A 144179-nucleotide genomic window follows, 5' to 3' on the forward strand; every position below is an offset into this window, starting at 1 on the left:
CAAAAATGTTCCATAAACCAAGGCTCTTGATCATGAAGTCAGCGCTTTGCCCGATTAATAAAAACCTCCCTAATAAAAATGAGTTGTTAACTTGACTGGGGTTACCATCTGTATGGACCAGTTAGGACATCTAGATGTCAGCCTTTATCCAACCCTCTGCTGTCTTTTTCTTATCCTTACTGGTTTAACCACTACTTCTCATCCTCAGTCTCACACAGTATCTTATCCTTACTGGTTTAACCACTACTTCTCATCCTCAGTCTCACACAGTATCCCCTGTTCTGTTTTTCTTATCCTTACTGGTTTAACCACTACTTCTCATCCTCAGTCTCACACAGTATCCCCTGTTCTCTTTTTCTTATCCTTACTGGTTTAACCACTACTTCTCATCCTCAGTCTCACACAGTATCCCTGTTCTCTTTTTCTTATCCTTACTGGTTTAACCACTACTTCTCATCCTCAGTCTCACACAGTATCCCCTGTTCTGTTTTTCTTATCCTTACTGGTTTAACCACTACTTCTCATCCTCAGTCTCACACAGTATCCCCTGTTCTGTTTTTCTTATCCTTACTGGTTTAACCACTACTTCTCATCCTCAGTCTCACACAGTATCCCCTGTTCTCTTTTTCTTATCCTTACTGGTTTAACCACTACTTCTCATCCTCAGTCTCACACAGTATCCCTGTTCTCTTTTTCTTATCCTTACTGGTTTAACCACTACTTCTCATCCTCAGTCTCACACAGTATCCCCTGTTCTGTTTTTCTTATCCTTACTGGTTTAACCACTACTTCTCATCCTCAGTCTCACACAGTATCCCCTGTTCTCTTTTTTTCCCTTCCATTCTACATTTTCTTGGTCTAATATTCTCGCTGTTTATCTTTCTCCTCCTCTCCTCGCAGTGTTCACGGAGGAAATCTAGCAGCTCTGTTGGGGTTCTCTAGCTTGCGTAGGGAGCCTGCTGTTCCACCAGCCCTCTGCTTTACACCAGTGGAGGAGATGCACATCAAACAGCAGAAAGACAGAGCCACGGGCTGTGAGAAGATGGAAGGGGACGTGGAGGAACTGCACGACTCAACCTCTCCTCACCACCGGCACCAGCCTGTTTCCCAATTATCCCGCCACCTCTGCTTTGCTAAGCCATATTCAGCAGACGCGGATAGAGACGTATTCAAAGGTAACCCTGTTATTATGACATTTACAGGAGACCATTGCCCTTTGAGAGATCGGGAAGAGAGAGGGGACATGAGTGGCTGTTACATTTTCCTATAGCTGTTGACATGTTGAGGTTGAGGTCGAGGATGAGGTTGAAACCCAAGTGTTTGATGTCTTAACGCGTACTTTGCACAGAGAGAAAGAAAAAAACGAAGCCATATATTCGGGATGTATTTTTCCTGGAAAGGCCAGATTGTGCAGAGGTCATGATGGGGGCAGTGTTAAGGGGATAGGGTGGTAACCAGCGGCGACAGAGGGTCAGACAAAAGTCTGTATCAAGGTGGACATGCATGCTTTGAGGGTAATGAATGTAAATGTTCAGAGTCAGACACACACAAACAGTCACACAGGGAGCCGATCATCACTGACCCTATAATAAACTCTGCGGGACAAGAGGCACCACGCACAGCTTAACTGGAGGCCAGGAGAGACAGGTGGAACGGTTAAGTAGGTGTCAGGCATGGGTCCACCTTGTCTTGTTCAGAAAATAGGGGATAAAGGTGATTTTAGTGTGTGTGTGTGTGCTTGGAGCCCTTAAGATTTCCAGAGCCAGCACTGTTGAACTAGGGACATCAGCAGAAAGAGAGGGGCCTTTCACACAAGGATGCTTATGAGAGTTATCCTATTTGTTCATTATTTGTTATCCTCGTGGTACATTTATTTAATACACAACCAATATCACAGACTGCATAAGGGAGTGAGGGGGTTGAATGGCAGGTTTTCTGGGTACTCTGACTAGACAGTTTCCCAGCTCGTTTTGTAGTGAGCCTGCTGTATATAAGTCTCCTCCTGCCGTCCACGGGATGCATAAACCCATCCTCCGTCAACAGTAATAAGACTCCGAGGGGAGAACACACACGGAGTCATTCAAATCCCCTCTGCAAGAAGAAGTCAGCACACTCATGCAAGCAATTAGCAAACAAAAAAACCTACGCACTATTTGTCAAATGATCCATCTGAAGCCCGTAATTGCCTCAACCGGATTTACATACTGAAGGATAATAAGTACAAAATGTATTCTAATGTGACAATGAGGGACCTGACATGGGGCTGAATAGGGATGAGTATTAGCGTTGTCGGGGAGAGTATTTGCATTCAGCTCAAGGTGCGTTTATAGATGTACAGCAATCAATGCTATGATGGAGACCAGAGTCCTTTTATAGAAAAGCTGCCCTCACGTCCTTACTATGGCAATAATACGGCCAGTTTATCCCTCACTTGTGACGACAATTGGCATTGCTTTTGGCAGTACTGCTGGGCAGTAGAGTTGAACGGAGAGAGCCATGTCAGCTTACAAGATCGTGGTGGTTTTATGACCCTTAAATAAGGAAGTGGTAGGAGACCTAACCAATACCCACTGTCGGGCTGCCTGACACTTGAAAACAGCAGATTGGCTTGTACTCATCACAGCCTGGGGAGAGAGAAAAAAAGGGAGATATAACAGTAGGAAGAGATTTTCATGCAGAGCAACAATCTGTAACAATCAGATGGAGAGAAATGCCGTGTTGGAGTACTATCTACAACAGTGTCTATTTTTTCTGTTGCATATACATCAGTATCTATACATATCTGGTTGTTTTTTTGTCCCTGTTTGTTTTTAGTGGCATATCTGTGTATGTTTTCTCTGTAGATGGACTAACCCATTTCTTTCCTCTACACCATGGAGCTATGGTGCATCTCTAAGTTGATGTATGAGCCGGTTTTCTGCAGCATTCCTCTCCTGCGTACAGCGTGAGAAACATTCAGCACTGCAGGAGCAAGGGAATCATTACTCTTGATATCCACTGATGTGTCTTGACCTGCTTTCCGTAAATGGGTAACACACACACAGTCTTTGTTTTCTCTTCAATTTGTTCACTGTTACTCTTTTAGACCAAAAAATACAAAAGCCTCTGCTGGAATCTCTTGTATGAGGGATTCCATCTGTGTTTGGGTGTTGCTAAGATACCAGGTTTAATTCCTTTTTTTCAAACTGTTGCTAGCCATAAAGACTAGTAGCCTATACAATACAAATGTTTGGGTAGGGGATTATAACTTTGTCCACTATTTTACTCCAACACCAAAAATGAAAAATGTTTACTGTTATTCCATGTACTGTAGGCCCAAGTAAAATCACAATGATAATGAAACTGACAAAGAACATGAAAGATAAGCCAATAGAGACCATCAACATTTCTTGGTAAAAACGATAGCTGAGGGGGGGGGAAAGTATGAGGAAGTTCACTGCTTTAGTGTTGTTGAAGAGAACTTCAACTTCAAAACAGTCTCTTGATATTAGCTTTAAGCCATCGGTGCGAGAAAAGAGATGATGCCTGCCCTATCAGTGGTATCAGAAATAGACTGGCAAGGGGCACCGTAGCAAGAGCTGACAATTACCTGTCTTTAATCCAGTCCAATTGAGTGGGACCCCCCACCTGGGCCTGTTGAGGATGACAGATGGTATGAGATATTGCAGTCATTAAAGCAAGAAAACTGTGGCAGATGACCCACCAAGACTCCATCGATCTGGCTCCGCAGCAGGGTCTGGGTTCGACACACTGATTCTGCCCCCCTGACTCCCAACAAAAGTAGAAAAAGGGGGCAACAAAATGAGATGAAAATCAAATCAAATCAAATGTATTTATATAGCCCTTCGTACATCAGCTGATATCTCAAAGTGCTGTACAGAAACCCAGCCTAAAACCCCAAACAGCAAGCAATGCAGGTGTAGAAGCACGGTGGCTAGGAAAAACTCCCTAGAAAGGCCAGAACCTAGGAAGAAACCTAGAGAGGAACCAGGCTATGTGGGGTGGCCAGTCCTCTTCTGTCTGTGCCGGGTGGAGATTATAACATGAAGATGATGGAGCAAGTGAACATTTATGGATGAAAGCTTTTGGTGTTAGCAGTAATTCTCTGTAGCCTTAATACTGTCTGAGGGGAGGGACTTTATGGATCACAATTCCATGCTGCATCTAACCAGCTAAATATCTAACTTAGTTACACCGTCATGGATTTCCTGTAAAGATCCTGTCTACTTCCTGTTTTAAAAGTATTCATTAGCTCTCTGCGATCGGAGGTGGTCTATTCTTGAGAGTGATAATAATAGCCTGTTTCCGAAAAAGGATTTCAAATAAAGCTTTCTACACAGAACTTTTAAAGGGCTCAATCCATCCATTTTGGCCTACGGATAATTGTCTGCCATCTGTGACAGATCTAACATACTTCTCTCTCTCTCTCCTCAAACGGAGCTGTCTCCAAACACATTGGCTCTCCTTTTTTACTGATCAGGTAAAGAAAGGCATGTGTGATGGCAAATGAATAAGCTTACATGAATAGCTTACACGCATTTTTCTTCTCAGTCAAATCTACCTCTCACGTACGTCAAAGCCATTGGCCCCATTTCATGCTAGCTGTTGTGCCATGCCAAATGTGAGGTTTAGCTGAAGCCAATCGCTCCACAGATGGCGGCTGGTAGATCAGTTGAGGACAAACTTTATTCCGTAAAACAAAGCTTTCGGTCCTAGTTTGTCCATTGATTGTGTTCTGAGCACATAGTGGTAATTGTATGCCAAGAGCTTGACTGGCAGAGAACGGAAACATATTTTGAGTCCTTGTCAGTTGTAATTTCGTTTGTAGCTTTAGCTATGGGCGCTAGGCTAGACTTTGTCAGTAAGCAACATGTGAAACATAAGAGATGAAATAGTACTACGGATATCTGTCTGCAGCAGAGACATTTACTTTCCATGTTGTAGCTGCCCTGTAGCACAACAACCACATTAGAGCACACTCTCACTCCCAACAGAGTACCTCATGATTATCATTGCCAGGCTGTCAGCATACAGTCACTGATGTATCAATTCCCAAAAATTCAATGTCAGTATGTATTGATCGGAAATAGTCTGGTTATAGTCTGCTGACACTGGAGAAAAATAATGGAAATAGACGAAAATCAGTCCTCCTACATGCCTCCTCAACTCCCTTTTATTTACTTCACAGGGACCTCAGCTAAAACCCCATATATCCATTGTGCTGATGGCAGGGTATTTTAAACAATCTTCACTCATACAGTTGCAATTAGCAGCTCCAAAGGATCTAATGTTCGACCCACTGGTTGCCCTAAGGAGGCACATTCCCAACTGATCAAAACTGTCTAAAACAGCACTAAAGCTGTTTGGCCAGGATGATTACCAAATTTAACATGCATGTGAAAGTAAACAAGCAATCACATATGCGCGTACACACACAAGGCTTGTTCGACATTGCAGCTGACATTGTAGACGACTGCGGACTGACTGATCTATCAAACCTTGCATCGTAAATAGCTACTCATTATTATTTGTAAATCAGTCAGTCAGCTACAATTTACCCACAATGCATCACATATTTGAACACACACCCAAGCACAAGAGTGCATTCAGACTCACCACATACGTTTGTCTGCCATCTTCAAGTCATGCAAGGACAAGAGACAAAAACCAAGACAGCGGACACAATTATTTGTTCTACAGTATTCTATATCAGAAGCCAGACTCTCCCCACAGAAATACGTTTTCCCCTTTCTTTTCCCTTTGCTTTATCTGAACAGCCTCGGTTTTTTTAACTGCCTTCCCTCAGATTACTTTCTGTGCCCTTCAATACCCCTGGCCAGCCTCCATGTTCAGAACACATTTAGGCGCCATGGGTTGTGAGCAAATATTTCCATTTTCTGTCACAAATCCATTTGAAGTCCCGTTTCCTCCCCCCACACACACACACACACACACACACACACACAAACACACACACACACGTAGGGATGTTGAGGTGACCATATTACCACCAGTCATGATCGTAGTAAAATTCCACGTGACCGTTGAGTCACAGTAATCTCCTCTTATGCACTCTGGACATGCGTTGGTAGTACCCGACTCGCTAACAACCATCAGGTGGCTAATGGCCTGGTACTCAGGGCTCTATTGTCCCTCAAACCACTCTGACATCAATGCAAATGAAATCAAGAATCACATCAAACCCTTATCAAAACAGTATGTGCTTTTACATCACACCTAAATGTGTTTGATCAATTTGAAAAGAAGTTCAGCAGTTTACAACTGAGTGGAAAACATGGTAGTTGTGGATGTTGTTTCATAGCCTAACACAACAAAATGGACAGCGCTTTTTAAGGTGACGATTCATTCAAAACACCCATAAGCATATTAGAGCTTATGCATTTGCATAGGCCTATATATGAGCCCAAGCACACCATATAGGCCAAGGCTATACTGTTGGTTCAATGATTGTGCAGAGCAGCTTACAGTGTTAGCCTACAATTATATTGAATTTGTATTTGATTTTGAATAGCCTAGTAAATAGGGCTTTTTTTCTCACAATTAATAGGTTGACATTACCTTTAGCTACAGAATATCTCACATGTATGCACACACAAATCAAATCAAATGTTATTTGTCACATACACCTGGTTAGCAGATGTTAATGCGAGTGTAGCGATATGCTTGTGCTTCTAGTTCCGACAATGCAGTAATAACCAACGAGTGATCTAACCTAACAATCCCACAGCTACTACCTTATACACACAAGTGTAAAGGGGTAAAGAATATGTACATAAAGATATATGAATGAGTGATGGTACAGAACGGCATAGGCAAGATGTAGTAGATGGTATTGAGTACAGTATATACATATGAGATGAGTAATGTAGGGTATGTAAACATAAAAGTGGCATAGTTTAAAGTGACTAGTGATACATGTATTACATAAAAATGGAAAGATGCAGTAGATTATATAGAGTACAGTATATACATATACATATGAGATGAGTAATGTAGGGTATGTAAACATTATATTAAGTGGCATTGTTTAAAGTGGCTAGTGATACATTTTTTACATCCATTTCCATTATTAAAGTGGCTGGAGTTGAGTCAGTATGTTGGCAGCAGCCACTCAATGTTAGTGGTGGCTGTTTAACAGTCTTATGGCCTTGAGATAGAAGCTGTTTTCCAGTCTCTCTGTCCCTGCTTTGATACACCTGTACTGACCTCGCCTTCTGGATGATAGCGGGTGAACAGGCAGTGGCTCGGGTGGTTGTTGTCCTTGATGATCTTTATGGCCTTCCTGTGACATCGGGTATTGTAGGTGTCCTGGAGGGTAGGTAGTTTGCCCCCGGTGATGCGTTGTGCAGACCTCACTACCCTCTGGAGAGCCTTACGGTTGTGGGCGGAGCAGTTGCCGTACCAGGCGGTGATACAGCCCGACAGGATGCTCTCGATTGTGCATCTGTAGAAGTTTGTGAGTGCTTTTGTTGACAAGTCGAATTTCTTCAACCTCCTGAGGTTGAAGAGGCACTGCTGCACCTTCTTCACAATGCTGTCTGTGTGGGTGGACCAATTCAGTTTGTCCGTGATGTGTACGCCGAGGAACTTAAAACTTACTACCCTCTCCACTACTGTCGCGTCGATGTGGATAGGAGGGTGCTCCCTCTGCTGTTTCCTGAAGTCCACAATCATCTCCTTTGTTTTGTTGACGTTGAGTGCGAGGTTCCTGACACCACATTCCGAGGGCCCTCACCGCCTCCCTGTAGGCCGTCTCGTCGTTGTTGGTAATCAAGCCTACCACTGTAGTGTCGCCCGCAAACTTGATGATTGAGTTGGAGGCGTGCATGGCCACGCAGTCGTGGGTGAACAGGGAGTACAGGAGAGGGCTCAGAACGTACCCTTGTGGAGCCCCAGTGTTGAGGATCAGCGGGGTGGAGATGTTGTTAACTACCATCACCACTTGGGGGCGGCCCTTCAGGGAGTTCAGTACCCAGTTGCACAGGGCGGGGTCGAGACCCAGGGTCTCGAGCTTGATGACGAGTTTGGAGGGTACTATGGTGGTAAATGCTGAGCTGTAGTCGATGAACAGCATTCTCACATAGGTATTCCTCTTGTCCAGATGGGTTAGGGCAGTGTGGTTGCGATTGCGTCGTCTGTGGACCTATTGGGGAGGTAAGCAAATTGGAGTGGGTCTAGGGTGTCAGGTAGGGTGGAAGTGATATGGTCCTTGACTAGTCTCTCAAAGCACTTCATGATGACAGAAGTCGTTTAGTGTATGATAGTGTATAACAGTGTATGATTAACGTTTCCCTTCCTTACAATATATTCCATAGAAATGGCAATGTGAGGGACACCAGGAGAATTGCAGGCTTGACAAAGTAATGGGGAGAGTTGGAAATTGCCTGACACAGCTAATTAACAGCCAACCTGAAGTAATTCTTATTTTAAAATAATATGAATTCTCATAGCAAATTTTCAAAATTCTAATAATAGGAAGACAAAGGAGTCTCAAACTTCTCATTTAAAGACTAGAAGAGTTTTCATTAACTCAAACAAATTCAGATATTTTTGTCACTAATTGTTTTTTGATCAATCAGATCAGCTATTTTTGCCATTCATTGGGCAAAAGGTCAGAATTGGGCTGCTTATGTGAATGCAGCCATTTAGGCCTATCAAATCATTCATAATGGTCTGTTGTCAGAAAGTGTCATGGCATAACATGTCATTTTAGCATAAAAGCTAAGAGGGAGGGGAGCTACAAAAGTTGAGAGAAATAGTGAGTCTAAAAGCCAGCCTGTCAGCTATCTCCCCTCATATGACAAAGTAGTTAGAGGACAACAGACAGGCCCTTCCCTCTCCCCCAGAACGACGGCCACTGCTCGTTCCTGTAGACACTCACTATTTATAAAAAGGACACCACTTCAAACAGCACTTTCTACTGTCCTCCATCACCCAGAGCTCTTGTTTTTGTCATCCTAGAATTCTTCTATTGAAGATAAAACGTTTGCCAAAAAGCCCTGCAGTTTCTTTCTCCATCCGTTCTGTTTGACATCTATGGCACGTCACTGAAACGTTGAGGAAAATCTATAATAATCGCCTGTAGTTTCTCAACACAAAACCACACGTTTCCTGAGCGGTCCTAGCAATAATTGGTTCCTCAGATGACAGAATGAAAACCCACCTCAATCCTGTTCATAGATTCTTTCCAATACCCGGACAGTGTTCAGACCTATAAGTTATATTTATTTGTTATTCCTATAGCTTAAATTTTTTTCAACAAAAAATATCAGTTTTATTGTCACATACACAGGAGCAAATGAGGGTTATGTGCCATGCTCACAGGTCGAGACAGATTGTCCCTTGTCGGCTCGGGTATTTGAACCAGGGAACTTTCGATTAATGCAGAAATTACAAATATGCTATGATAGGGTCAAGTCATTCACTAGCAACAAGTCCTACCGGGAATAAGCAGAGGGGGAGTAACGCCTTGACCCCCCCCATACACAAAACACTATGAAATGATCGATCCCTAGGTTGTTAGTGGGTCCATTAAATGTGTATGTAAAAACATGAAATTTAACAAAACCATTTCACATCCAATTAGTCCATTCTCCCAGTCAAATGCTGCCCTAAATATGGACTTTTGTCAGTCTGTACTCATCACCAGATACATATTTTTTTATCCATCATTGGGCAGATGCTTTCACTGACATAATGATTACCAGCACCATTTAATTCAGTTTTGAATTTGTGGAATAAATTGGTCTATTGAGGTCAGCCTGGGACACCTCATAAGAGGCAGTACAATGTGTTGTATTTCACAGGGGCATGCTGGATTAGGTAATTAATCAAACTGTCTGTGGTGTAATGAGGTTTTACCAGCCCTTTAATCCCCAGAAAATTAATCAACTGGAATTCAACAATTGTGAGCATCTTATAAAAGGTAAAGCCTTAAGCCCAGAAAACCAATGAGCACCCTTCCAGATTTCACCCCTCTCACATGACCTGTGTCCAATTGTAAAAATAAAAAAAACAGATCAAAACTTATATAAGTACTCATTTTAATTGGCTCATGATTTAGAATGTTTACAGAGTGTTTTCAGCAACATTTGATAAACAAATGACCAGAACTACAGGTGAGGGTAAGACACTAACTCAAAATAAGGCAACGTGATTTCTCCCAACAACAAAAGCATTTCAAACAGTGTCATCTTAACAATATCCATTACAAGAAATCATACAATATCCACCCCCAAAAAAGTGAAAAAACATTTGAAGGACATTTGAGTCTCATCATTAGTCATAGTGCAAATAATTGTGTTTATTAGACTCAGGTCTCCACGATATCAGTATACTAAAATGAGAATTGTATTAAAAAGCCATGATAAAAAGGGTATAAAAGTACACATACCCACTCACTAGTCAGTGCAGCAAAATTTAGCAAAGAGGTTGGAATAAATCAAGTAAAAGTGTGATTGTGCATGTACGGAAAACAGAACAGGAAGAAGGGTCAGTTAGTCTCAGTACAAGGTGCCGAAGCTGCCCATGTCGTTTCTCCTGAACTGGTTGTCCTGTATGGAGACAAACATCTCCTGGGAGAGCAGGTTGTCATCTGCCTGGGTCACTCCCAGCTCCTTCAGCATGCTCTTCTGGCGTCGCTGCTTCTTGGCTGACGTGGCCACCAGCTCCCTCTTGATGGCATCGTTGCCCTCCGTGAACTCCGGAGGAACGGCGTAACAAGACGAATAGGAGACTGGTTCCTTCACAGAGCAGTCGTCCACCACGATGAGCTGCACGTCCACATCCACCCGCATCTTCCCCTCACCCTTCATGTCCTCGTTCCCTTCTTCTATATCCAGTTGCTCATCTGGAAAAGAGCGTGAATCCGTTCATGACAGGCTTGTTAACACCTCGCTGTGACATTCAGACCTAATACCACCACTTCCACTTCCTTCTCCATCATGACATTCGGATTTGTCATGTATGAAAACACCACGTCTTCCTGTGAAATATTACTATATTCTGTTCAAATCAGACTGACAGTGTATTCTAACAAAGACTGCCCTTTGGGATCAATGGTAGATAATTGCCTTGCTCTTACCTTTTCAGATCCAAATGCAAGCAGCCTCTTTTCGACGTTTAAAGCGGGGAATGGAGTGTTGAGAAATGTTTTATTAACAGCTTTTTTTTGCAAATTCCGGATGGGAAATAACAAAGGACCATAATGGACATCATCTTTTCAATAACAACGCAAATGACAATTACTACCCGGTTGTTGGCTTAGTAGTGTCTCCGCAAAAATTCATGAATGTTGCAGATGACATTTTTAAAGGGTAATCTGAAGAGAAGAGATAGCTTTGTTTATTTCGTTTTTTTTTTTAAGGTCAAATTTCTGCCACTTTCGCTCATTCTCCTGTCTGGGGTAGAGGTATTTATTCCTGTGTACTGGGGTTAAACAATAAGGGACATTCCATTTGAGGACATCGGAGAGTGAGGGAGATGAAGAGAGCACTCCAGATGTATTTTAAGCCATGCCACCTTCAGCTGCACCTTTCATTCTGTAGCTGCCCTGGACTGAAGGTCAAGCACATTTTCTCATGAAACTTCCCAGTGAAACCAACTCAGCCTTCCAGAGACAGTAAACCCATTGATGTGGGAAATACTGAGTAAGACTTGGTTAGTACCTAGTCTTGTGTGACAATCCTGTCTGGTTGATTCTACCTAAGGAAGTCTATTGGAACTTCCGTATTGGATTATGTGCTTGAATGGGAGCGCTGCTATTCAATACTCAAACAACATGTTCTCTAAGTAGAAATGATATTTCCCCTCAGAGGCATTACAGTTTTTTCCTTGTTTTGTCCATGTCTCTTTTCATACCATGTAAGAAAGTTTGAGTAGCTTGTGCGGTGTTAGTTTTGTATCTTAAGCTTGCTCGCTTGTTGCCGATCTCAATTTTCATGAAGACAAAACTCGATTCGGAACGCCACCGATAAGTGTCGATGCATCACCAGTTTCCATCTAGACTCTGTTTTACGGCACCCCTTTTTTTAATATAATATTCCTGAGGAAAACTTCCCCAGGCTTTGGAACTAGTTCATACCTGTAGGGGTGTCTTCCTGTGCAGCCTCGCCTGGTACAGCATCACTAGGCTTGACCAGGATCACTCCGTATCCCTCGTTGTTGTGGATCACATTGTTCACCATGGTGATATTGGGCATGGTGTCCAGCTCATCAGAAAAGTCCTGGTGGGGTTGAAGGGATGGAGGAGGTTGACAGATGAGCAACAGAGAGAGGGGGGAAAGACAGGCATAAACAGAGTCATCACGTCGGTCTTCCTGCTTAAGTTGTCCTGGCCAAGTCCAACACACCGAGCAGAGAGACAACAGGAAGGAAAGCTCTGTGTGAGGGAGCGATAAAAAACACACTACCATTCTAGCCTCAGGGAATGAGATAAGACCCCAGAACTCGTCTGAAGGTAACAAGGGAAATAAGTCCATATTTGTTTTTGCGGTGTGTGTGTGCATTTTAACATCTTTCTCCACTAAATTCAATTTCGGGTTGAGGGAAGATAATGCCACAGGCTTAGAATTGAACTGAACTTAGGAAGAGATGGAGGTTGGATGTGCTAGTGCTGGGAACAGTAATATACAGATTGGTAAATGACCAGTAGAACTTCAAATCTCTCAACTTGATCAGGATCCCTTCTTTGCAGTGATGTATGCCATTTCCAACCATACTGCAGACACTGCCAGGATAGATCTCCACACCAGCTCCCTACAGCACAACAGTTATCAGCATGTAGAGACACAGCTAGGCTACTGCACGGCCTCAGACACACACAATGATTAACACGAGAGCTAGATCTGTACTGGTAAAAAAAAACCAAAGCCACCATGAAAGAGTGATGAGCGTCAATGACTTCTCACCTTAGAGCCGTAGAGGTCACACATGTTCATAGTCAAGTGGGCTGACGTCCGCACAATGACACCTGTCGTCTCGCACTGAAGGACACAGTTCTCCATCTCCAGCTTACCCTGATGTACACCTGGAGACAAGAGGGAAATAAGATGAAGATTGACACTAGGAGGTAAATAAAGAGACCAGCTAGATCCTAGTATTCCGAATGCGTGTATGACCATAATCCCATTCTCCTCCTGGAAAGTCATTGATATATGGTTGTTGCCAGATGTTAAGCAGTGCCAGCAGCTTAGGCAGAATTACTAACGCAGGACAACGGGTAGAGTTGGGGGGCAGGGTTGATGTAGAGGCAGCATGACATTGGGAAAAGGACTAAGAGGACTCACAGAGGATGCCTTCGATAGCGTCGTGCTGGATGAACTTGACGTTGGAGACCTTCACATCGGCTCCTGTTGACGCCACAAACGAGTCCCCTTTGTTCTTCTTCTCAATCACCACCTCATCAGGTAGGCCGAACCCTGAAAAGAAATACATTTATTAGCCTAAATCAGAGCCTAAAATGTTATTTTTGGTCCACCAGCCACCAGAACAGGTAGATTTAAAAATCTACCAGCCACTCAGCTCTCCCCCCACCCACCCCACACAAAAAAAACAGAAGAGCATGCTTTGTAGTTTTTCTAAAACAAATTCATTACTAGTAAGAAGTAATGTGTTATATTTTATAATTAAATTTGTGGCCTGAGTATTTGGTTTGCGCTTAGTGGGACTAACATTTGTTTTCAACAGGAGAATGACCCAAAACACACCTCCAGGCTGTGTAAGGGCTATTTGACCAAGGAGAGTGATGGAGTGCTGCATCAGATGACCTGGCATGCACAATCACCCGACCTCAACCCAATTGAGATGGTTTGGGATGAGTTGGACTGCAGAGTGAAGGAAAAGCAGCAAACAAGTGCTCAATATATATATATATATGGGAACTCCTTCAAGACGGATGGAAAAGCATTCCTCGTGAAGCTGGTTGAGAGTATGCTAAGAGTGTGCACAGCTGTCATCAAGGTAAAGGGTGGCAATTTGAAGAATCTCAAACATATTTTGATTTGTTTAACGCTTTTTTGGTTACTACATTATTCCATATGTATTATTTCATAGGTTTGATGTCTTCATTATTATTCTATAATGTAGAAAATATTTTTAAAATAAAGAAAAACCCTTGAATGAGTAGGTGTTCTAAAACTTTTGACCGGTAGTGTATGTCTGCGGCAGAGGGACAAGAGAGCCATGAAAAAGGCATTTTGATCTGTCATGGAGATAAGTGCTGAAAACATGTTGGCTCAACATTTAAAAAGATGGCGAACAAGCAATAGAATGATGAGCTATTAGGTTTTGGCGTAGGTACAGCCGACTAGCGGCAGCTAACATTAACTACCTAGCAATAATCTAAACTTGGAGTCACAGTATCGATAGGAACTCTGTAAAAACAATAGGGCAATACTCTATTACTGTATTGATCCCCCCCAACTGTACACAGAAATAATACATTTAGATTAAATTGCATTTGCTCCATCTTTGCATGCTGACGGCTCGGACAACTGGGTCATGGCTCAATGGCCACAGTGTTGGGTCTGAACTCTCCTTCCAACCTCGCAGTGGTGTACATGACAAGTAGCGATTCAGCACAATCCCAGGCAGATAGAATGTGATGGACCGTGTTCTGACGGCTAGGGTTCATTATTCTCTGTTCCTTGACAGATGGCCTGGAGATAGGTGTTCTACAATGTGGCCAACAATTCTACAGCATTGGCTAGGTTCCACACGCCGCCATTGGAAAGGCCAAAGGCTGAATATCGATTGGTAAAGACATAGGCCCATGCACACATCCAGGAGAGGAAAACCCTATTCCCAGTGGGCTTCATGACTGGCAAAAACGTGCTGCTGCTTAGAGAATTAATTTTAAAAAATGCTAAAACGGTTGTACTGATTGCAGATCAAGAATCCAGTCTGTTCTTAACAAGTGCTGACTGACTGAACCTCCTCACTAATGAATTCTAATGTCTCCTTAGGAACACGCTTTTCGGAAATTCTCGCAATACTTATTATGAAGATAGATCATATGCATTTTTTCCCCTCCGTCTTTGATACAGCAATATCCAAAAAGCAATAAACGCATGTGTGTGCCCTGCTTCCTCTAAATATCAAAGGCTCTTTGTTGGGAGGGAGAATTCTATTATGTTAATCCGGCAGTGGTCTAATTGAGTTGCTCTTTTCCTGTCATGGTGCAGTGCCAGGCAGCGCTGCATCATATTTCCACACCCTCTTTATCTCAGCTTTCAGGGGTTTCCTAGCACCACAGGAGGGCACGCACATAGAAACAAACGCATGTAAACAGCCCCTCCAATCTCCCCTCCCTCTATCCAACTCGGCAGGCCGACCATTTGCATAAAGAGACTGACGCGGCGCCTCTGCTCTGACCTCTCCTCGCCCGAGCTAGCCTTCTCTATGCATTAATATCATCCCTGTTCTTACGCTTACTGCGCCAGCAAGCTCTATTTTATTCCCGAGGGCTCCCTCTGTACATCCCACATCCTCTCTGCTACACGTTCATTTCACTCCATGTGCTGTAGATTGAGTGGTTGTTTTACCTTCGACACACATTAACACGCCACATAGTACAACCAGTACCATAACAGTATCATCTGCAGGTGAACACTTGATTTCATCTGAAACACTTACACAAGTGTTCAATATGAAAACAACTTCCATGGCCGTAACGGTACTTCGCAGCACATTAGTCACAGATATAGCAACAGATTCTTTAGTTACAGAAAGGGATGGAAGGATTCAGACAACCTGCGAAATATGTTGAACAACTCACTCACCTAAAAAAAATATAAAAAACAGAGGGACATTTTTGCAATGAATGAACATCGGACTTCAATAAATGGAAAACAGAAAATCAGCAGAGGCCTCTTGCTGGATTCAGATAGTGGAATCTGGATTTTCACAATACCAGATTCTACTCCTCATTACCTGAATCCAGCAAGAGGCATCCCTGGCTGGCTAATAGCAACAAATAATACATAACATAAGATAATAAATACATAACAGTGCAGGCTGCGGAGGGGAGGACACCTCATAATAATGGCTGGAAATGGAGTGAATGGAATGGTATCAAACATGTGTTTGATACCATTCATTTCCAGACGTTATTATGAGCGGTCCTCCCCTCAGCAGCCTCCACTGATACATACAGGTAACTGCCAAAATAAAGGAAACAACAAAGTGTCTCAATAGGGTGTTGGGCCACCACGAGCCGGGAACAGCTTCAATGCACCTTGTCATCAATTCTACAAGTGTCTGGAACTCTATTGGAGGGATGCAACATTCTTCCACAAGAAATTCCATCATTTGGTGTTTTGTCGATGGTGGTGGAATCTCCCATACGTGTTCAATTGGGTTGAGATCTGGTGACAGACGGCCATGGCAAATAGTTTACATCGTTTTAAGTCAGGAACCACGCCTGTGTGGAAGCACCTGCTTTCAATATACTCTGTAGCCCTCATTGAGTTGTTTCTCCATTACTCTGGCAGTTACCTGTACATACATACAGCAGTAGTGCATCCTGCCATTATAAAGGCTGCTTGCAGAAATATGAAACATTACCTTCCACTGATATGGAGTCTGGGATACTGATGGAGCTGGTGACAGTGTAGTGTCCTTGAAGGATGGTGACCACATCTCCCTCGTAGCAGGCACTCACAGCCAGCAGGGGCTCACTGTGAAACTAATATTTAAACACAGAGCAGTTCCAGTACACGGTCGGTCTATACAACACAGACCTGCGCTCACGACTAAACAAAGAAAGACACAAAAACACATGTTTTCTGCTTCTAACGTCTCAGTGGAATACAAAGATAGAGCCGAGGCATTCAGGCGAACAGACACAGCTTCTACAAATCCTGGTGGAATGCCAGTGTACAGGAACTAGGGAGGTCAAATAAAAAAAAGCCCACACACCTTAGCAAATCCCAGCGTATTAGACCAATACACAAGTGTCACATAGTTAGAGAACTTAACCATTGGGTTTCATCTCTGGTCATCTCATTAAACAGGCCATTTGAAATGGAAACCTGGGCAAACTTACATTTGACAAAATACAATATGCCTAAGAATGGATAAATGTCATGGATGTAAAAAAAATATATATATAAAAAAATTATAAAATGATTATATTTGTTTGCCATACATGTACTTCAAACTCTTCCCCTGAGAATTTGGGCCCTAGCTTGTCTGCCATCAGGCTCTGCAGCTGGCTGACTGTAGTGGAGACGGACACGACATGGACCATCCGGCCACCAGAGACACGAGGCCCCTTGGCCCTGCAAGCCTGCTGCCCTGAGTTAAACTTGTATCCCAGCACATACCTGCAGTGCCAGGAGAGAATACATTTATGTAGAAGAACACAATGGTACAGCATTGGACAAAGCACAATGGTTGCATCTCCACTTTCCAATAGCGTCTCAAAGTATAGGCCAGGGGAGGCTGCTGAAGGGAGAATAATTGCTGGAACGGAGCAAATGGAATGGCATCAAACACCTGGAAAACCCATGTGTTTGATACCATTCCACTGATTCCGCTCCAGTCATTACCACGAGCCCGTTCTCCCCAATTAAGGTGGCACCAAGTGTGCGTTAGTAGTAACTATACATTCAATTGCTGTCCCTCTTTTGTATTCTAACCAGAATATGATGCATTGAACTGGACTGTAGTGTACTGTCATTCTGTGAGAAGTTCTGCTCTCAACTGGGGCAGTATAGGTCAAACATGCTAGCTCAGGGACAGAGGTGAATCCAATAGCCTTTACTCAGTCTTCCTATTTTTCCCTCTGTTAGGAGACCAACTTCATCAGTCACACAACTACTCCCTCAACACACTCTGCAGAGGCACTGATAGCTCCTCTCAGTCTTCCCACCCCGTGTCCCCTTGGCCAGCTACCTGAGCAGCGGGTTCTCAATGATCCGGAGTTTGCGCTTCAGAGCCTCCATCTGCTCGTACATCCTTAGGCCCTCCACCATGGACACGTTGTCCAGCTCCGACTCCGAGTCACTGCTGATGCCGTTCCGCAGGCTAGAAAACTCCTGGAACTTCTGAGAGCAGCGTGCCAAAAGAGAGTAATACTCTGCCACAAGTCCAGCAGGCACCCGATCCTCCAGAATATCATAAAACCTACAGGGTTGACAGCCACAGAGGAAGAAATACTTATTTTGTTTTCCTTAAAACACAATCGCATTATGAGGACTGCTGGGAACAAATTGTTCAGCAACATTGGAGGGCAACGAGAGGTTAAGGTGGGATAACTCTAGAGGAGATGCTCAGAGCACAACATTGTTTGTTTGATGGCCATGTTTGACACTTGAAAATGTTCTTAACCATTATTTGGAGAATGAATCGAGACCCTCCATTCTATCTAAGGAGCCGATCGTGAATGGGTTAAAGACATTCTTTGTCTATTAAAAGCAAAATCGGCAAATAGTGTCCTTGGTATAAACTAGGAGCTGATTGGTCTAACATTAACAAGCTTGTGGATTTCTGCTGAAGCCAATAAGATATATTTTAACCCTATTCTCCACCCATAAAAAAAATAGGAGATGCCACAGTACACTCACAATCCCCGGGTACATACTGCCATCTAGTGGCCAAGGAATAATCTGCACCCTCTCACAAACAACATTGAACATATCCAGCTCTAACCATTAGACACGGAGCTTGCTCAAGTGTTCCTGAACTGCACTCATTTACAATGCTCTACAGGTTCCTATGCCATATGGCCATTCTGATAGCGGCATTAAAATAATGGGTTCAAGCTAGCCGTGTCATTGGCAGATCTGAACCAATACAGCCTAAATGAGAATGTGCCAATCTAGCCCACACACACTGACTAATCTTCCCACCCCCACACTATCACCCTTCTACACGTACAGTCTGAGGCGGGGCTCCACACATCTGACAAAGTAGTCAAAGTCATCATCCTCGTCGTCCCACTTTCTCCAGAAGACACCACGAAATTTGAACACACCCTTCTGTTATTTAGTATCACATAAGAACTAGTCCATGTATTGTTTTTTTGCCGCTGTAATGTGACGGGTGATGTCGGTTCTGTCTCGTCTGTCAAATCAAACTTTGTCACATGCGCCGAATACAACAAGGGTAGACCTTACCGTGAAATGCTTACTTTACAAGCCCCTAACTCTTCTTGAACTGCACTGTTGGTTAAGCAAATATTTACCAAATAAACTAATGTAAAAAATATATATAAAGTAACACAATAAAACAACAATAACGAGGCTATATAACTTACAGGGTACCGGTCCCGAGTCAATGTGCGGGGATTAGGGATGAAAGGGTTACCGGTTTCACGATGAACCACGTTAAAATTCCAGACGATAAGTATTACCGTTTCACATTTTTATTATCATTAAACACTCACGGTAAATACTGTCCAGCATCAACCAAAGTTAGCAACAGTCTGACGAAGGCGCAGCATGCAACGTGGGTTTTGTTGTGTGTGAAAACATGACGGAAAGCAGAGACAGCGCTCGGGAGATTTTTCAGCCTTCTAAGAGGACCAAATCTGAAGTGTGGTCTTATTTTGGGTTTTAGGGGAACTTAATCGAAGATTGTCACCCTGTCTGCAGAACATGCAAATAAAAAAATTGCTGCGAAAGGGGGAAACACTTGTGACCACCACCCACTACTTTATAGCGAATGCAAGGTAAGCTTTTACCTCAATGCATGATGTGGGGACTTCGGAATGGGTGAAAAATACCATGGTTTGTCTGTTTAACTTGCTAATAGCTTGTCAATAATGTAAACTGAAGCTTTCTTGTAAAAACACTACACGTTGTTCTGCTGCTGTATACATCGTGTGTCTGCAGACTCTATTCACCCATTGCACAAGTTATGTACAGCCAGAAGAGGACTTCCTAGGTTCTGGCCTTTCTAGGGAGTTTTTCCTAGCCACCGTGCTTCTACACCTGCATTGCTTGCTGTTTGGGGTTTTAGGTTGGGTTTTCTTTGTGACATCAGCTGATGTAAGAAGGGCTTTAAAAATACATTTTATTTGATGTAGTTGTCACCCAAACAACATATTTTATTAATTTACAATCCGGCAGACTTCGACTTGGTCGTAAAAGTGTTTCAACAGGAGAAACACTATAGACTCCTATACAACACTCCTGTATTTATGCCAATTGTTGGGCTCATCGCAATTATCACTGTCTTCTTAAGACTAATTTGTATTCATGTAAATTGTGCATGGGGTCATTGCATATTCTCAAATGCAACACAGAAGATAGACTTTGTGTGTGAACAATAGTAATTATAATGTAACACCAATATTAATAATACATTTTCTATTCCCTTGTTTACGGAGTGGTCGTGCAGCAGGCTAACACCAGTGATGCTACTGGTCCCTCCACATCTACAGTTGTGACACATTCGAGCAAGCATTTTTAAAGAGGCAGGCTGCTTATGCACCCAGGTCAACAAAAAATCTCAAGACCTCACTGCAGCCCTTTCATTATGTTAAGAGGCCGGGCTTTCTGAGGCTGATGAAGGTTGCCGTGCCTCACTACAAAGTGAGTGCTGCTAATTTTATTTGTTTTTTTTTGTTTATTTGATTGCTTAAGGTTGTGTTCATTTAAACCTGCACTAGGGAAACTTTTATCTCATGGCGCCACCGTTAATGTTATTATTTTAATGTTTATGCACACAAAAAGTGCATAGTGCTGCTAATTCTATTTGTTGGTTTTCAATATAAAATTTGGTGAAATGATTTCAGTGTGCGTGTCAGTACTTTAAGAACATTTCCAGCACATTTTAACAATACCGCGATAATACTGATAACCGTGGTCACTATAACCGTGATACGAAATGTTCATACCGTTTCATCTCTAGCGGAGGTACAGGTTAGTTGAGGTAATATGTACATTCAGATAGGGGTGAAGTGACATGTCCATTGACATTATTCTGAGTGCTTTTGTAAAAAAAAGTTGACATATTGCAGCTTTTAACCACTCCAAAAAATATGTTTTTCTAAAGTTCTATCAAGTGGACAAAAAGACAAAAGAGGGATACATTTTCACACACACAGTAAGTCAGGCACAGCAACATTGAATGGCAGTTTCACCACATGCAAAGTCCGACAACAAGAGGCATGTATCACAGGTGCTTTTTCTTGTGCTTTCTAATCTGACATGGAAAGAATAACTGCGGCTTTAACAGCCCTTTGAAAAAAAAACTCAGCAGTTTTATTAACAATAGGGACTTACCGGAGGTGCTCAAGTGCCAGCGCAGTCTGGTCAAAGTCCCCAGACTCATCAAACACCACATGGAGCTCCTGCAGAGGCACTTTGTGCAGCGTGGCCTCTAAGAGGGTATTCATGGCCGCCTCTGTGAGCTCGCAGCCTCTCGTCTCACACTGCAGGGGCACCACCAGCTTCACCTTGGCTTTCAGCTCCTTATAGTTCACATCCACCACCTGAGGAAAGGGGCATAAGTATGAGGTTGTGACCTTCATATGACCATTTTTCAAGGGTAAATGGTTAGGCTACCTTGTTTGACTACTTCTGCTCCACTGATCAGATCCAACCATCTGTATAACATTGGAAAAGATAGCTGTTTCACTGTTTAACCAGACCTCTGGATTCAGATTCCCTATAAAACTGCATCCAGAGTGCAAGTGTTCCAATTCATTTCATGCAGTGTACAAAGCACAGCTCCATTAGACAAGTCTCTTGCTGCGAAATCTTTCAGGTCGAAGTGACTTACCTCCACTGGCACATCAAACACTTCTGTGCACCACTGTGCCTGCCAGTCAAAAGGCTCCAGAACCTTCTCCAGGTAGTCAGCTGTGAAGGCCTTCACCTCTGATGTTTTACAATCACCTGTGCAAAACAGCACAGACAGCATCTGGGACAACACCTCAAGTCAGCTTTGTTTAGATTTTTCACTGGGAGCCTTGAAAGATTGATCAATATGGTTGCAGTAATCATCTTTCATCCTCTTTAGCCAGTAAACCTGACAACTGAATTGATGTAAGACCATGTAAGGTTATCATACCTAGCGTGTAGTCTTGATAGGCTCTGAATCTCTCGTAATAAAGCAGTTCATTTGTCTGAAAGGTGTCAGGAAGGGATGCATCTCCTACGCATTCATCACGTTACAACTGAGTACCAGCCATATCAGGGTTGAAGTAGCCTGTGCCACTGTCACCGTCATCCTCCTCATTCTGAAAAAGTCCTGTGTTAGAAAATAAAGTATCAGTTAGATTGATATATAATTTACTACTTGGATGCATAGTGCAACGTGGTTTCCTTCCCTTTTCCCCTATCCTTCATGATCAATTACTGATCTGGCATGGCCTAGTAGCGGGTATTGATCAAGGGGAGACGAAATAATTCCATGGATAGGTACTGATACATTTTCTCTCTCAGTTCTTTGAAATACAGCAAATAGAGATTAGAAATTAGATATACCTAGCCTTATTTGCTGTTATGAGTCAACAGTTGGTGGCATTGCATGTTTAGCTAGTTACAGTAACATCAGATAACTAGCTAAGTAAATTGACAAACGTGAACGTTAGCATGCCAGCATTATTAGCTAGGTTAGCTGCACGGTTGAGATGTGCAACAATAGTTACTAAACAAAACCATGTCTGACAACATCTTCTTGTCGCAAATTAAAATCTCTGGCGTCCTCTTCTAATTCAACTCCAAATCCACTTTGTCTGTCTTGTTCTGTCCACTTTCACTTGAAGTCATTGAATCTGCTGTCGACATCATTCTATCGGCCGCCGTGTTCTTTTTTTGTTGTCATATTTCAAAAATCAACCTACATTGCTACATCAAACATGTCTAGCAATCCAAACACAGGTATTAACAATACTCAAACATACATAAAATATCAATAAAATAATACTAAATAAACCATTTAAGTGCAATTATATTCACTCTGAAAAGATCTTATTATAATGATTCATGAAGATGTTATTCTTGTTGTTATTCACTAGGGTTAATGTTTTAATAAGATAATTAAATTCAATCAGAAAAATTTTGTAATTTTGGTCTAGAATTTTGGAATTTTTGTTTGTGTATAAAGTATTTGGCAACAAGAATTTTTTAAATTAACAATCATTTCAGTGGTTTTGTTATCATTGCAATAGTAACATATTATATCTTTCATGTAAAACATATAGGCAGTGTTCATAATGGCAAATAAGTACTTAAGCAAGGTTTTCCCAAAAATCTGACACAAATTTACATTCAAAGAATAAGTGAGACAGATTCTCACCGATATCATCAATAGCCACAAATTTGGAAATCATAGAATTACATGGATATATCTTATGTAAAATTTTGAAGTGCACTTCCTTAATTAACTTTGTTTGGTATACAGTATTTGTAAGGCCTTAACCATGCATTTTTCCAGACAATGTCAGGAATAAGCATGTTCCAGAAAAACTTTCCTCTAGGTGTAAGTTGGTTTTGTGAATGAAGAATTTGTCTTATATATTTATTACAACAAGATCTCTCAAGTAAGCCCACGCCTTCCAATCTGAGTTTTGGATAAATTTTGTGATCATTCCCAAAATTAAGATGAGTTTTCATAAGTGTAGTTAAACCACTGGGAACGGTTTTGATCACAGAAATAAACTCTCTGAAAGGTATTGGAAACTCTTTCAATGTTATAAATTGTTCATATGTGAGAATATTACCCTTGTTGTTGAAAATATCAAGAACAAAGTCAATATTCCTCTCATGCCAGCTGGGGTAGAACAATGACTTATTCCTTACAGTTATGTCTGAATTATTCCACAAGAGAGCTTTATGAGGGGAAGAATTGTGCAGGAAACATATTTTCCAGGCCATTAAAGCTTGTTGGTGAAACCTAGCCAATTTAGCAGGTAATATTTTAGGAATATAATTACATTTCAGTAAAAATTGAAGACCTCCCAATTTATTAAACACATTATTTGGAATGAAATACCATATTGAATCAGTATCGATCAAACATTTTTTCAGCCAGTTTATCTTGAAAGTGTTATTTATGTCAGCAAAATCCAACACTTCTAGACCGCCTTCAGCTCTTTTGTTAGAAAGGACAGATTTTTTTAGTTTGTGTGAGACTTATTTTTCCAGATGAAGTCAAGAAAGTTCTTATTGATCTCTTTACAAGTAGCTGGATTTACACATAACGATAATGAAGGGTACAAAAAACGAGACAGTCTTTCTGCCTTGGACAGAATTACTCTCCCAAGTATAGAAAGATCTCTTTGTAGCCAATTATTAAATATATATTTTAGTTCTCTTAGTTTTAGGAGAGAAATTAAAATGTTGTCTGACTAAGTGTTTTTTTGACAGATGTATTCCTAAATATTTAACACAGTCCTTTACAGGAATATTTTCTATTTCTTTATCATCCGAGTCAAATAAACATAAGATTTCACATTTAGAAACATTCAGGATTAATCCTGATGCAATAGAAAATGCAGTTATAGCATTAAGGGCATGTGCGACCTGGACTTTGTTTCTTAAGAAAATAGTAGTATCATCAGCCAGTTGGGAAATTTTGATTTCTTTGTTAAAAATGGTTACGCCATACAAATTTGCATTATTCAGAATATCTGGAGATAGAAGTTCCACAACCAAAATGAATAAAAATGGCGAAATTGGGCATCCCTGTTGTACACTTCTGTTGATACTAAATCTTTTGGAAGTATTAAGGTTTAGTAGCACAGAACTATTTATATCTTTGTAAAACATGCAAATTACTTTAATAACATTTTCACCAAATCCAAAAAGTTTAAGACCTAAAGAGAAATTCATGTTCAATTGTGTCAAAGGCTTTACAGAAGTCCAGAAATAGGACAACCGCATCTGAGTCAATTGCATCTGAATAATCTATAAGGTCCAAGACTAAACGAATGTTAGAGCTTATGTGCCCTTCATAAATCCTGTTTGAATCTCATTTATAATGGTATCTATTCCTTTTTTAAATCTTTCAACCAGAGCAATCAATTTGTGATAAACATTTAATAAAGTAATTGTCAATGAGAGAAGGGTCTTTATCAGGCTTCGGAATCAATGAAATAAGGCCCTGTTTCATAGTGGAGACCATTTCCCCCTTTTTAATGCAATCTTGAAACATATTGAAAATCTGGTCTTCTAGCAACTGTAACGGTTCTCTTGTGGTGAATGAGAGTCGGACCAAAATGCAGCGTGTAGATTGCGAACCATGTTTAATCAAACAAACGTAACACGAATACACGCAAAACACTACAAAACAATAAACGGAACGAAAACCGAAACAGCCTATACTTGCGTAAACTAACACAGAGACAGGACCAAATACACTAAGGACAATCACCCACGACAAACTCAAAGAATATGGCTGCCTAAATATGGTTCCCAATCAGAGACAATGATAAACACCTGCCTCTGATTGAGAACCACTCCAGACAGCCATAGACTTTGCTAGATAACCCCACTAGCTACAATCCCAATACAAACACACCAGAACCCCAAGACAAAACACACCACAATACAAAAACCCCATGCCACACCCTGGCCTGACCCAATACATGAAGAAAAACACAAAATACTTAGACCAGGGCGTGACAGAACCCCACCCCCCCTAAGGTGCGGACTCCCGAACGCACCTCAAAACAATAGGGAGGGTCCGGGTGGGCGTCTGTCCATGGTGGCGGCTCCGGCGCGGGACGTGGAACCCACTCAGTTAATATCTTAGTCCCCTCTCCTCGCATCCCTGGATAGTCCACCCTCACCGCCGACCATGGCCTAGTAGTCCTCACCCAGAAACCCACTGGACTGAGGAGCAGATCGGGACTGAAGGACAGCTCGGGAGTGAGGGGAAGCTCGGGAGTGAGAGGAAGCTCGGGAGTGAGGGGAAGCTCGGGAGTGAGAGGAAGCTCAGGCAGTGAGAGGAAGATCCTGGCTGGCTGGTGTGAGAGGAAGCTCAGGCAGATCTGTAGGTAGATCTGGCAGATCCTGGCTGGCTGGTGGATTCAGCAGATCCTGGCCGACTGGCGGATCCTGGCCGACTGGCAGATCCGGAAGATCCTGGCCGACTGGCAGATCCGGAAGATCCTGGCCGACTGGCAGATCCGGAAGATCCTGGCCGACTGGCAGATCCGGAAGATCCTGGCCGACTGGCAGATCCGGAAGATCCTGGCCGACTGGCAGATCCGGAAGATCCTGGCCGACTGGCAGATCCGGAAGATCCTGGCCGACTGGCAGATCCGGAAGATCCTGGCCGACTGGCAGATCCGGAAGATCCTGGCCGACTGGCAGATCCGGAAGATCCTGGCCGACTGGCAGATCCGGAAGAGTCTGGCCGACTGGCAGATCCGGAAGATCCTGGCCGACTGGCAGATCCGGAAGATCCTGGCCGACTGGCAGATCCGGAAGATCCTGGCCGACTGGCAGATCCGGAAGAGTCTGGCGACTGGCAGATCCGGAAGATCCTGGCGACTGGCAGATCCGGAAGATCTGGCCGACTGGCAGATCCGGAAGATCCTGGTCGACTGGCAGATCCGGAAGAGTCTGGTTGACTGGCAGATCTGGAAGAGTCTGGTTGACTGGTAGATCTGGTTGACTAGCAGATCTGGAAGAGTCTGGCTGACTGGCGGATCTGGAAGGGTCTGGCTGACTGGCGGATCTGGAAGAGTCTGGCTGACTGGCGGATCTGGAAGAGTCTGGCTGACTGGCGGATCTGGAAGAGTCTGGCTGACTGGCAGACTGAAAGATCTGGCTGCTCCACGCTGACTGGCGGCTCTGGCTGCTCCACGCTGACTGGCGGCTCTGGCTGCTCCACGCTGACTGGCGGCTCTGGCTGCTCCATGTAGGCTGACAGCTCTGGCGGCTTCTTACAGACTGGCAGCTCTGGCGGCTCCGTGCAGACTGGCAGCTCCTTACAGACTGGCAGCTCCGTGCAGACTGGCAGCTCCGTGCAGACTGGCAGCTCCGTGCAGACTGGCAGCTCCGTGCAGACTGGCAGCTCCGTGCAGACTGGCAGCTCCGTGCAGACTGACAGCTCCGTGCAGACTGACAGCTCCTTGCAGACTGACAGCTCCTTGCAGACTGACAGCTCTGGCTGCTCCATGCAGACTGACAGCTCTGACTGCTTCATGCAGACTGACAGCTCTGACTGCTCCATGCAGACTGACAGCTCTGACTGCTCCATGCAGACTGACATCTCTGGCTGCTCCATGCAGACTGACATCTCTGGCTGCTCCATGCAGACTGACATCTCTGGCTGCTCCATGCAGACTGACATCTCTGGCTGCGCTGAACAGGCAGGAGACTCCGGCAGCGCAGGAGAGGAGAAAGGCTCCGACAGCGCTGGAGAGGCGAGGCGCACTGTAGGCCTGATGCGTGGTGCTGGTACTGGTGGTAATGGACCGAGGACACGCACAGGAAGCCTGGTGCGGGGAGCTGCTACCGGAGGGCTGGGGTGTGGAGGTGGTACTGGATAGACCGGACCGTGCAGGCGCACTGGAGCTCTTGAGCACCGAGCCTGCCCAACCTTACCTGGCTCGATGCCCACTCTAGCCCGGCCGATACGAGGAGCTGGAATATACCGCACCGGGCTATGCACCCGCACTGGGGACACCGTGCGCACCACTGCATAACATGGTGCCTGCCCGGTCTCTCTAGCCCCCCGGTAACCACAGGAAGTTTGCACAGGTCTCCTACCTGGCATAGCCATACTCCCTGTGAGCCCCCCAAGAAATTTTTGGGGCTGACTCTCGGTCTTCCGTCCGCGCCACCGTGCTTGCTTCGCCAACCTCATTCTCCGATAACCTTCCGCGCACTGCTCCATCGAATCCCAGGCGGGCTCCGGCACTCTCCCTGGGTCGACCGCCCACCTGTCTATCTCCTCCAAGAAGTATAGTCCATACTGTACTCCTCTTTGGGCTGCTCCTGTTGCCTCCTCTCCTGCTGCACCTGTTGCCTCTCCTGCTGCTCCTGCCTGTTGACACGCTGCTTGGTCCGTTGGTGGTGGGTGATTCTGTAACGGTTCTCTTGTGGTGAATGAGAGTCGGACCAAAATGCAGCGTGTAGATTGCGATCCATGATTAATCAAACAAACGTAACACGAATACACACGAATACACACGAATACACACGAATACACACGAATACACACGAATACACACGAATACACACGAATACACACGAATACACTACAAAACGAAAACCGAAACAGCCTATACTTGCGTAAACTAACACAGAGACAGGACCAAATACACTAAGGACAATCACCCACGACAAACTCAAAGAATATGGCTGCCTAAATATGGTTCCCAATCAGAGACAACGATAAACACCTGCCTCTGATTGAGAACCACTCCAGACAGCCATAGACTTTGCTAGATAACCCCACTAGCTACAATCCCAATACAAACACACCAGAACCCCAAGACAAAACACACCACAATACAAAAACCCCATGCCACATCCTGGCCTGACCCAATACATGAAGAAAAACACAAAATACTTAGACCAGGGCGTGACAGCAACTCCCAAAACTGTCTATACGATTCAACTGTCAGGCCATCAGGGCCAGGTGATTTCCCTTTTTTCATTGAATTCAGAGCCTCTCTAATTTCTTCAATTGACACAGGTGAATCGCAAACTGAGTGAAAATCATCCTCAATTACAGGGACATAATTCTGAATGTGGCAAATGTAGCTTTCACAACCATCTTGCTGAAATTGAGAGCTGTAAAGGTTTTCATAAAAGGAATTGACAAATTATGATATTGTAATGGGATCTTTGCATAAAACATCGTTAATTTTGAGTGCAGTTATAGATTTTCTTTTGTAGTTTCTCTTTTCAAGTGCAAAAAAATAACTTGTGTTTCTTTCCCCCTCTTCAATCCATTTTGCTCTTGACCTTACAAAGGCGCCCTTTGCCAGATCCGTGTAAGTCTGTTCTAATTCTAGTTGTAAAGACCTGAACACAGACTCCTCTTCTTCAGATAGATTATCTTTCTTTAGAAAACGGTCAAGCTTGCTCATCATCTCCTTTTCTCTAAGGTTCTTTAATTGCATCAGCTCTTTGGCGCGTTTAATGGCTACCACTCTGACTTTAATGGCTACCACTCTGCTACCACTCTGACTTTAATGGCTACCACTCTGACTTTAATGGCTACCACTCTGACTTTAATGGCTACCACTCTGCTACCACTCTGACTTTAATGGCTACCACTCTGCTACCACTCTGCTACCACTCTGCTACCACTCTGCTACCACTCTGGCCGCCGTGTCTCCTCTTGCTTCAGGCTGAGGCTCCGTCATAGATGAACAACCATCTTCTTCAGCCAATGTACAACTTTCAAACTAGGCACAGCAGGGGCTCGAATGTACAATAAAATCCAGCACTAAAATGACGGGTGAGTTAGCTAACTGACTGTGCCTTTGCTAAGAAATGCACTTTCACATTGCTCATTTCAAAATTTCCCCGGTTTACAGAGTCTCGACCGTTGAGCATTGCCGTTGGCTAAAGGTTTGGCGTGGTTCGGTTGATGTGCGTTCCCAATAGTAAACCAGTTATTTGTTTCTTCTTTTTTTTATATATATATTTTTTTACATATGAGTGGAGATGTATCACAAATTGTAAAGAATCTTTGATAATATGTTAAATCAGAGGCATTTATATATGAAGGAAATGCCTGGTCTTCCCTATACCAATGACCTGTTATATTGTTTATTCAGATCAGTGCATATGGGAGCCTCCGGAGGAAGGTGAGGAACGCACTTTGACTCTTTAGATGCAGAACAAAAATGATAGAGAGAGATAGAGGGAAAAGTTAGAGGGGAGAAAGAGATATAAAGATAGAAAAAGAGAAAGAGAGATATCCTTGACCGAGATAAAAGCCTTAAAGGGATACTTTGGGATTTTGGCAATGAGGCCCTTTATCTACTTCCCCAGTGTCAGATGAACTCGTGGATACCATTTTATTGCCTCTGTGTCCAGTACGAATGAAGTTAGAGGTAGTTTCGTGAGCCAATGCTAACTAGCGTTAGCACAATGACTGGAAGTCTATGGGTATCTACTAGCATGCTAGTTAGCAACTTCCTTCAAAATGCACATAACATAACAATTGTATCCACAAGTTCATCTGACTCTGGGAAAGTAGATAAAGGGCTTTTATTACCAAAATTCCAAAGTATCCCTTTAACATTTTTCACGTTCAAGTGGTAGCCTACTGCTGACAGCATCCTTTTCAGTGGTAGAGTGGGAATACAGTCATTGTTTCTGGGCAGTGTTTTACACACCAAGCAGTAGTCCTGACTGAGTTAATAGTGAGTCAATGATGTCGTTTCAGAGGAACAGTGCACAGATGGGAAGGAATGAGTAAGAAAGAGCAGAATGAGAAGGGGGGGAAAGAGTGGGGGATGTCAAGAATAAGTCTTTAAAATGAGATGGACAGTGGTGACTGGTGACGTCCTGACCCTAGTCAGAGCAATCTGGTGTCAACCTCCTGATTCTACCTGTCCATCAGCATCTCCATCTTAATCCATCAACCTAATCAGGTACATCAAACTGGCCAGGTCACTATAAAGAACATTCATTTCAAACTGTGGATTTACATTAATTCACTATTGGAAAATGTCTGTTTACACTGAGCATTATTAGAGGATTGTTTTATTGTCAAGCATGTTGCTGACTGTGGTATAAATCAGCATCTACATGATAAACATGGTAGCTATTCTGACACGTAGCTTGTCACAGGCTATTTTTCATGTTGGCTGAGCACATATAATCTGATGACTGGGTAACAACACACAGAGGACCACAGGATAACAAATGGACAACTCTGTATGACCTTGTGAACTTGTCAAGCCAGCAAGCATTTGCATCAGAAATGAAACAATGATTTCAGTCATAAATGTGTTACGTGTAAGTAGCATGTTGTGTTATTGTATAAGTACCCATCTAAGGAAAATCTGAACTATCAAAATTGCAACATCCTTTGGACCTGATTATAATGGCTCACACAAATTAAATATGAAGACCTAATTATTAGTTATAATGAAATAATATTCACATTCACAAATAGCATACTACAACTGGCAGGTTATAAAGTTAAACATATAATATGCAAAAAATAGTTGGTCAAAAAAAATACCTGACTTGAATTTTTGACTATTTGAGTCCAGTGACTGTGTATGAGCCCCTTTTCACGATCTAGCTAAACTACCACTGTCAGAGCAGGATTGAAAAAGGAAATACGGTCCTCTATTGTTATTATTTGGGATAGAATCTGAGCATGAAGGTAAGCAGCACTGTCGGACCTCACTAGCTAGGTTTTTGTTCATTGACAGTATTATAGCCCTCAACCACAGACAGTCATAAATCCTTATTTGAAGTTGACCTACAAACTACACACCTAGCTGTTTACGCCTGTTTATGACGAGTTTGTGGGATATTTTCATGGCTTGTGTTTATATAGTGAAAGGCGTATGTTGCTGTGCTTTAGTGGACCCAGTGCAAAGCCTTGTCAGATGTAGTCCCAGTCCCTGAAGTTCATACTTTTTGTCCAGTAGGGGTCAGCAGATACATTTTCACGAGACAGATTCATTGTTCAATTCATATTTATTATCAAATATATTACAGTATTATTAAAGATTGATTTTATTTCAAAAGGGGTAAAGTGAACTTGCTGGTGATGCAGAAAATAAATCCTCAGCAAGGAGGCAAATAGAGGCCTTTTGAGTTGAGAATTGTAAAACCCGTGTGACAATATTTGAGTATGTTAAGTGTTAATTATTGTTTTTTGAGACCTTAATGTGTAAGGAACACATGTTCTGTGGGCGTTCACAGATGGACTGTCATTTAGGCCGCTTCAGCCTCCTGACAGCATGCCCACGTAGCCAACACTCAAAAAGAATCTGGATTTGAAACAACCTAATTATTTATTTATATTTGGTAGCCCAGCGCAGGGTAAATACTGGACAGAGCACAAGCTGGGTTATTTTTACCCAGACAGTTGGGTTGTGTGAATAACTAAACTGGCTGGGTTATTCAGATTACCCAAACATGGGTTAATTTAACCATCAGTTGGGTTATATTCACTTTCATGCTGGGTTGAGTCAGCAGCTGGGTATTTTATAATGTAATCCTTAGGTTATTTTCAGGAGGCATGGCTTTCAGACAGTTATTTTGGGCCACCCATGAGAGTAAATGTAATTCCTGTTCATCTGTTCTGTTGTATTGTATCAGATGTTAAGATAGTACACCGCAATTTTAAATGTTCCTTATATATTTTTGCATGTTACATATAATTAATACATGTTACATATAATATAATTTAATATTAATAATATGTAGATGATTTATTACATATTGTAATAAAGTGGTAACTATCCCAACATTGGAACATATACACTTCTGTAAGCCTCATAAAAGCTTCAAAACAGTCTGAAATGTAATTTTCTTTGAAGTTATACAATAGGAAGGGGGGAGGGGGTAGCGAGAGAGAAGTAGAGGGACAGAAGTTAGTGCTAACAATTTTTCATGTGCTTACAATACAACAGAACTGTCACGACTTCTACCGAAGTCGATGTCTCTCCTTGTCCGGGCGGTGCTCGGCGGTCGACGTCAACGATTTTCCATTTGTCTTTTCTTGTTATCCCACACACCTGGTTCTCATTTCCCTCATTATGTGTTGTGTATTTAACCCTCTGTTTCCCCCATGTCTTTGTGTGGTATTGTTTATTCTGTTTCATGTTATGCACACGTTAGTCTGTTGCGCTGGGTTATGTTAACCCGAATTGTTATTTCGTGTTTATTTTGCCGTGTGCTTTTGGTTCGCCTAAATAAAAGGCTCTGTTGGCTACCCAATATCTGCTCTCCTGCATTTGACTCTCTTACAGCCATTTACGCACACCTGACAAGAACAGAGGAACAGGAACGACATTTACTCTCACAGGTAGCCAAAAATAACAATATCTGAAAGCAACGCCCCTACTAAGCTATGCCTACCTTCTGATCTGACCCACTGGATCATATCTCAATAATAACACAGCATCAACAACCCAACTTTGCTATTTTCTCAAGAAAACAACCCCACTAAGTTGGCCAATGCCTGCAACCCAGCAGTTGGGTCATCCAAACACATTTTTTAGAGTGTACTCAGAGTCATCTGTCAAAATTGTACTTTTCATTGGTGCTTGCGGTTCTGTCAACGATATGACAATTTTATATATTTTGCTCTTAAGTTGTTTCATGTCGGTCACCATCAGTGGTGTAGTGCTGTGTAGTGTCATTTCCAAAGTATTCCCACAAATAACAAAAGAGACCAATGTGATTGTGTCGCAATGTAATCAAGTTATGAAATGATTATTTTCAAATACAATTTGCAGTGTACAAGTCATTATCATTATGTTCCGACCCGACCATCCGTCCCGCAGCTGAATCTAGTTGCCTACCACTGGCCTGATTTATATTAAGGTAGGCCAATATTGGTGTTTTCGAATGTTATAAAAACACCAAATTAGGCCTATATGAGCCACTATGTGTAAGCATAAACAATCTGCAATTAGGATGATGCATAGTATGTATATTCTAAAATGAAATTATACAGTAGGCTACATGTCGGTTAATTGAGAAATGATGACATAAAAAAAAATACAAGATTCCCTCCGGTACCTAAAAAAAATAGCACTAGACCACTGGTCACCATGTCAGGCCAAAGCAGTCCGCTCTAGCCCCCTTGTTTATACTCTTTCAGGAAAAAAAGTCAACCTGTCTCTGTGCACTCAGGAGTACATAGATGAACGCCGCAATGGTCCTCCTGAGTTCCAGCCTGAAGCTGGTCCATAAGCCAAGGTTTCTGTACATCAATGTCTCCAATGTCACTAAGTATATAAAATACTGTCATTTACCAGGCACTTGTGTCACCTTATGTGGAGAACACAAATGAATCTACACTGAACAAAAACCCATACACACAAAAAGCTTATTTCTCTCAAATGAAGTCCACAAATATGTTTACATCCCTGTTAGTGAGCATGTCTCCTTTGCCAAGATAATCTATCCCCCTGACAGGTATGGCATATCAAGTAACTGATTAAACAGCATGATCATTACACAGGTGCACGTTGTGCTGGGGACAATAAAAGGCCACCCTAAAACGTGCAGTTTTGTCACACAACACAATGCCACGGATGACTCAAGTTGAAGGAGCATGCTGACTGCAGGAACTTCCACCAGAGCTATTGCCAGATGATTGAATGTTAATTTCTCTACCATAAGCTACCTCCAACGTTGTTTTAGAGAATTTGGTAGATCACGTGTATGGTGTCGAGTGGGCGAGCATTTTGATGATGTTAACGTTGTAAACAGTGTGCCCCATGGTGGCAGTGGGGTTATGGTATGGGCAGGCATAAGCTATGGAAAACGAACACAACTGCATTTTATCGATGTCAATTTAAATGCACAGAGATACTGTGACAAGATCCTGAGGCCCATTGTCGTGCCATTCACCCTCCTCCATCAGCTCATGTTTCAGCATGATAATGCAGGGTCCCGTGTCGTAAGGATCTGTGCACAATTCCTGGAAGCTGAAAATGTCCCAGTTCTTCCATGGCATACTCACTAGGCATGTCACATATTTAGCATGTTTGGGATGCTCTGGATCGACATGTACCACAGTAAGTTCCAGTTCCTGCCAATATCCAGCAACTTCGCACAGCCATTGAAGAGGATTTGCACAACATTCCACAGGTCACAATCAACAGCCTGATCAACTCTATGCAAAGGAAATGTCATGCTGCAAGAGGAAAATGGTGGTCATGCCAGATACTGACTGGTTTTCTGATCCACGCTCTTACCATAGGAAGCACCAGTGACTCTGTCTTAAAAAAGTGACTGGAATATGTTCCGGGATTCTTCCGATGGCATTGAGGAGTACACCACATCAGTCACTGGCTTTATCAATAAGTGCATTGAGGAGGTCGTCCCCACAGTGACTGTACGTACATACCCCAACCAGAGGCCATGGATTACAGGCAACATTTGCACTGAGCTAAAGGGTAGAGCTGCCGCTTTCAAGAAGCGGGACTCTAACCCGGAAGCTTATAAGAAATCCCACTATGCCCTCCGACGAACCATCAAACACCAGCGCCGAGAGCTGCCAAATGACACGAGAGCTGACAAATGACACGAGCCGACCAGACAAGCTAAATAACTTCTATGCTCGCTTTAAGGCAAGTAACACTGAAACATGCATGAGACCATCAGCTGTTCTGGATGACTGTGTGATCACGCTCTCTGCAGCCGATATGAGTAAGACCTTTAAACAGGTCAACATTCACAGGACCAGATGGATTACAAGGACATGTACTCTGAGCTTGCGCTGATTAACTGGCAAGTGTCTTCACTGACATTTTCAACCTCTCCCTGTCTGAGTCTGTAATACCAACATGTTTCAAGCAGACCACCATAGTCCCTGTTCCCAAGAACACTAAGGTAATCTGCCTAAATGACTACTGACCCGTAGCACTCAGGTCTGTAGCCATGAAATGCTTTGAAAGGCTGGTCATGGCTAACATCAACACCATTACCACAGAAACCCTGACCCACTCCAATTTGCATACTGTACCAACAGATCCACAGATGATGCAATCTCTACTGCACTCCACACTGCCCTTTCCCACCTGGACAAAAGGAACACCTATGTGAGAATGCCAGTCATTGACTACAGCTCAGTGTTCAACACCATAGTACCCTCAAAGCTCATCACTAAGCTAAGGACCCTGGGACTAAACACCTCCCTCTGGAACTGGATCCTGGACTTCCTGACGGGCTGCCCCCAGGTGGTAAGGGTAGGTAACAACACATCCACCATGCTGATCCTCAGCACGGGGGCCCCTCAGGAGTGCGTACTCAGTCCCCTCCTGTACTCCCTGTTCAGTCATGACTGCACTGCCAGGCACGACTCCAACACCATTAAGTTTGCTGATGACATAACAGTGTTAGGCCTGATCACCGACAACGATGAGACAGCCTATAGGGAGAAGGTCAGAGACCTGACCGTGTGGTGCAAGGACAACCACCTCTCCATCAATGTGATCAAGACAAAGGAGAAGATTGTGCACTACAGGAAAAGTAGGACCAAGCACGCCCCAATTCCCATCAACGGGGCTGTTAGTGGAGCAGGTTGAGAGCTTCAAGTTCCTTGGTGTCCACATCACCAACAAACTAACATGGTCCAAGCACACCAAGACAGTCGTGAAGAGGGCACAACAAAACCTATTCACCCTCTGGAGATTGAAAAGATTTGGCATGGGTCCTCAGATTCTCAAAAGGTTTTACAGCTCCACCATTGAGAGCATCCTGACGGGTTGCATCACTGCCTGGTATAGGCAACTGCTCTGCCTCCAACCGCAAGGCACTACAGAGGGTAGTGCGTACGGCCCAGTACATCACTGGGGCCAAGCTTCCTGCCATCTAGGACCTCTATACCAGGCGGCGTCAGAGGAAGGCCCTAAAAATGGTCAAAGACTCCAGCCACCCTAGTCATAGACTATTCTCTCTGCTACCGCATGGCAAACTTTACCTACATGTACATAATTACCTCAATTACCTTGACACCGGTGCCCCTTGAACATTGACACATTAACTCTGTACTGTCACCGACTGTATATAGCCCCGCTATTGTTATATACTGCTGCTCTTTAATTATTTGTTATTCTTATCTCTTACTTTTTTAGGGATTTTCTTAAAACTGCATTGTTGGTTAAGGGCATGTCAGTAAGTACACATGTTGTATTCCGCGCATGTGACAAATAAGATTTGATTTGATTTACCTTTATTAAGGTATCTGTGAGCAACAGATGCGTGTCTCTATTCCCAGTCATGTGAAATCCATAGATGATTTCCTTATGAACTGTAACAGAGTAAAATCTTTTAAATTGTTGCATGTTGCCTATATATTTTTGTTTAGTTTAGAATTAGTATTTGACACAACTTTGCAAAGCCAGCCACAATTTTAATATTAATATGAAATTAGATGAGAATACCTTCCAGACATTACATTTTAATTTATTTTTGCCTTGGAAATTCATATTTTCTAACAGCAAAAATTGTGTTTAGAAAGAAATACAGAAAACCCCATATGCCTTCAAATGTTGTGTATTCTAAGGAATTAACTATTCTAATCTTTATTTCACTGTCTTTATATACTATCTGCTCAAACAGACATAAGAGATAGGAATCATATGTCCTGTTTTTTCAGTTCTCACAAGCACTGCAAAACAACCAATAAAAACGCAGCTCTCGTTTTATGTAGGCTGCAGCCTATAAAAACGGCATCTTCCTCTTCGTTTTCAGTCTTCACACGAACCCCATGGAATGTCAGCTTTAACAACTTTAACATGCTATTGAAGTTGGCTGGTTAAGCTAATATAAAAATTAATAAAAGTAGGGACAATGCAACCCGAATCTTTATTACTGGGTGCTGGAACTTCCATGGCCGTCACTTCGCATTGGAAATCGAATGAGATGCTCAACTGGTCTGTGGTTACCCAGGGAAACGCCACGGCGCTTGGTGATATGGAGATGCCTGGGAACCCACGTTCGCAATATGGACAATTCTCTCCGTCTACCTCAGTGTTCTTGGCCGTGCTCATGACGCTTCTTGTCTTCGCCACTGTGCTCGGCAACGCGCTTGTAATATTAGCCTTTGCGGTGGAGAAAAGTTTGCGAACTCAAGGGAACTTTTTCTTTTTGAATTTGGCCATAGCCGATTTACTCGTTGGTGAGTGCGTAAATGTATTGTGTGAGCAAATACATTGTGTGCCATTGTTGTAAAGGTATACATACTGTTGTGCATGATTCATAAGCTACTGCTACCCATACATATATTCTCTCTGTACTGTTCTATATTGCCAAAATATCTGAACGAGTTTCAAATGCGTGCTTAATAGTCGTGCGTAAAATGTGTGTTCCATCCCACCTGCAGGCGGCTTTTGTATTCCTGCTTATATCCCCTATGTCATTACCGGCGAGTGGAAACTCGGACGAGGTCTTTGCAAGATATGGCTGGTGGTGGACTATACTTTATGCACTGCATCAGTGTTCAACATCGTCCTGATCAGCTTCGACAGATTTATATCTGTCACACGAGCGGTGAGAAAACATTTACGCATGATTATCCTTTCCTGCAGCAGGTTTCATTTTCAACTGTGAGTGATATGGAAGTAATGAAATGTAAAGCCATTTCAAAATATCATAATTGACAGGTTTTCTTTAGTGCACCAAGAACCTGTGTACACCCCATTTCAATAATGCCACCGTTCCGTTCTTTCTGTATCAGGTGAGCTACAGGTGTCAGAAAGGTGTGACCCGGGAGGCTGTTCTGAAGATGCTGAGTGTGTGGCTGGCTGCTTTCCTACTCTATGGGCCAGCGATCATTATCTGGGAATACATCGCTGGTAGTAGCGTGGTGCCCGACAAAGAGTGCCACGCAGAGTTTTACTTCAACTGGTATTTCTTGATGACGGCATCCACTGTTGAGTTTTTCACCCCCTTTGTTACTGTCATGTACTTCAACATCAGCATCTACATCAACATCAGGAGGCGGAACCAGGTGAGGGATGAGCAGCCTGTCGAGGGGACTGGAGACTGTGAGATGGAGGCCCTCAAAGCTGGAGTTCAGCATGTATTCTTCGTCAGACCAGTGGAAGGTGAAGCCCAAAGGATCCCAGACAATGCTGCCAGGTTAGGAGGTATTCTATCTACTGCTAAAGTGTCAGCAGTAACTGGGAACAGCAACCATGAGACAAGTAAGGACAGCACGATTCTGGACCTTCCTCCACTGCAAGTGGATGATGTGGTCCAGCATTCCAGGAGGACGCGGTTCCAGTCAGCGGAGCACTCGTTCAGTAAACAGCGCAGCCAATCTGAAGTAGCTGCCAGTCGTTTTCGTCTCTCAAAGGACAAGAAGGTTGCCAAGTCCCTGGCAGTGATTGTGTGTGTGTTTGGCCTGTGCTGGGCTCCCTACACACTGTTAATGATCATTCGTGCAGCATGTCATGCCCAATGTGTCCAGCACTACCTGTATGAAATCTCCTTCTGGTTACTGTGGGTCAACTCCTCCATCAACCCTGTCCTTTACCCACTGTGTCATACCAGCTTCAGAAAGGCTTTCAGAAAACTGCTTTGTACCACCAAGATTCAAATTCAGCCACAGTATATGGAACAAATGTATTAAGCATGACCAAATTGCACTGACAACTATGGCCTTGTTCTGACAGTTTTACATAATCAGTTGTCTCATGATGTTAGTGTAGGCGGACAGGTCGTACGAGTGTTGCACAACACTGGGTACAGACGGTCACCATGAATATTGTTTTGTATTTCTGTGTAGCACGTGCTTGTTTGCAGATCTTACGTGTATTAGTTACCTTTACAACAAATGTAATGTCTGTTTTATGCTGAACAATAAATACATGCAGCAGCTCATCTCCAATATGTTTATTACCCTGGCGTCTACCTTTGACTTCAGGCAACAGTGTTCAACACCTTTTTTGCAACACATACTGTATGTTAGCCTTTATAGAGGCACCAAAATGCCACTAAATGACAAAGAAAAACATGTTCTCAGCTGTGATTGTTATTCCGTGGGCCATCAACGAGAGACTGTCTCCATTGAACAGTCACCTAGCAACGGATGAAGTAAAACTGAATAACAGCCGTAGTCAGGAGATAGCTAATTGGTCCTCATTTGTTAAGCATGAGTCACAACACAACCTTGACCATCCAAACTAAATAGTAGAAAACACAGTGTTTCTAAAAATATAACGTTCATAATAACCTTGTCTTTCATAAAAGAGTGACCATCTTGTAAGCAAATGTCGATCCATTCACTAACGTGAATCTCCCTTTCAGTGCACCGACTCAGTATTAATTGAAAACCAGAGGCTAGTTATCTGTAGCATAAAAGAAGATGGACACCAAGTTATAGACATGTAGGGTTAATATCAATTTGTTTATTTGTGCAAACGACATGATATTTATTCTGTTTTTGCTGATTTACAAGTAGCTCATACATACAATAGGGTTCAGAATCCAGAATACAACGAGATGAATAGAATCCACCCCCAGCAGAGATCTTTTAATCAATGTGGACATCTAAGAAATTAAAGGTTAGCTGCCACTTTAGTAGCGCCAGTGACAAAGGGGTATCATACACATCAGTTCCTCCTACCACTCATTGAGATATCCAGAGCAGGTCTATGTAAAAGCATGCACCAACACACGCCGCTTAACTCTCTACAAATGGCTGTCAACCACAGAAGTAAGGCCGCAACCAGAAAAAAAAAAGCTCAAGCTAAATGAGTGAAGCAGTTGAGAGAGAGAGAAAGAGATAAAAGGAGGGCAAAGGAAAATCTACAGCCAACTGCCCAGGTGTTAGTCCATGGAGGAGAAGGGGTTGTTGGGTCACAGCGTTAGGTCAATGGGATAACTCTCCCCCAGTACGACCTAGTAATGACGAGACATAAAAGCAGGCAATTTCTTTCTTTTGCATGACCATGAAATCATGATGACGTACAGACAGAGGAGATGAGTAGGGTACAAAGTTTAAACATGAGCTTCCACTGGCTAGATCTTCGCCTTCTGAGGGTGACGACGGACAACAGAAATGGTCAAATATGATGGAATGACAACACACAGGAAGTGCAAGGCAAACTGCAGCCTGTACACCATGTATTCTCAAAAGCAACACCTTTAAATGCAACACCTTATGCTAAAAATGGTAACATGAAATAAAGGGGGATGATAGAAGGAAATAGAGTGAGAGGAGAAAAGGATAGAAAGAGAAAGAAATAGAGATATGGAAGGCAGGTGTTGTTGGTGGGGTTGGCATTTTTCCCAATGGATGGAATACCCTGGTGTAAGTGTACATGTGTGTGTAAATATATATATAGATATTGATAAGTGTAGCGGGCCCTACAGCACCAGGCCCTCATAAGCAGGCCCCTCGGCCTCCGGCGACTCTCTCTGCAGACGCAGGTGCTCCAGTGTGTTGTGGAAGTGTTTGTTGATCTGCTCAGTCTCCTCGCTGGCCTCCAGGTTTGGCAGGTCCTCTCGGATCTTCTGGATCAGCTGGTTCAGAACCTGGACCGTCACCTACAGGGGATCAAGACAGCTCATGATTTCAAATAATAATTTCAAATACGTTGAAATTAGTGAGAGAAAAAGTACATATTACCTACTGTAGCTATGCAGAAATATACTCAGTTATAAGACAAAAGTTATATAATGATTTAGGGGGAAGAAAAAAATGTCATCAGTGTCTCAAATTGTTCTGACTATGGAGCCCCCGTTCTCAGTCCCTGGAAGCCTAGTACCCTCTCTAGCTGTTAAGAAAAACACCCTGTAAGACACCCCAACTGAGGCAGATGGGGTATCTGTCTGTGGAGAGTGGGTGGGTGAGCTGTAGCCTCCTGTCCTTCCCTCCTTGCTGCGCTGGTAAATAACCACCAAAGAGTGGGTGTCCCCTTGGTGTCCTAGCAAGTCCCAACACTGTTCCAATAAACTCAGAGAACACAGGAGATTGGATGGCGTCACTCCAGGCAGCTCAATGTGACCGTCTGCACTTGAAGTGCGTTGAAAAGACGTCAGGATTTCATAATGCAAGCCTGGTTCTTAAAAAGCATGTCAGGAATGAGTGGTAGTATAGACGAGGAGGACAAAAGGGAAGAAATGTGCACATACCGCATCATTCTCTCTTTCGTAGAAACAGACATATCTGTTCAGGATCTCAATGAAGAGCTGCACTTGCAATGACGGGTCCATGCACTGGTTGGCGATTTTCAGGGCCTTCTTTAAGCACTCCATCACCCTCTTCCCGTCAAGAATCTGAGGACAAAGACGGTGGTGTAAAACTCTTTTACCACGCATTCACACACACGCCACCTGTGATGAAGAGGAAGTTGAAACTCTGAATATAAATACAGAACAAAGAGAACCTCTTACTGCATTTCCCATGCTTCAATACTCTGATTATGTGTCATTATGCGCAAGGAACCTTACAATTACCACCCTGCTTGTCATATGGGGATTTAAAAAATGTTTTTTTTTACATCTCATCAGAGCAGAAGACAAAGCAAGGCAATCAATCTCAATACTTGGTTACTAGACTGTTACTGCATGTATGTTACTATGGTGACACTATCATCTTTAGAACGGCACTGTATTTCACACAATAATTATATATTTATCCTCTTTGTGATCACAACCCCCACCTCCTCTCCATTCTTTTCAGTGTTGCGTCCGGACCAGAAGAGGTGTGCACAGATGCTGACGGCCCGACACTGGTCTGGCTTCTTGAGCAGTTTTGAGGCAGCGAGCGCACACTGTGTCCTCAGAGGCTCGTGGTTCTCCTCGCTGAAGCATTTTGTTCTCTCAAACGTGCCGATGATCAGCGTGATAGCTGCGAGTTGAGCCTTGGAGTCGCTGATCTCATCCTCATACAGGGAGAAGGCCTGGGGGGTGGCAGTCGTATGTTATGATTCACAGGGAAAACAGATATAGAAAAATTCCTGACTGTGAAATCAGTGGATCAATGCTGCCAACACAGGGCACAAGTAAACCTAAGGCGAAGAGGGGCAGTGACCTCCTTCCTCCAATATTTAACACTCAACCCATTTTGTCCCTTGTACCTGTGACATAAACTCGTAGGCCACAGTCTCGTGGTTCTCGAAGCCAATCTCTCCTGCGGCCAGCGCCCCCTGTAGGAAGAGTCTGAGGGGCAGCTCAGCCAGCTCAGCCTTGATCAGAGCACTGATGGTTTGGTGGGCAAATGAGAAGATCTTCTGGCACTTCTTCTCCCATTTATCATCCTGTGGGACGTGTTCAACAAAGAGAAGACAGTTCAAATCCACCTTCCTGTTTATCATAAATCATCCTCTTCATAACTTCGTAAAAAAAACTATGTATACTGAACAAAAATATAAATGCAACAATTACAAAGATTTTACTGAGTTACAGTTCATAGAAGGAAATCAGTCAACTTAAATAAATAAATAAATAAATAATGCCCTAATCGATGGATTTCACATGACTGGGCAGGGGGCACATCCATTGGTAGGCCTGGGAGGGCATAGGCCAACCCACTTGGGAGCCAGGTCCACCCACTGGGGAGTCAGGCCCAGCCAATCAGAATGAGTTTTTCCCCACAAAAAGGCTTTATTACAGACAGAAATAATCCTCAGCATCCCCCCTCCCTGATGATCCCACAGGTGAAGAAGCCAGATGTGGAGGTCCTGGGCTGGCATGGTACCACGTGGTCTGCGGTTGTGAAGCCGGTTGGATGTACTGCCAAATTCTCTAAAACAACGTTGGAGGCATCTTATAGTAGAGACATTAACATTCTTCCATTTCAGCTCATGAAAAATGGGACCAACACTTTACACGTTGGGTTTATATTTTTGTTCAGAAGAGTTAGGGTAAGGGTTACGTGACGTACTGATGAAGAGTTCTCTTTGTAGCGGAAGGACAGCTGATAGGCAGCAAACACCAGCGGTGGAAGAGTGTAGCGAATCCTCTGGTTCCCCCCAGCACCAAAGTGCTTCCTGGCTGTATTCAGGATCTGAAGAACATGACGGAGCCCTCCATTAACATATGCCATGAAACACATCTCCTGAAAACACATTGATACTGTGACGGAATTCAACTGTATGGGAAGCAAAGCTTGCCAGATACTGTTGGTCGGGGTCATCGGAAAGCAGCAGATGAATGAAGCGACCCACAAGGCTCTGCTCCTCAGCAAAGTCCTCTGGGTCTGGGTCCTCAGCGGGCTGGTCTGGCTGGTCCTGGATCAGTGTCGACACCAGGGACAGGATGGCATCCACCTGGAGCGAGAGAGAAAGCGGTGCTTCAGCAGTGAGATATTTACAGTGCTTTCAGAAAGTATTCACACGCCTGGACTTTTTCCACATTTTGTTGTTACAGCCTGAAATAAAAATGGATCAAATTGAGATTGTGTCACTGGCCTACACACAATACCACACAATGTAAAAAAGTGTACTTTTGTCTTTAGATAAAAATAAATTAAAAAATAAATTAAAAATGAAAAGTATTCAACTCCTTTGTTATGTCAAGACTGAATTAGTACAGGAGGAAAACTGTGCTTAACAAGTGACATAAGTTCCATGGACTGAAAGTTTTTTTAAAAAGCAGACACTGTATATCCCTTTGAGCATAGTGAAGTTATCAATTACATTTGGATAGTGTATCAATAAACCCAGTCGCTACACGGATACAGGCATCCTTCCTAACTCAGTTGCTGGAAAGGAAGGAAACCCCTCAGGGATTTCACAATGAGACCAATGGTGACCTTAAAACAGTTACAGTTTAATGGCTGTGATAAGAGAAAGCTGAGGATGGATCAACAACATTGTAGTTACTCCAGAATACTAACCTAACTGACAGTGAAAAGAAGGAAGCCTGTACAGAATACAAATATTCCAAAACATGCATCCTGTTTGCAATAAGGAACTAAAGTATAATCCTGCTAAAAATGTGGCAAAGAAATGCACTTTTGGTCCTGAATATAAAGCATTATGTTTGGGGGCAAATCCAACACAACAGATCACTGAGTACCACTCTTCACATTTTCAAGCATGGTGGAGGCTGCATCATGTTATGGGTATGCTGTTCATCAGGAAGGACAAGGAAGTTATTTAGGACAAAAATAAACATAGAGCCAAGCACAGACAAATCCTAGAGGAAAATCTGGTTCAGTCTGCTTTCCAACAGACACTGGAAGAAAAATTCACCTTTAAGCAGGAAAATAACCTAAAATACATGGCCAAATCTACACTGGAGTTGCTTACCAAGAAGACTTAATGATTTAAGATTTAATGTTCCCGAGTAGCCTAGTTACAGTTTTGCCAAATTGGCTTGAAACTCTATGGCAAGACTTGAAAATGACTGTCTAGCAACGATCAACAACCAACATGACAGAGCTTGAAGAATTATAAAATGGGCAAATATTGTTCAATCCAGGTATGCAAAGCTCTTAGATACTTACCCAAAAACACTCACAGCTGTAATCGCTGCCAAAGGTGATTCTAAAATGTATTGACTCAGGGGGTTGAATACTTATCTAATAAAGAAATGTGTACTTTTTAACATTTTATATACATTTCAAAATCATAGAATTTTACAAATGATATTACAGAGTATTGTATGGACTGTTGACAAAAAGGACCATTAAATAAATAAGAAATCCCACTTTGTAACATACCAAAATGTGTAAAAAGGAGTGCAAATACTTTCTGAAAGTACTGTATCATCAACAAGTTCTCTTGAGCAGACTGGAAAGGGCTATTAGTGGCAACAACAAAATCGACAGACTGCAAGTATATTGTAATGGAGTTGAAGTTATGTCATGGCCAAAAAGGTATGGGTGAAGATAGTTATATAAGTTAGGGTGGGGGGAAAGGCTTTTAAAAAGGCCTCGTATGGCATTACTGGGAAATCAATGATCTCCTGGAGTCCCACTAAGAGCGCTCTTAGAAAAGGCTGGTGCTCTGAATCATTGTTCACATTGACCTTTTCCAAATTGAAAAGTTAGAAAAGGTTATTATGACTTTAACAGCCAATATCTTGAAGAAGAGAATTGATGAAAATAAGTAGCCAGACTGCATGGAAGTATACAATACAAAGAGCCTTTTGTTCATGCTTACCTAAACAAAGTAAGGTGAAAAGAGGCCAACAACAAGAACACACTTATGAGAAAGAACACAGCTCAATGTGCAAAAATATAAGTAAGTAGCACATATCAGTACGTGTTTGTGTGTACAGTACCGGTCGAAAGTTTGGACACACCTACTCATTCAAGGGTTTTTCTTTATTTGTACTATTTCCTACATTGTAGAATAATAGTGAAGACATCAAAACTATGAAATAACACATATGGAATCATGTAGCGACAAAGAAAGTGTTAAACAAAAGAAAAATATATTTATATGAGATCCTTCAAAGTAGCCACCCTTTGTCTTGATGACAGCTTTGCACACTCTTGGCACTCAACCAGCTTCATGAGGTTCTTACTTGGATTGCATTTCAATTAACAGGTGTGCCTTGTTAAAAGTTAATTTGTGGAATTTCTTTCCTTCTTAATGCATTTGAGCCAATCAGTAGTGTTGTGACAAGGTATGGGTGGTATACAGCAGATAGCCCGATTTGGTAAAAGACCAAGTCCATATTATGGCAAAAACAGCTCAAATAACCAAAGAGAAATTACAGTCCATCATTACTTTAAGACATGAAGGTCAGTCAATCTGAAAATTTGCAGCCCAAATAAATGCTTCACAGGGTTCAAGTAACAGACACATCTCAACATCAACCGTTCAGAGGAGACTGCGTGAAACAGGCCTCATGGTCGAATTGCTGAGTGCTAAGAAGAGACTTACACTTGGGCCAAGAAACACAAGTAATGGACATTAGACAGGTGGAAATCTGTCTTTGGTCTGATGAGTCCAAATTTGAGATTTTTGGTTCCAACCACCGTGTTTTTGTGAGACGCAGAGTTGGTGAACGGATGATCTTCGCATGTGTGGCTCTCACCATGAAGCATGGAGGTGGTGGTGTGATGCTGCTTTGCTGGTGATACTGTCAGTGATTTATTTAGAATTCAAGGCACACTTCACCAGCATGGCTACCACAGCATTCTGCAGTGATACGCCATCCCATCTGGTTTGCGCTTAGTGGGACTATCATTTGTTTTTCAACAGGACAATGACCCAACACACACCTCCAGGCTGTGTATGGACTATTTGATCAAGGAGAGTGATGGGGTGCTGCATCAGATTACTTGGCCTCCACAATCACCTGACCTCAACCCAATTAAGATGGTTTGGGATGAGTTGGACTGCAGAGAGAAGGAAAAGCAGCCAACAAGTGCTCAGCATAAGTGGGAACTCCTTGTTGGACTGCTGGAAAAACATTCCTCATGAAGCTGGTTGAGAGAATGCCAAGATTGTGCAAAGCTGTCATCAAGGCGAAGGGTGACAACTTTGAAGAATCTCAAATATAAAATATATTTTGATTTGTTTTACACTTTTTTCATTACTACATGATTCCATGTGTTATTTCATTGTAAAATAATCAAGACATCAACTATGTAAAAAAAATATAGAAAAACCTTTGAATGAGTAGGTGTGTCCAAACTTTTGACTGGTACTGTATGTGTGCGTTGGTGTGTGTGTGTCGGTGTGTGTGTGTGTGTGTACTGACCTGCTCCTGGGATATAATGGTGGTGTTGTAGTCCAGAGTGTTGCTCAGAACGTAACAGCTCATGCTTTTGCGGGACTCATAATCAAAGTACTCGAAGAGTGGTGGGAAGTGCTTGAGTTGCAGAACGGTCAGAATGTTGTTGTAGGTGTCCACTGGGATCTTCAGCAGCCTAGTCAACTCTTTCGAGACCGCGCTACTGGTTGCAATGCTTCGAAAGGGGGGAGACAATGGCGTTGAGAATGAAAATACTGAAGTAGCTACAGCAGTTTCCTTTGTCAGCTATTTATGAAAATTGGGAAATATAATAACTTCCAAACATCACATGGCTGAAAAATAAATATATATATATATATATATATATATATATATAGTCTAAAGAAAAAAGGGAATTACATTAAGAAATTACATACAACTTCTTACAGAGATTTGAGATCATAGATGGGGATGATAAACTTTATTTATTTTTAAAAATTCATTACTGTTTGATGAGAAAATGTACTCTGCAACTGGCTTTCTTTTGAGATTTGTAAACCTTTCAGTCTCAAGTATGGCTGAACAAAGCACTGTAGCCTACTCTAGCACTTTGCTGAAGAATTAGGTTTTTCTACTAGCGGTTGTTTGTTCAGCAAGCTCTTAATACAAGATCGGTGGCAGGTATATAAATATTTATTTTCTTGCCTGTTTTGCATGTTATTTTGGCGTTAATACATGTCACATCAGTTTGCAAACAATATAAAAAAATAATAATATATATCTCATTGAGTTAATAAAAGAACATACAAACATGGTCCTGTTTTGTTTTCTTGAGTGAGGCAGCTCCAAAATGCAGGTGTTTCAGCCTAGCTCAGTGCTTTCTGTGGTGGTGGGGCAAGCCAGCAGAAAATAGGAGCATTGCGCCGTGATTGGCTCAGTGTTCTGTCACTCACAGGGACACTACATAATCGCCAAGTTTAAGTCCTTAGTAAGGGTAGACATCCAAGATTTCAGACCTTTGGGTCCTGCCGTAGAGTTATATTACAAGTACCCTTCCAAGAAGGCTCAAGGTCATCGGCCACAAATAAAATGACGTCAATGACGTTATATGTACAGTAGCTTTGATTGGACTGATCATGTCAACATCTTACTTCAAAGTTTTTGCTTGCAGTCATTATGAATCAAGTTGACAATTTACTGGCAAATCATTTTTAATCCTTGTCATATGAAGATAAATAATTCAGATAAATTATAGATAAAATGTATCAGTGCTCGGCCATGAAGATTACACAAGTTGGAAATAGCAAATTCAACAATGAGTGGTTTGTAAGGAATCAGTGGCTAACTGCAAGCATTGCAAAGCAACCACTAGCCTGCTATTCAATGGCGTGGCTGTGTGTTTTTTTCCCCTGGTTCGCACGCAATTTTTGATGACAAAAAAATATATATTTTCACCAACGTCGTATTGTAAACACATAGTTTGTGGCCAGTGTTTGCAAACCTTTTTGTACAGATTTGACAGTGCTACTGATAGTATTTAACGCGTCAAATAGTGTTATATGGGGCCTCCCAAGTGGTGCAGTGGTCTAAGGTACTGTATTGCAGTGCAGCTGTGCCATTAGAGATCCTGGTTCGAATCCAGGCTCTGTCGCAGACGGTCGCGACCTGGAGACTCGGCGCACAATTGGTCCAGCGTCGTCCAGGTTAGGGGAGGGTTTGGCCCATCGTGCTCTAGCGACTCCTGTGGCGGGTTGGGCGCATGCACGCTGACACGATTGCTTCCGGGTTAAGTGGGCATTGTGTCAAGAAGCAGTACGGCTTGGGGTTGGGTTATGTTTCGGAGGACACACAGCTCTCGACCTTCGACTCTCCAGAGTCCGTACGGGAGTTGCAGTGATGAGACAAGACTAACTACCAATTGAATACCACGAAATTGGGGAGAAAAAGGGGCAATTTTTTTATACAAAATATAAAAAGGTGTGACAATTATTTTTTCTTTCATCACATTCCAAGTGGGTCAGAAGTTTACATACAGTCAATTAGTATTTGCTAGCATTGCCTTTAAATTGTTTAACTTGAGTCAAGCGTTTTGGGTAGCCTTCCACAAGCTTCCCACAAAAAGTTGGGTGAATTTTGGCCCATTCCTCCTGACAGAGCTGGTGTAACTGAGTCAGGTATGTAGGCCTCCTTGCTCGCACACGCTTTTTCAGTTCTGCCCACACATTTTCTATAGGATTAAGGTCAGGGCTTTGTGACGGCAACACCAATATCTTGACTTTGTTGTCCTTAAACCATTTTGTTATCATTTTGGAAGGATGCGTGGGGTCATTGTCTATTTGGAAGACCCTATAGCGACCAAGCTTTCACTTGCCTTGAGATGTTGCTTCAATACATCCACATAATTCTCCCTCCTCCTCATGATGCCATCTATTTTGTGAAGTGCACCAGTCCATCCTGCAGCAAAGCACCCACACAACATGATGCTGCCACCCTCGTGTTTCACGGTTGGGATGGTGTTCGTCGGCTTGCAGGCCTCCCCCTTTTTCCTCCAAACATAACGATGGTCATTATGGCCAAACAGTTCTATTTTTGACCAGAGGACATTTCTCCAAAAGGTACGATCTTTGTCCCCATGTGCAGTTGCAAACCGTAGTCTGGCTTTATTATGGCGGTTTTGGAGCAGTGGCTCCTTCCTTGCTTTACTGTGGATATAGATACTTTTGTACCTGTTCACTCCAACATCTTCACAAAGTCCTTTGCTGTTGTTCTGTGATTGGTGCGAAAAGTGCAAGTCAAAGTACATTAATCTCTAGGAGACAGAACGCATCTCCTTCCTGAGCGGTATGACGGCTGCGTGGTCCCATGGTGTTCATACGTGCGTGCTATTGTTTGTACAGATGAACGTGGTACCTTCAGGCGTTTGGAAATTGCTCGGAAGGATGAGCCAGACTACTGGAGGTCTACAATTATCTTTCGGAGGTCTTGGCTGATTTTTTAAAATGTTCCCATGATGTCAAGCAAAGAGGCACTGAGTTTGAAGGTAGGCCTTGAAATACATCGACACAGGTACACCTTCAATTGACTGAAATGATGTCAATTAGCCTATCAGAAGCTTCTAAAGTCATGAAACCATTTTCTGGAATTTTCCAAGCTGATTAAAGGCACAGTCAAATTAGTGTATGTAAACTTCTGACCCACTGGAATTGCGATACAGTGAATTATAAGTGAAATAATCTGTCTGTAAAAAATTGTTGGAAAAATTACTTGTGTCATGCACAAAGTAGATGTCTTAACCGACTTGCCAAAACTATAGTTTGTTAACAAGAAATTTGTGGAGTGGTTGAAAAACGAGTTTTAATGACTCAAACCTAAGTGTATGTAAACTTCCGATTTTAAATGTAGCTACACATCAGTCAGAGCCCTGTCCGCTGCCAGAATGCCCATTCATGAATACTCAGTGGAGAAGTGCAACTAACGTACAAAATGAGTCTGAGGACGAGCTGAAATTACAATAAGCATTTTAGATCTGCGTTGTTAAAACGCAGCAAGATATTTCTTATACGTTTTATCTATTTTTTCTGTGTTACGCAACCCCTGCTAATGTAATTTCATTTTAATTTCCATTAATATATATCTTTGGCCCGATGAATTCCTCTACCAAACAAAGGAGAAGCAGAACTATCCAGATGATCAACTATGTAACACTGAGACAGGGACATGGTAGTGCTCTTACTGCTCCAGGTTGAGCTTATTGAAGATCTCCACTGTGCTCTCCAACACCTTGTCCACATAGTCCACCCGGTCAGGGTAGCACTTCATTGCCAGGTTGATGAGGGACACCTGTAGTGAGACCACATCCTCCGAAGGCATGTCCTGGCGGGACTGGAGGGAAAACATGAAATACAAAATATGTAATAACATATAATGTAGTCTACTTCAGTTGAATTACTTAAACATCCATCAAGGTCATGAGATTGAGTCGATGAGAGGAAAACTAGATCTCGATTTTGTGCCTGAATTTGTCTTTTGAGCGAGAGATATTGATATCTGCAGGGGAGAAAGAAAAAAATAATAAAGCCTTTCTCCATCACTTACCTGTATAACTGTGGCTACTTGTTGGGAGAAAATATCAAACAGTTTGATTTCAGCAGGGATTCCAGGTCCATCTTCTCGGTGAGCAAACAAAGCCAGTCTAAAACAGAGAAGATAAATCACGTCAGTGTGTTTCAATACAAAACCAGGGAAAATTGCAATCCTGTGTGTTGTGTACTGATTGAACTGAAATCATATGTAGCAGAGTTTACATCACCTGTCAATGAGAGCGATGATGATGTTTTTGACATTGACGTGCTGATGCAGGTCAGCACAGGAACGAAGGAATAGGTTCAGTGTCTGAAGGTGGAACTCATCAGGGAAAACCTGTTATAGAAGAGGAGAGCCAGGCCATAGACAGCAGGGCAGGGTGACTCCATTTGACCAGTCTATGTGATGAATCAGTAATAGTTCATGCATATGCATTTCCTACTACAGACCTTGACGCAATGACAAACTGGAAACGGTAGTTACCTGAATGATGCACTCCATGAGATATTCTTGAGCCAGGGAATCTCTGCAGTTTACCACCTGTTCTAGGACACCGGACAGCACAATCTGGGGAGGGAAATAACCCAAATACAATGTAACACAATAGACATCCTCTCTAGATATAAGGGACTTCAGTATTTGGTTATTTTCTGCACGCTGTAATACATATTCAATGTAGTATTTTATCCAATGCTGCATCCCTCTTTGCCAAACATAATTTCTAAGGTAAAGTAGATATAATAGCAGAAATAAAACATCAAGAGGTGCTCAGGTTTAAGAACCCCTCTCGGAGCTTGACAAGGATCATCTTCCCTTGTCTCCACGGATAGACAAACGACAAAGGCTAAACCCTACATAATTCTATAGGTGCTCTTTATTCTAGAACAGTACATGATGTGTTCCTATGCTCCCCTGCATGGCATGATTCTCTCAATTCAAGTACATTAATTCATTTGCAAGGCACAAAAAAAGCATACTGATTCATATTAACTACACAGTCTTCAAGTCAGTTTCAGATGAATCATACATTAGCATTCAGATTTAATGTCAAGTGTTCCATTTTACTTCTAGTACATGCAAATGTGCAGCTCTAGACATCAATATATATATATAGTCAGACGTAAACACAAACCTGTTTATACTTTTCCACGTTGACCCCCTCCAGCTGGCTGAGTCGAACCAGGTTGGTCCCGACCAGGATGCGCAGCTCTTGCCTCTCCTTCTCCCTCTTCTCCCTGTCTCGGCTGTGGCCCTGGTGCTGCATGCGCACCCACAGCTTATTCATCTCAGCAAAATTCAGCAACACAAAGTCAATGGAGTCGTTAATGTCGCCCGTCATCGCATCCTCCCCCCTGGAAAGACAGAGACGAGGACCAAAAGTTCTGCCTCGTTAACTGGAGCATGATATATCAAGAGGAAGTATATAAGCCTTTTCATTAAATCAATAACTCTAAGGTCACATTTAAACCTTCTGGGATGATTGCTAAACAACGAGCTCAAATCTCCTTCAATCAGAGGACGGACACAGCGTAATGAGAAGGTCTGACAAATACACTGTGAGGCCTGGATTGCGAGTGGGAATCGGTCGATGAGAATGAGTGAGGGGCAGCTCAGGAGGGGAGCCCCGTGAGGAGAAAATCTGAATTGCGTACTCTTTTTCCTCACCTCCTTCTCAAAAACCATTGGATGAGAAAACCAAAGGTCCCTCCCCTCTGACCTTCTCCTCCAAAGGGTTTCATGAAGGTGGCAAGGCAAGAGGATGCAAGGAGTATGCAATTGATATTGTCCCTTTGTTCTTACTCTAACTGCTCCCCGTCGTCAGGCAAGATGTTGCGGGTGCACTGCAGCAGGTAGTTTCTGAGGAACAGGCCTCTCAGCGGGTGCTGCACCCCACGACACATCTCCACCAGGTCCTTCAGGATGTCCTTGCGCGACTGAGGGAAGGAGCGAACATACACCACCCCCACAGTGATCAGCAGGTAACTGGGAGAGAGGAGAGGGGGGGGTCATTACTTGTTCTGTTTCCTATTCCTCTAGGGTCAAGCTCCTTCATCTGATTCGCACTGCCTAAAGGAGGGCATTGTTGTCACATGTACAAGTAGGCTAGTCCAAGACAACATGTGCAGCTTTCCATTTACACTTATTCACTATCTGAAACGATCATAAGGATGCTTGAGTACTCACAGTCTGGGGATGATGTTCCCTGCATATTGAACCAGCTCATAGAGGTCAGCCACCTTCCTGCCTTTGGCAAACTCATCTGTCAGGTACACCTCCAGGTAATGGAGCTCGTCAGAGATGGCCATATCTGCACTCAGAATTAGGGACTCATAGCACAATTGTAAACAACACCAAACATAGGCTTGCCTAGAACAGTCAAATGATCTTGAGAATGAGGAGTGCATTTTGTTTCTATGTCTAGACCAGAGATCCATAGGTTGCAGCAGGTAAAGGATACAGAGTTCGTAGTAGCTCTTTGGCGATAACATAGAGGTCCTGAGTTCGCCCAGCATGTTAGATGCATGTTTCAATGCATCCATCAGCTTGTTCTTGTCCTACAGATGGAAGTGTCAATAAAACAAGTCAAGTAACAAGTCAATGAGTATACAGTACAGTTTGTTTAATATCTGATACACTGCTCCAAAATATGCTGTAATGTAACTTGCGGCTTGGAAACACTGTCTCTCTCATACACTGATGAGAGTCAGAGAACACAATACATATTTGCTATATTGTTAACAGAAAAGAGAAGGAAATCAAACAGACCCACAAAGGAGGAAATAGGTAGATCTTACCAGGCAACGCTTCATCTGAAATGACTGGACCTTGACAGCCTGCACAGCTTCATCAAGTAGCTTTTCCTGCTCGTCCTGGGGTGACTGCTGTGTGGTAGGCTGAAAGACAGCACACAGAAGCTCAGAGGAATGCCATGCATGTTACTCTGACATACTCCATCCACCATTACAGCTACAGTGGTGTACAGTTACAGGGAGCCCGAGACATGACATTGACTCAGAAGCTCAGTAAACTGGCTATGCCCACAGGAAAATAATTCAATGATTGGTGGTACTGTACTGGCCAACATAAACATCGAGTTAGCTAATTCATAGTTATTCTAATGTCAACCCTCTGGATGGCCTAAGATTAGAAATGGTGAAAAAAAATGTCACATGCCTCATCAAGAGTGTAGTAGGTGTAGACTGCAAGCTAGCACTGAGTCACCAGATTATCATCAAATGGTTCGCTACTGATTCGTATGCACTGTGTTCACACGAACCATGTTCATTTCTAGCATCACCAGAATGAATGATCAATGACTGACATCTGTTGGCTAACCTTTGTTATTGAACTAGATAGCTAACGTCAGTTGTGGTGGCCAGGTTTGTATATTTGGACCTCTCTGTCACGGATAACCAATCGAGTTTAGCTAGTTAGCTACATATGCTAAGTTAAATCGATATTCTCATTGATCTGTACTAGCTACGTTAGTTAGCTAGATAGATAGCTAACTGGCTAACGCGTCTAGACATTTCATGAAAATACTAGCTAACAAACTGCACTCCTTTGACTTGGTGAAGTTCGTGTCTTAAAAGTAAGAGATGAAACTAATCGACCATAAGGGATGCTAGACATCAATGAATCGGGTCGATTCTTCAAAAATGAAATATGTTGACAGTTAGTCTACAGCCTTAGCCAGCTACTAGCTAGCATGTAGCTATCTGGCTTTTAACTAGGCCGTAGCTAACTAGCACCACCCACAATTTGAGTCTGTTTTCGAGTCTCAGCCATACAGCAATAACGAAAAAACAATACCGAAAAGTAATGACTCACATAGGAGGATTGGATGGATAATAATCACAAGTATAAAGTGTAGCTATTTGTGCCTTTTCACTTACCATGATTATCAAGTTTGTATCAGCAAACTGGTAGCTAACCCTGAAATCGTTTCCCAGTCATGTGACTGCTACCAATCCACCAGCTACCCGGTTTCCACAAGTTACCACAGCCACAAAGTCAAAATAGACTATGTCGTAAAAATGTATGAAAACAACTATTTGCTTTTATGTCTTAATTTAAGGATAGGATTAGGCATAGACTGTGGTTAAGGTTGAGGTTAGGATTAGGTTTATACTCCGATTTTAAGAAGATAAATTGTATACATGGGCGGGATTTATGACTTTGTGGCTTTAATAACTAGTGAAGACCCCGCTTCCCTTTCCACAGAATCGCCCGCATTGGCTGAGCCGAAAACAAAGTGTGGGAATACGTCTCCCATTGGCTAAATGACTGTCTGCAGGAGTGTTAGCGCAAATATTTAGACGGAGATCCAATTACTACAATGTGATATAGGCAAATATATTATGAGTAGAACATTTGATGCTGAATTCCTTTCGTTAATAAATATGCTGTTGTTATTTTCAGCAACAAGTACGCAAACAGACGTCGATGGCTGGTAGGCGTGGTGGTGTCTGCCAATTTTGACGCGAAAGGCATGTTTTTGTGCGATAACTCGACTGGAGAAGTTTGCTTTTTACTCTCTCGTTGGCAGTCACGAACATTAGTTAGTTACAGGAAATTGAAAGTTAAATGTTTACTAAACTTGCATCTAAAATGGATATAACCTCTGCAAGAGTTTCACGGTGAGTCTGTAAAACGATCATATTAGCTAGCTAGTATACTTGAGACAGGATCATAGTTCAATCAACATGTACCATTGACTTTAGGCAGCTAACTAACCTGCTTGCCAACAGTTGTTATTATTCAGCTGCTTGATAAACTTGATTACAATATAGTTTCCTAAACTCTGCATCTACATTACACCCAAGCAGATGAGTACGTGCGGTTATCCCTGGTTAAATGTACAGGACTCGGAATTACGACGGGTACAAGTAAAGCAGTAATTTGCCTAGAACTGGTAGCAACATCAATGAAGTTTCCTCTGTACAAAGTACGTTTTTTTTTGTTTGTTTTGCATTAGCTTTGATGACAAGGCATCTCACCTGTTAATCAAATAACCAAATGCCCTGGTGTTGCTCAGGTAACGTGCCCTATGAATACTGTTGTGCTATTCCTCAGGAATATGACTTCAAATTATCCGGGTTGAACAAGAAGCAGTATCAAAGCAATCTGAAGGCCTGAGATTGAGTGCATGCTTGGCCTCGAGTCTCACCTAGGAGTCGGAGACCTTACTGTTCAGTTTGGGTGCATGGATGCAATCAAAGTAGCCACCCAAGTCTCAGAATGGTGAGAACTTGAAGAGTAGCCTACTCTGGCCAACACACAACTAACCTTCAAATATTTTGTCAACTACTATTTTCAGCAAGTCTTCTCTCCTGAACAAGACACCGTCCTGAATATCATACATTTGTCAATGTAAATATGTTAATTTAATAAGATGAATCCATGTTTGTGTTCCAGGTATGAAGCAAGCCTTCCTGTTGCTCAGTAAAAAGATGTGGACCTGTCAAAACCACTCTTCACTACAGCTGCTTTGAACGCTGCATGCGAGTGAGTGTTACAGTATTTCTGTTACTGTTTACCCATAAACCATTCAACCTGATTGTTAATGAAACCTAGTCACTATGCCCATGAACATCTCTCCAGATGTTTGAAGATCAAAGTGGATAGGAAGCTGTTAGCATCATCTGGTGCTAAAAAGGGAATCTTTGACAGGCTGTGCACCCAGTTCCAGAAACTGGGACAGGACATCTGCAGTAAGTCTGCTGTCAAATGATAAAGGGGTTTGACCAACATATGGTGGGAAATGGGTGAAAGCGCAGGGAGGGCCTTTGGATTTAAAAATGTACTTCCGAGCAATAACGTTCTGTTGACTAACAATACCTTTTTTGTTGTTGTGACATACGCTTCCGAAAGCTGGGGTTTGAAATATTGTGGCCTTTTTTATAGTGGCTATTTGTACTTTTGCCCCTGGTATGTGGGTTTTTACTTTCCTGGGTGAAAAGAGAATCTAGGTCATTCCTCTCTCTCATTGTTGTCGTGGTTACCGCCTGGTGGGAGAGAGTGGATGTTCTATTTTAGGACTGAAAACTTCAGTGAGTTGGTCTCCCAATCAGGGATGTCCCGATCGCGGCATACAACATGCCTATTACAATCAATCTCAGAATGTCGTAGCTATGATCTTTAAGTATCCCTTGATATTTCTTTTCCCCAATAGAAGAAGCCACTCTACTGAAGAATCTAGTTAAAATGGCACAGAAAAGATGAACACTTATAGAAAATGTAGAACAAAGAGGAAGGTAAGTGTGACCAAATAATAACCATACCAAATTCCTGATTATGTCCTTAGAAAAGTGTAACTCTTAATCTTTTCTGTATTGCGGGGTTTAAACGGTGTTGGGGGGGGAATATGTTGTGCTGTCTATCAAGGCCGACATCTCAAAAGCAGCAGAAAGAGGACTCTGAGGAGTGCGCTACACAGGCTTACGAAGAGTGGAAGCCGAAGAATCTTGGAAAATGCACTTAAAGCCAATACATAAAAGTTAATTTGATAGTCAGCTCAGCCATAAAGTGGAAATGTTTTCACGACCTTGGGCTTGTGATCAGTGAAAATGCTGTCTACAGTGCTGAGTAGTGAGGCTGGAGCTCTTGTTTTCTTTGCATGTGAACTCTTAATGAGCAGGTACACGTCTAGTAATGAAGCACATATGTGCTTACTTCATCTTTTGGAGAAAGTTACCTGAAAGGTGTTTTTATTAGTTACATTTTTTATTTTTTATTATTGTTTCAACCATGCTTGTTTTATGCTTTAAGCCTTACCCTTGTAAGCAAGCATGATGTGTTTGTATTCCATACAGTACTTTGCCTTTTCTGCCCCTCAGTGGCAGTGTATGAGACTTACTTTAAGAGAATTCTGCTGTGCTGTTGCTGGTCAATGTGTTGGATTTGTACAGTTAAGATTAACATTCTGTGGCGTTTTGGCATTCACAATTTATGGTGGACGATAGACAGTCTTACCAGTTGGCATTAGCAACTGTTTTTATTTAGACAGACCACAGTATGAGTTGGAAATGGTTCTAATAGTTTTTTTTTCACCATTCATTTTTCCATCTGGGATTTTAGAACTACTTCCTATGTTTTGATAACCACACATCTCTCTCATCAATAATTAGCATTGCGAATGAGTAAATTGCAGTGACTATATTGATGACTCCCCTCTGTGAGAATTACACAGCTATCAAAACGTCACGCCAAGGTAAGCCTATATCTAACACACAATTTAATTAGAATTGTCATTCAAGTGGCGCAGCGGTCTAAAGCACTGCATCTCAGTGCTAGAGGCGTCACTACAGACCCTGGTTTGATTTCAGGCTGTATCACAACCGTCCATGATTGGGAGTCCCATAGGGCTGTGCATAATTGGCAAGGCATCATCCGGGTTAGGGTTTGGCAGTCAATGGAAATAAGAATTTGTTCTTAACTGACTTGCCTAGTTAAATTTTAAAAATTCACAAGGTGGAAAAACCATTGGAAGCATTTGTGTTATGGTGATTCCACTGTGCCAGACTATTGACAATAGTATAAGTCTGGCCATTTGTGGCTTCACTTATTTTAATGAAATAACATTTATAGTCATTGAGTTATTCTTGGTGAGTTCAAGTGGAGGTGGGGACACTGTGTCACAAAATAATGCTATATGGGAACACTACTGTCAGTCAGGTTGGGTAGCATGCAAGCAAGTAGCCCATTCAAAGCCTTCATAGAAGGAAAGATTGACAAGACAAGGTCATCTGTGTGATTTGTAAAGATTCACTTACCATATTAAATAAACCAAAAATGAAAGCCTTGTGAATAATGTGGTTTGTGATTTCAACGTGATGTACATTCAGCATAGCAGTTCAAACATATGTCAGTAAGAGTTGTCATTAAATAAACAATTACACCGAAGTAAGTAGTAGGCTACCTGCTTGAAGCGCACTGAGCCCAGGGTAATTTAGTAAGCACTAAACAGGAAGACCGCACAAAGTTGTGCACTGTACAGTATAAAAAGTGATTAGAATACTACAGTACACTTCAATGTCCATTGCGATTTGCATACCAATGCCAGACACTGTTGCCGATCATGTTCTGTTGCCTCAGTCCAACTAGCATAAATGGCAGGAATGCCTGCCATGGAGGTACAACTACTCAGTCTTTGACAGTCTTCTCACTGCTACACAGTGTTTATGGGATGATTCTGGCGAAACCTCTTCAGCCTGTTGGCTGCAGCAACCACATAGAAGTGTTTCTGCAAGGAAGTAGAATTGAATTTAGATCACTTTCCTATCAAAAAATAATATATATATATATTATTCAGACAATTCACTGTAACACAGATGAAATGTGTAGACCTATGATGGCAACATGTGTAACAGGCTTCAGTCCTCACCTTCCACTGTTTGTGAGCGGCCAGGTAGCGCTGGAGCTTGACTTGGGACTTGAGCCGAACCTGGTGCAATTTGGCTTTATCCTCCAGATTGTTCAGCCAGGCATGCTTCATGCAGCCAGTTGCACTGAGTCGACTGCTACAATACAGACCCAGGATAGGAGTATCAGTACACATAGGTCTACGGACAAAATGGACATTCATCAAGAGAATTGGTTGACTATAATTTTACACGATGTGATAACTTTCTAAACCACATTAATCCTTTCTGTTTATAAACAAGAGTTTTCAATGCCGCTGCCATTATGGGGTGGAAACATTCTCTAACCCATGCCTCATCTAATGCTGGTAGCCTATCATGAAATAGCTGCTGCTAACAGCAGGGATGTACTCATTCCCTGGAAAGAAAAGTAGCCTACAGAGGGAGGCTAATGATGAACCCACCATGGCTGAAAGTGGGTGTTGGGGTGAATAACACACGACTAAGTGCCCTGATTTAGCAATGACCAGATCATTAGCGGTGACACAGCACAGAAAGAACAACAAGGAGGCTGTTGCCATCTGCAATCCGGGCTGTCGTTGTTTCCTGCCAGCTGATCACTCAGTGAACAATCCAGTGTGGAAGCATACGCACAACTCACTCAGGCCCTGGCAGTGTAGTTTGCATTTAAATGTGACTCAAATGTGCTACTTTCTATTGACCTTCTGTTTATTCAACTCATTTGGATTTCATGGCACATATTCAAATAACCCATTTAGACAAATGGCAAAATGAACCATCAACAGTCCGATTGTGATTCGGTGGCAATGAGGTGCATTCAGTTGGAATATTCCTGCCTTACATAAACAATAGGCCTTTTCATTTTACTAAATGAGATGGTGCTACAGCCATGATTGAGTGGGGAAAACAATATCAACTAGCACCAACTTCAAACATCTGCTATCTGAGCAGCTAACCGATTGCTGCAGCTGTACATAGTCTATCGGTAAATAGCCCACCCAATTTACCTACCTCATCCCCATACTGTTTATATTTATTTACTTTTCTGCTCTTTTGCACACCAGTATCTCTACCTGTACATGACCATCTGATCATTTATCACTCCAGTGTTAATCTGCAAAATTGTAATTATTTGCCTACCCCCTCATGCCTTTTGCACACAATGTATAGAGACTCTTTTCTACTGTGTTATTGACTTGTTAATTGTTTACTCCATGTGTAACTCTGTGTTGTCTGTTCACACTGCTATGCTTTATCTTGGCCAGGTCGCAGTTGTAAATGAGAACTTGTTCTCAACTAGCCCACCTGGTTAAATAAAGGTGAAATAAAAAATAATAATAAACGTCCCTTTTTCAGGACCCTATCTTTCAAAGATAATTCGTAAAAATCCAAATAACTTCACAGATCTTCATTGTAAAGGGTTTAAACACTGTTTCCCATGCTTGTTCAATGAACCATAAACAATTAATGAACATGCACCTGTGGAATGGTCATTAATTATTTATTTATTTTATTTAACCAGGTAGGCTAGTTGAGAACAAGTTCTCATTTACAACTGTGACCTGGCCAAGATAAAGCATAGCAGTGTGAACAGACAACACAGAGTTACACATGGAGTAAACAATTAACAAGTCAATAACACAGTAGAAAAAAAGAGAGTCTATATACATTGTGTGCAAAAGGCATGAGGAGGTAGGCGAATAATTACAGTTTTGCAGATTAACACTGGAGTGATAAATGATCAGATGGTCATGTACAGGTAGAGTTACTGGTGTGCAAAAGAGCTGAAAAGTAAATAAATATAAACAGTATGGGGATGAGGTAGGTCAATTGGGTGGGCTATTTACCGATTAAGACACTAACGGCTTACAGATGGTAGGCAATTAAGGTCACAGTTATGAAAACGTAAGACACTAAAGAGGCCTTTCTACTGACTCTGGAAAAACACCAAAAGAAAGATGCCCAGGTGTCCCTGCTCATCTGCGTGAACGTGCCTTAGGCATGCTGCAAGGAGGCATGAGGATTGCAGATGTGGCCAGGGCAATAAATTGCAATGTCCGTACTGTACTGTGAGATGCCTAAGACAGCGCTACAGGGAGACAGGACGGACAGCTGATCGTCCTCACAGCGGCACACCACGTGTAACAACACCTGCGCAGGATCGGTACATCCGAACATCACACCTGAGGGACAGGTACAGGACGGCAACAACAACTGCCCGAGGTTCACCAGGAACGCACAATCCCTCCATCAGCACTCAGACTGTCCGCAATAGGCTGAGAGAGGCTGGTTTGAGGGCTTGTAAGTCCTCTCCAGACATCACCGGCAACGTCGCCTATGGGCACAAACCAACTGTTGCTGGACCAGACAGGACTGGCAAAAAGTGCTCTTCACTGACAAGTCAAGTTTTTGTCTCACAAGGGGTGATGGTCGGATTTGCATTTGTCGTCAAAGGAATGAGCGTTACATCGAGGCCTGTACTCTGGAGCGGGATTGATTTGTAGGAGGAGGATCCGTCATGGTCTGGGGCGGTGTGTCACAGCATCATCGGACTGAGCTTGTTGTCATTGCAGGCAATCTTAACGCTGTGGATTACAGGGATGACATCCTCCCCTCTCATGTGGTACCCTTCCTGCAGGCTCATCCTGACATGACCCTCCAGCTCCTTTACAATGCCACCAGCCATACTGCTCGTTCTGACAGGAATGTCAGTGTTCTGCCATGGCCAGTGAAGAGCCCAGATCTCAATCCCGTTGAGCACATCTGGGACTTGTTGGATCAGAGGGTGAGGCCTAGGGCCACTCCCCCCAAAAAAGTCCCGGAACTTGCAGGTGCCTTGGTGGAAGTGGGGTAACATCTCACAGCAAGAACTGGCAAATCTGGTGCAGTCCACGAGGAGGAGATGCACTGCAGTACTTAATGCAGCTGGTGGCCACACCAGATACTGACTGTTACTTTTGACCTCCCCTTTGTTCAGGGACACATTATTCAATTTCTGTTAGTACACATGTCTGTGGAACTTGATCAGTTTATGTCTCAGTTGTTGAATCTCATGTTCATACAAATATTTACACATGTTAAGTTTGCTGAAAATAAACACAGTTGACAGTGAGAGGATGTTTATTTGTTTGCTGAGTTTAGATGAATAGAACATGAATTGTAAGGAAGATGTAGTATACATACCATTTAGTTGGAATAAGCAGTCTGGTAACAAAGTCCTTAGCTTCCTCTGTGACATTCTCAAATGCCTCTGAATCAAAATCCCAGTTGGCGTGAAGGATGTTGTTCATAGTCTCTGCATCGTTGTCCCCCAGGAATGGAGACAGTCCACTCAGACTATTAAAACAGGGAGATATTATTGGTTAGTCACATTTTCATACAGTCCTTCTATACATTCACTCATTAGAAAGACAAAGCAGTCATCAAAGTCATGATGCTACAGAGAGCTCTGCCTCAGTGTCCTGTTGCATGGAATGAGAGTATGGGCCAGTAATGTATATACAAAGTTTGAGAATATGAATCTTAGACCCATACTGGACCACACTTCAAAACAAAGACTGTGGGCATTGGCTATGAAAGTGCAGATGTACATGCCACGTTCCAGAGAAATTGAAACAAAACACACTCGCATGCTGATGCTTACTCTAAATAGAATAGAATAATTAAATTAGCACCATGGAGCCCTGGGTAGTGCTAGGTATTCAGGCAAGCTGGCGGCATAGTAGGACAGCCACACTTTCTTATTTTGAGCGAACCCTCCTAAATCTCCTTGGACAGCTGTCCAGTTATTAGCATTAATTGAATCGTCCGGGTCCTGAGAAAAGACAGGCGACCATTGGGATGCACACGATTCATTCAGGGCCATGGTTGAGGCTGACAGGCAACATTGCGAGGGGGCAGCAGTGGGTATGAATTTAGTAATAGCTGAACAGTCCTAGTGTGAGTGACAAGAGACAAACGTGCGTTTACAGATGGGTGGCAAGCATGTTTCCAGTGGCTAGGATACCATTGGTTGACCCTTTACAACAGATCAGATCCTCATGTTACACCAGAGGAGACTGGTGGGAGGAGCTATAGGAGGACAGGCTCATTGTAATGGCTGGAATGGAATTCATGGAATGAGTCAAGCATGTGGTTTCCACATGTTTGATATTGTTCCATTTATTGCATTCCAGCCATTACAATGAGCCCATCCTCCTATAGCTCCTCCCACCAGCCTCCACTGTGTTACAAGGTATGACTGATGCTGCTGCCGAGCAAGAGGTGTGTGGTGAGTGTATTTGTCAAGCGGAGGTGTTTCTCTCTCTGTGTGTGTGGTAATACTCACAGCATATAAGTAATGACTCCTACACTCCACATGTCCGTTGGGAATGAGACAAAGTCGTAGTTGACCACCTCAGGAGCCAGAAATTCCGGAGTGCCAAAATTGACCTTTAGTTTCTCTCTGGGTCTATACCTGAGGGGAGACAAGCACATTTGAACAATGGGAACATAAAGATCTCACCTATTACAACAGAGCGTCATGGGTGGAGGCTCGGAGTTACAGAGACGGCCTACTTTTCACCAAACTGTCTACTGGGTGACTGTTACCATGACTACCTCATTGGCTACCCAATTGAGGATGATGTCAATAGATGAGATTTGTAGATTAAAACAGTTCTCGTCACTTAATGGAGAAAATATTGAGAAACGTACTTTCTGGCCAGACCAAAGTCTATTATCTTGATCTGGTTCCCTGTGGAGTTGACACAAAGAATGTTCTCTGGCTGAGAGGAAATAAAGAGAGCATGTAAGAATCCTCACACCAGGGTGATACGTAATATAATTAAAATCCATGTCAAACTAACAAGTATTGCAGTATATTCTATGTATAGTATATGATTTCTACCTTGAGGTCTAAATGGAGAATGTATTGCTGATGGAGGTACTGTACCCCCTCACAGATCTGTCTCATAAACACGATGGCATCCAGCTCTGTCAGCTGGTAGTTCTCGTCAACGATCCGGTCAAACAACTCACCACCGTCCACACTGCAAAGACAGGGAGCTGGTCAGTGCCGTAAAAGTGATTGTTCTACTGTGCAAGAAGCAAAAGAGGAAATTGAGTGGCATAGAGTTTAATTCCACTAAAACAATGCTTTGTAGCCTGGAACAGTGTTTGCCGTACCCACATGAAATGCAGATAGGTGGTGCTGTTAGAGTTGCAATTTCTAAATACTGACTTCATGAGAATAATGACTTACTACTCCATAATAAGCGTAAGGTTTGTCCGTGACTCAAAGGCATCATAAAGCTGAATCAGGTTCACATGGTTAAGTTGGTTCATCACCCCTATTTCATTCTTCACTTCATCCTGTGTTACCCAGTGGGAGGAAGGAGAGAGAGAGAATAAGGAAATAAGAGAAGAGAGAGCAGGAAGTCACACAACCTCAGCAAAATGAAAATCACAATCTATCACATTTCATGATTTTAGAAGAAAATAAATCTAACCACTCTGGAGGGTGCTTATGCCCATATCAATTGTATGTATATGGCATTATACCTTAAACACATTAATTGAACAATGTATTATGCAGACCTGGGTTCAAATCAATGATGAATATATACCCTGGATTGCTGATGCTATGTATTGGCCAGTGAGAGGCTTTGAAGCCACCGGTCGGCCATATTGGTCAAAATGACATGTATTTAAGTCTTTTTGTTGTTGTAGTGGGAACAGTGACATTAGTCATCTACTTGTTTTTTTACTATCATTTTAAAGTAAACATGAAGGTGTCTGTAATAAAATAAATGTGGCAAAATGAACGTAGATGTTAATAAATGCATGTCTATAGCTTCCAAAATAGTTTTTTTCAATTGGTGGGGGAGTGCTAAAACGGAGGCATGGTGACTTCCAACACACCACCTCCTATCAGTCATCTAATAATGTGGCCCCTATCAACTACTTATGAATAGCCTACTATTTAAAAGTATTTTCAAATACATCATTTGAAATTCCTAACCGACCTGGGTTAAATGCATGGGAGTGTATTTGAGTCAGTGTATTTTACTGTTTTCAAATACATGCCAATACGTTCCAAGCTTATTTCCAAATACATTCCAATATTCAAATACTTGTCTCTTACAGTAAAAAAAATATATATTTGATAGTATTTGAAATACCCTAAAAAAGTACTTGAACCCTAGTATTATTCCACTAAGAAACAAATGAAAATAGGATATTTCTGATATGTATGAGTACATGAGAGCAATTTGCCATGGAAATCCCATAATTACCTCTGAACAAAATGAGTACATGACATATCGGACATAAGAAACATCGTACTTTGCTCAGTGTATGGTTGAGTGTCTCGGAGTTTTTGATTGATTAAAAATACATTATTAATCACAAATTCAATACCAGCTTTCTGTTGTACTCATTCAGTGTGTCAATAAAAGGCAAGGTCAGAAGAAAACCAAAGTTAGAAAATTAAAACAGTGCTTATAAAGAGTGTGGTGATTAGTAGGTGCAATTCGAGTCACATGTTGAAGGCGAAGGATGTGAAATTAATCTCGACGGGAGCCGTGGTGGATTTTGGTTAAGAGAAGAGACACAGGTGCATGCTGTATGTAAATATGTGCTCTTTAAAAGTGCAATAACCAAAAATCAATCCCCCATTTCCTGGTTGCTAAAATTGTAATAGTTCACTTACTTTCAGTTTGTGTGACAAAACAAGCAATGCATAGTGTACAATCATTGTACCATCTAAACTGCTGTGAATTATATTTTCAATAACCAAAAATATTGTATTTTCAGCTGTTTGAAGCTGTTTTAGAGCCAAAATTAAAAGACGCAAAAATGAAACTTATGAACGGGAAGTATAGAAATAGTGCACATAGAACAGTTCTACCGCTTCTTATGCCAGGTGGACACTACATGACTTTCAAAATCCAAACATCGCTGATCCTCTCACATTAAACAACTGTCTTTCCTGTGTTTATTTGTCTTGCTTGCGCACACTAATCGATCTGGCACATATGGTGTGTCACACACTACAAGATTCTTCACTTGGTCATGAGGATTCTCCATACCACCACGCTGTCTCGTGAAAACAATGTCATGATGATGTGATTCGATTGTTAACATAGCTAGAAGGAGCTGTGGCTCAAAGCAGCCTTTGAAAAGCTTTCAGGCAGACATTCACGCTTGCCATACAGAGCTGACATTTGTAACCAACATTTTGAAATGAATAACATTGCTTCTGAACTTCATAGCTGTAACGATTTTACACTTTAGCTTTGGTCAAAGGCAAGTACAAATGCATACCACCCTGCATCCCACTGCTGGTTTGCCTCTGAAGCTAAGCAGGGTCGGTCCTGTTCAGTCCTTGGATGGAATACCAGATGCTGCTGAAGTGGTGTTGGAGGGCCAGTAGGAGGCAGTCTTTCCTCTGGTCTAAAAAAAAATCCCCAGGGCAGTGATTGGGGACATTGCCCTTTGTAGGGTGCCATCTTTTGGATGGGATGTTAAACGGGTGTCCTGACTCTCTGTGGTCACTAAAGATCCCATTGCACTTATTGTAAGAGTAGGGGTGTTAACCCTGGTGTCCTGGCTAAATTCCCAATCTGGCCCTCATACCATCATGTCCACCTAATCATCCCCAGCTTCCAATTGGCTCATTCATTCCCCTGTAACTATTCTTGAGGTTTTTGCTGTAAATGAGAATGTGTTCTCAGTCAACTTACCTGGTAAAATAAGGGATGATAAATAAAACACTAGTAGTAGTCATGGCTCCTGCAGGAGAGTACACACAAACCAGTTTGTGTGTATTGGGACATCTGGGACTGCTCAACGGCGAGATCGGTAGCCCTCAGATTGTTTCTCTGACCCGCTCACATTAAATGAGAGTCTGTGACGGCCGCATGCCCGAGTAGGCAACGACATTGGGATTTTGTCTCTGATCTCCAACAACTTGTCTGGGATAGCTAAATCGGTGTGAAAATTGTGTACTGTACATCCGGCTTTAAACTTGATGTCAATGAAAATAACAGATCAATAATTCAGATTTCTATGTGATTTCACATTGAACCTCATAAATGAACTTAGAGAGAGGTCAGGGTGGGTGTGTACGGTTGGAGTCAGAGAGAGGAGGGGTACAAACACCACAGGTCTGTTATTGTATATCCACTTACTCTCTCCCTCATTCCCTTTACTTTGATCAACTTCGCAGCGAGGATTAGGCCCGACGACAGTTCTGCGCACTTATGGACCTGCCCAAAACGTCCCCTGTGGAAACAAGGACACTTATGAGTGCATAGATACTTTACATACACTACCGTTCAAAAGCTTTTTTTCTTATTTTTTTGTCCATTAAAATAACATCAAATTGATAAGAAATACAGTGTAGACATTGTTAATGATGTAAATGACTATTGAAGCTGGAAATGGCAGATTTTTTGTGGAATATCTACATAGGCGTATAGAGGCCCATTATCAGCAACCATCACTCCTGTGTTCCAATAGCACGTTGTGTTAGCTAATCCAAGTTTATAATTTTAAACGGCTAATTGATCACTAGAAAACCCTTTTGCAATTATGTTAGCACAGCTGAAAACTGTTGTTCTGATTAAAGAAGCAATAGTACACAGCATTGTATGAGATCTTCAGTTTCTTGGCAATTTCTCGCATGGAATAGCCTTAATTTCTCAGAACAAGAATAGACTGATGAGTTTCAGAAGAAAGTTCTTTGTTTCTGGACATTTTGAGCCTGTAATCGAACCCACAAATGCTGATACAAATCCAGATACTCAACTAGTCTAAAGAAGGCCAGTTTAATTGCTTCTTTAATCAGCTCAACAGTTTTCAGCTGTGCAAACATAATTGCAAAGGGGTTTTCTAATGATCAATTAGCCTTATAAAATGATAAACTTAGATTAGCTAACACAACGTGCCATTGGAACACAGGAGTTGCTGATAATGGGCCCCTGTACTCCTAGGTAGATATTCCATAAAAGCATCTGCTGTTTCCAGCTACAATAGTCATTTACATAATTAACTATGTCTACACTGTATTTCTTATCAATTTGATGTTATTTTAATGGGGGGGGGAAAAAAGCTTTTCTTTCAAAAACAAGGACATTTCTAAGTGACCCCAAACTTTTGAACGGTAGCGTACATGTGAAAGAAACAGGTGTGAACGCGAATATTTGTTCATAGACATTTATGAACATACATCCTAGCCGCGCAAGCACAGACTCAACGTTGTATTCTCAGAATCCGTGCTTCAGATTATTTAGAACCTTTAAAATTATAGAAGTCAAGGCTACATACACCCCGACAAAGGCACCAAAGAGCACAGCACAGACCCACAAGCAGTCAATCTTGAGGGGTATCCTTTGCGTTGACCTCAGTCAGGGCTTTGCAGACATTCTCCAAGGACCTGTTTTACTCCTCTGGTTTCATTGGAGGTATATCATCATTCGCCACACATGGAGAGTTTACTAAGCCAACTTTTTTATGTAGCGAGAGAGCGCCTCTACTCTACATGGACCATGGAGATTTTAAAAAGCCCCTATGCAAATGGCCACTCAACACCTGCCCAAAATAAAACCCTGTCCATCACAAGCATAAAATAAGCCCATGCTTATTTGCAGACTCTGTGGAGGATTAGCCATGTCTGCGCTGCCAGTTGTTCAGATCTGCTGCTGCTATGTACTATCTCTCCTTGCTTTGCCCATCGCCTTGTATCATGCTATACTGCACAGTCTGTCAGTCTGCTAGCCCTGTTTATCTGCTAATGCTGCACCTGGTTACCACTGCTGCAGCAAGCTGCTCCTCTTGTGTTTTCTACATCGTTGCTGTCAGTCAACATCATTGGGTAGATGACAACCTGACAGTCTATTTATAGCAGTAGAATAACAGTTGGTAACCCTCACTTACAGTAAGTATGTTGTGTTGGGGGGGGTAACAATAATGGGAATAATATATGCAACACCACAGTCTGTGTGTACGGTAAACACATTCTCGTTGCCCTTAAGAATTAGGACTCACCCTCCTAGGACCGCGTTAGGCTTTACAGCGTAATAAGAGCCCATCGGGACTTGCTTGGCACTCACAATGCGGTGCTCAAAGGGAGCAGGCAAGGGTGGGCAGTCATCTGGAAGAGAAGAGCACCGGAGCATGATTTATTATATGCTTGGTGGTATGGGTAATGATCTGTGGACTTATTGGAAGATTGACAGACCACGGGGAGCATATTTCATACTGCATTTCACCCAGTAACATAGCGCTGTGAAATCCATATTGTGATGAAAATGACATTGATATTGCACTTATTACCTATGACCAATAGTTGTGCATCCAGGCCTGCCACCTGTGCAGCTGCTGTAGGGTTTTTAACAACTAAAGAGGGAGTTGGCTGAGGGATAACTGGTTTTGCAGAGTATTTCACTGTCTCAGACTCTGGTTGAGGTGGAACAGGTTTGTGCTGCTCTGTGGTCGCCACCGGCTCAGGCTGGACCTGAGGGACAATCGTTGCGGACTCTGGTTTGGTGACCACATCCAGTGGGCTTGTTAGCGCACTGCTGCATGGGGTTGGTGGTGTTACAATGATAACAGGTTCCTGAGGACTGACTGCAGCCTTTGTAAAGTCCTCTTCAGGGAGAGGGTCATCCTTGGAAGGAAGAGAAACACTTTCAGGGGCTTGCTCCAGCGGTTGCTCCTCAGTGGTGGAGATAGGTGGCTGTGATACAGTGGGCCCTGGACCTTTTGGAACCTCGGTCTCCTTGACTTTGATGTACTGACTGTCTAACTCACTGCTCACCGAAATCATGGTCACATCAGGAGTCCTAGCAACACAGTAACATTACAAAACAGTCAACGTTTGAACAATGCACAGACCTACACTTTTTCTTCATTAATGAAACAGAATATACATGTAACTAATGAAACCAATGTGACAGCAATATATTAGATTGCATTTTAGATTAGGGTGTGTTTATCAGTCACATGTACAGGGACGCAGATGTAATTGCAGGGTACAGTGAAAATATTATGCTCCAGCCTCCAAGAGCGCAGGTCAAAATATAGATAGCTTATTTTTTTTTGTCTTTTACCTTTATTTAACTAGGCAAGTCAGTTAAGAACAAATTCTTATATTCAATGACGGCCTAGGAACAGTGGGTTAACTGCCTGTTCAGGGGCAGAACGACAGATTTGTACCTTGTCAGCTCGGGGATTTGAACTTGCAACCTTGCGGTTACTAGTCCAATGCTCTAACCACTAGGCTACCCTGTCCCCCCCCCCTATCACTCATATTGTTACTATGAGTAGTGAGATACTGATTCTCAGTACCCCCCATTCAAGTACCCCCCATTCTTGGAATGCCACTTAGAGTAGGCATGTAAAATTGGCAACAACAGAAGGACCCTTTGATGTTCTTTATCCCCTTTAGCATGTACCTCGTGTTGCTCACCCTACTCCGAGTGAGAGCCCACTGCCACTTGAAACCCTTTCATTAGAGACATGAAAAGGCAGCAGTGGGTTTTAGCTTGAGGATCATTTATTAAATCCCCCCTGTGCTTTCACATTTCTAGCTGAAAGTGTACGTCAGTGATTGCAGGTGCTTTGTTAGATCTCTTTGATGACAATTGATGTCAACTCAACAGATCCACCTGTTACGCTTTTCATAACCCTGTTGGGAGTAATGGTACGGCTATTTGTTGACAGCAACAAAAAAAGCACTTAATAACAAGAGAGATTGCACTTTGGATAACTGGCATTTTCTATTGGTTAAGAATCAGTGACAGCCTACCTCCTCAGCTCAGAGAGCACTTCGATGGTGACCTCCACCTGAGCTACGACCACATCAGGGGCAAAGGTCTGAACTCTGGTGGGCTCTCTGCTCTTTAAGGTGACCTCTTTGGGCTTGCGAGAGCCTTTACTTCCCCTATCACTATTGGTAGATGGGAATATGGCCTCCTCGACTGCAGGGCCCTCTGTGAGAGATTCGGATAACCTGCAGGGATCAGGCTCAGGAGGAGTTGGGACTTCCACTCCATGGTCTGCGGCCTTCGCTTCCTTTACAGGGAGCTCTACCGCCTTCTTGTCACCTGTGGGAGAACAGCAGCATATTTACCAAAAGGAATTAGCTCAAGTAATCACTCATTTGCTAATGGAATCCCCACCCACTCACATTAACTTTGCAGAAAATATCCAGGCAGTTGTCAGTAACTGGTCAACATTGACTGAACGCACCTTAAAACGCATTTGATGTAAGAAATGGGATATACATTACCAGTCAAAAGTTTGGACACACCTACTCATTCAAGGGTTTCTCTTTATTTGTGCTATTTTCTACCATTGTAGAACAATAGTGAAGACATCAACAGTATGAAATAACACATGTGGAATCATGTAGTCACCAAAAAAAAAAGTGTTAAACAAATCAAAATATACTTGAGATTCTTCAAAGTAGCCACCCTTAGCCTTGATGACAGCTTTGCACACACTGTACAAATAATGTTTGATTGATTAATTGATACAGGCTGTATTACAACTGGCCATGATTGGGAGTCCCAGAGGGCGGCGCACAATTGGTCAGTGTCGTCCGGGTTTGGCCGGTGTAGGCCGTCATTGTAAATAAGAATATGTTCTTAACTGACTTGCTTAGTTAAATAAAGGTTACATTTGAAAAAATTACATTAAATTGAAAAACATTAACTGAAAAATATGTATCAATGCCAACAGATAACACAGAGACAAGTCCAGCTTACCTGTGGTGATTTGTAAGCCCTCTTCCTGGACCTGAGTCCCCTGGTCGCAAAGAGTGACTTTAGGCTTTACTCTGCTATCTTCTGATTTTGTTTTCTGAGGGAAAAGAACATCTTTCATATATATTGTTGCTTACTACTTCATCACAATCAGGTTTAACAATCATTCTCCCACCAATGTGGTATCGTTTGAACAAGATAAACCACATATAGCAAACAGAATAAATAAAAAGGTTAAAAACTGAAATATCTTATCTAAATGTTTGTTCACATTCACTCATCACCACATTGCCAATACGTCAGGCATGGAGTATGATTGAGGCATGGTCTTTTTTAGTATTAATGATGAACTGGTATGGCATATTTGAAATGACAACACATAACTGAGAACAGATGCCTACTGGGCCGACTCAGCTGGACTCTGTTATTAGTTTACACTAAGCCATGAGTAACTGGGAGATGCCAGCAGTGGATATGGCCTGGAAGTACACCGCAGGGTCATAGCATGGGAGGGCAAGAAGCAATGTTGTTGTGATCTGTGTTCGCACGGCATACCTTACTGGCTCTCATTATAGAGTCCATCTGTCTGCCTAACACTAAATGAAACTGCACTACCTCCACTAGAGGTCGACCGATTAATCAGAATGGCCGATTAATTATGGCTGAGTTCAAGTTTTCATGACAATCGGTAATCAGCATTTTTGGACACCGATTGTGTCCGATTACATTGTACTCTGCGAGGAGCCTGCATGGCAGGCTGACTACCTGTTACGCGAGTGCAGCAAGAAGCCAAGGTAAGTTGCTAGCTAGCATTAAACTTATCTTATAAAAAACAATCAATCTTAACACAATCACTAATTAACTACATGTTTGATGATATTACTAGTTTATCTAGCTTGTCTTGCGTTGCATATAATCGATGCGGTGCCTGTTCAATTCTCATCGAATCACAGCCTACTTTGCCAAACGGGTGATGATATAACAAGCGCATTCGCGAAAAAAGCACTGTCGTTGCACCAATGTGTACCTAACCATAAACATCAATGCCTTTCTTTAAAATCAATACACAAGTATATATTTTAAACCTGCATATTTAGTTAATATTGCCAGCTAACATGAATTTCTTTTAACTGGGGAAATTGTGTCACTTCTCTTGCGTTCCGTGCAAGCAGCAGGGTATATGCAGCAGTTTGGGCTGCCTGGCTTGTTGCGAAGTGTGTGAAGACCATTTCTTCCTAACAAAGACCATAATTATTTTGCCAGAATTGTACATAATTATGACATAACATTGAATATATATAATATATATTTAGACTTAGGGATGCCACCCGTTAGATAAAATACAGAAAGGTTCCGTATTTCACTGAAAGAATAAACGTTTTGTTTTCGAAATGATAGTCTCCGGATTTGACCATATTAATGACCTAAGGCTCGTATTTCTGTGTGTTATTATGTTATAATTAAGTTTATGATTTGATATAGCAGTTTGCCAGCAGCTCTTCGCTGTGCTTCAAGCATTGACCTGTTTATGACTTCAAGCCTATCAACTCCCGAGATTAGGCTGGTGTAACCGATATGAAATGGCTAGCTAGTTAGCGGGGTACGCACTAATAGCGTTTCAATCGGTGACATCACTCGCTCTGAGACCTTGAAGTAGTTGTTCCCCTTGCTCTGCAAGGGCCTCTGCTTTTGTGGAGCGATGAGTAACGGTGCTTCGAGGGTGGCTGTTTATCGATGTGTTCCTGGTTCGAGCCCAGGTAGGGGCGAGGAGAGGGACGGACGCTATACTGTTACACTGGCAATACTATGGTGCTTATAAGAACATCCAATAGTCAAAAGGTTAATGAAATACAAATGGTATAGAGAGAAATAGTCCTATAATTCCTATAATATCTACAACCTAAAACTTCTTACCTGGGAATATTGAAGACTCATGTTAAAAGGAACCACCAGCTTTCATATGTTCTCATGTTCTGAGCAAGGAACTTAAACGTTAGCTTTTTTACATGGCACATATTGCACTTTTACTTTCTTCCCCAACACTTTGTTTTAGCATTTTTTTAACCAAATTGAACATGTTTCATTATTTATTTGAGGCTAAATTGATTTTATTTTTGTATTATGTTAAGTTAAAATAAAAGTGTTCATTCAGTATTGTTGTAATTGTCATTATTACAAATTTTAAAATGAATCGGACGGTTAATCGGCAGCGGCTTTTTTTGGTCCTCCAGAAATCGGTATCGGCGTTGAAAAATCATAATCGGTCGACCTCTAGTCTCCACCCCAAAAAGATCTACATTTCAATCTATTAGTCAAATGTATTTTATAAAGCCCTTTATACATCAGCAGTCACAACGTTTTTTTTGGTTTGTTTTTTTACAGCTACCGAGCCTCAAACCCCTAAGAGCAAGCAAGCAATGCTGAGGCAGAAGCACAGTGCTTAATAGCCCTTGATCCTGACTCTCAGTTCCATTACATTACACATAAGAGTCATTGGACGAAGGGGTCTTCTGTAGGGGGGATTTTTTTTCTTCCGATCAGCAACCTTATCGTTCATATAATAATTTTCAAAAAACAGAAGTCAAATTTGTACACACCTTTATAGCGTTAGGGTTCCAACTTATCCATATTATGTTACAGTGCTTGTTTTTACGGAAAACAGACGGTAGAGAGAGTGGACTACCTGTGCTAATTAGCTATCTGCATCTTCAAACAGCTGTGTGTAAACGGAAGACAGATGCCACAAATGTGTTGTCACTGAAAAATAACGTTGGCTGCAACGGTGTTAAAACAGTGAGTGTGTGTATGTTGAAGTGATGTGACAGTAGAGGATTTATATTTCTAGAACTTTAGCAAAGTGGACACTCGATTAACATTTAGATGGAGTACTGTATTTGTCTGTTTTGGCTTCCACAGCCAATTCACCCTTTAAAGAGAACGTGTAAAGTCCTTGGACTAAGGACTCCAAGGAGTCCAATGTTGGGCTTTAAGAGTACTTGTGTGGCCATTAAGGCCATATTGTTTTACAAGGCGTATATTGGTGCTATATCTGAGTGTTTAACACCTTTTCTGTCTTCGGAGTTGGTCATTTTGGGGGATTTGAATCTGGATTGGCTATCCCTGGCCTCAGATCAATTTAAGAACATATGCAATGGTTTTAAACTCACTCAATTGACCTCAAAATCCACATGGCTTAATGTGAAAAACCCTGTTAACTCCTCCTTGATTGATTTAATTCTTACTGAACCGCATAAATGTTTGTCGAGCGGGTTATTTACATATGACATCAGTGGTCATTGTCCCATAGTATGTATTAGAGATACGAAACAGCAAAATACTAATTCTCATTTAATTAAGAAGATAACTTTTTTTAAATGTTTCTCCTCAATGGTTTTTACATGACATGTTCTACTCTGATTCAGCCACTGTATCCTGTATACCTAACCCTGAGTTGGCTCTAGAATATGTATTCCTCTGGCAGATAAACATGCCCCTATTAAACAATTCCAAGATAGCTCAGAAGAAAACCAAGAGTTAGATCTATCTAAGCTCATTCAGGTGAGAAATCAGGCCTGGGTCAAAGCAAGTTAAACTGACTCTGTAGTGGATTGGCAATCTTTCAGACAATTAAGAAACAGATACTATCTCGATTAAGAAAGCTAAGTCAACTTACTTCCTAAGCGGTGACCCTGCTGGTGATCCTTCTACATTTTGGAAAACAGTAACTGCACTGAAGCATACAAATTCCTCTTCATCCCTGCCTAAACAAATTCTGTCTGACTCTGGCACCATATCTGAGAAGAATGGGATAAGTGATGCTTTTTAGTTTTATTTGAGAGAATTGGTGGTTTAACTGACCCTGGTCAGTCAATCAACTGCGCTTCCCTTTGCCAGCCTCTAGCTGACTGGACAGTTAACCCGTCAAATTCTAGTGCATCTCTGTTTTCATTTGAACAATTTACTATCTGTGATATGCTAGATGCCTTGTTTAAGTTTGATGTAAAACAAATCCACTGAGGCTGATATGCTTGATCCATTTTTGCTGCAGCTCTCTGCCCTCCTGAATAATTAACCCATATTTTTTACCTGCCTATTATATCTGGTACTATCCCCAAGGTTTGAAAGGCGGCCCATGTACTCCCCCTTCACAAAGGTGGAGACGCTTGTAACCTAAATAATTAAAATCGCCCTATTTCTAAACGTTCTTGCCTAGCTAAACTATTAGAATCCTTAATTAATAATCTTTCTTATCTTTGAAATGCATTCTAAATGTACATCAGTCAGTGCTATAACCTGGTCTAAAAACTATCTCTGCTGCAACCCTAGTTATAAATGTGGTTAACTGTATGGTTAAAAGGCAACATTGTGCTGCCCTCTTCATTGACCTGTCAAAGGCGTTTGATACTGTTGATCACTCACTGCTAATTCAAAGGCTTTCCTCAATTGGCCTAGACCAGGCTGCATGTAACTGGTTAATAAATTACTTGACAGATAGAACTCAATGTGTATCTACTGATGGTGTTAAATCAGGTTTCCTGGATATTACAAAAAGGTGTCCCACAGGGTTCTGGGCACTATATTGTTTACATTAACAATATTGATTTGTCTGTAAAAACAAATTGCAACCTGCGCTTGTATGCCGATGATACTGTTGTGTATGCTTCTCTACCAACTGAGCCACACAGGAGAATGGATGTTTTCTTGAGTGATGATTTAAGCATATGCACTTTTGATGGTGTCCATATCGATCGTGGTCCTGCTTACAAATATCTGGGCATCTGGATAGAGGAAAAGTTGTCTTTTAAAAAACTGTGATGAGTTAGTTAAGAAGCTGAGAATAAAAATGGACTTCTTCTATAGAAATAGGTCCTGGCTCTCGTTAAATAGTAGAAAGCAGATTATTCAGTCAACGTTGCTATCGGTCCTCGACTATGGCGACATCACCTGTATGAACGCAGCTGCCACTTCATTAAAGCCGCTAGATGCAGTTTATACAGGCAACAGTTTTAGTACTCATCACTGCATTCTCTAACCAGAAAGTTGGTTGGCTCTTTGATGTCCCGTAGGTTGATACATTGCTATGTTTTCATATATAAAGCCCTTTTACAAAAACTCCCACTGCAGCTAACATCATTACTAAACTTTAGACATACGAGTTACCACATCCGGTCTCCGGGATGGCTAACTCTGGAAATTCCTTTGATCTCTACTGACTTAGCTAAATCAGCTTCTAGTGGAACAATCTTCTAAATGTACTTTACATTTAATATTAAAATGTACTTTACATTTCATATTTTGGTGCCTCTAGGCCAATTCAGAAAGCTGATTGAGGGCTTATTTATTGATGAATGTGTTTGTTTTTTTATGACCATGTTGTTCCTTTCTGCTTGCATTTTGAAGTGTGTATTTTCTGTCATTTCGGTAGTGCTCATCTGTAAAAGAGACCCTGGTCTCAGTGGGACTCCCTGATCAAATAAAAAGGTTGAAATAAATAAATGAATAAATAAGAGATCGTATTAAAAGACTATTCTAATTCCTAATTATATGTTCAAACGAATAGATGACCAGCATTTGGTTCCATCTGCCTTCTAATGGTTTGTTAGTAGGCTACTGTATGTGGTAGCAAACATTAGTATTTCATGTCAAGATTATCAAGATGCCAGTGATGAGAACCTAATTTTGATATGAATCAGAAAATAGATTCTTCATACATTATATGTAATCCAGATTCTTTACCCTAAATTGTCATGAGCTGGGGGGGCATACAGTCGGTGGGAAAAAATCCCTCGCACTTCAGTTTCACTTTGAACTTAATGCTAGCCAACAGCCTGATCTTGACAGTAACATTACTGAAACAGCTCATATTGTTTCCCAACAGCTGAACAAACATTCTAGAGACAGTCGGTGACACAGGTCGCCTGGTTAAGTGACATTGCACAAGGCTACTACAGTAGCAACACTTTGCACTGGGAATTTCAACTGACATTTTGCTGGACAAACGTCCAACTTCAATTTACACTTCCTCATTATGTTAGGTCATGCCCTATGAAAATAGCAATGACCACTTATTGAGAGTTAACATTTAACAAAAGATGCTGTTACAGTAGTCAAATCACGACTATATTGAAATCCTTTCCCACAAGCCCAAAGCATGAATTAGTCATTTTCAAAAGAGAAATTGTTCCCTTTATTTTACACCACATCATTTGGTGAATTAAACAGGATGAACATTGCATATCCAATGCTGCAAATGAACTAATTTGAACTCATGTTCCCATTTGAATGAGAAAGTATTTAAAAAGTGTGAGAACTAAACATAATGACAGTGCACTAAGTACATAATGCACTGCGTACTTTCCAAAGGTTAAATTAAGTGGGTAATGGGCTCACAAAAATAACTGATTATAAAATGTTAAAACCATAACTCAAACATTGTCAAGCACCTAAGGACATCACATTTAGTTCTGAAATGGCAAAGATGTGCCAGCCCGCTTTAACATAAGCTCACTGACCTCCTCCTCCTCTTGGATGTACAGCAGGCCCTGTTTCCTCCAGGGTACGATGCCTTTCAAGATGAACTCCACTATCTTAGAGCTTCGGAAAACTTCCCCCACGTATCCCCAGAGCTTGTCCACGGCCGAAACCGAGCTCTCTATTCCTTCAATTTTCTCCCGTTGCCATTTCCCCTCCTGCTGCAGGTTCTTCAGCAGTGCCACAGTCTCCCCACACATTACCCTGACCTCCGAGAACAAGGCTGGGTCCCCTCCACCTCCACGAGAGCCCCTGTCCCCTGCCTGGGGGTCCCTGTCTTTTCTGAGCTGGTCCAGGTCCTTCTCCAGCTTCCCCATGCCCTGACACACCATATCCAGCCTCCTGAGGACCTCTGTCTGGCTACAAGCTATCTGCTCCACCTTCACCTCAAGCTGATTCAGCTTGACCTCCATGCCTCCCAGGCTGTTCAGCAGGCTGTTAGTTGGCTTTTTCATTGCTCCAGAAGGGGCCCCAGCATTGTCCAATTTACCCCCCTCGTACATCTTGGCAATGCAGGAGGCCAATGTCTCTGGTTTACTCATAGTTCCAAGAAATTCCACACAGAAGGGAACAAGTGTCAAGCGAGACAAAGGAAGCTGTGCTAATCCACCTTGCTCCAAGCTGAATTTGATCTATTTTAGTTCAAGCTCCCGAGGTGGTGTTGTTCCGCTCCCATACAGGCAGTCTGCCGGACCCTGTTGTCTGTATGTGCCAGAGACATGACACTACTTAAATAAACACCAACTCTTCGCTATCTTATCTTTCCACTTGTCTCCCCCCCCTCTACCTACCTCTCTGTCCCAACCTTTTTATATAGTAGCCCCCCCACTGCCAAAATTCCAATGGTCGCTTGACGTCACCAAAACATTTAAATTCAACCTCAGAAGATGCTGTTGACTGGTGGGCATGCAAGGAATGACCTTTTGAATATGGCCTTTCGCCAGTATTAAGAGAGAGATGTTGTGAACTATGGAAAGGTTGTTGTTTTAAAATGTTGACCCATTGTCATGTTGCTTCCCCATTGGTATGTACAGGTTGTTTGTTTGTTTGCTGGTTGGTATATGTTTTAGTTCGTATACTGGTGCTGATAGAGTGAAGTGAACCATTGGTGAATCTAAAGGTTCTGGTCCGCCCAGCACAGCTGCTCTGATTGGGTGACTGTCCCCCATCATCGCTCAAAGGAAAGTGACTTGACATTGGCTGACACTTTCCTTTAAAAATAAACCTCTGTAGACAGAGGAATGATGAAGTGCAAGCAGGAATCTAAGCAGTCGCCCTCTCCCTCTGGTCCATGGTAAGGGAGACTGGGGTTGGTTGCCTCATGGGTTGGTTGTCACAGTGCATATCACTCTGAATCTAGAGGGTGCTGTGTAATAATAAAAAAATTCAAAATGTATGAATTATTTGTCTAAACATAACATGTGTAAACATAACAAGATTCAATAACAGACAAACTGAACAAGGTCAACAGACATGTGACTAACAGAAATGGAATAATGTGTCCCCGAACAAAGGGGGGGGGGGTGTCAAAATCCAAAGTAACAGTAACAGTCAGTATCTGGTGTGGCCACCAGCTGAATTAAGTACTGCAGTACATCTCCTCCGCATGGACTGCACCAGATGTGCCTGTTCTTGCTGTGAGATGTTACCCCACTCTTCCAACAAGGCACCTGCAAGTTCCAGGACATTTCTGGGGGTCCAAGAGGTCCCAGACGTGCTCAATGGGATTGAGATCTGGGCTCTTCGCTGGCCATGGCAGAACACTGACATTCCTGTCTTGAAGGAAATCACGCACAGAACGAGCCGTGTGGCTGGTGGAATTGTCATGCTGGAGGGTCATGCCAGGATGTGCCTGCAGGAAGGGTACCACTAGGGAGGAGCATGTCTGCAATGACAACAAGCTCAGTCCGATGATGCTGTGAGACACCGCCCCAGACTATGATGGATCCTCCACCTCCAAATCGATCCTGCTCCAGAGTACAGGTCTCGGTGTAATGCTCATTCCTTTGACGATAAACACGAATCCGACCATCACCCCTAGTGAGACAAAACTGTGACTTGTCAGTGAAGAGCACTTTTTGCCAGGTCTGTCTGGTCCAGCGACGGTGGGTTTGTGCCCATAGGTGACGTTGTTGCCGGTGATGTCTGGTGAGGAGCTGCCTTACAACAGGCATACAAATCCTCAGTCCAGCCTCTCTCAGCCTATTGCGGACAGTCTGAGCCCTGATGGAGGGATTGTGCATTCCTGGTGTACCTCAGGTAGCTGTTGTTGCCGTCCTGTACCTGTCCCGCAGGTGTGATGTTTGGATATACTGATCCCGTGCAGGTATTGTTACACGTGGTCTGCCACTGTGAGGACGATCAGCTGTCCGTCCTTTCTCCCTGTAGCACTGTCTTAGGTGTCTCGCAGTACGGACATTGCAATTTATTGTCCTGGCCACATCTGCAGTCCTCATGCCTCCTTGCCGCATGCCTAAGGCACGTTCACGCAGATGAGCAGGGACCCTGATCATCTTTCTTTTGATGTTTTTCAGAGTTAGTAGAAAGGCCTCTTTAGTGTCCTAAGTTTTCATAACAGTGACCTTAATTGCCTACCGTCTGTAAGCTGTTAGTGTCTTAATGACCGTTCCACAGGTGCATGTTCATTAATTGTTTATGGTTCAGTGAACAAGCATGGGAAACAGCGTATAAACCCTTTACAATAAAGATCTGTGAAGTTACTATGATTTTTACGAATGATCTTTTAAGGACAGGGTCCTGAAAAAGGGACATTTCTTTTTTTACTGAGTTTGTGTTTTTCATTGGTAAAATAAAAAACATGTAAAGTATGTCTTGTTATTTTATAAAGGTTTTAATTCTGGGATTATACATCAAAAATATGTTTATAGAAAAGAAAAAAAGGAGAGCTATTCCAAACCTTTTTCTGAGTTGCTAGGTCAAGCCATGTGGTTACTAGCATTGGTCGGGTTGGTAGTCACTATCAACTCATTGTAACCATACTGTTTGGGGACATTATACTGGCAGTGACACAATATATCCCAAGCTATTTTGTGCTGTTGCTATAAAAACCTCCTTTCCCAGTAAACACAAACACCTTTGGCCAACATATCAAAATGTGTTGGGAATATGTAGTGTGGAGAGCGTTTGCAGATTGGGAAGACGTCACCGAGACATCAGAATAAAATGTTGAAGCCTGGCCAACATATAAACGATGTAGAACTCTAGAATGTAGAATGTGAGACGTCTTGCCAATTAGCAAAATGTCTGAACTGCTTTTTCCCAATGTATCATGTTTATCTGTTGGGCAGAGGAGTGGGAGTGTTGGCTCTTTTTTTCCCTCCCCAATTTCATGGTACACAATTGGTAGTTACAGTCTTGTCCCATCGCTGTAACTCCCGTACGGATTCAGGAGAGGCGAAGTTCAAGAGCCGTGCGTCCTCCGAAACACGATCCAACCAAGCCATACAGTTTCTTGACACAATGCCCACTTAACCCGGAAGCCAGCTGCACCAGTGTGTCGGAGAAAACACTGTACACCTGGCAATTGTGTCAGCGTGCATTGTACCCGAGTCGTAAGAGCACGATGGGACAATTGAGTGCCGCCCCATGGGTCTCCCGGTTGCCTGGACTCAAACCAGGATCTCTTGTGGCACAGCCTTAGTGCCTTAAACCACTGCGCCACTCGGGAGACACCAAACACATATTTTTTATTACACACCCACACGTGTGCAAACATGCACATACACACACAAATATACTCAAAATGTCATACGTTGTTCTTAAGGTATAAAATGCTGAATTCTGTTAGGAATATCGTTCTATAAAACAAAGCCATTTCTAAGACTGTGCTATATTGCGTAATGTTAAAAAGGAATAAGCTACTAGCAAACGTGACAACCCACCCCATACGACAACCAACGATGGGGCTGGTTGTCACAAGTGGGCAAGGTGGGTTTGATTGCTTGTTGGAATAAGATATGAGAATAAAAATAGTCCCTATTCCAACATTTCTGTTAATGTTGAAAGGAGTCTTGTAAGATATAAGAGAGAGTAAAAACTGTGACATCCAACCCCGGTATCCCCTACTGTGTCCCCTACTGTGTCCCCTACTGTCCCATTGGATGGGAATGTATTCTTGGAACATCCTGGCATTTTGTACTGCATGGGTCTTTCCCCATTTTCCAGTTATTAGTAAAGTATTCAGGTATTGTAAAGAGTGTTTGTTCTTTAACCTACTATTGAAAAGACAGTTCAATGACAAATGGACCTCAATGAGGAAATCTCTGCTTTTCAATGATTCAACAAGCTAGACCTTACATTTTTTTAGGCTAACATGCCCAGCTGTTGACAAATGAGCTCTAGAAAACAATTCAAAAGCAAAATGATCTTGGTAAATATGCGTTAAGGCCATTTCTGAGAAGACAAAAGTGTTGTCTAATAATTCAATTATCACACATTCTGGGGATATGTCTTCATCCCAGTGCTGTGAATAGTGATGCAATGATTTGATGAAATGATGGGTCCCTGTCTCCTGGTCCAGAGAGCAGAAGATAGCCCATAGAACCATCCATATGCAACTGTAACACCGCCAAGTAGTGGACGGAGTCCCTTAGGCCCAGTTCTAATGGGCAGAATGTAAGCTGGGTGCTTTATTTATAAAGTCCTTCCCAATGAGACTACAGGCTAGCTCTCTGCCTTGGGCCTACGCCAGGAACCATCCCACTGAAATGTAACCACATTATGCAATGGAGTGGCAATGGAAATCTCTGGTAGGATGCTGGCCCATCAAAGGAATGTGGCTCCGCTGTGGTTTTCCACAAGGGGGTTTGGCTGGGGGGGGGTGCGTCACAGCAGCTCTGAACAATCATAACAACTCCATTTACCACCCCATAACCCAGGGCAGGCTAGTTAGCTAGCATCCTAGCATATCAGAAAGTAAGCGTTGGCAGTAGCATTGCTCATAAATGAATGTCTACTCCCCCAAAATGGGGCAGCCAGCTGCAATGAATAACAGGAAACAATAGATAATGAGAGGTGCGGTGACATGGGATCAGGCCAGCGATGATAACGTGACCCAATACACATGGGTCATGGAGGGTGGGCCCGTAATACCAAGACCACAACAACATTTCAAATATAGGCCGACTGTTGCCGGGAAGCAGGGCCGTGCAAAGACCTTTTGGTGGGTATGTGTTGAAACAAAAAAAAAGGTCAACCCCGAAAAATCCGAACGATCAAGGTCATGGACTCGTTGAGCAATTATTAGGCTACTTTGGTTATTTAGTTACTGTATATAAAAACAAAAGACAGTCACATTTTAATGGCAAATTAAATGACACAAATAAATAACCCTTAGTCCGAAAAGTTATTTAATATTTCACCTATAATAACTCTGTCGTCATTTAGCACAGATCTATTACATTTATTGCTTTGCTTAACCCTTTACACTAGTGAAAACTGGTCTATATGGATAGGGGACACATTTTAATGTTTAACAAAATAACTATAAAAAGCATATGCATGACCATGGTAGCAATTGAAAGAGTACACTTATGATCTTATGGGGAAGTTATCAGACCAAATGTGAGGACACAATAGTTCACCTGACACAAGACTGAATCCAAACAACAAATGCTCAAAAGTTGCCCAATTAACGTGAGGGATTTCGAACGACTGTCAAGTTTAGAACGACTGTCAGTCAAAACCCATATAGCGTTGTGAAGCGGAGACCCTGAGCTCGGAGGTCATGTATAGAATGTTACTGTACAGCCACTGCGTTACAATTTAGGGGCTTATCAATGACCAAACCTACCATTCCGACTACTTTAACAATGATTTGTGGGCAGTGGCTTCAAAACAACAACAACAACAAATCTACAATTTTAAAAGATATATATATTTTTGGTGGAAATTATACTTCCACCCAAAAGGGCACTTTGGAGACTGGAAGGGCAAATAGGCATGTTCTCTGCAAAGGTAGAGCCCTATCTGTGCACATGCCTGCCGGGAGGGACCATTAGACATCAAACACATGGACAGTTTCCCTCATTTGCACAGCTGCTGTGGTACCACTAGAGCTACTTAACACGTTTACTTGTATTTAATGTCTGTAAAAGTATCTGTAACAATAGCAGTAAAATAAACATGGCTCCTGGCAGGCACCAATAAAATCACAGAGTGGGAGAACATCAGACAGAGGAAATAAAGGAAACCCAACTAACTGGAGGGTTAATCTGGGTTATTTTCCCTCTGAAATAGAAACGTGACACCAAAGCTACCTCCCTGACACAACAACATTTCAGACCTGTGAGGTCACTGGAGAGGGTATTCTGGGTTTCGTCCAGTCCTCTCCATCTAACCCTGTACCATTACAGCCCATTGTCTACCAAAAGAGAAAACATGAAAACTGTCTGACTGAACGCCTCTGCATAGTTTCCATTCCCCCGTTTACAGGGGCAGTTCCATGTTACGTGACCGAATTTTGTGAGGTGCGGTGAAGAAGAATTGCGGGTGAAGGTTTGCCTTGAACCCACAAAAAAAATAAAATTGATCTTTCCCAATTTTACACTGAATGGAACATTCTGGGGTGCATGTTCGGCTGACAGCATTGTGTGCATGGGAAATTCTCTGGATTTGTATCTGACTGGTATACTGATTTATTAAAACAAGTCCATAATTTTCATGAAGTGTTTGATGCATCTAAGTGTGCGTGGCAAGGTTTGAACCTAGTGGGTCTAGTTAGAGCTCTTGGCAGACCAGAGGAGTCAGTATTTTGATCTGTTTGGAGAGCTACTGATGGAAAGTCTTTTGCTGCACCTAATGCTCCTCTTTCTCCACGACCCCTGACATTAATATGATACATGTATGTCAATCACAAGTTTAAAATACCATTGTGGTTCTGTGGGAGTAATACCACACAGCATATCAAATCAAAGTTTATTTGTCACGTGCGCCAAATACAACAGGTGTGGACCTTACAGTGAAATGCTTACTTACAGGCTCTAACCAATAGTGCAAAAAAAGGTATTATGTGAACAATAGGTAAGTAAAGAAATCAAAATAACAGTAAAAAGACAGTGAAAAATAACAGTAGTGAGGCTACATACAGGCTCTGGTTAGTCGAGCTGATTGAGGTAGTATGTACATTTGAAGTCGGAAGTTTACATACACTTAGGTTGGAGTCATTAAAACTAGTGTAGTTTTGGCAAGTCGGTCAGGACATCTACTTTGTGCATGACACAAGTCATTTTTCCAACAATTGTTTACAGACAGATTATTTCACTTAGAATTCACTGTATCACAATTCCAGTGGGTCAGAAGTTTACATACACTAAGTTGACTGTGCCTTTAATCAGCTTTAATCCAGAAAATGATGTCATGGCTTTTCATGACTTTTGAAAAAACAAGCAGGTCTTAATATGATACATGTCAATCACAAGTTCAAAATACCACTGTGGTTCTGTGGGAGTAATACCACAGCATATCCTAGTGAAAGGTTGATGTAATATTTACTTTACTGGGCTGATGGTGCCTGCATCTATGGTCAGTCTCAGCAGAGAGAGAGAGCAGCAGACTGATGATCCGCCTCTCAACATCCCCTCTGCTCCCTCTTTCCTCCACTGACACTGACAAAAAGGGGACACTCTTCCAGGTGATGGCAAAACTCGAGTTGCACCGCATTATTTCTGCCTCATGTTGTTACTTCTATTAACAGAAAAAGTGTCAAATTCCTATTAAAAGACCCAAGCAGCTAATAATAACAACAAAGCATGCCTATCGATACACTTTCCTACTCATTGATTACTGCTGCAATGCTTGTTGTAACGTAAACTCGTACATCGCCTTGGTCTGTACAATTGCCCTTATTTTAGCGCCCCAAAAACGTAATACTTCCAGATCAACTGTAATGTCAATACCATTGTAAAGCACCATTTCTCCCCTTTCAAACAGAATCAATTACATGACCTAAACGCTGCCAGTTTCTGCATAATTCAAGCAGGCAATGAGCCCCGTTGGGTCTTTAAAAAAATGGCGGGTGGGGAAGTGAAACTAATGCGTGATAGTGAGAAGGAGGGATGTTGTGTGGGAAAATTGCTTTTTTCACTCGATCTGTCCAACTTATCAACTTATCGCCTCTAAAATGTAAATAAAACACTATAAAGAGTTTATATAATGTGTCATTACATACCTATTTGAAGGTTTGTGTCGAATTTGAATCTGGTTTTTAGGGCGGTGCTAAAGTGATCTTAAAACAGAGACTTTGAGAATGATGATCGCATGCAATGATGACGAAAAAAATGACTAGGTATCCCCCCCTTACCCCCGTCACTGTCCATTTCTTGTTTTTAGAGGATGATAGAAGTGCTACACCTGGTGGAGAGAGATTGTAAGACAGAAATAGTTGCTTAATGTGTGCTGTACGTTACGACATGACACGTCAAGATGTAACAGGAGGGTCAGATTTTTCTTATTTACAATGACCGCCAAACCCAGACGACGCTGAGCCAATTGCGCGCTGCCCTATGGGACTCCCAATCAAGGCCGGATGTGATGCAGCCTGGATTAGAACCAGGGACTGCAGTGCCCTTTATTGACTAGAAATGACTTGGAGATCGGACAGGTTGGTGACTACTCTTGAAAATTGACTGAAGTTCAATCTCGAGTGGTGCTTCTCTTCATTGGCTGATATGTATTCTGCGTGGAATTCCAGGGGGGCTGCGTGGCAGTCTCAGGGCTACTGTGGGAATGTTGCTAAAAAAATCACTCAAGTACAGCTTCCCGGAGGATAATAGGGATTTGTGTATGTTCTTAAACCAGCTGCCAGAGTTAAAGCTATGGATAACAAACAGATAGCATGCTAATACACCAGTGGTGGTTTGTACCGTTTAAGATGATGGAGGACAATCTTTTTTTTAATGAGCATGGCCTTATTTTTATTACAGCATATTGAATGACTGTCATGCATATTCCATTCACCTAGCTCACTGTAACATCGATAGGCTTAGGATAGTGCATGCTACTCAAATTTCCTTATAACAATCATGAGGTTGCTACAACCTAGCCTATGAATTAACATTTACATTGTAGGTGCACAGGTTGAGAGAAATTTGAGTAATCAAGGTGACAGACATTGACACATTCAATACCGCCTTGCACACTCTTTCCTGCATCTAGCTAATCTAGGGTGTAATCATTAGTCCAACAGTTGAAAACCAGAGTTTCTAATAGACAAATTCAGGTATTTTTTATCCCTGTTTTGATCCGTTTGCTTCCGTTTAAGAAACGTTTTCCAACAGAATTGGCGGAATGAATACACCCCATGATCCCACACAGCCTACATCGTTGTCACCATATTAAAGTCATAGTCAACATACTGTAGCTACTAAAACTAACACATTATTAAATCCACTACAATCATGCAGTGCAGTGTTCAGTCAGCAGGAAGCAGTTTAGCAGCTACACTGGCGGGCCCCATGGCAATAAATGTATAACACCAAAATCTTACCTTGACTTGAGAGTTCCAGTTTTGGATAGGCATAGCCAACTGTTCAACTATTGTCTTTCTCTCTCTTTGAGTCAACGACTCACCACATTGTATGCACTGAAGTGATAGCTAGCTGTAGCTTACGTGTTCACCACAAGATTCATTCTCTGATCTTTGATTGGGCGGACAACATGTCAGTTCATGCTGCAAGAGCTCTTATAGGTTGGAGGACGTCCTCCGGAAGTTGCCATAATTACTGTGTAAGTCTATGGAAGGGGGTGAGAACTTCAAGCCTCCTAGGTTTTGTATTGAAGTCAATGTACCCAGAGGATGACGGAAACTAGCTGTCCTCCGGCTACACCATGGTGCTACCCTACAGAGTGCTTTTGAGGCTACTGTAAACCTTCATTGCAAAACAGTTTATTTTAATTATTTGGTGACATGAATATATTTAGTTTAGTTTTATCTAAAAAGGGTAACTTTTTTAAATGTTTCACTATTTTTATTTTATGAAATTCACTTAGGAGGATGGTCCTCCCCTTCCTCCTTAGAGGAACACACAAACACAAACTGTCTCTTGATATGGATAGACAAATACAGACCTTGAAAAATACAACTTTTTTTCTGCAAGAAGTCATGTTTTCGGCAAGCTTGTTGAACAAATGATCTAACCCTGAGGGCTATGCTTCATATATTATTTAATAACATAAAATAAGTTTTACTTCACAAGAAAATCTTAATTCAAGGACTTAAATGGTAATTGAGAAAAACAACACCGTAATAACTCACTCTTCTCCCAAATGTTATTTTCCATCTGACCACCTCCAAATAACATTCCCCATGCTCCCATGCTGTGTTAAGGGCAATGATAAAAAACGAATGGAGTTAGATATGGTACAGTAAATGTGACTTGTGAATGTGACTTGGTCTCACTTCACTGACCAAGCACTAATGTGATTTTGAGCACACAAGGCTGTTTGTTTGTTTGTTTCTGTTCAATGATGTTGATGCATCGTTTTCTTTGAGTGTATGATGATTTGTGATTCAATATTACGTAACCCTTATGAATATTAGAATGACACAAAAATATTCTAGAGTCCAGAAAGGAATTCATTTAGTTTTGCCTAGCATCTTTTATTAGATGCCTGTTATTAATTAGGCAGCCTTGTGTGACCAATGGTCTGTCTTGAATCTAACTTCATCCATGAACCTGATTAAATAAAATGACAAAATTAAAACTAGCTTGTATAACCTCAACCCAAAAGCAATGAGTGCCAAGTCTCTTACCGTGAACTTTTGGATGTAGTCAGATACGCTGAAACCTCCAGTGCGTAGAAGGAGAGTTCTATAGACGGAGGTTCCCATCACTTTCTCTCTGCCCAAGGTTAGGACCTACGGTTCTCCATACCAGGGTCTCTGTGCCTTATGGAGAGGGTGAATGGGGAAGCCGGGCCCTCTGGGTACTGAAACATAGTGGAAAAGAAAGATGGGTGCTGACAGAGACAACTCTATCTTATCGGCCGGTGCCTCGTCCTGTGCTGTAGCTGGGTCCCTATCCTGTCCCCTCTCGTAGTGATATCAGCACTGCTCCAGCACCACAGCCGGCCCAGAGCAAAGAGCACTTCCTGCAGGGAGATAACAGCTGCCTGAGATTAGGCAGGGTATGCACGAAATGTGAGTGTCCTGCTTTATTAATAGGGGTTCAGATTGGCCTTTTTGTTTTGGAAGGTCTCTGTGGGGGTCCTCCTCCCACCCAGTGATGATGAGAGGATGATTCCTAGTCTGAGGTGAAGAGAGCCCGTTCTCAGATCTCTCACGAATGCCCTCTCTCTGCACCCCACTGAGGTTAATACCAGTGTACTCCATCCTGTTTACCCCTCTGTGTGTCTGTGTGTGTGTTTTTTGAGTACGTGTGTGTGAACCTGTTAGGGATCTGATCCCACACAACTCTGCTTTGGGGCAACAGAAGGTGCGTCACCAACACTCAAATGCAGTGGCATCGTGTTGCTGGTCTTAACCTCAAAACCACCCATGTCTTACACTCAGGGATAAAGAGGCCCCCTCTCAGCCTGGCAGCAACAGGGTTTTAGGTGGAATGGAAAAGTCTTCACCTCCTGGCAAGCATCCCACTGCAGTTTTTTCCTCCTCAGAACACCTTGTTTAGAAGTGCAGGGTATTTTTGGAATATTGTCTACAGGCTCTGGTGTCTGCAGGGGAAGTGTCAGCTCGATGATGCAGGAAGAAGTATGCACGCCAGAGGGATGATGTCCCAATGGTCCTAAGGAGAAGATGATAATGCACATTTTCATTAGGGCTGACCTCTTAATGTGTCACTGTGTATGTACACGTGCTTGAGCCACACATAAGACATATCTATTATGAACAGCATGTAGGTGGTGTGCTGGTGGACTGTCACAATGTCATAATCCTCCTTCTGATGTGGATGATGCTTCAGTTAACTGTCTGTCTTTAGACATAACAGGACAGCTGGTGGGTAAGGAATCAGCATGATTCGAACTGTTGTCATTACTGGTGTGTATAGAGTTTTACACAATCTGTCTTTCTTGGATGCCTGACATGTGTGTCTGTCTATGCTGTCGCACTTGTCTCTGTCTCTGACTCATTTAACGTGGAAATTGTACTCAATGTCCTGTTCTCTACGACCAAGGTTTTTCTTTGTCAAAACAGCCCACTGGGTCCTCCAAGACAGATACACATGCACACTAACATGACTGTTAGTTAAATGAAAAGCTGGATGATGCTTCCGAACAAGACTTAATAGGGACGTTTAAATCCCCCAAAACAACTTGATGTTCACATTGTTGATCTCTTACTGTAGTGGTCCCCTGGATGCTAAGACCTCAGAATGATTGTCCAGTATTTCATTGAAATAGATGTTTCTACCACAGGAGGTTGGTGGCACCTTAATTGGGGAGGACGGGCTCGTGATACTGGTTGGAGCGGAATGGTATCAAACACATGGTTTGACGCCATTCCATTCGCACTGTTCCAGTCATTATTATGAGCCATCCTCCCCTCAGCAGCCTCCACTGGTTTCCTTACCTTTTCCATCTAAATCCAGAGCCAGAGAAAAACACTCTGAGGAAACAAGCAACAAAGGCAAAAGATTCTCTCATCCATCAATCCATTTCATAAAAAATTGCTGGACTGACTAATGTTCTTTGAAGTAGAGTGGCTTATAATTATAATAACCACTTTTCATTTGATGTTTGTTAATTTGAAGACATTTAATTAAATTCTTTCTGCTACATATGATGTCATAGCAGAGGAGACTGAGAGATCACCATTTCACAAAAATGAACATTTACTGTTAATTATGTGAACTCAGCACCGGATTCTTATGTCACTGGATTGCCCTCCAGTGGTTGAAAGAGAGACTACATAGCATATTAACATTTCAATGTCAAAGAAAAGGACAAGGCACTAAATGATTTACATTTACATGCAATAATTGCACATGTTACAAAGGAAGTAGGGTCTATAGGAGAGAAAGTGAAAACATTTAAATGTTGGTCTCTAGGACATGAGGGTGGTTCACAGTTTGACATTGGTTTTTCCAGTAGGCAACATCCTCAAGCACACCTTACAAGCATGGATTATATGCAAACGATCATATTGGGCAGATAATAAACCGAACAGATTAGATTTTAAAATAATGTTAGGAGTATTAGCTACTGTATGTTTAATCATTTTTTTAATGATAAAATTGTCCTCAAATTCCATAAAGCGAATCATATACAGTATCTCATGTTACATTGGAAAGTAGCCAGGTTACATGCGCCAAGATCTGAACAAAGAACTCTCTCGCTGGTTAATGAGAGCATATGTGAGTCATGTGACTTGGGGAACACTCCACACGGAACAAATGGCAATTTTGTTTGAGTAACAATAGACTTTTAGTGTGCACACGTATCTCTCTCTCTCTCCCTAGACCCCTCTTCTCTCTCTCCATCTTTCTGTCTATGGGCATGGGTGCTCAGTATTGCTCACTTCACTATTTCCTGTTAGATAGAAAGCCAGGGATCTCAGTGTTCCTGGGGGCATGTGGTAATAGGGAATGGTATTCAGGCTGGGCCAGGCATTTCATCATTAACAGCCCTGCCCAGCCTGGCTTCAGCGTGTTCATTTCAGCCCCACTACCAGCCATATGCAGTAATGATACTGTCATCATGGAACTTTCTCACATTACAGTACATGATTTCAGAAATGTGCTCATCAGGTAGCGTCCTTTATCCTTATACCCTTAAGAAATCCAAATAAGGTCTGACTGCGTGAGTGATTTCCATTAACAACCGATTCTCATTTCAATCATGTTCTACATTTCACAGAACATAGTCATTTTCTCAGAAAATGTCATTAAGAGTGAGTTTCAGAATTTGGAGCAGTGGTTGACTAATATCATGACTTTCGTTTTCAAATGGTGCTTGTAGATAGCGGATGGATGTGTATTATTTCATGTTTGAATGTATTCGAAACAGAGGCCCAATGTGAAAGTTGACACCCATCCCCTGTGGTTTTGCATTGCAACAGGCAGGCTTTACTCAAGTATCTTATGTAAATGTTGGCTTTGAGAAGAAAGAAAATCCCGGGTTCACCCTGAATCCCTTCTTCATTGTGTCCAAGTCTCCTCTGCCTATTTGAGGGGAATTAATACAATGTCTTAGGGCAGCCAATCCACATAATCCCCATGACATAAAACAAAATGCATCCAGGATCATTTATAGCCATATACTGCCAATGCCCTACTCTTATGAAACTGCATCTGGGTTCTGTCAATTTCACAGTGAATTTAAGGGTCAAAGTTCTTTAATCCAACTCTCAAATAACCTTTTCATTAGTTCACTTAGATTATAATTCATTACTTTCCCCCCTATAGGAACAGCACTGTCTTTTGTTTTTACTCACATGTATTTCCCATAGGGGCATGCTGAACACGGTCTCTTTCTGGTTCACAGAATGGCCACAGTTTCTCACAAGGACTGAGGTGTCAATACAGCACACAGAACCCTTTTCCTAACCAAGAAGAAAAAGTCTCATCATTAACAGCCCTGCTTTACATATTCAAACACCAGCAGTGTTTACTCTTTAGGTTTCACTCATTGTATGAATAACCAGGATATGATGTACGCATGTTTCTGTACATTCATACATGTACAATGCCGTTTGGTGAACAAAGAGGCCAGGCAGTTGAAAATGTCTCCAACAGGATTATCCTGTGAGGTTGAGATCTGTTGAGAGTTCCATGGAAACTGGGATGTGTTCCAGACGGATGAGCCTTTAATGGCAGGGCCTTTCCCCTGTGGAGGGAGGCAGAGCAGAGCTGGAGAAACGGCAGCAGCAGCTGTCTCCAGGAGAAGTGGGCAGGTTACAAACAGGTGTCTCAGAGGCCAAGCCAATCCCTCTGCCTGCTGCAAGGTAACATATAGACATGAGGGTGGGTAATACACTATAGTACCAGTGAATGATGTGTATGTGCAGTAAATCAACAAAGTACAACACACTCTTAAATAAAAACTTATATTTGCTCATTAAGGCCCAACATCTGACAGTGGTGGTTGTGATTCATCTCTTTTAATGACAAAAATAAGTCACATTAAAGAGGATTTGCCATTGACATTTAAATTACAGGTGCCCAAAGCAAATATGACATATTTAATATAATGTCACCAATAATGAAACAAAAGACAAAACAATATGCATTTAAATTAAGATGGTACACAAGCATTATAAATATAAATGTGCAAGGCCTTCTCCCAAAGTCTTAAGCATGATACAAAATATATTGAACATTATGTTGCAATGGCATCTAGACTTAAACAATGTTTACTAGCACTACAAGCAAATAACATTATAGAAGCCAGTTACAATGCTAGGATGGCCCTCCATGCTTCAACATATTTATGCCCTTTTTTAATAGAAATGTTTTGCTACCGACAGCTTTCTTGGTTTACAAGGTGATGAATCCTATACCATATCACTTAGATTATAATATCATATAATACCATATCATCTAATATATATATATATATAATATATATATATAAATAATATAAAATCTGATTAAAAGATAAATATTCAGATGTCCTACCCCCTCCAATTCCATAAGCTACTCTAAAGATAAAAGTTGGTTCCAAAATTTCCTCTTGAGCAGACCAGGTGCCTGCTTCTCAATGTTCCCCAACATCTCCATTTTCCCAAGGCTTTGACCAATCCGGCAGGGAGTTCATGGGTCAGAGTTCATACCCTGTTAGACACACTGTGGTGGTCATCCATGGGTTTCTCCACAGTAACAATATTAGGTTTCACATGTCAATCCCTCAAAGCAACCATCTGGTCTGTCTATAAGATCAGTCTTTGGCCCAGGATCTTTCGGTTGATCTCGGCCAATGCCACCGAAAACACAAATGCTTTCTCATCTGAGAGGTTGGCATAGATATCAACTTCTTTCTCAAATTTTTCTGGTAAAAAAAAACACAAAAGAAAATGAATTAACAACATCCCCTGGTTCATAGAGAAAACCCATTGAGAAACATACATAATTTGCATGTGACAACAATAACCTTGGGCAATATATTAACATAATTTCTGTCTTCCACACAGGAGGAACCTGCATAATGATATTTCTCCTTATAGATCAGCCGCTAAAGCACAGTCAGAGTCAGGGACACCATGATTTATTCATGGGTGAGAGGAGAGAGCAACCCTCTCTGTAAATCATTCATCCAAACACAAATCCCCCAGCTCTGTCCCAATACTGCACTAATCACCAGCCTTATCTCCTGTGACTGGAAAATACTGAAATATTACTAAAAGAGCAATACTAAAAGAGTCAACACAAAACAATGAGGAATAACAAAGCTTAGAAAGTATCTTGGAAACGCTTAGTATATCATAACTGCACCATTGTCATTGAGTGTCACTTTTTATTATTGTTTTACCTTTCTCCTCCTCCTGCTTCTTCAGCCCAACTGTCTTTGGCCTGCCCCGCCCTCTCCGGATCTGATCCGATTGGCTGTTGGAGCGGCATCGCCTTCTGTTCTCCATGTCATTGGTTGACGGAGAGTTGATCTTCTCTCTGCGAATTCTTTCAGTTCTCCTCCTCTTTGCATCCAACTTGTCTAAATAGACCAGATTTTTTTTTAAAAATTGTATGAACACTAAAAATATGCCATATGGAAATGAAAGATTAATGTAAAGTAATGAATTGCCTTCAAATATGTCAAAGTATCAAATGCATCATACATCCTAAGGACAAATCGTCTTATGCCAATGACTCCAGTTTAAATGTATGTTATGGAAATTTTGTGGGAAGGCTATATGGTATTAAACATCTTAGCCTACACTTTTTCTCTCCTACCAACCCCCCTCTTCCAACAATACTGCCTTAAAATAACAACAGAATAGCTCCTCTCATATTCAACACGATTCTACCAAAAGGAAGACGCTCGCATTCCCTTTTCGGTGATTCCAATGCATATCTAGCATCCTAGGTGTGCTGTTGCCTCAAAACCACTTTAAGTCATTGAATCAGTGGAGTGTTCTTATTACCAGAGCAGGAGGTAGGCCTATATTTCACTAGGAGTTTCTGTCTAGTGGCCTTTTAAAAAGCCTTCCTCTTCAGAAATTTAAATTACCACATATGCTGCTTCCTGAGGGGTGTAGGCAGTGAGTGTGCACCCGGGAGTATTTAGGTTTCAAAACAAGGACTGATTGAAAGGGCCAGATAAAATAGTGATACAAATGGACAAATATTTGGTGCCCAAAAGGGTAATGCTTTATAACTGTGTAGCAACCCACTACTAACAATATTGTATTAACATATTATTGCATAGTTTTTTAGTAACTCTGTAATAATTGCAAAGCTATAGTATTGCTATTAAATTCAATTGATTGTTTCAAAGTCTGGACTAGGCCTGAAAATATATTTTCTACATCAACCACGTTTCTGCTATGCGCGAATACACACAACTTCAGAATCTCCCAGGAATTCTAGCCTTATCAACAGCTTGCCCAAACAAGAACACACTTCCTCTTCAGACTGACAATATTGTCATAAAATTGTGACATAATCAATAGTCTGAGAAAACTATTGCACTCCATACTATAACATAAACATCATATATATATATATAACTTACTACTTCACCTTTTCCAAGGCTAAATTCTCAGTCAAGAACAGATGATATTTTAAAAAAGGCCACCGGAAAATAACAGTCTTATATAAATATGTTCCACTAAGGAATCATGAGCGAGCAAAAAAAAAAAAAATACAACTACTGGCACTTTTGTCCAGAAAAAAAAGGTTCAGTGCAACCTTAGTCTTCCTAGTCAACTATAATAATGTTTTATTAGTGTCTGTTCATAGTTACAAAGGAAGTACTACCATTTTAACCTGAAAACCTGAGACAGTCTACAGAAATGACAGCGAGGAGAGGCAAATGATAAACTATTTAAGGAGAGGGGGGGAAGCCAAAACCCATCATTAAAAAATCACAGAGCTGAAATTCAAGACCCCTTCCTCTTCAAATGGAACCAGTCTTCTCTGCCTTCAAGATACTTATTAACTACAATACCTCAAAGTTCATTCGGTATCATAAGAAACTAATGAAATTGTATCATGAAGCGAGAGAAGATGCGAGTAATTCTACTCCATAAACTGTCTAATACTAAGTGTTGAATACAGCAAAGTTCAAAGGCTGTGTGTTAACATTCCATTCATAACTTCAGGCACTGCGATAGCCTATACACGATGATTTCACCCCTACCCAGATATTTATTTTTTAAGTACTAGCATACATTTAGCATTCCAATCACTCCATCTTTTAAAATCTAAACAGCAGTATTGTATTGGTTCTCATCCTTTAAGGTTGAATATATATATATATATATATATATTTGCAGAAATGTGTTTATTATCAGGTAATAAAGTAGTACTACGCTATTTAAGGTATTTCTATGGCATATTCCTCAAAAAACTGATTGAAATAATTGCTTATATGTTACTGCATTTTTAAACAGTCTGTTTGGAGGGAGATGCAAGGCTATGGGCAGACAGTAGCACATTGATGACACGCACACGGGAAAAGCCCTCATTGGAATAAAACAGTGAACTAGTATTCTGTAAACATGCTCAGATACACAGGCAGGCTTCTGTGCCCTATATCTATTTAATCCTTACACTTTCCACATTTGACAGGATCATAGCAGCATGAGCTGGCATGTAATGGGTTATATAACAATTCTGTATTCTAATTTATTTTCCTAATCACCTTTTGGAAATGGCTTAATCAAATCCTGTTAGATGTATTCTGAAAATGTCAAATTTCATGAAAGACAACATGATCTAACTCTACAAGCTAAATGTAAGATCTAACTTTTCACAGTCAGCGATATAGGCTGCCTTATGCTACTGCAGAAGCCTATAAGAGAGAACTGAGGGAACAAGCTTTTCAGTCAGGAATAAAATATCCCATCCCCCCACTTCTTGCAGTAGGCTACTCACTCAAGCAAATAGCCATTTAAACCAGCCACCACTGCACCACTCAAATATTATACTCTGATCCAACTGACAAAAAAAATCAACACCAATACATCTTAAGTGAATAACCAGGGGAGGGGGAATGTAATTGTATTAATACATGACTAAACTCAGCAAACTCATCTGCTGAGTTTAGTCATGTATTAATACAATTACATTTGGACTACTTTATCTTCGATCTCAGGTGAATGTTTTACAGGCTCATAATAAAACAAAATACCTAAGTTAATAAACATTGTAACATTGAGTGTGTGAAGAGAACGTCAAAAGAAACTATGATTTGTAGGCTCTTGAAGTATGTTAATTTACCTATTGCTGGTGGTGATCTCTCATTCAGTTTGGCATTTAGAAGCTTGCGACTAATGAATACATAGCCACAGGGACAAGACTTGCAAGCAACTGGAATCTAAAAATGAAACAGGATAAAACATGGTTAATATAAAATATTCCTCCAAACGAGGCAACTTTGTTGATGAAGTAATCTATTAAGCATAGGCTACATTCCAGAAGCTATATAAACTTTAGTATTTTTTGTTAAACAAGGGCGTAGCCAGTGTTAACCCCCCATGATAACTATATTGCCCAACAATTTTGAGATATTAGAGGACTGTCCTTTGTAATTCATGAAAAAGTCCTTAGCGCAATCTAGCTGAAACGCACCACATATTTTGGACACGTGCCGACAACAGCGGTGACATTAAAAACGTTCTAATGAATAAAGCGTTTTCAAATCGAATGTAGACTAGTAGCCTACATTTCGTCAACACATTATTTTTGAAAACAAATCAATTCATCGATGCAGTTTAGAGAAATGATATCAAGAAACGATCTAAAAGCTAGATCAAAATGTCGCCGTATAAACTACGATTTATTTGTGTAAAATGTTCATTTTTACAATATATCAATGTCAGCAATGCAGCTACATTTAAGACATTTCAACGCGCGATATTGTTCTAAGGCTATATATAGCCTATGATTTGCAAAGTCAGATCACGACGATTAACCAGTTTCAGTTGGGTTACAGTATGACAGTGTATCAAAAATAAGGAAACGTCGAGCCACATTTGGCGAGCAATAACATTCTGACTCTTTAATCGTATCAACGTGTCATTAAAAGCACTTACTAGCTATAGTTGAGGTACATTGTAACAGTGTTTGAGATCTAATGCACATACTAATTTAGATGATTAGCCTGATTATTTGCATTAGTTTATACTATGTTGCTCCAGATCTTGAATTCATAGGCTACCATATGGGACTTCAGCAGCCTACAGTGGGTTTAAATCCCATGCCTGTGAGGCAAAACAACATTATCACTAAGTCATAATATATCAAAATTAACCATATCTATACATTTTCTCACCTGTTGGTCGCACTCAGGGCATGATTTGGTAGCCATTTTTACTTTCTTAGCTTTGTTTACCGACATATTCTGTTTCCTTATCCGATGATTTCTTTGAAAAAAGCCTACTTCAACGCCGTAAAACTTATTTCTGCAATACATGAAGTGCAGCTGATCTTGCTCAGACGGACATAAATGATACAAAAGCAATGACCATGCGCACTGTGGTCAATGAGAGAGAGGATTCATTATGCTTTTCCTTTACTATGACATGGGGCATGCGCACCACTCAGCCTAAAAAACAGTTGGCTACATACAGTACACTAGAAAATGTTCTGCATAATGCTTGCATTTTTTATCCTATCCACTGAGCATACGTTAACCTCTCACAGAGTCGGAAACAGTGCTCAGCTGGAACAAATTATTTAAATATACACAAGTGACTAGATGACCGGAAAAGGGGCGCTGTGTTGAAGCCACTGGGCCTCCATTTTGGCACTCCCCCACCGTACAAATACATTGGGAGCTATATAAATGTATTTATTAATCGCTACATTCGTTTTTGCTACATTTATTCTATTACAGACACCTTAATGTATACTTTTAAATTATATTATGTGAGCTAAGCATAAAAAATTAACAAATATATAAAAGCATGTTCCTTAAAGTACAGTTAGATCATTTAGATGACTAATGTTACTTTCCCCACTACAACAACACAAATACTTAAATACATCTCATTTTGTCCTTGAAACATTTCCATTCATTCCTATGGAGGGCTGATCCTACTGGGTAGTACCAATATGGCCGACCTGAGGCTTCAATGACTCTCAACGGCCAATACATAGCATGTGCAATCCAGGGTTTATATACATCGTTAGTTGGAACGTTCGTGGACTATTTGTTAAACCATATTTAATTACATAAATCAAATGACTATAGCCAACTGAAATTAAATTACTGTGAATGCTAGGTCAACTTGTATTTGATTAGGGCACAAATGCTCACCCATTGTATTCTATCAAACCCATTTGTTTTCAGTGGCTGTGATTGTATTGATACAATAGACATCCAAGGTTTTAGAAAATGTTGTACTTATTGTGGTAGGCCTACATTGCATGTATTATGTCTATGTGCCTGTATGATGTACATTAAAGATAGATGGAAATATAAAAACATTGTCTGAAAAGCAAAGAGGCTTGGTGTACATGGCTACCATCCCCCATGTAAGGTACCACAGGCTGCCAGCAAGTTTGCTCTATATTATGATCAGTGAGATACAGTGGTAATAATGGTGACTAAGACAAAACATGTTTTCGATTTGAAGTCAATTCTACTGAAGTATCACAGTGTACAGTGATCATGATGAGTTATGGAGTACAAGGTGTACGATTACAGCATTAATATTGCTTGGAAACAAATGTAAAGATTCCTGTGGGATAGGCTATAGCTCAACAGTTTTTTTGCGTGACCAAGCTAGTAGACTATCTGTCTCCTATATAATTTTCTTCACTTTCCATTTCGTCTTCATCATATTCAGATATTGCAGGAAGCTCTTATGTCATAGGAAATAAATACGAATTCAACTTCACATAGACTTTGAAATAGTCATTGGATCCACTGCTGCCTGAGAGAGAGAATTTCTCCTCTCTTGTTTGACAGTTTTTGAGTTTTGTGTCAAATTAGAATTTGTGTATCATGTACTCACATCTCTGACTGTCACGCGGGACTAGGTGTGTGAGGAAGGAATCAGGTGCAGAGAGTTCCACTGGGAAAAAGTGCTCTTTTAATATGGCACAAAAAATGACAAGCCCAACAACACAGGGCGCAAACAGTAAATGTGACTACCCAAAAACACAGGGTGCCAAGTCCAGAAAATATTATACACCTCAACCTAAACGCACACACGTAACACGAAGACAATCCCGCACAAAACAAGGGCGGGTACACGTACTTTAAATAAGGAAGCTCATTAAGCACATACAACAAGACACAGGTGAAACTAATAAGACAAAACAAACAGACAAATGAAAAAGGGATCGGTGGCGGCTAGGAGGCCAGTGATGACCTCACTCTCACATCCTTTGTGCTGCAATAGACAGGCTCTGTTCTCCCCCCCACAGCTATTGTTGCCTTATCAGGCCCTGTCAAATAATATTCATGACAGGAAAGGTGAAGAAACAGTTGTCATTTTACAAGTTACCTCGTCACCCTAGACGTTTGATAACAAAGTCATTCATTGTTAACTACCTATTATTGGACAGTTGGTCAAATTTAGTTGATTAAAAAAGCTTTGTAAGTGGTGTTAAAATAGAGAAGTCAGTAATACCTTTGTTGACATTGATCATTCTTGCACAGTTCAACCCAATGCCAGCTCAGAGGGCCTTTACAACAAGAACAGCCCTATCATTAGCGCAAGACGAATATGTCACTCAGTGGTTTAATTTCCAGTGCTCCGATGCTGAAACCAAACTTGAAACACTTGGAACCAAACCAGTTAAATAGTGATTTTTGTACCAAATGGAGAAAATGTATAATAACTCCATGTAATAAAGCATTTCTAAAGGATTAGTAAATAGTTTATTCATCATTTATTAATCATTACTTCCACAATTGTAAATGTTAGTAACCTAGTTATTCACACATTTATAAACAACTTATAACAACTCATAAGACCATTCATAAGCTTATTATTTTACCATTGATATGTTCTAGGCTATTTTGAGACCTTAAGGCGCAGCGCATCAGGTACTGCTGTTGGAATGTCTACCAATGGCATGTCCATCTTTTTTTGTGAGAAATAACACAGGTCACTCAAAACATTTATAAAGTATTTATAAACTAGGTCACTCAAAACATTTATAAAGTATTTATAAACTATAATTAGTTCACACTTTAGATGAGGCCATGCAAAATGTTTTATATAAAGTTTTATAATGTTCTCTGACAAAATGCCTAGTTGATGTTTCCTGGATTTGAGTTCAGTATACTTAACACGTTATAAATGTCTCACCAGGGTGAACCACCCATGAGTAAACGTTTAGAGTAAAATCTTCCAATTTGATCCAGCCCTGAGAAACACTGAGGACAGCAATCTGGCACTGAGAACCAAGAAGTCTGACTGATCAATGGGCCTCCATGCATAGCAAAGGAAACTGTGGTCACTAAACGTGGTCGAAGCCTTCATTTGCGTATGCAACGCCACACACATTTACATAGAAAAAAAGCCTAAACATCCCTTGTCTGTCACGAATGTTGAATAAAATCATACTTGAACATACTCTGCCAATTGTCCATAGGAAAGTATTATTAAACCGACTTCAAAACACAGGTCTATGTGTGTGGGAATCAAGATGCGTTTGCTCATGACCGAAGGCCCGTCCACAAGACAGAAGTATACTAACAGGTGTTTACATGGTTTTTCTCATGTGCTAGGTAATATAAATTTCAACTTTAGTACCGGCGCTCGGTAAACAACTTTCCTATGGATATTTTGTCTAAAATTTCAAACAGCTGAAGAACCAATGGCACAGACAACCGGTGGATTTAGTTCAAATGGAATGTTATTTAATATTCAGGTTTGTTAGGAAAATGTCCACGATTTTGCAGTGCTTTGTTTCAGACTGTTTACCAACAATTGGTATCAAAGTAAGATTTATTAGGCAAGGAAAACTGCAGTACATGGTTCATATGCAAAGTATGGATTCATGATTCACAAGCATTTCGCTACACCCGCAATAACATCTGCTAAACACGTGTATGTGACCAAAAACATTTTATTTGATTTCATGAGAAATGTAGAATTCTTTAACCTTTTCTGCAGTGTATCTGAAAAGTTGACAGTATTATTACTATATTATAATGACTGTCTAAAACATGTATCTTTAGTTTGAGAATTGTATTTCCTTTATTTGAAGAATTTAAGAAATTCATTGAGATGCAAAATTACCTTTAATTGAGGCACTCTTTAACTTCACATTATTTGCTTGTGCATTTTCCAGCCAAAGCCATTCTGTTTTTGACTTAGCCCTGAATCCCCATACCGGTAACTGGATTTCCCCATACCGGTAACTGGACTATTTACATTGACCCCCCTTTACAAATGACCTCGACGAACCTGTACCACCCGCACATTGATTCTGTACCGGTTCCCCCTGTATATAGCCTCGTTATTGTTATGTAAATATATTGTGTTACCTTTTAATTTTTGTATTTTTTACTTTAGTAAATATTTTATTAACTTTATTTATTGAACTGTATTGTTGGTTAAGGGCCTGTAAGTAAGCATTTCACCGTAAGGTCTACAGCTGCTGTATTCGGCGCATGTGACTTGATTTGATTAAAAGTGGCCCGAGGGTATTAGGACAGTAAGAACACAGTGCAACCATGTATCCAGTAGATGGCACTATCTGCTTGTTGACCAATCAGCTAACCTCCCATCCCATGCGCTGAGTGTAGTTTGGTTGGATTGATTGAGTAACGAGCCAAGTGAATAAGTGTGGTGCGTTTTATTTGAGAAAAAGTGTATATGGTCAGTGTAGTAGCTTGAATAGACCAACATATAATTGGAGGACACAGGATGTAATCTTTACTTGTCATTTATTAGGATTTGATTTACACCACTTTCTATCATGAAGACCAATACTCAACTATCTCTTTTGCTCACAGAACGGTTACCAACCTTGGACCGGTGATAGCTCCGCCTGGTTAGATGAGCCAGCATCATTTATCACCATTATCAACAGTCAGAACAAAACACTTAGAAACACTTTAGCTTCATTTGATGTAGTGTGCCTGGTACAATTGGCACCAATGGAATGGTCCCAAAAGTGCAAACTCCAAATAAAAAACAAACCCACCTCAAATACTTTTTGACATATATTCACATTTTGACATGACACAGACCAAGGTTTGGTATCATATTGGCAGGCGGTCCTCACTTTTGATCATAACAATTCATTTAAAGTCAGTGTTGCAGTGGCTGTCCAGTTCCAATTGCTGTCCTGTACAGTCTTAGCAGTTCAGTATTGAAGGTGTGGGAAATGGTAATTCAACCTAACGGGCAAATTCAAACCTTCAGAACGTTGCATACAGAAATGTAACCTGATTGGGTGATATTACCACAGACTATCCATTATGTTGACCAGATACTCAAGTGGCTACTCTAACAATGAAAATAAATGTCTTAAAAATGGAACGCAGTCAGGATGAGGCAAGATCAGGTGAGACCATTCTAACCAATGAGAGGGAAGATACGTATCTGAAGAACAGGAACGCAGCAAGTGTTTGTTTTTGCCGGGGTGTCACGTGTCCTACTTATATCTGAACACTCGTAACAACCTAACAATTAAGAAACACATTTTTGATTAATTAAGCCTCGCGTTACAATCAAGCCATTCCATATTTTTGTAGACCAAATTCGACACTCACTTTGATCTCCAAACTAACAGCCCTCACTTGGTTATGGCGAAAAAAACACACCTTCGCCACCTGCTGGAGAATACAGATTTCGCGCTCAGTTATCCCTCTAGCATCGCCTCTTCCTCACATACTATCGTTCTTCATTTTCAGCGGTCATTAATTTCTGTGCTTCTTCTAGCTAACCTTCTGAGATCATGCATCGACTTCAGCACTTGGCGAATAGATCATTGATTGCACGTGTTTTTAACCAGTATCCAGCCCTTGTGCGGACAAAGGCTCGGGAAACCTCATGTTTAGTGCAGTCCATACGACTCAAAACACAAGGACCCGTTGAACAGTATGGACAGAAGAGATTCAGTACAGCGGAGGCAACCGTGGTTTTAAGAGAGAATGGCAAGATGCGAGAAAAGAGTCTGACCATGGACACCCTCAATCCGCAAGTGAAAGCGGTGGAGTACGCTGTGAGAGGACCCATTGTCACAAAGGCTGGTGACATCGAGAGAGGCTTGCAACAGGTGACAACAACATATTTGCCTATCATTCTAACTAGCGAGTGAAAAAAAAACAATAGGTGAGCTTGCTACGAGCTCATGCAACCAGCATTTACTGGCAACTAGCTATTTACACAGCCGTAACGTCGGCAACCCCCCAGCAAACAAACTAGCTAAGATTAGTCATGGATATGTGTGCTATCATGCTTTATATGATCAACTAGAATAGTGGACGACAGTTGGTTAAATGGAGGAGTAACGTTAGCTTACTAGCTAGTTTATATAGAATTATGTGTGTAGCGTCTTCCCTCAGTGCCGATACAATGTTGCATCATCCTCCTCGAGTCGCGATGCATCCATCCGCTTGTATGTGTGTGATAAGGAGCCAATCCTTGCTCAACCTTTGTGGTACCTCCTCGTGGACGTGGCAGTGGCAGTGATGAGCTTTGACTGGGGACCACTAGACAATCTACCGTCCGGGATTTTTCTTTGTTTGATTTTGGAAACGGTCCTCTGCAAACCGGAATGTTGAATACAATTATATTTGAAGGTAGGTAGGACTTTGACTACCGACAGGAAAGTCTTAGCACAACTTTTCAAAGCACTGGTAGTCCGTTCAGATAACTATCACCTGAAGCATGCACACATTATGTAAATACTTGCATGCATACTTGCCAAACATGTACAGTGCTCATGTTTACATGGTTTTATGCCTGCTTCAAGTGATATAATTGTGAACACAACTCGGTGCTTTGAAAAGTTGGTCTAATAATACTTTCATATGGCTCAAATTCCAACCTGCAAAAGGACCAACGACGCAGACAACCAGTAGAGTAAACTCATTTTATTATATTCAACATTTCGGCGTAAATAGGACCTGAGAGGTCCATTTCCAGAATCATACACTCTGGGAAAAAATGCTCTGACAAATGCCTTGAGGCCGATACGTAAAGCTTAATAAAGAACAGTGATCGTGGCTTCTATTTTCTTTCATGTTATTCAATTGTTACCATGCACCTGCAACAGAGATAGTTCAACTGTGCAAGTACCTTTTTGGATTCAGAATCAAACACAGAAAAATGCCAGAAGGCGCAATCTGATTCCCAGGCAATGACGAACTTTGCTAGTGAAAGCTCAACCAAAGTTACTAGTAACTAACTTTTAGCTCAACTGTTTTTCATGTACACGTTGTGCTGTTTAGTGATGCCTTTACATTAATATCAGGCAAGGACCACTTGTGATCCAGACTGTTGTGTGGGGTTGTTTAGGCTAGTTTACTTTAATGATGACTATGAGCTACAACACAGAGATCCTTTTATTTACATTGTAATTATATGACCTACAAGATCAGTGAACTGGAATTCATTCATTCAGACTGATGCTGTGACTGACCTATAGCCCACACTCCAGTTGAATGAAGCCAGTCTTCAAAGTCTACTCCCACTACTCAAAATCTACTCCCACTACTCTTCTTTCACTTGAGTCTTACACTCGCTTGTTTCTCTGTCATGTTGTATAAGTTGATTGATGTGTGCCTTGGGCAAAGGTAGTTCAACTAATAATAGCCCTGAAACAGGTGCCTTCCTAGGGGCTGGTAGGAGCACATGATCTGTGTACCACCCTGACATATACAAGACCACACTAGGGTGGGTCGCTTTGTTATGTCCCCTGCATACTCTTGTCAAAATATGATTTAGATACTGGGCCACCACAGGGACATAAAAATGAAATTGTAGGACAACAGCACTAAGGTTAGACTAATACATCATGTAAAGGTTGGTGTCAATTAGAGGTCGACCAATTATGATTTTTTTTCAACGCCGATACCGATTATTGGAGGACCAAAAAAGCCGATATCGAATAATCGGCCAATTTTTTTAAATTTTATTTATAATAATGACAATTACAACAATACTGAATGAACACTTATTTTAACTTAATATAATACATCAATAAAATCAATTTAGCCTCAAGTAAATAATGAAACATGTTCAATTTGTTTAAATAATGCAAAAACAAAGTGTTGGAGAAGAAAGTAAAGTGGAATATGTGCTATGTAAGAAAGCGAACGTTTCAGTTCCTTGCTCAGAACATATGAAAGCTGGTGGTTCCTTTTAACATGAGTCTTCAATATTCCCAGGTAAGAAGTTTTAGGTTGTAGTTATTATAGGACTATTTCCCTCTATACCATTTGTATTTCATTAACCTTTGACTATTGGATGTTCTTATAGGCACTTTAGTATTGCCAGTGTAACAGTATAGCATCCGTCCCTCTCCTCGCTCCTCCCTGGGCTCGAACCAGGAACACAACGACAACAGCCACCCTCGAAGCAGTTACCCATGCAGAGCAAGGGAAACAACCACTGCAAGGCTCAGAGCGAGTGCCGTTTGAAACGCTATTAGCGCGCGCTAACTAGCTAGCCATTTCACTTCGGTTACACCAGCCTAATCTCGGGAGTTGATAGGCTTGAAGTCATAAACAGCGCAATGCTTGACGCACAACCAAGAGCTGCTGGCAAAACGCACGAAAGTGCTGTTTGAATGAATGTTTACGCGCCTGCTTCTGCCTACCACCGCTCAGTCAGATACTTAGATGCTTGTATGCTCAGTCAGATTATATGCAACGCAGGACACACTAGATAATATCTAGTAATATCATCAACCATGTGTAGTTAACTAGTGATTATGATTGATTGTTTTTTATAAGATAAGTTTAATGCTAGCTAGCAACTTACCTTGGTTTACTGCATTCGCCTAACAGGCAGTCTCCTTGTGGAGTGCAGCGAGAGAGAGGCAGGTCGTTATTGCGTTGGACTAGTTAACTATAAGGTTGCAAGATTGTATCCCCCGAGCTGACAAGGTGAAAATCTGTCGTTCTGCCCCTGAACGAGGCAGTTAACCCACCGTTCCTAGGCCGTCATTGAAAATAAGAATGTGTTCTTAACTGACTTGCCTAGTTAAATAAAGGTATATATAAAAATTAAAAAATCTGCAAATCGGCGCCCAAAAATACCGATTTCCGATTATTATGAAAACTTGAAATCGGCCCCAATTAATCGGCCACTCCGATTAATCGGTCGACCTCTAGTGTCAATCAATGATATACCCCCAAGTATGCATAATCATGCAATGTATTTGCTCTTAGACCATGACCTTGACAGGAGTAATTATTTAACCCGTCACTTGCTGTGACAACTCATCTAATATACTTTTCTGTCTTGTAGGCCTAAATCTGCCTCAACAGTTACGCTGATAGAAAGAGTAGCCTACTTAGATCAGCACTACACTGAACAAAATATAAACACAACGTTTAAAGTGCTGATCCCATGTTTCATGAGCTGAAATAATGAAACCAGAAATGTTCCATTTGCACAAAAAGCTTATTTCTCTCAAACCGTGTGCACAAATTTGTTTAAATCCCTGTTAGTGAGCATTTCATCCGTCGTCAAGATAATCCATCCACCTGACAAGAAGCTGATTAAACAGCATGATCATTACACAGCTGCACCTTGTGATGGGGACAATAAAAGGCCATTCTAAAATGCAGTTTTGTCACACAACACAATGCCACAGAGGTCTCAAGATGAGGGAGCATGCATTTGGCATGCAGACTGCAGGAATGGCCATCAGAGCTGTTGCCAGAGAATTTAATAAGCCGCCTCCAACGTCATTTTAGAGAATTTGTCAGTACGTCAAACCGGCCTCACAACCGCATACCACGTGTAACCATGCCAGCCCAGGACCTCCACATCCGGCTTCTTCACCTGTGGGATTGTCTGAGACCAGACACCAGTCTGATTGGCTTGGGCCTGGCTCCCCAGTGGGTCGTCCTGGCTCCCAAGTAGGTGGGCCTATGCCCACCCATGGCTGCGTCCATGCCCAGTCATGTGAAATCCATATATTAAGGCTGATTTCCTTATATGAACTGTAACTAAGCAAAATCTTTGAAATTGTTGCATTTTATATTTTTGATCAGTATAGTTCTTCATATGTATTTGTATTGAACTATTTATTTATTCATATGTGCAGAGGTATTTACAAAATTCTAATTTCCTCTCAACGTGAATCTAAATTGTACTTTTTTTTCTCTCCAGGGTCAGAAACACCCCTTCACTGAGGTCATCAAAGCCAACATTGGAGATTCACATGCCATGGGGCAGAAGCCAATCACTTTTCTCCGTCAGGTGAGGGGCAGGGATTGGTCAGGAAAAGTGTTGTCTTGCAAAGTCATATTTACATCACCTGTCGTACCACCATAAGGTCAAATAGACTTCTAATTCCATTATCACCCTCTCTAACTACATATTCGTCGCCAGACCCACTGGCTCCAGGTCATCTACAAGTCCATGCTAGGTAAAGCTCCGCCTTATCTCAGTTCACTGGTCACGATGGCAACACCCACCCGTAGCACGCGCTCCAGCAGGTGTATCTCATTGATCATCCCTAAAGCCAACACCTCATTTGGCCGCCTTTCGTTACAGTTCTCTGCTGCCTGTGACTGGAACGAATTGCAAAAATCGCTGAAGTTGGAGACTTTTATCTCCCTCACCAACTTCAAACATCTGCTATCTGAGCAGCTAACCGATCGCTGCAGCTGTACATAGTCTATCGGTAAATAGCCCACCCATTTTTACCTACCTCATCCCCATACTGTTTTTATTTATTTACTTTTCTGCTCTTTTGCACACCAATATCTCTACCTGTACATGACCATCTGATAATTTATCACTCCAGTGTTAATCCGCAAAATTGTAATTATTCGCCTAACTCCTCATGCCTTTTGCACACAATGTATATAGACTCTCTTTTTTTTCTACTGTGTTATTGACTTGTTAATTGTTCACTCCATGTGTAACTCTGTGTTGTCTGTTCACACTGCTATGCTTTATCTTGGCCAGGTCGCAGTTGCAAATGAGAACTTGTTCTCAACTAGCCTACCTGGTTAAATAAAGGTGAAATTAAAAAATAAAATAAAAAATAAAAACTGGACTGTTGATTTGGTGATCTTGCTAAGGAAATATTCTGTCAGGACGGCTATCTGTTTATTCCGAGTTACTAAATCAGTCATCCTTGGCTGGGCATCAGTTTGGCTGATGAGGGTGCACATCTACTGTTTTGTTTAGGCTACTATTTGCACTCTGAAACATTTAGAGGAACGTCCTCGGCTCATGGAGAGTTTGGAAATGGGATCACATTCATTACTACTTAATAATACAGTCATTTCTTAACAGCAGCACAAAATGTGTTACCTATCTCTATCTGGTGTTCTAGAAGAAAAGCATCTAAAAAAACATTAAGCATATTCTTACTCGACTTACTGTTGGATTCCACCCAGCAAATTTGTGTTGGATAGGCTATCGGTATGAGCACAGAGTATGGTCTCTTCTAGTGAAAGTGCACATTCCAGAGAAGGGGCTACACTATGTCCAGTCTTGTGCTCCACATTGTTATAGCAATCGACTAGGGCTGGGCTATATTGAATTATTTATAATTTATGTATGATCTTCCAAATGCCTATATCTCAAGAATCAAGTTTATATATTTTTTTTTAATGAGAGTTTGTCTGCTTATTCTCACGTTGTCTTAATGGTCTCGTCTCATTTGCTCCTTCTTTGCTGTGTGCAATGACTTGTAAGCTGTGCACCTTCCAATATACACAAACACACCAAGCCCCCCTCCCCGCCACTCACGTCAACAAAGATGAGAGATCACTTCTTCCTCTCTGACAAGCGGATTCAACTCGCTATTTGAGGTTTGGTTCAACAGGATTGGTCAAATACATTTTTATTTGTCACATCCGCCGAATACAACAGGATTGAACTTTACTGTGAAATTCTTACTTAGGAGCCGTTTCCCAACAATGTAGAGTTTTTTTATTTTATTTAAATTTTAAGTTAAGGAAACTGAAGGAAAAATGGACACCGAAACGCATTGAGACATTATTTTACTGTAATAGAGAAGTTAACCTTTCTAACGATAACCTGTCTCAACTCTTCAAATTGTGCGCAGAGCAGACCCTACTAAAACAAGAGTATCACTGAACATTGATTCTGGAAAATGTATGCTCAATTTGTTGCGCGCGACATTGCAGTACCATGTACCGCTATAAGTATTTTAGCCAAAGACTGTTATACTAGCTGTCTAGTATGTGTTTTTATAACTGTGCAATCAGCATAAAACACTAATTATATATGGAATTGGTAACTCATTCTCATTCTGAGAATTCAAAACAGTTGGAGACAGACAGAATGGTGTGTTCATAACGCTTCAACTGTTCTACCTTGTTAGCAAGCAAATAGATCAAAGTTGGCTAAACTTGAAATGTAAAGATTGAGAAACACGATTCTCTGGTCTGATGAAACCAAGATTGAACTCTTTGGCCTGAATGCCAAGTGTCACGTCTGGAGGAAACCTGGCACCATCCCTACGGTGAAGCATAGTGGTGGCAGCATCATGCTGTGGGGATGTTTTTCAGCGGCAGGGACTGGGAAACTAGTCAGAATCAAGGGAAAGATGGAGCAAAGTACAGAGAGATCCTTGATGAAAACCTGCTCCAGTGCACTCAGGACCTTAGACTGGGGCGAAGGTTCACCTTCCAACAGGACAACGACCCTAAGCACACAGCCAAGACAACGCCAGAGTGGCTTCGGGACAAGTCTCTGAATGTCCTTGAGTGGCCCAGCCAGAACCAGAACTTTAACCTGATCCAACATCTCCGGAGAGACCTGAAAATAGCTGTGCAGCGACGCTCCCCATCCAACATGACAAATCCTGAGAGGATCTGCAGAGAATAATGGAAGAAACTCCCGGAATTCAGGTGTGCCAAGCTTGTAGCGTCATACCTATTAATACTCGAGGGTGTGATCGCTGCCAAAGGTGCTTCAACAAAGTACTGAGTAAAGTGTCTGAATACTTATGTAAATGTGATATCAGTTTTTTATTTGTAATACATTTGCTGTTTTTGCTTTTCCATTATGGGGTATTGTGGGTACATTGATTGGGGGGGATATCAATTTTAGAATAAGACTGTAACGTAACAAAATGTGGTAAAAGTCACAGGGTCTGAATACTTTCCCGAATGCATTGTGTATATATCTCGTGAATCGTCCATAAGTTTAGGCCATATCGCCCAGGGCTACATTCGCCCTCAGGGCAGCTCACTTCAGATCTTCCATTATCATTAAAATAATAGCCCCTGTGCTTGAACTTGAACTATTTGGCTAGCTGTACCAGGAGGCCTGTTTTTTAAATGTTATATTGTTGAAGTACCGGTATGTGAAGTCTATTTTGCCTAGTTTGTGTAGTTCTATAAAGCCTAACTCTGCACCGCCCATCTTACTTTGTCTCTAATAAACTTGCGTTGTCAGGTGGCTTGAAAGTAAATCTGTCAGTTGCCAATGACATTGTGTGCAGACCAGTGTGTCCATGGAACTGTCGTAAAACTTTCCATGTGATTCAGTAGCTTGGAAGGCAGCAAGCTTTGTTGATGCCAGTCAATGCCACTGCTATGTCACTGTCCAAGGTGACTTGTGTCCCTGGCCCCACTCCCCAGTATTTCCTCCTCTGGAACCATAGAACCTGTGTGCTAATGTCATGCTGCCAATTTTACTGTGGTCAAATGTTCTGTCCTAAATCTCATCTGCAAACATACTCTACACCACCTAGCAACTACACTGCGAACAAATAAACACAGAACAGATTGTATAAATTACTTGGCTAGGCTACACTTGCCTTCTATTGACGGGTTGGCCAACGTCAAGAAAATGATGCTCGCGCATGAATTGATCCGGAAGCTGTGAGTTTTGATTCTGAACAGTCAGATGGCAAGAAGCTGTGTGGGGAATTGTAGGAGGCACGTTTCAGCAAGTTTTATCTTGCTCTTGATATCTTGTTTTGACTTATTTCATGTCGATGCTAATATGGCAAAAATTCGCTAGCTCGGGATATCCAACAACTGTAACGATATATTTGGGACAAGTGCTCATTGTGCAAATTAATTTGTTTTCAATAAACATTGGAGACTAAATATAGTTTAATAAACATTGGAGACTAAATATAGTTTACATATTGTCCACAATCTAAGTCAACCCCGTCTGTTTTGCACCATAGTTGCATATGCATCGGTTTTGTTACAAAACAACCAACTTCATTGGTGAAATGGAATTTCGTGGTATCCAATTATTTTAGTAGCTACTATCTTGTCTCATCGCTACAACTCCCGTACGGGCTCAGGAGAGACAAAGGTTGAAAGTCATGCGTCCTCCGATACACAACCCAACCAAGCCGCACAGCGCGCATCCAACCCGGAAGCCAGCCGCACCAATGTGTCGGAGGAAACACCGTGCACCTGGCAACCTTGGTTAGCGCGCACTGCGCCCGGCCGGCCACAGGAGTCGCTGGTGCGTGATGAGCAGTGGCATTGACTGGCATCAACAAAGCTTGCTGCCTTCCAAGCTACTGAATCACATGGAAAGTTTTACAAGGATATCCCTACCGGCCAAACCCTCCCTAACCCGGACGACGCTAGGCCAATTGTGCATCGTCCCACGGACCCAGAGTCTCTGATGGCACGGCTGGCGCTGCAGTACAGCGCCCTTAACCACTGCGCCACCCGGGAGACCCCGGAAGACCATTTTTAAGTGGATTATTTTATGGCTGTCATTGTGTAAACCATGTATGTAACACCATGTATTTTCCTCCTCCTCACATACCAGTCCTTACATGCAACAAAGGCTACATACAGGAATCATAAATTCCTTTAGAACTGTCAACATGATTGTATGGAAGGATAACTTTAGTCACTTTCCTCCTGCTGGTTCACCTGGGATGCTTATGTAAAGCTATTTACATAATATGTCAAATAAATTGGCATATTAAATTGTGAAAGCGTCTGTGTGTCTTGATGGGGGTGAAGTTCACATTAACACCTCCTGTCTTTATGTTCAGGTGGTGGCTCTCTGCTCATTCCCAGAGCTGTTGGACAGCTCTAGTTTCCCGGAGGATGCCAAACAACGTGCCCGTCGCATTCTACAGGGCTGTGGGGGACAGAGCTTGGGTGTGTACTGTGTGCCTGTCTGTCTGAGTGCACTGCACTCACATTCCTGTGTTGAAATAGCCTAATAATATAGATTTAAAAGCTGACCAAGTAGGAGCTTTGGCCTCCTGTGCATGGTTGCGTTCAGAATTGTCTCACTGACAAAGAACAGGATGCTAAGTTAAGCTCTAATGACGTTGTGGCCTGAAAAATGCAGAACCTTAGCATTGTTTTGGTTACAACAATATGCATTTGAAACATTCTTTCTGTGACCTACTGTTGCTGCAAGATATGCCTAATAGTTCATTTAAAACTGCATGGTACAGCGGAGCTAGAAAGCTAGAAAGTTGAAGTTATCTAAGCACTCATTTATTTCCTGAAACGGAACATAAAAAACAAATCCAGAGTTTATACCATAATGTGTGTGTTTTAACTCCAGGGTCGTACAGTGCCAGCCAGGGAGTGGACTGTATTCGGCAGGACATTGCTGTCTACATCGAGCAACGGGATAAGGGTGTGCCTGCCGACTGGGACAATATTTACCTCACCACCGGAGCTAGTGATGGCATCGTGGTAAGTCTTTAGTTCTTGACCCTTTCGAATAATCTTCTTACAAACAAAAGAGAGTTGGTTGGTTGGTCTTTGTTTAGTCTGAGCTGTCACTGAAAGTTAATTGGATTTATTAGGTATTTTCATGTTTTTTTTCCCCTCTTATAATCATTATCGTTTTCATTTGGGATGCTTTCCTACTAGTTGTTGATGTTGTGCAACGATATTCTCATCTGACCGTAGAGCATCTTGAAGATGCTGGTGTCGGGCCAGGGCCGGTCCAGGAGTGGTGTGATGATCCCCATCCCTCAGTACCCCCTGTACTCTGCAGCCATCTCTGAGATGGAGGCCGTTCAGATCAACTACTACCTGGACGAGGACAACTGCTGGGCCCTGGATATCAACGAGCTCCACAGAGCCTACCAGGCTGCCAAGGAGCACTGTCACCCCAGAGTCATCTGCATCATCAATCCAGGCAACCCTACCGGTGGGTCTTGCCAGCCAGAACAATGAGATTAGGTTACTTATGTAATATGACTGTTCAGTGTTCAACACATCAAAGACCAGTATCACACACATCAAAGACCAGTATCACACACATCAAAGACCAGTATCACACACACCCAGACCACTATCACACACACCCAGACCACTATCACACACACCCAAGACCAGTGTCCACCACACTCAAGTCCAGTGTCCACCACACTCAAGTCCAGTGTCCACCAAATTCAAGTCCAGTGTCCACCACATCCAAGACCAGTGTCCACCACACCAAATACCAGTGTCCACCACACCAAAGACCAGTGTCCACCACACCAAAGACCAGTGTCCACCACACCAAAGACCAGTGTCCACCACACCAAAGACCAGTGTCCACCACACCAAAGACCAGTGTCCACCACACCAAAGACCAGTGTCCACCACACTAAAGACCAGTGTCCACCATATCCAAGCATGATCATCTCAAATCTATATGTTGCAAATGTTTACCATGTCCCATAAGGCTAATAAGAATGATGATTAACTTTAAGAGGCAGCTATGTTGATACTGTACCACCATTGAAACAAGCAGGCCAAGGGTCATTTTCAGCACCTGTGGTGACCGCTCTCCCTCCCCTCCCCTCTCCTTTCTTTCTCTCTGGCAATATCCAGGTCAAGTGCAGAGTAGGAAGTGCATCGAGGAAGTCCTCCACTTTGCCTACGAGGAGAATCTGTTTGTTATGTCCGATGAGGTAATTGTTTGCTGTTTCCAACTACCATGGTGTATTGAACTGAATGGACGAGGACTATTTCTCTCCATTTCCAGTCCTATGAGAAGTATCAATTCTCCATTGATGTAATCCACCTATGTGTGTGTCCAGGTGTATCAGGACAACGTGTACTCCCCAGACTGTCAGTTCCACTCCTTTAAGAAGGTGCTCTATGAGATGGGCCCTGAGTACTTCAACACTGTCGAGCTGGCCTCATTTCACTCCACCTCCAAAGGCTACTCAGGAGAGTGAGTATTCACATCCACGTGCCCCTCGCACGGGGTCACTATTTCCCCCAAAGTACCCTTAAAACACCACACGTTGTCTGTGCTCACTCTGAATTCTCTGTCTGACCCCCATAAGTAGTCACTGACGTACATTACACTCTCCTATGTATCCGTAACAGGCTGTCCAGCTCGTATAGCGCCTTAGTCTCATGCATTTGATCTACAAGATCACTATAAAATGTTAGCCTTTGTGTTAGTACGCCATGTTGCCCTGGGAAACAGGTCCATGCTGTGCTTTAGCCAACTCCTCTGATTTGCGTTGTCATGCTTGTATAAATGTCAGACGGGTTGGCTAAAATCACAAGGCTACCAGGCCCCCCTCCCCCCAAAAAATTAGGCCCTTGGAATGCAGACTGACTGGCTCATGGGATTATCCTTTCCATGGTTGATTTGATCTGGGATAAAGTCCAATTTGGTTCTATTGCATGTGACTGTGAACCCAACACTAACACTCCCCTCTCCTCTGACCTCCTCCCCTACAGGTGTGGGTTTAGAGGGGGATATATGGAGGTTCTCAACCTCGACCTGGAGGTCAAGGCCCAGCTGGTGAAGCTGCTTTCTGTTCGACTGTGTCCCCCTGTCTCTGGACAGGCTGCCATGGATGTCATCGTCAACCCTCCTCTGCCACACGAACCCTCTTATCTCCAGTTCCACAAGGTCTGTCATTCAATGTGGTGGTGGGGGGTTCATTTGTTAGTATTCAGTTTTGATTGCCATCCAAGACCGATGTCTGACCTCTTTGTTGTGTATGCGTGTTGTCTTCCAGGAGAAGAGGGCTGTGCTTGGAGCTCTGGCTGAGAAGGCCCAGATGACTGAGCAGATCCTCAACACGGTGCCTGGGATCAAATGTAACCCTGTGCAGGGAGCCATGTACGCCTTCCCACGCATCTTCATCCCCCCACGAGCTGTGGAGGAAGCCATGGTCTGTTCACCTAACACCCATCTAGAAACCTACCGCTGAAATGTGATTCCTTTCTACACCCATTAGTGAATTTGTCACTTCTCAACTCACGCATAAAACTTGCATGGTGTAGGTACTGTGCAGCTGACAACAAATTGGCATATAATTATATGCCTCCACACGCAAAACTAGAAAAACTGTTTTTTAAGTGTGTCTCTCTTCTGCAGTCCCTGGGAATATCTCCTGACATGATGTACTGTCTGAGACTGCTTGAGGAGACTGGCATCTGCCTCGTTCCAGGCAGTGGCTTCGGCCAGAGGGAAGGGACGTATCACTTCAGGTAACTGTTCAAATAGTGGAAACATTGCGTCATACATTTACAAAGACAATCATTTAGAGATGCCTTTCAGAAAGCTGTCTGTGACGACAGTGTTTTGTTTGTCCTGATTCACCAGTTGGATTTAAATCAGAATGTGACAGTAGCTAGTGACCTATAGTTGTAGTGGGTAGTTTACATACACTTAGGTTGGAGTCATTAAAACTTGTTTTCCAACCACTCCACAAACTTCTTGTTAACAAACTATAGTTTTGGCATGTCGGTTAGGACATCTACTTTGTGCATGACACAAGTACTTTTTCCAACAATTGTTTACAGACGGATTATTTCACTTATAATTCACTGTATCACAATTCCAATGGGTCAGAAGTTTACATACACTAAGTTGACTGTGCCTTTAAACAGCTTGGAAAATTCCAGAAAATGATGTCATGGCTTTAGAAGCTTCTGATAGACTAATTGACATCATTTGAGTCAATTGGAGGTGTGCCTGTGGATGCATTTCAAGCCCTACCTTCAAACTCAGTGCCTCTTTGCTTTATATCATGGGAAAATCAAAAGAAATCAGTCAAGACCTCAGAAAAGAAATTGTAGACCTCCACCATTCTGGTTAATACTTGGGAGCAATTTCCAAACGCCTGAAGGTACCACATTCATCTGTACAAACAATAGCACGCAAGTATGAACACCATGGGACCACGCAGCCATCATACCGCTCAGGAAGAAGATGCGTTCTGTCTCCTAGAGATGAATGTACTGTGGTGAGAAAAGTGCAAATCAATCCCAGAACAACAGCAAAGGACCTTGTGAAGATGCTGGAGGAAACAGGTACAAAAGTATCTATATCCTCAGTAAAACGAGTCCTATATCGACATAACCTGAAAGGCCGCTCAGCAAGGAAGAAGCCACTGCTCCAAAACCGCCATAAAAAAGCCAGACTACGGTTTTCAACTGCACATGGGGACAAAGATTGTACTTTTTGGAGAAATGTCCTCTGGTCTGATGAAACAAAAATAGAACAGTTTGGCCATAATGAACATAATTATGTTTGGAGGAAAAAGGGTGGGGGGGGCATGCAAGTTGAAGAACACCAACCCAACTGTGAAGCAGTTGGTGGCGGCATCATGCTGTGGGGGTGCTTTGCTGCAAGAGGGACTGGTGCACTTCACAAAATAGATGGCGTCATGAGGAGGGAAAATGATGTGGATATATTGAAGCAACATCTCAAGACATCAGTCAGGAAGTAAAAGCTTGGTCGCAAATGGGTCTTCCAAATGGACAATGACCCCAAGCATACTTCCAAAGTTGTGCAAAATGGCTTAAGGACATCAAAGTCAAGGTAATGGAGTGGCCATCGCAAAGCCCTGACCTCAATCCTATAAAAGAAATTGTGGGCAGAACTAGAAAATCGTGTGCAAGCAAGGAGGCCTACAAACCTGATTCAGTTACACCCGCTCTGTTAGGAGGAATGGGCCAAAATTCACCCAACTTATTGTGGGAAGCCTGTGGAAGGCTACCCGACACGTTTGACCCAAGTTTAAAGGCAATACACTCAATTAGTATTTTGTAGCATGTAAACTTCTGACCTACTGAGAATGTGATGAAAGAAATAAAAGCTGAAATAAATAATTCTCTCAACTATTATTCTGACATGTCACATTCTTAAAATAAAGTGGTGATCCTAACTGACCTAAAACAGGGAATTTTTACTAGGATTAAATGTCAAAAATTGTGAAATACTGAGTTTAAATGTATTTGGCTAAGGTGTACGTAAACTTCCGACTTAAACTGTACATTGACGCATTGTAACCTAATCATTACAGTGCCACGTCTACCAGGCTCAAATTGGTCAGGCACTGACATCTCGCTTGCATAAGTGAACTAAAAAGATTTAACCTAGCTGGAAATTGCAAATATTACACTAGCTGGAGAGGAGCTAACTGAATAGCTGGCCTCCTTTCATTCCAGCTCTATTTTTATATCTTACAGAAGCTGTGTTTACTTTGCATTGATCTCTTCCTCCCTGTCTGTCTTTTGCCCGCTAAGTAATCTCTCGTGGAGAGATTTACGTGTAACAACATTCGCGAGAATTTAACTTCTGGGTATCTGAGATGACCTGCCACGTTGTCTTACATATGATTTCCCCCCAGAATGACCATTCTGCCCACGACAGAGAAGCTGAAGGTGCTCCTGGAGAAGCTCCGGGATTTCCACATCAAGTTTCTGAAGGAGTACGCGTCATTGGAGGAACCAAAGAGATGAGAGCACAGAGGATGACACACAGGACGCACTGAAACAGTTCAGATAGTCCCAGTTTGAGAATGTTTAACACACAAACAAAAACAGCATTTACAGCAGTGTCGACTAACAATGTAAAGTAAAAAAGTAACCCCTTTTTTACTCTACTAGTGTAACCTATGATTGCTTGAAGTTTTATCTGATTTTAGGAACAGTATTTGTTTGAGAAACATTTGTGCCTTTGTCAGACGCGGTAAAAGTGTGGGGAGAAACTATGCCGTCTATACAGAGATGTTGAAGGGGCAATCTGCAGTTGCTACATACATTTTAGGACTTGTAAATTAAATTGCAGTTCAATGTACAAATTGATTCTTGAAGAATACAACTTATAAATGCTTCATAAGCTGTCGTACCCCATCAGAACACAAATATAAGCTTTGTAAATGTAAACAAACTATATAGCCTTAACATGGTTAACTGTAATATTGATTTCATGGACGATCAGTCCTTGCATCCATTGCTCTGGCTATGAATTTGGTTACAATTCTCCAGTCCCATCCCTCAGATTTTTATTGAAACTGGCAGTGAGGACGTTTTATTGTAATTACTGCTGATTGCCCCTTTAACACTAAAGCAATGTACATTGTGATGTACGCAAAGGTGCTCCATTATAGAGGATGCACTGGGGAATTATTTTCTAGCACTCCATTTTGTTGTTTTTGTGCCCGGGAAGTTATTTACACTGTTTTGTATTTTCTACCTGTCTTGAGGCTTTTCTGTCTCCTTAGAGGCATTTTGTGTTAGTGCTCTACACTGTGGGGCACCGTAAGTGCAAATATTATCTTAGAACCAGCTGTACATTTCCATGTGCCAAATGGAACTGGGGAACAGAGGTTGTTTCTGTAGGTCATGGACTCCGGACAATGAGTACTGCTACATCAGCTCTTTCTGGTCCGAAAAACAGCAGGGAGGGATTCTCCTCACCATTTATAACAACATCCTGTCTCTCCAAGTCATAAAGCTTTGAGCCTGCACAGCTCCCTGTTGGGCACATGTTTACCGATATAGTACCTGTCTAGCATGACACTGATCTGAGGTGTCAGATGCACTTGGAGAGTTTTTTTTTCAAGGGGTGTGTGTGTGTGTGTGTCCCGTACTCTCTGCCTAGTTGCAGTATTATGTGCTTGTTATGGAAAGAAATGCAGTTGTTTGTGTGCTACTTTGAAATGAGCTTAAAGGTCAAACCAAGGGAAATGTAGGTTCTGATAATACTGTATATCGACATGTGCCCTTATTAGGCTATTTATTGCATAGATTAGTTTACACTTTTTTTTACTGACAGTGGCTTTGTCTTTCATTCACATTTGTATCACACCCGAGAATGAGAAAGGGAGTACGGTGACATCTCAGACGATGGAGATGGTGGGTTGAATGCACTTCAGTGTTTTTGTTTGTCAAATGTTTTTGGGATCCTTCCGCCTGTGTCTTTCTGCACACTGCAAGCGGGAGGAAATGTCATTGTAAAGTGAAACACAGCATTTACAGTGAAACACTTTACAATTTCCTTCTTTAGGTTGGAGATGAGCATAGTGACCCACACAAGGCAGTCTTAAAGCTTCAGTCCAATGAATTCAGCCAGCCGATGAACTGTGGTTCTCTGATACCGTATCATCTCATCTCTATTTTTGTATGCAGTCTAATGCTGAATGAAGTGTTGAAGCATTAATGTAACCTCGGGAGCCATTCAATGTATGGAACTCTTGACTGACCTCAACATGAATTGTTTTTAACCATTTGACTGCAATGGGGTGCCTTCAATGGCAATGAGCTGTAATTTACATTGAGTGACTTTTGAGAATGTCAACAAATTAATATTTTTTTATTAATACTATGACATTTTTAAAAATGCACATTTTCTGCTAAATTTTTCATTCGTGTGCCTGCTTTCTTTTCAACATTCTTTCTTCATGAGCTGAAAGTTAACTGGAAAAGGTTTTGGGTTCAACATCGATGTGCTTATAAATATCAAGTTTCTAATTTAAATAAGACTTAACCCTAGTTTTATCTTGTCATGTTTATGTTTTGGATATTAATTAAAACATGTTTTTTCCAGATTTGGATTTCTTATTTTGTTATTTCTGTTGTGTTTTGTACAATAAATACTTTTGAGATCCATTTTGAGAGATGATTCAAATCTTTTTTTGTCTCAAACTAAGGCTGCATTTACACAGGAAGCTCAATACGGATATTTGTTTCATTGACACAAACAACTGGATTTGTTATCCCTTTCATGCCCTGCCTCCAGTCCACTTACTGATATCTGAACGAGAGCCACATCGAAATTGCAACAAGCGGTTCTGTGAAAATTTAATTTAATCAGAAGCCACTGCCAGATTTCTGGATTGGGCTGTGCTCAGAGTATCCTGCCTTTGGCAAATCGTGCTGTTAAGACACTGATCAGATCAGCTCTGAAAAAGATCTGATGTGATTGGTCAAAATACCAATTAGTGGGGGGAAAAAGATCAGAATTGGGCTGCCTGTGTAAACGCATACATGGTCTGTGAAGAAATATCCACAGATTCAGTTTCATGCAATATGAACTGAATTGAATGATTGTACTTGGGGAAACTACTGAATCTAATATTTAGCCATTTAACCAAACATCAGAAACTACAATGACACAGTTCAACAACAAACGGTCTATCCTCTAATACAGGAGGACAATTTGCTCTCCACCAGTCATTGAATAACTGCATATCACACTTCCACCTGAGTGCTGAACTGTTCATAAATCTTAAACGTGGCCGTATTTTAAAGTAATATTAGATTGACTCACAGGACAAGGGTGCAGTTTTCTCCTAGCCCAGCACTAATGGTTAGTGACTTGAGTTATTAGTGGTGGATTCTAGGGTCAATTTGAGGTCAATTGACTGGTCAGGAACACCTGGTGTCCGTCCTGAAGGTTATAAATCAGCGTTCAGGAGGTGTGGCGGCAGGGGAAGAAGGCACACGGTTGAAACCATGGCACCAAGAAGGATAAGGAAAATCGGCAATCAGACAGAAGGACACGCAGATGGTCAAATTAGCAAGGAGATACGCCAAAAGCAAGGGACGCTTTTTATTCAACAGTTCGAGAAAGAAGGCTGTTCATTTTAAGTAGGCCCATCTCTACCGTCAGTTTTCCATGTTCCTCAAATGAACTGAATTCACAATGTTCTCCCTTTACAGCACAAGAACATATAAACGAGATGGAGGAAAAATTGGAGCAGACTCTTGCAACAGTAGATCGGGTTTTCAAAGTGGAATTGATAAATGCCACCTGCGCTTCAAAAAACCGTGATAGATTTAATAAATGGTGTTTTCAAATGTATTTTTAAATGTTATTTGGAATGCATGCATGTTGACTTTTATTTAGGTTGTTTCCCACTTCTCTTTCCTAGCGGATGGCAATTCGGCAGGTGAAGTCACCATCGCCATAAAGGTAGGACTAAACATTGATTATCAGACGGGCTGTAAATGGCTGCCTCCCTGTGGCATACTACAGAAATGTCAGAACATAACGTTTTTTTACAGACCGAATCACACGAGATTCACCAGCCTCTCACAAGGAAGGTCAGTAAAGGTAATGGTTTATTTCCTCCATTAACTTAAATGCGTGAACTTGCCATTAACGATACACTTCGTATTTCTGTAGTCAAAGTAAGTGAAGGTGCATCAGCTCATAAAAGGAAGACTACAACAGAACCACCAAAGGTAGCTAGCAATTCAATTTAAAGGGCTTTAATATCATGGGAAACGTATTGTAATGAAATAGCAGGGAGCAGGTCTCGAACCCTCGACCTTCTAGGCCGAAGTCCAGCGCGCAATCGACTGCCTCAGTCGATGTCCGCGCTTATAAACACAGGGTCGTTACAGTATATTTACATTGGCAAAGCACGTGACATGAATAATAAACTTAAATAAACAAGCAAAAATGAACAGTAAGCATTACTCCCAATTTTCAAATTAATATGTTTCAAATATCATATGGCTATGTACAGTGTTATAACGATGCAATAGTCTACCACGGTTTACTATCTGGTTAGGTTCAAATAGCATTCCAGTTTGCGCTGTTTTGGTAGTCTTTCCAATATGTCAAGTCATCTTTTTTTGGTTCTCTCATGATTTGGTTGGGTCTAATCGTGTGGCTGTCCTGAGGCTCTTTGGGGTCTGTTTATGACCAGAGCCCCTGGACCAGCTTGCTTAAGGGACTCTTTAGGTTAATCTCTGTGTAGGTGATGGCTGTATGTAAGGTTTGTGAATTGCTTATTTTAAGGCAGTTATAAAATGTAATGGGTATTGGCCTAATTCTGCTCTGCATGCATTTTTTGTTGTACACCCATGTTTTTGCAGAGTCTCATTGGTGTTTGTCCAACTTGTATTTGTTGGTTGGTGAGTGGATCCCAGACCTTACAACCATAAAGGGCAATAGGTTCTATAACTGATTCAAGTATTTTTTTGTAATTGGGATGTTGAATTGTATGTTCCTTTTGATGGTGTAGAAGGCCCTTGCTTCCTTATCTCAGATCTTTCACAGCATTGTGGAAGTTAGCTGTGGTGCTGAGGTAGGTATAGTTTAGATCCCACTTTATTTGCATGGCATTAGGCCAATGTGTGATTGGGAACAGAGCAGGCATTTCCCCTTAAATATATACAATTACTTTCTTCTAAAGGTTTCCAAGAAAGCCAGATCACTTGCCAATGGCGGCTCAAGCACTGGAAGCCTACGGTATGTCTCCCTATATATTATCAGTCCTGGCGAGCAACCGGTTGGTTGCTAGTTTTGTTCCAGTCCACCACTTATTAAACACCCTATTGAACTAATTCAGTAGCGTTAGCTGAAACGCCCTCTTCTGGTTGATTCTGCTCATTTGCTTTTGCAGGAGTGCCACATCCACAAGTACAAAAATAACCAACTCGCATTGCCAAAATCAGTGATCAATCTCCACTGACTGGGACGAAACACAGGTTTGTCTTCACTTATCACAATCCCTTATGAAAAAAAAGATTGCAGTCAGAGTGCAGTTATTCTGCAGTTACTAGGTCCAAAATACTATTCGTCAACTGCACTGTCACTAGTTTCAAAACTGCTATCTTTTAAGGGATGTCTCAGTTCATCAAATTAATTCTGTCCTAAATTCTCCTTGGTTTCTAGATCTGTTTTGTGGTCAGCCAGTGATGACCACCTGTGTTGCTCCCTGTCTGGATTGTCTCCACATGTAATGATCTCTACATCCCATGGAGAGGTGACTTTTCATATTGAGGTTGTTGGGCTTTAAGTTATTTCAAGCAGTCTAAACTAGTCCCATTTTCTCCCAAGACTTTGTGCCTCTCGGATGATACTGTTGAAGATGTTGACATCGGGTTACTGGATGATATGGCTGTTCTCTAGATGCAGAAGTTGATGGTAAAATATATTCTTGTCAATTTCTCATATTGAAACTAACAATTTATCCCCTAATATTCTGACATTTTTCTCATTTAGAAACTGATGGACTATCTTTTAAACAAAGTCAAAGCGACTCAGCCTATGAATTAGTCTGCAATGATACCAAGACGTCTAACATTGAGCCACTAATGCCACCTATGCATGTTTTACTTTCAAATTTAAAAGTTGATTCAATATAGTTCCGATTTGTATATTCATTAATAATCAATAAACTGACTGGCTTTATTAATGTCTACAGTATTATGCAATTTGGTTTCCCCTCAGGTTATTGATGTGTCATTGCAACATTAAAGGTCCTCAATGACATCACCATTGCCCTTGTTTCTAAGCAATGTTGTGCTGCTATTTTTGACTTGGCCAAAGCTTTTGATATGGTAGACCAGTGGTTCCCAAACTTTTTAAAGTTCTGTACCCCTTCAAATATTAAACCTCCAGCTGCATACCAGGGTCAGCACACTCAAATTGTTTGCCATCATTGTAAGCCTGCCACACACTATACAGTACATTTCATAAACAAGAATGAGTGTCACAACTGGGCTTGTGGGAAGTGACAACTTATAGGACCAGGGCACAAATGAAATAATATTTTGCTCTTTATTAAACGTGAATATTTCAAGTTAATGGTGTGCTTGAAAGGATGCAGATAACTGCAACGTAGGGTTATATTGGCGAGTGTAAAATTGTGCTGAGAATCCACTCTTCCAAAGGTACGTGGTTGCAGTGTCTTAACAGTGTTTTGCCAGGTTAGGATACTCTGAGCGCAACCCAATCCAGACATCTGGCAGTGGCAACTGACTTTAAATTAAATTTTCACAACCACTTGTTGCAATTTCAATGATGCTCTCTTCAGATATGGATAAGTGGACTGGAGGCAGGGCATGAAAGGGATAACGAATCCAGTTTGTGTAATTGCGTACCATATTGGGGTGCTTTACTATATCACATTGACATTGTAACCTTGAGTTCAATTGCACAAATCATACAATTATGGAAAGATCTGTGTTAATGCAGAAAACTCCTTAATCAGCCTCAATTTCGTCCCGCACATTGAATATAGTTGTGGAGAGTCCCTGTAATCCTAGATTCAGATCATTCAGGTGAGAAACTACTGCAAGCGTCAGACAAGTGAACATTATGGTCAGTAAAGAACTAAGCTCGTCTCAAGGTGTCAATACTTTGCCCCTTGATAACCATCAGACTTCGGTATGTTGTAAGCGTTACATGCAATATACACAAACCGACAACACAAACTGGGGAACGTAATGGTTAATGTGATTGGATGTTAATTATTTGACTTCGCTTCCTGTATTTGACATTGTTATTTCGCTGAACACTAGATGGTATAATTTTATTTTTGTCAGTGAGTCAAGGCTACTCAGGCGAGGGGGAAAAACTCCCAAATGTATAGCCCCGTTGGAAAATATGTACTGTTTGAAAATGTGAAGCAAAAAACATGAATCACATTATTTGGCGTACCTCTAGCGACATTGCGTACCCCCGTTTGGGATTACCTGCGGTAGACCATTCCATTCTTGTGGGCCAACTAAGGAGTGTCTGAGGGGTCTTTGGCCTGGTTTGCTAACTACCTCTGAGTGCAGTGTATAAAGTGAGAAAATCTGCTGTCTCAGCCACTGCCTGTCACCAAGGGAGTACCCCAAGGCTCAAACCTAGGCCCCACGCTCTTATTTAAATAAATAAAGATGTAACCTTTATTAAACTAGGCAAGTCAGTTAAGAACAAATTCTTATTTACAATGACGACCTAGTGGGTTAACTGCCTTGTTCAGGGGCAGAACGACAGATTTTTAACTTGTCAGGTCGGGGATTCGATCTTGCAACCTTTCGGTTACTAGTCCAATGCTCTAACCACTATGCAGTAGGAAGCTCTCTCATACATTTATATGCAGTCTTATACTCAGCTGGCTCCTCCCCAGATTTTTAAAATGCTCTACAACAAAGCTTGCTTAGTGTCCAACCTTGTTCTGATCACATCCAAAACAAAGGTAATGTGGTTTGATAAGAATGCCCTTCTCCCCACAGGTGTGATGACTACCTCTGAGGGTTTAGAGCTTGAGGTAGTCACCTCATACAAGTACTTGGGAGTATGGCTAGATGGTACATTGTCCTTCTCTCAGCACATATCAAAGCTGCAGGATAAAGTTACATCTAGACTTGGTTTCCTCTGTCGTAGTTACTCCTTTTTCACCCCAGCTGCCAAACTAACCCTGATTCAGATGACCATCCTACCCATGCTAGATTACAGAAAGTCAATTTATAGTTCGGCAGGTAAGGGTGCTTTTAAGAGGCTAGATGTTCTTTACCATTCTGCCATCAGATTTGCCACAAATGCTCCTTATAGGACACATCACTGCACTCTATACTCCTCTGTAAACTGGTCATCTCTGTATACCTGACACAAGACCCACCGGTTGATACGTATATATAAAACCCTCTTAGGCCTCACTCCTCCCTATCTGAGAGATCTACTGCAGCCCTTATCCTCCACATACAACACCTGTTCTGCCAGTCACATTCTGTTAAAGGTCCCCAAAGCACACACATCCCTGAGTCGCTCCTCCAGCTAGTGACTAGAACGAGCCGCAACAAACACTCTAACTGGACAGTTTTATCTCCATGTCTTCATTCAAAGTCTCAATCATGGACACTCTTACTGACAGTTGTGGCTGCTTTGTGTGATGTATTGTCTTCTGCCTTCTTGCCCTTTGTGCTGTTGTCTGTGCCCAATCATGTTTGTACCATGTTTTGTGTTGCTACCATGTTGTCATGTGTTGCTTCCTTGCTATGTTGTCTTAGTTCTCTCTTTATGTAGTATTGTCTCTTGTCCTATATATATTTATTTTTAATCCCAGCCCGTCCCTGCAGGAGGCATTTTGGTAGGTCGTCATTGTAAATAAGAATTTGTTCTTACTGACTTGCCTAGTTAAAGGTTAAAAAAAAAACATTAACATTTTAAAAACTTGATAGTTGGCTATATGAGCAAATATAATGGTCTTGCAAACAGTGCTTGACTTGAGCAAGAGCTCACCAGGGCTGAGTACCGGCACTTCAAATGTTCAACTGCTTGAGCTCCTGTTCCTCTTTTATAGAATATTATCTCTAAGGTATTTGGCGCTCCTGCACCAAATATAAATAGTACCGGCACCTATATCTATCCAAGTCGAGCACTGCTTAAAAATATAAAAAGCCCACCTTCTTGTGCCTGAATTTCTCACTTTTTGAAAACATCTGCCAGATGAAACTGCTGGGTGATAATGAATAACCACTCATTGTCTGATCCTAGGACAAATACTTAATACAATTTAAGGCTGTTGCTAATCATACTCTGAACCAATCCCACTAATCACATGCTACAGGTCAAACACCAACGATGCTGAATTACATTTTATATGGTAAAATGTAGGCAGGGGAGTAGTGTTGGCGCTAGCAAGCTAGCTATACACAACTACTGTGTATACACCGAACAAAAATAAACAGTTCATAAAGAAATCAGTCAATTGAAAGAAATGAAGACCTAATCTATGGATTTCACATGACTGGGAATAGATATGCATCTGTTGGTAAAATACCTTTAAAAAAAATATACAAAATAGGGGCGTAGCTCAAACGGAAGTTACGAATGTAACTATGGTTCTACGAATACCTGCAAGACCTTCAGTATGGTGGAGAGTATGGATTATATCCCTCTTGCTCCGCACAGATTGAGTAATAAAGTCACGCCGGTGACGTGACAGTTTGGGAGGACGTGCCCCTCGGTACAAATATAACCAACCGTATGTCGGACCACACACATCTTCTCGCCCAAAAGATTGAGTAATGTGTAAGTACTGACGGTCTTCCAGGTATTCGTAGAACCAGTTACATTCGTAACTTCCATTCTACTTCATACTTTTAAGACTGTCAATACGGTACCAACAAGGTCACAAGGAATAGACTACTAACCTCTAATGCACCAGTGCAACTAGAAGAATGGCAGAGCCCATGGTGTGGCAAGATGCACCATTGACCTTGTCTAGAACGCGCAGGGCGACGACCCGGTAGCAGCTGCGCATATCTCATTCAGGGGGATGCCTCTCAGCATAGCCCAGGATGTGGCACCACTTCTGGTCAAATATCATTACACACCTTCTGGGACAGGTAGGCCTGAGTGATGACATCCACAACCCAGTGTTTTAGTCTCTGCTTGGACAATGCTAGGCCTTTCCCACCAATGCACGGAAACAGCTGGTCTGACTTCTTGTAGTTCTCTGAGGCTTGCATTTGGCATTTGAGGGAACGGACTGGACACAGGTGATTTGCTCGCTCCTCTGCATTCTGGAAAAGATGGGGCAGTAGGCCTGCATTTCGATTGATGTGATAAACCCTTAGGCAAAAAGGCTGGATTCGACCATAAGGTCAAGCCTAGGTCGTCTGCCTTAGAGAGCACACACACATTTTACTGATGAAATAGCTAAGAGAAAAGCAGTTTTCAGAGATAAACCATTTTATGTCTGGCTCCTTCGTATGCTCGAAATGAGATTCTGTCTGATAATAGCAGGACCGCAGTCGATGAGTAGAGGGTTGGGCTCTTCAGAGCATGAAAGACCCTGTGCAGCATTGCTAAGATTGGGGGGTTGAAGGGAAAGCATACAGTAGGCCATCTGTGGGCTAAGGCGTCCATGTTCAGGTGACTCTTGGACTCTGCCAGAGGGAGCAGTGGGATGTTTGCTCTCTCCGAGGCGAACAGGTCCACATGTGCTATTCCAAACCGCTGCCATATTCTCTTCACTACTTGTGGGTGAAGTCTCCAGTCCCCCGGGGGCGCTTTCTGTCACGACAAGAAGTCTGCTTCCTTGTTCACCTTGCCTGGGACATGAATGGCTCGTAAGGAGGCCAGATGTGGTAGGGCCCATATCAAAAGTTGTTGGGCCACCTGTAGGGACCTTACAGACCTTGTTCGCCCTTGATGGTTGATGTGGAACACTGTCCATGTTGTCTGATCGTATCAGGACATGTTTGAGAACCGGCAGAAAATTATTGAGGGATAGGTAAACTATCATGTTCTAGCACGTTAATATGCTCTTTCCTCCAGCAGGGGCACCACTCTCCTCGTACAGACCTGTGTTGCCACACTGCTCCCCAGCCTGTTTTTTTGTGTTGTTTTTTTACCTTTATTTTACTAGGCAAGTCAGTTAAGAACAAATTCTTATTTTCAATGACGGCCTAGGAACAGTGGGTTAACTGCCTGTTCAGGGGCAGAACGACAGATTTTGTACCTTGTCAGCTCGGGGGTTTGAACTTGCAACCTTCCGGTTACTAGTCCAACGCTCTAACCACTAGGCTACCCTGCCGCGAAGTGTCGGTCGTCAATACCTCTCGCCTTGCCGGAATTGATCTGAGATGGTCACCTGTAGTCAGGTAGGCTCTCCTCCACGGCCACAGAGTAGAGTAGCACGCACAAAGTTGCTGAACATAGGTGGGAACAGGAACACACTGTCGATCCAGAGTATCCAATCATGCTCAATGGGTGACGTGTCTGGTGAGTATGTAGGCAATGGAACAACTGGTACATACTCAGCTTCCAGGAATTGTGTACAGATCCTTGCGACAGGGGGCCATGCATTATGCTTTAACATGTGATGGTGGCGGCTGAATGGCACGACAATGTGCCTGACGATCTCGTCACGGTGTGCATTCAAATCGATAAAATACAATTGTGTTCATTGCCCATAGCATAACCCTACCGCCACCATGGGGAACTGTTCACAATGTTGACATCAGCAAACCGCTCGCCCACACAACGCCATACGTCTGCCTGGTACATTTGAAATTGTGATTAATCCGCAAAGAGTATCCTCCAGCAGCCATCGAAGGTGAGCATTTGCCCATTGGAGGTTGGTTACGACACCAAACTGCAGTCAGGTCAAGACAAGTATACAAATGAGCTTCGCTGAGACCGTTTTGAGTTTGTGCAAATCCATTTATCAACGGTCGGTTGGCTGGTCTCAAATAATCCCGTGGGTGAAGAAGCCAGATGTGGAGGACCTGGGCTGGTGTGGTTCGTGGTCTGCAGTTGGACCTACTGCCAAATTCTCTAAAGTGACATTGGATGTGGCTTATGGTAGAGAAATTAAATTCCAAATCCCTGGCAACAGCTCTGGTGGTTTAATCAGCTTCTTGATATGCCACACTTGTCCGGTAGATGGATTCTCAGCAAAGGAGAAATGCTCACTGACAGTAAACACATTTGTGCAAACAAATTGTGGAGAAAAGCTTTTTATGCGTATGGGAAAAAACTAAGATCTTTTATTTCAGTTCATGAAACCAACACTTGACATTCATATTTTTGTTCAGTGTAATAACACATTAACAAGACACCTAGGCTGTGTTTACACAGGCAGCCCAATTATTGGTAAGAACCAACATGATTGGTCAAAAGACAAATTAGTAGAAAATCAGAATTGGGCTGAAAGTGTAAACGCAGCTCTAGTGCAGTGTTTCCTAACACCAGTCCTTGAGTATCCACAATAGCACACATTTTGTTGTAGCCACAGACAAGTAAACCTAATCAAGCCCTCAATGAGCTGAATCAGCCAAGTTTGTCCAGGGCAATAAACATGAGTGCTGTTGTGGGTACTCAGACTGAAGTTGGTAAACACAAATAACCAGCTCATCAAGCTTAGATTATTTTGGCCACTAGAGGCCTCTATCATTATCTATGATACCCATCAACATTAATGAAAAAGGACTGAGGTGGTAACCAAGAAATTTTCCTGACAGATGTAAGTCATTTCCCAGACAAGCACAAGACGGAATCACAAACATCAAGTATTGCTGTTTGAGATTTGAATAACTTTTATTTAACAACTTAATAAACCTTTTTTCACAGAAGTTAAGCTGCTTTTAAATTGTATTTTTTCAGCTTCTCTCGTTAGATTGGATGTTTAATCGGTGCAGGAACCAATGCGGTCTTAACATGCACCAGGGTTGAGGACAAATACAGGTGTTTTTTCTATTTGTATCACACCACTGTATTAGCGCAGCTGATAACGCTCACCGACAATCACTTTCATATTATACACAATGTTGTCATGTTTGAATTTTTATATATAGAAAGGAAAACAAAAGTAAAAACCTACAAAAAGAAAAATCAAGCGGTAAAAATCAAGCACAGATACATACAAACCTAAAAATGTGATTGTGTCCTGGGTCCTTTCAGGATCTCCCTTCCTTAACTCACACCTCACAGTCCAGAGGTGGAGGCCAAAACTGCATTTTATGGTTAGTTTAAATTAATTATTGTAAATACTATGAAAAAAATGCAAGTTACACACCAAGCAAAGGAGAAATGACCTTTTTCCATCTTATCTGACGTTGCCACAAGGAAAGTGAGGGATGCGTGATGGGAAGACGGGGGACGGGTGCAACACGTACATTTTCCTCTGAGCCAGATGCTACTGGTGGGCACACTGCACTCCAGGGCCGTGGTGGCCTCCTTCATCGTCTGAGCTGTCGTTGTAGGCCTCACGTCGTCCTCCAGACGAGCCCTGGCTGACGTCGTAGTCCTGCAGGTCCACCTCCTCCGCATCCCCAGACACTATGGGAGCCTCGGCACGTGTTGGTAGCAAGTCCTCCAGCTCCTGGGGTTTACAGAGGGCCACAGTTTTAAAAATGTTATGTCTAGTTAGCAAAGCCCCCTATCCAGCATGCAGATATCACTACAAAGCACTTATTTTAAAAATCTAACACTTGTGTGGTACCTCAGCTCTTAAATACCATCATCAAACAATGCTCAATATAACCAGTATGGTCTAGGCCAAAATCCTAATCTCGTTATGAATGATCAAATTGTGTCCTTCAATCCCATAATAGAACAGGTACTGTGACAGAAACGGACACAAGAAACGACTTACATTGAGTTTATCGGGGCTGATCCAGTTGTTGTCTGGGAACTGCACATCAAATTTAATATACAGGTCTCCTTTTTCAAATGGATTACGGTACTGTGGCATCCCCTCGCCTCGCACAACTCTAACCGAGCCTGTAAAATAAACATTGCATCATAGAAACATTACTTTCACATACTGCATTGATTAATAGTCACATGCTGTGGTCTCATCTACAATATGTAAAACCAGTACAAAGATCAAAATCTTACCTGGCTCAATGACTTTGCCAGCAGCGTACTTGACTACAATCTGTCTGCCATCTAAGTGTTTCAACGTAAACTGGAATCCACAAAGTGCTTCAACAAGGCCAATCTTATGGGTCATGTGCAGGTCATGGGCCTCTCTTTTGTATGTCTGTTGGCATGAGAAAACAGGCAGTGTCTCAATATAGTAAGAGAGAGGTCGTTTTAGGCCAATTTAAAATGACCAACATTTGCTGGAAATGTAACAAAGTATACCTGAGGACTAACCGATACTGCTGGCTGATTGTACATAATGAATATAAGATAATAGCCCCAGGAAGCTGTGCATATACATCCTGTCAGAGTATTGTCTCCCCTTCCCATTGACTCCCCTGTACTGGCCTATTCTCCAAATGAGAGGCTGGTGCCATCAACATGTGTCTGTTCTCCCATCTTCAGAGGAGTGAGAGTCTGGAGGTGACACAGGAGTGGAAATGCTAGGACTCTAGGATTAGGAACGATGTGCCACTCGTGACTATAACTAATACCAAGTTATGCCAGACATGCAGGGGGATCAGAGGGTGGGAGGCCAGTACTGGAAACTGGATTACAGCATGTTCACATTGGCCTAGCAGCATTGTGCCATCACTGCAATCTGCTCCAAAAAGATCCCAGTCAAGAGTGCTGGAGGACCCAACTCAGCCAGCTGGCTGCTTTTGGTCAACCAGCTGCCATTCAACATTATCCAACTATACTACTCAAGTGCTCATAGAAATTAGACATAACAGCTGAGTAATAACACATTTACACACCAATGTTTCATCTTCACTAATATGTTTCTACATTGTAATATTGCCTTTAGTCAACAAGAGACGTAGTCTTAAGGAGTGGGGACCATGGTGTCCAGAGCACAGCAGTTCATCTCTACCTCATGCTCTTTCTCTTGCAGGACAAGGACAATGTCTCCTGGCTCAACCCCAGGTGCCTGGTCAGCTTCCCCTCCGAAGGTGATCTTCTGCCCATGCTTCATGCCTTTGTCGACATGGACCTCCAGGATTTTCACCTCCTTACTAACCTTCTTGCCCTCGCACTTTTTACAGCGGTCTTTCTCATTGATCACCTCACCTATGGGTATAACCATAGAAGTTTAGGAGTCTGAGGGGGCGAAGCCTTTTCATGCGTCGCTGGGTACTACAAGTTTATGGTTTCTAAACTGTACTGTTGCTTACCTTCTCCATTACAATCAGTACAAACGGACTGCATCTGTTGGACCATCCCAGGAGCCAACTGTCTGATCATGATGCGCATACCACGCCCCCTGCAGGCCACACACTTCTGAACTGCGCCAGTCTTCCCACCCTGGCTGTTGAGAAGAAGTTATAACTTTTTGTCTAACACCAACAAACCTACATGAGCAACATGTATGATGCAATAATTGACAGGCAGATAAAGCAAGACCTGAACACTGCTTCATGTGGGCTAGAGAAGTAATTTTGAGGGAAAATTGTTGCAGATACATATGAAAGAATGTGTAAACACTTACCCATTACAAGTGCCACAAAGAACATTCTTGCTCAGCTGCAGTTTAGTTGTTTTTCCATTGTACAGGTCTTCAAGTGAAACTCTTAAAAAAACAATGAGCATAATTGGAGACAGTAGCAAGGTCATAGAAACCACAGGCAGACAATGTAGTCAGAATAAAATAAAAAAATTGATTATCACTCAATAGATCTGTGACACCAATCTATAGAGTAAGCTTACTTGAGTGGGTGAACCATGTCCTCTCCTCTTCGTCTACCACCGTTTCGGCTGCGCCCCTGTCCGCCCATGAAGCCAAAAAGTCCACCGCCGAAGATGTGTGAAAAGATGTCATCCATTCCCCCACCACCTCCACCTCCTTCCCGCAGTCCCTGCTCCCCATAGCGATCATACAGCTCCTTCTTCTCTGGATTAGTCAACACTTCATACGCAAAACTGATCTCCTTGAACTGTTTGAAGGAGACAGGGGGACATTAAGTTCTATGACATCTACAGATATTTATTAACATTTATGTAGCTACTCAGAAGTGTAAGAAATGGTTGAACCCCCCCCAAAAAAAAATCTTCATGCAATTTCAATACCTTGTCGCCAGCATTTGGGTTTTTGTCGGGGTGATATTCCTTTGCTAGCTTCCGGTATGACTGAAAGAAAAGACAAAACACAAATTCAAGGCACTGGTTTCGATTATTTATGCTAGTCAACATTAGCCAATGAGTTGTATAACCACCACCCTTTCCACGTTATCCCCGTAGTAGCCATCAGTGAAATATTGACAGGAATCGGACGTTCCTTTTTACAGTAAGGTTAGTTAGCCTCCCTAAATTATCTAACTAGTAAATTGAGCTTGAAACTGCGGAAGAAAGCTAACGGTAGCTATTGTCTCATAATGACTTAAGTTAGCGACTGGCTAAACAATTAAAATAAATGACCAAATCAATATTAACCAGCGATCCATCAGAATTTCCCCAAAAATCTCTGACCTGAAGATTTGGCCCCAAAATTCCATTACTGTGAATTAAACTGTTAACACGTGAGTTAACGTCGTAGGCTAGCCAGCTAAATAACGCAACTAGCCAGCTAACTAGTCAAGCGGCACACACTACGTTAGCTAACATTAAAGATCAAACCGGGGTAACCTTGATATTGTACCTTATCTATAGCAACCTGGTATGAGGCGACTCGGTCGTATCGTATCGGTTATCAGCAGACAGACGCACGAGAGTTAGCTAGCTAACGTTACTAGCTAACCATTGTCTTAACTAGTTAGCAACCACCAGTCTGGAAAAACGTAAACAAAACAACTGCTAATCCAATGCTATCAAACGTGTTGATACAGTAGTTGTTTAATATGTAACAATGTATTGTGTATTATGCGGACTATAAACAAAAATACAAGCGATAGTGTTAACGTCCTCGCTACCAACCGCATGCTAACTTAAACAAAAATATAACGTTACTCGAAAGCGTTCGTTATACGCGAGATGCCATCATTGAAACAGAACGCTAGCGCCAACAAGCGCAAAGTACTAACACCCAAATACTTTGCGCCAAAGACAGAGGTAATTATCTAAAACATTGAGGTAGATAAATGGTTGTACAATGTGTATCCCGTACTATCATTTTCTGATTGACGCTAACGTTAGTTGGCTAAGAACATCGCTAGTTTGACTAGCTAGCTAGCTCTGACTAACGTTTCTAGGCCAGACTAGCTTTTAGCCAGAATAACCTGTTTCTACCAACAATTCTAACTCCACAGCACCTAGATTTAATTTGACTCGATACAATCAACGTTACCTTTTTCAACTCATTTTCAGTGGCAGTGGGGGACACCCCTAGGATGTCATATAATTTAGTATCGACAACGTTCGCCATGATGGAGCTAAGGGAAGGACCTTCTGTACGAGAAGTGAAAAGAGAAAGAAGAAGAGCCGGTCGAAAACGTCATACGTTGCGTCAATTTGAACCTTTCTCCTGGCTTTAAAAAAGGGTGCATCTCAATTACAGATTGACTTCCTTATTTTCACCTCATCTATTTTCTCCTCTCTATTATACATGTGAAATTGATTCAGGTATTTTACATTGCTCACCAGTTTAGTGACATTGTGTCTGTTTTTGTCATCTTATCACACACCAAGCTAATTCCCCTCTAAGATGAAACTTTGACAAACTCACAAACACACACATACAAGCTCACACATGCGCGTATACACCCACAGCATTTGCACAGTCTGTATATTTCTGTATGTGCGTCAGGAGTAATTTGTCCTCTCTTGGTTGACACCGTCTACCATATCGTTACATCTAGGCTCGACAGAATCATATCATTGGGTCTATGTTGGTAGGAATATGAACTGTGTATCGTATCCATGAGGTGTTGTAATGGCTGGAACCTGGGACAAAAGGACACTTGAGTTCCCATAACTTTGTGACAGATCATTTGAGTATTAGATTACTATGGGTCTATTTCAATTTAGGCAGATTGAGAATTACCAGCATCACAGCACCTTCTGTTGACCTCTGTCACTAAGTTCATAGAGTTCATAGATGGTTTTTGTGGCTTTCAGAGGGCTTCATTGTAGCTTCAGACCCCATTGGTACTAGTAGCCCTCTGTCTGTCCTCTGCCTTTTTAAGATGGATGAAGCCCTAAGCCCTCTCATATTGTCTAATGCAACATGACAGTAGAGATAGGGGGTTGGGATGTTGGTTGGTGGAGAGAGAATCAGCCTCTATGACTGATGTCTGTCTCTGTGTTTTGTGTGTCTCATCTGACTATCATGTTGCAGTAAATTAAGTGAAATTATATTTAATTGACATTGATTACTACAGACACGAATGGACATAAGATCCTATACACTGCATGCTGCATAGTTCATTTTGATTGAAGAGGGCTCTTAAAAGGACGGTTGCACAAAACTCTTTTTTTTTATTACATCTGTTCCATGTATAATATAATCATATAAATACATTTTTTATATGACTGAGCAGAGTAAATCATGGTCATTAATTAAAATAAACATAATGAATTGGAGACTAATTTGAAATTCTTCTAAAATGGCTAAGAATACTATGTATTTGTACACATCAACAGAACAAAAACTTAACTTCAGGGCATTTTCATTATTTGCAATTCCTATGCTGTTTCATTAAGTTGTGGGGTTTTGGTATTTTTAAAATTTATTATGGAGAGCAACTGTCAGTGTTTACTTATGAAATGAAAGGCAGACACAGGTAGATGAGTAAGGTCTCTTTTAATGAAACAATGAAATCCTACAACCAATGATTGAAATAATAAATGGTGGCCCATGTCTGTCTGATAAAACATGTTGTGCTTGTTTTAGATGTCAGCTCAGAAGACACAATCTGAAGTCCTTATTCCACCATTCAGGTATAACAACGTTTCTGAATTAAAAGTCGCTAAACTATTTAGGCTACTATTTCACATCACTCTGAATTTGTTACCCACTCCTATATTACCCTTTTAGCTCATCTATCTTGTCAAAAGTTCATGGAAACTCAACCCTGTACCAGGCGAGTTTGTGTGGGCATCCCAATCCCGTTATAGATTCCCTCTGTTTTATATCCTCTGGGTTCACCACTATAGTCCACATCTGAACTTAAAAATCCCAAAATGGACCCAAGATGTTAAAAAGCACACATCTGTCTAGATATTATACATGAAAATCTGACACTTCTGAATGTATATTTACGGTGTTCTCTCGAGACATGGAATATTCATTGGGGCTCTGCAAGTGTGTGGATGTGTGTGGTAATCATAACCCGCATCAAATCATTGTCATCATATATGCACATTTTTATCAAATCAAACAATATCAAATTAATGGGTTAAAAGCCAAGCAACAACATGAAGCTTGATATTCTGGTTTTAATATACAGTACATAGACGAAAATAAAGACGAAAATAAGTTATGAGAAGAATAATATATCTGTGCTTGACATGTGAATGAATATAAATACAGCAAACAGTCTAAAGTAATTTTCATCGGTGTCTCTGTTTCCCTGTGTGGCAGTGTCCAGTTCTTTTGAGCATACAGGGGAAAGGCTGAATCTGCATGCGAGAGTCTTCCCTATTATACTGATCAAAAGAAGGAAAACAGAAAATAAATGAGTCAGGTTCCTCTCCTTTTCTTCCCCCTCTCCTCTCTTCACCTAGAAGTCCATGGACATTGAGCGCTGCTGGGGGTCGACGATGCTGGTGTTATTGCGGCCCCCGTTGCGGGAGCTCAGGGTGCCACAGCCTCCTGGTCCAGAACTTGGCCCGGCCGCTCCGCCGCGGACGTAGATCTCACAGGGGATCTCTTCCATGACGCGGTCTTCAATGACCTTCTCGGCGCAATCATGAGTCTGTTTGTAGCCGTAGCAGCTTTTCTTATAGGTGCTGTTAAAGGTCTTCATGGGCGGGGGCTTGGAGAAGTCGTTGTGGTAGGAGAGCTCCATGGAGCTGAGGGTGGTGCGGCTCTGCTTCAAGCTGCTCCCCGAGGCCTGCAAGCCACAATGGTGCTCGTGGACACAGCGAGACGTGGTGGAGGAGCGGCGCAGCTTGTGGTAGCTCTCCAGCTCCTCTGATAGGTCGGCCAGGTCAGAGGAGATCTCCTTGTCACGGAGGGAGAAGAGCTCGTAGTGGGGAGGGTCAAAGACCTCCTGGAAGCCAGCCTTGTTGAAGACTGGCCGGCGAGCTACCAACTTCTTCCTGGGCTGCTTCATCTGGACCAGGATGGAGATGATGAGTAGGACAAGAACCACGCCTGAAGACACGCCGATCACCGTGCCGTGGGTATTAGTGATCTGATGGAACAGGCCATTGGATTTCTTCTCTGTTTGTGAAGCGGAAAAAAAAATAGTAAGTCTACTGTAATGGTTTGGTTGTCATAAGTCAATTTACCACGCGATAAAAGTACGAAATGATTAAAAGTATCCCATAGGAAATTAAAGTTTCACTCACCCTTACAATGGTTCTCGTCCCAGGGGTAGACACAGTTCTGTACCCCATTACACACCAAGGAGTTATTGATGCACATGTTGCTATGGCAAAAGAATGTGTTGCTATTGCATGGGGCTGAAACAAGAGACAAGGTAAAGTTATTAAAGATGAAAACTACTGCAATAAAATGCTAGATGTCTGCAACTTAAAACCATACATCATCATTTACAGCTTGCATGACATGATTGGCAATTGAAATGGCTGCTTCTCCTAGCCACCGTGTAGAGGGGAAAACAGCGTATGGAGTGCAGTAAATCAATTTAGACGGCCATCACGAGGCACAGATGGCCAGGCGCGCTGAGACTCCAGATTAAACTAGCTCTTACAATGCGAGTCACGAGACAGCCAAGAAGGCTGGTAAATTGAACGTGGGCTGCTACGCCCAGGAGATGGACGTGCGAGGCTGGTTCTGTGGGTCCTAACAGGATGCCCCCCGCCACACACTTACATCCCCTCTCCTCCTGCCACCCCCCCCACACCTCTCAAACCCCATCAGACAGTACTACAGCAAGGTAGACACTAGCCCCCACCAGGTACCACCGCACACCTGACACATACACAATGTTTAGGGCACGTTGCCGAACACCAAACCATTCCCCTCCACTGCTGCGAGGCTAAGCGGTTCTGACAGCGGGGAAAAAGGGGTCAGAACACGCCTTTCGTCTCCCGTTGAGTGCGTAGAGCTCCCCTGACTACGCGCTCACTTCCAAACCGATTAGACATCTCTCGCATTCAAAAAGCCTGACACTGTCTCTGGGTGTCAGCGCTGGTTCGTGTTCCCCATCTGTGGTTCTGAGAGAACCCAGAACCACAGAGGTAATGAAAATGATGATGCACAGGACTAAGTGTGTCAGTGGTGTTCTGAGAAGGATAAGGACAAAAATGTCCAAGGTGATGATGCAGGTAAAAGTGCCTTGACTGATTACTAAGCTGAATGTCTCTGCAAAAGCAAGGTAATCATTGTGAAATATGTGGTCATGTTTAATATGCGTCAGAATGTTTTAAGAGCTCTCTTACAAAACTGTTGAAAAGAAAAAAGGAAAAAAAAAAGAAGGTCATTAAGTGTTGCAGTGATGAGAATAAAAATATTTAAAAATATCCAAAATGAATACAGCAATTAATATATCTCTGATTATTCAGGCATTTAATGAAAATAGTGTGGTCGAGGAACAACTGAAGAGTTTATTTCCAAAACGCTATATCGACTAATTCTTTGTGGGTTTTTTTCATGATAAATTAATGGTTATGGGTACATATGAGTATGTAAAATATTACTCCTCATATATATATATATATATATATGCATACAGCATATATAAAAACACACACTGTTTAGCTGGAATGTAACGTTCGTATCCTGTATATTTAACATATAAATGAAACCCATCATAAATCTAACCTCATGCTATGGTGTTTGGTTAGAGTTAGTCTCTTTCCACAGGGCATCCTATTCCCTATATAGTGCACTACTCTTTACCAGAGCCCAAAATTCATATTACTATATTGATATACAGTACCAATCAAACGTTTGGGCACACCTACTCATTCCAGGGGTTTTCTACAATGTAGATTAATAGTGAAGACATTTCATTTCATTTTGATAACATATATGGAATCATGTAGCAACCAAAAAGGTGTTAAACAAATATTCTTCAATGTAGCCACCCTTTGCCTTGATGACAGCTTAGCCTCTCCTGGCATTCTCTCAAACAGCTTCATGAGATAGTCACCTTGAGTACATTTTAATTAACTGGAGTGCCTTGTTAAAAGTTACATTTGTGGAATTTCTTTCCTTCTTAATGCGCTTGAGCAAATCAGTTGTGTTGTGACAAGGTAGGGTTGGTATACAGAAAATAGCCCTATTTGGTAAAATACCAAGTCCATATTATGGCAAGAACAGCTCAAATAAGCAAAGAGAAATGACAGTCCATCATTACTTTAAGACATGAAGGTCAGTCAAGTTTCTTCAAGTGCAGTCGCAAAAACCATCAAGCGCTATGATGAAACTGGCTCTCATGAGGATCGCCACAGGAAAGGAAGACCCAGTTACATCTGCTGCAGAGGATAAGTTCACTAGAGTTACCAGCCTCAGAAAATGCAGCCCAAATAAAACGCTTCACAGAGCCCAAGTAACAGACACATCTGAACATCAACTGTTCAGAGGAGACTGCGTGAAATCAGGCTTTCATGGTTGAATTTCTGCAAAGAAACTACTACTAAAAAGGACACCAATAAGAAGAGACTTGCTTGGGCCAAGAAACACTAGCAATGAACATTATACCGGTGGAAATCTTTCCTTTGGTCTGATGAGTCTAAATTTGAGATGTTTGGTTCCAACCGCCGTGTCTTTGTGAGTGAGACACAGAGTAGGTGAACGGATGATCTCCGCATATGTGGTTTCCACCGTGAAGCATGGAGATGGTGGTGTGATGGTGATTCTATGGTGACACTGTCAGTGATTTATATAGAATTCAAGGCACACTTAACCAGTGAAACACCATCCCATCTGGGTTACACTTAGTGGGACTATAATTTGTTTTTCAATTGGACAATGATCCAAAACACACCTACAGGCTGTGTAAGGTCTATTTGACCAAGAAGGAGAGTGATGAAGTGCTGCATCAGATGACCTGGCCTCCACAATCACCCAACCTCAACCCAATTGAGATGGTTTGGGATGAGTTGGACCGCAGAGTGAAGGAAAAGCAGCCAACAAGTGCTCAGCATATGTGGGAACTCCTTCAATGCTGTTGGAAAAGCATTTCAGGTGAAGCTGGTTGAGAGAATGCCAAAAGTGTGCAAAGCTGTCATCAAGGCAACAGGTGGCTACTAATATATTTTGATTTGTTTAACACTTTTTTGGTTACTACATGATTCCATGTGTGTTATTTCAGAATTTTGGTGTCTTCACTATTATTCTACAAATTAGGAAATAGTCAAAATAAAGAAAAACCCTTGAATGAGTAGGAGTGTCCAAACTTTTGACTGGTACTGTGTGCATATACAGTATATATCATGTTTTATATCGATGTCACAAATGTATCATTTGTACAGTTCTTTAATAAACATGTCATTATTTGTCACATTTGATCGTATAAAATCTTGCAGGACTACTTTCTTCTCTGAGAGTGAGGCGGATATCTTGTTTTGCAATAAAACATTGCTATATGTCTCTCTGAAATGAAACCATCTAGTGATATGTTTCAAGCAAATACTAGTCTGTTATTTAAAAACCCAATGCAGTGATTAGATCTGGGAAAAAAAACACCAATTTCTATCAGAAGTTATGTAGCCCTTCACACTCATACCCATATACGGGTTGAGAATGGCAGATTTTGGCACTGATAATCACCTAAATCTGAACGCAGTGGCTGTGCAGTAACATGCTATAAATAACTTCAGAGGTCAGGCTCTGCGCTTCACAGCGCTGTATGGGTTTTGACTGACAGCCGTTCTGAATTTGAGCATGGCACATAACAAGAAGTTTACCCAATCCTTCCCGCTAAATGGGCAATATTTGCAAATGTTTGTTGTCTGAGTGAGGGAAATGCGATTTATGAAGATAACTTCATGTATTTTGAAAGATGAGATGTTGAGGATTAGAATAAATACAACTTTGATGTCATTCAAGCATGTCAAACACCTGTGAGTCCAAATGTGCAATTTACATTTCCATATCACAAAACACATGTCATATACATGAGTCCACTATGTTTGATGTCAAACTACAAGACAGTAGGGTGTCACACCCTCGGTTGTTCTAAACAGAATGAGCCCATTTGTCTATGGTGAATAAAATTTGCCGCAGAACATGCACCCGACTCCTTTCCACACGCACCAAAATTACTATTGGTTTCTCTGAATTTCCTTGTGAATGAATGCCTAAGAAACATTTCAATATATAATTGTCTATATAGGTCAAGAGTGTAAAGGGTTAAACATAAAAAGCTAATTTACTAACATTTCTGACAATGGATATAATGTTTTGGAAAAAAACGTTTTCAACTCTTTCCTCCATGGAAATGCATTTTTACATACAACATCTGCCATGCAAAAGGCAGAGCTTAATGCAGAGCTTCTGATCATAATAACAATGAATATTATTTTTCATTATTATTTTCAAATGATTCAGCTTTTCCATTCATCA

The 144179-nt window shown here is 41.8% G+C and overlaps 8 protein-coding genes, 1 long non-coding RNA gene and 1 pseudogene across 16 annotated transcripts in view; 4 read left to right on the plus strand and 6 right to left on the minus strand.

Moving 5' to 3' along the window:
* Positions 1–10067: 10067 nt before the first annotated feature.
* On the minus strand, positions 10068–34602 carry LOC112249559 (SHC SH2 domain-binding protein 1-like). Its single transcript, XM_042320179.1, has 14 exons — positions 34497–34602; positions 22042–22125; positions 21751–21866; positions 21252–21460; positions 21204–21220; positions 18901–18973; positions 17917–18147; positions 17168–17345; positions 16585–16705; positions 13308–13439; positions 12930–13048; positions 12693–12777; positions 12104–12247; positions 10068–10870 (listed from the first exon to the last, which is right to left on the minus strand). The coding sequence occupies exons 1-14, from the start codon at positions 34600–34602 to the stop codon at positions 10524–10526; spliced, it is 1962 nt and encodes a 653-aa protein (XP_042176113.1). The 3' UTR covers positions 10068–10523.
* A 2755-nt stretch (positions 34603–37357) lies between these two features.
* On the plus strand, positions 37358–39471 carry LOC112249742 (histamine H3 receptor). Its single transcript, XM_024419519.1, has 3 exons — positions 37358–37770; positions 37975–38141; positions 38329–39471. Exons 1-3 carry the CDS (start codon positions 37443–37445, stop codon positions 39223–39225), a joined length of 1392 nt encoding a protein of 463 aa, XP_024275287.1. The 5' UTR covers positions 37358–37442; the 3' UTR covers positions 39226–39471.
* A 512-nt stretch (positions 39472–39983) lies between these two features.
* LOC112249077 (vacuolar protein sorting-associated protein 35) lies at positions 39984–55369 on the minus strand. Of its 3 annotated transcripts, none has more exons than XM_024418717.2 (17): positions 55214–55369; positions 54113–54196; positions 53776–53872; positions 53502–53625; positions 53118–53300; positions 52450–52669; positions 51801–51884; positions 51544–51653; positions 51330–51426; positions 50968–51116; positions 47262–47469; positions 43715–43870; positions 43486–43608; positions 42680–42859; positions 42263–42502; positions 41733–41876; positions 39984–41144 (listed from the first exon to the last, which is right to left on the minus strand). In XM_024418717.2, the coding sequence occupies exons 1-17, from the start codon at positions 55214–55216 to the stop codon at positions 40965–40967; spliced, it is 2382 nt and encodes a 793-aa protein (XP_024274485.1). In that variant the 5' UTR covers positions 55217–55369; the 3' UTR covers positions 39984–40964. The 3 variants fall into 3 exon arrangements, with proteins under 3 accessions (XP_024274485.1, XP_024274483.1, XP_024274484.1); XM_024418715.2 differs by having other exon boundaries at positions 54113–54211; positions 55214–55342; XM_024418716.2 differs by having other exon boundaries at positions 54113–54199; positions 55214–55324.
* Positions 55370–55763: 394 nt separating this feature from the next.
* On the plus strand, positions 55764–59117 carry LOC112249078 (annotated as a pseudogene).
* LOC112249079 (myosin light chain kinase 3) lies at positions 58729–90303 on the minus strand. Of its 2 annotated transcripts, none has more exons than XM_024418720.2 (13): positions 89753–90303; positions 72454–72547; positions 71493–71790; positions 70019–70527; positions 69731–69836; positions 67873–67966; positions 64944–65053; positions 64590–64731; positions 64397–64467; positions 64029–64157; positions 62885–63037; positions 59704–59839; positions 58729–59562 (listed from the first exon to the last, which is right to left on the minus strand). In XM_024418720.2, exons 1-13 carry the CDS (start codon positions 89828–89830, stop codon positions 59488–59490), a joined length of 1995 nt encoding a protein of 664 aa, XP_024274488.1. In that variant the 5' UTR covers positions 89831–90303; the 3' UTR covers positions 58729–59487. The 2 variants fall into 2 exon arrangements, with proteins under 2 accessions (XP_024274488.1, XP_024274487.1); XM_024418719.2 differs by lacking the exon at positions 89753–90303 and adding an exon at positions 78963–79757.
* A 3735-nt stretch (positions 90304–94038) lies between these two features.
* Positions 94039–99749, minus strand: LOC112249080 (UPF0547 protein C16orf87 homolog). The gene is made up of 4 exons (XM_024418721.2): positions 99388–99749; positions 98334–98430; positions 95425–95604; positions 94039–94944 (listed from the first exon to the last, which is right to left on the minus strand). The coding sequence occupies exons 1-4, from the start codon at positions 99526–99528 to the stop codon at positions 94826–94828; spliced, it is 537 nt and encodes a 178-aa protein (XP_024274489.1). The 5' UTR covers positions 99529–99749; the 3' UTR covers positions 94039–94825.
* A 4929-nt stretch (positions 99750–104678) lies between these two features.
* LOC112249081 (alanine aminotransferase 2) lies at positions 104679–122052 on the plus strand. Of its 2 annotated transcripts, none has more exons than XM_024418722.2 (11): positions 104679–105302; positions 109373–109462; positions 114225–114333; positions 114752–114885; positions 115105–115348; positions 116017–116096; positions 116226–116362; positions 116884–117058; positions 117168–117323; positions 117530–117642; positions 119790–122052. In XM_024418722.2, exons 1-11 carry the CDS (start codon positions 104982–104984, stop codon positions 119899–119901), a joined length of 1671 nt encoding a protein of 556 aa, XP_024274490.1. In that variant the 5' UTR covers positions 104679–104981; the 3' UTR covers positions 119902–122052. The 2 variants fall into 2 exon arrangements, with proteins under 2 accessions (XP_024274490.1, XP_024274491.1); XM_024418723.2 differs by lacking the exon at positions 104679–105302 and adding an exon at positions 105684–105828.
* A 650-nt stretch (positions 122053–122702) lies between these two features.
* Positions 122703–125802, plus strand: LOC112249743. 4 transcript variants are annotated; one of them, XR_002953415.2, is made up of 9 exons: positions 122703–123033; positions 123318–123358; positions 123451–123499; positions 123572–123630; positions 124590–124645; positions 124800–124884; positions 125072–125162; positions 125237–125323; positions 125402–125802. It is a non-coding gene; the product is annotated as an uncharacterized LOC112249743 (long non-coding RNA). The 4 variants fall into 4 exon arrangements; XR_002953413.2 differs by having other exon boundaries at positions 122705–123033; positions 123451–123489; positions 125402–125801; XR_002953416.2 differs by lacking the exon at positions 123572–123630 and having other exon boundaries at positions 122706–123033; positions 123451–123489; positions 125402–125801.
* A 6396-nt stretch (positions 125803–132198) lies between these two features.
* Positions 132199–136973, minus strand: LOC112249082 (dnaJ homolog subfamily A member 2). The gene is made up of 9 exons (XM_042320928.1): positions 136827–136973; positions 135614–135673; positions 135254–135480; positions 135036–135116; positions 134722–134855; positions 134421–134617; positions 133520–133664; positions 133275–133402; positions 132199–133001 (listed from the first exon to the last, which is right to left on the minus strand). Exons 1-9 carry the CDS (start codon positions 136902–136904, stop codon positions 132816–132818), a joined length of 1236 nt encoding a protein of 411 aa, XP_042176862.1. The 5' UTR covers positions 136905–136973; the 3' UTR covers positions 132199–132815.
* Positions 136974–138264: 1291 nt separating this feature from the next.
* Positions 138265–144179, minus strand: part of LOC112249083 (neuropilin and tolloid-like protein 2) — a 13294-nt gene continuing 7379 nt past the window's right edge. Inside the window, exons 8-9 of the mRNA XM_024418725.2 lie at positions 139994–140107; positions 138265–139865 (exon numbers count right to left, since the gene is read on the minus strand). Of these exons, the coding sequence (XP_024274493.1) occupies positions 139201–139865; positions 139994–140107 (779 nt within the window). The 3' untranslated portion in view covers positions 138265–139200. The remainder of the gene's footprint in view (positions 139866–139993; positions 140108–144179) is intronic.

This window comes from Oncorhynchus tshawytscha, linkage group LG04, assembly GCF_018296145.1.
Source record: "Oncorhynchus tshawytscha isolate Ot180627B linkage group LG04, Otsh_v2.0, whole genome shotgun sequence".
In the NCBI taxonomy this organism is placed as follows: domain Eukaryota; kingdom Metazoa; phylum Chordata; class Actinopteri; order Salmoniformes; family Salmonidae; genus Oncorhynchus; species Oncorhynchus tshawytscha.

What these genes read in the sequence shown, in the direction of transcription:
- LOC112249742 (XM_024419519.1), top strand. Translation starts at nt 37,443, where the DNA reads ATGCAACCCGAATCTTTATTACTGGGTGCTGGAACTTCCATGGCCGTC. An exon ending in CATAGCCGATTTACTCGTTG is followed by an intron (nt 37,771 to 37,974) that starts GTGAGTGCGTAA and finishes TCCCACCTGCAG; the next exon opens with GCGGCTTTTGTATTCCTGCT. An exon ending in TTATATCTGTCACACGAGCG is followed by an intron (nt 38,142 to 38,328) that starts GTGAGAAAACAT and finishes TTTCTGTATCAG; the next exon opens with GTGAGCTACAGGTGTCAGAA.
- LOC112249079 (XM_024418719.2), bottom strand. Translation starts at nt 79,523, where the DNA reads ATGAGTAAACCAGAGACATTGGCCTCCTGCATTGCCAAGATGTACGAG. An exon ending in TGCACAACTATTGGTCATAG is followed by an intron (nt 69,837 to 70,018) that starts GTAATAAGTGCA and finishes CTTCTCTTCCAG; the next exon opens with ATGACTGCCCACCCTTGCCT. An exon ending in CCGCTCACAAACAGTGGAAG is followed by an intron (nt 59,563 to 59,703) that starts GTGAGGACTGAA and finishes ACTTCCTTGCAG; the next exon opens with AAACACTTCTATGTGGTTGC.
- LOC112249077 (XM_024418715.2), bottom strand. An exon ending in GGGAACATCATCCCCAGACT is followed by an intron (nt 53,301 to 53,501) that starts GTGAGTACTCAA and finishes CCTCTCTCCCAG; the next exon opens with TTACCTGCTGATCACTGTGG. An exon ending in AAGTAGCCACAGTTATACAG is followed by an intron (nt 51,117 to 51,329) that starts GTAAGTGATGGA and finishes TTTTCCCTCCAG; the next exon opens with TCCCGCCAGGACATGCCTTC.
- LOC112249080 (XM_024418721.2), bottom strand. Translation starts at nt 99,528, where the DNA reads ATGTATTGCAGAAATAAGTTTTACGGCGTTGAAGTAGGCTTTTTTCAA. An exon ending in GCCCTGAGTGCGACCAACAG is followed by an intron (nt 98,431 to 99,387) that starts GTGAGAAAATGT and finishes TTTCATTTTTAG; the next exon opens with ATTCCAGTTGCTTGCAAGTC. An exon ending in GAAGCAGGAGGAGGAGAAAG is followed by an intron (nt 94,945 to 95,424) that starts GTAAAACAATAA and finishes TTTTTTTACCAG; the next exon opens with AAAAATTTGAGAAAGAAGTT.
- LOC112249082 (XM_042320928.1), bottom strand. Translation starts at nt 136,904, where the DNA reads ATGGCGAACGTTGTCGATACTAAATTATATGACATCCTAGGGGTGTCC. An exon ending in ACCCAAATGCTGGCGACAAG is followed by an intron (nt 135,481 to 135,613) that starts GTATTGAAATTG and finishes TCCTTCAAACAG; the next exon opens with TTCAAGGAGATCAGTTTTGC. An exon ending in TCAGCCCCGATAAACTCAAT is followed by an intron (nt 133,002 to 133,274) that starts GTAAGTCGTTTC and finishes TGTAAACCCCAG; the next exon opens with GAGCTGGAGGACTTGCTACC.
- LOC112249081 (XM_024418722.2), top strand. Translation starts at nt 104,982, where the DNA reads ATGCATCGACTTCAGCACTTGGCGAATAGATCATTGATTGCACGTGTT. An exon ending in CTGTGGGGGACAGAGCTTGG is followed by an intron (nt 114,334 to 114,751) that starts GTGTGTACTGTG and finishes TTTTAACTCCAG; the next exon opens with GGTCGTACAGTGCCAGCCAG. An exon ending in CTTATCTCCAGTTCCACAAG is followed by an intron (nt 117,059 to 117,167) that starts GTCTGTCATTCA and finishes GTTGTCTTCCAG; the next exon opens with GAGAAGAGGGCTGTGCTTGG.
- LOC112249559 (XM_042320179.1), bottom strand. Translation starts at nt 34,602, where the DNA reads ATGCCATGGAAGAACTGGGACATTTTCAGCTTCCAGGAATTGTGCACA. An exon ending in AGACTCCATATCAGTGGAAG is followed by an intron (nt 13,440 to 16,584) that starts GTAATGTTTCAT and finishes ATTTCTTTTCAG; the next exon opens with GGTTCGGCCTACCTGATGAG. An exon ending in CGCTATCGAAGGCATCCTCT is followed by an intron (nt 13,049 to 13,307) that starts GTGAGTCCTCTT and finishes TCTTGTCTCCAG; the next exon opens with GTGTACATCAGGGTAAGCTG.